The 127,138-nt window shown below is 52.3% G+C and overlaps 8 protein-coding genes and 1 long non-coding RNA gene across 44 annotated transcripts; 4 read left to right on the top strand and 5 right to left on the bottom strand.

The window, feature by feature from the left end:
- Nucleotides 1–365: 365 nt before the first annotated feature.
- CELF5 (CUGBP Elav-like family member 5) lies at nt 366–40,518 on the bottom strand. 24 transcript variants are annotated; one of them, XR_013941613.1, is made up of 14 exons: nt 40,165–40,518; nt 33,595–33,677; nt 21,598–21,649; nt 12,976–13,104; nt 12,303–12,382; nt 11,014–11,160; nt 6,988–7,132; nt 6,156–6,302; nt 5,438–5,667; nt 4,219–4,321; nt 3,943–4,107; nt 3,161–3,217; nt 2,179–2,346; nt 366–2,038 (listed from the first exon to the last, which is right to left on the bottom strand). XR_013941613.1 is itself a non-coding variant. In XM_080565733.1 (13 exons), the coding sequence occupies exons 1-12, from the start codon at nt 40,442–40,444 to the stop codon at nt 3,980–3,982; spliced, it is 1,437 nt and encodes a 478-aa protein (XP_080421859.1). In that variant the 5' UTR covers nt 40,445–40,518; the 3' UTR covers nt 366–2,038; nt 3,943–3,979. The 24 variants fall into 24 exon arrangements, 16 of the variants coding, with proteins under 16 accessions (XP_080421859.1, XP_080421856.1, XP_080421855.1 ...); XR_013941615.1 differs by having other exon boundaries at nt 3,006–3,217; XR_013941612.1 differs by lacking the exon at nt 3,161–3,217.
- Nucleotides 40,519–45,808: 5,290 nt separating this feature from the next.
- Nucleotides 45,809–49,207, bottom strand: LOC308181918 (activated RNA polymerase II transcriptional coactivator p15-like). The gene is made up of 4 exons (XM_080565753.1): nt 49,063–49,207; nt 48,687–48,803; nt 48,337–48,445; nt 45,809–46,455 (listed from the first exon to the last, which is right to left on the bottom strand). Exons 1-4 carry the CDS (start codon nt 49,129–49,131, stop codon nt 46,376–46,378), a joined length of 375 nt encoding a protein of 124 aa, XP_080421879.1. The 5' UTR covers nt 49,132–49,207; the 3' UTR covers nt 45,809–46,375.
- Nucleotides 49,208–53,668: 4,461 nt separating this feature from the next.
- On the bottom strand, nt 53,669–61,492 carry NCLN (nicalin). 2 transcript variants are annotated; one of them, XM_080565723.1, is made up of 16 exons: nt 61,212–61,481; nt 59,221–59,411; nt 58,847–58,991; nt 58,154–58,248; nt 57,883–57,963; nt 57,574–57,677; nt 57,058–57,146; nt 56,732–56,871; nt 56,122–56,300; nt 55,827–55,914; nt 55,702–55,740; nt 55,426–55,589; nt 54,763–54,816; nt 54,598–54,676; nt 54,100–54,199; nt 53,669–53,913 (listed from the first exon to the last, which is right to left on the bottom strand). In XM_080565723.1, exons 1-15 carry the CDS (start codon nt 61,390–61,392, stop codon nt 54,140–54,142), a joined length of 1,689 nt encoding a protein of 562 aa, XP_080421849.1. In that variant the 5' UTR covers nt 61,393–61,481; the 3' UTR covers nt 53,669–53,913; nt 54,100–54,139. The 2 variants fall into 2 exon arrangements, with proteins under 2 accessions (XP_080421849.1, XP_080421848.1); XM_080565722.1 differs by having other exon boundaries at nt 53,669–54,199; nt 61,212–61,492.
- A 313-nt stretch (nt 61,493–61,805) lies between these two features.
- On the bottom strand, nt 61,806–87,518 carry S1PR4 (sphingosine-1-phosphate receptor 4). Of its 9 annotated transcripts, none has more exons than XM_080565742.1 (4): nt 84,665–87,518; nt 66,750–66,892; nt 66,060–66,196; nt 61,806–65,248 (listed from the first exon to the last, which is right to left on the bottom strand). In XM_080565742.1, exon 4 carries the CDS (start codon nt 65,054–65,056, stop codon nt 63,830–63,832), a length of 1,227 nt encoding a protein of 408 aa, XP_080421868.1. In that variant the 5' UTR covers nt 65,057–65,248; nt 66,060–66,196; nt 66,750–66,892; nt 84,665–87,518; the 3' UTR covers nt 61,806–63,829. The 9 variants fall into 9 exon arrangements, with proteins under 9 accessions (XP_080421868.1, XP_080421872.1, XP_080421870.1 ...); XM_080565746.1 differs by lacking the exon at nt 84,665–87,518 and adding an exon at nt 68,086–70,244 and having other exon boundaries at nt 66,750–66,923; XM_080565744.1 differs by lacking the exon at nt 84,665–87,518 and adding an exon at nt 67,957–70,244 and having other exon boundaries at nt 66,750–66,923.
- Nucleotides 71,773–73,801, top strand: LOC308181919 (cathepsin G-like). 2 transcript variants are annotated; one of them, XM_080565754.1, is made up of 5 exons: nt 71,773–71,895; nt 71,986–72,130; nt 72,322–72,457; nt 72,745–72,996; nt 73,321–73,801. In XM_080565754.1, exons 1-5 carry the CDS (start codon nt 71,835–71,837, stop codon nt 73,453–73,455), a joined length of 729 nt encoding a protein of 242 aa, XP_080421880.1. In that variant the 5' UTR covers nt 71,773–71,834; the 3' UTR covers nt 73,456–73,801. The 2 variants fall into 2 exon arrangements, with proteins under 2 accessions (XP_080421880.1, XP_080421881.1); XM_080565755.1 differs by having other exon boundaries at nt 71,809–71,905.
- On the top strand, nt 73,930–79,760 carry LOC308181917 (granzyme G-like). The gene is made up of 5 exons (XM_080565752.1): nt 73,930–76,735; nt 76,844–76,991; nt 77,891–78,032; nt 78,188–78,421; nt 79,047–79,760. Exons 1-5 carry the CDS (start codon nt 76,549–76,551, stop codon nt 79,182–79,184), a joined length of 849 nt encoding a protein of 282 aa, XP_080421878.1. The 5' UTR covers nt 73,930–76,548; the 3' UTR covers nt 79,185–79,760.
- A 145-nt stretch (nt 87,519–87,663) lies between the features above and the next one.
- Nucleotides 87,664–103,623, bottom strand: GNA11 (G protein subunit alpha 11). The gene is made up of 7 exons (XM_080565751.1): nt 103,402–103,623; nt 98,979–99,163; nt 97,140–97,294; nt 96,004–96,132; nt 94,555–94,684; nt 93,636–93,789; nt 87,664–91,987 (listed from the first exon to the last, which is right to left on the bottom strand). The coding sequence occupies exons 1-7, from the start codon at nt 103,535–103,537 to the stop codon at nt 91,797–91,799; spliced, it is 1,080 nt and encodes a 359-aa protein (XP_080421877.1). The 5' UTR covers nt 103,538–103,623; the 3' UTR covers nt 87,664–91,796.
- A 376-nt stretch (nt 103,624–103,999) lies between these two features.
- Nucleotides 104,000–108,159, top strand: LOC308181921. The gene is made up of 2 exons (XR_013941620.1): nt 104,000–106,988; nt 107,671–108,159. It is a non-coding gene; the product is annotated as an uncharacterized lncRNA (long non-coding RNA).
- Nucleotides 108,160–115,080: 6,921 nt separating this feature from the next.
- Nucleotides 115,081–123,604, top strand: TLE5 (TLE family member 5, transcriptional modulator). 3 transcript variants are annotated; one of them, XM_080565771.1, is made up of 7 exons: nt 115,082–115,314; nt 115,744–115,841; nt 117,044–117,107; nt 119,646–119,690; nt 121,159–121,221; nt 121,969–122,043; nt 122,576–123,604. In XM_080565771.1, the coding sequence occupies exons 1-7, from the start codon at nt 115,288–115,290 to the stop codon at nt 122,792–122,794; spliced, it is 591 nt and encodes a 196-aa protein (XP_080421897.1). In that variant the 5' UTR covers nt 115,082–115,287; the 3' UTR covers nt 122,795–123,604. The 3 variants fall into 3 exon arrangements, with proteins under 3 accessions (XP_080421898.1, XP_080421897.1, XP_080421896.1); XM_080565770.1 differs by having other exon boundaries at nt 115,092–115,314; nt 122,573–123,604; XM_080565772.1 differs by lacking the exon at nt 119,646–119,690 and having other exon boundaries at nt 115,081–115,314; nt 122,573–123,604.
- The last annotated feature ends 3,534 nt before the right edge of the window (nt 123,605–127,138 follow it).

Here is a 127,138-nt window from a genome sequence, read left to right on the forward strand (position 1 = left end):
GGTGGGTCTCGCGACTGGTACTGGCGTGGCTGTTGTACCACATCAGCATGACCGTGGGCTTGGGCCGTAACGACTGATGCTTGAACAGACGCGTAAAGCACCAGCAGCTGTAAGACGACCTTTCAATCCTTCTGCTCTTTAATTACAATGTGTTGATGCAGTTTATTTAAAAAAAAAAGGGGGGGGGGGGGTGAGGGCTTAAAAAAAAAGGGGAAAAAAACAAAAACAACCTACTGCACTTTAAACTGATTGCAGATAATTTGCTGAATGAAACAGGTTTCTGTTGCCTCAAGCCTTCGGTGATTGTCTTCAAGTATAAGTACTAGATAAGAGCAGCTGCAGCTAACACATGAAGTAAAACCCAAGTTACTTAGCAAGTAAAACTTTTATTAAATAAATTTAAGATTTTTTTAGACCAGAGCAAGGAATTTGACATTGATGAAGCTTGTATCACACCTGTAACAGTGTACAGTCACATCAGTAACTGTGATGGAAGAAATTGTAAATGCTTGTTTTAAACGAGCTTGACCTAGCATTTCCAAAATCCCCCCCCTTTTCTTTTTCTTCCCATTTTGCATTTGTTGGTCATTTTCTTTTTTGTTCAAAATTAGGTTAAGTTTAAACTTCATGAAATTAATTGTAGCAGAAATAAAGTACATTATACAAATCACATACATAATAGATGTTAAGTATAAAAATGGTATTTACAATAAGTAAACATGGACTATAGAAACACACAGACTCCCACGGCTTCATCCATCTCTCTTGTAAACTCTCAGCATTAGATACAGAGGGGTGGTTCAGGAGATGTGACGGTACTTAAAGAACTATGCCACAGATATATGAACAAAGGGAAACCGGAGGAGGATGAGAAGTGGCCGAGGTCCTCTCAAGTCCCTGGATCCCTCTCAAGTCCCTGGATCTCTCTTCAGTATCAATCGCATCAACCTTTCTCCACCAACCCTCTGTTCACATTTGAACACAGACATGCACATACATACACACAGGAATGTTCTTGATACCTTATCAAATTCTGGAATAATGAAGCTAATTATTCAGGAGGGTGGGTTGTTTTTGTTTGTTTTTTTTTTCTTCCTCCTTTCCTCCTTATTTTAATAGAAACTAGAAAAGACTGAAGTCATTAAACAGTTTTGCCTTGTCAGTATGCCCCCCACACACACGCTCAGGGAACTTTGTTAAGCTCTGAACTATGTTCTGTGCATAAGTGTATGTATATATATGTGTGTGTATATATATTCTGCATAATCTGTCCCTTGGAGGGAGTGGTGGGGAAAAAAAGAATGACAACCACCTTTCAACATACTATCCTTGTGTCTCGTTTGTGAAAGCTTTGCAGAGGGTGCAAGAGGTGAGTCTTCTTGCTAAATTCAGATGGAGAATATGTCCTGTGTGGTTGGTGAATCAGAAATGCCTGCTAGCCAGCTTTAGGCCACTTCCAATACGTGGAGGCAGCGCGTGGCCCCTGGGAGGTTTCTGTCACTATTTTGGAGATGGCATTTGCTCACACTTTCATCTTCTCCCTTGATCAAAAAAATGCCCTGTTACCACAAAGAGCTATGAAGTTGGGCCAGTACAATGTGTGGGGAGGCAGTACAGTTCTTGTAGGTAAAAGGGTTGATTTCCTGTGCTTTCAGCCTAATTGAGGAGTGCTCACAATAGGCTTTGGCACCAAATTCCAGGAGCTTGGTCTGCAGAAGCCCTTGGAAGGGTAAGACAGAAGCTCTTGAGATCCTTAACCAGGCTGGTGCTAAGGTTGGTGGGTGAGTGACGAGCTGAGCAGCTGGCTGTGCCCTAATCCTGGAGGTATGTGGTTCTCTTTCTCCTTGCTTCTTGTTAATGTTGAGTAGAGAGATGTGCTCTCTCTCTTGCTCTCTGTCCATCCAGGCATCCTCTCAAAATGTTCAGGTCTATTTGCAGTGCTTCCTGAGAAGACACTGCTGCAGAGGTAAACCCTTAGCTTCCAACCCCTCTTGCAAGGAGTCAGTCTCTGAATGGAAAAATTTGGTCCTGTGAGTCACTTCAAAAACAAACAAAACAAAACAAACAAAAAAAGAGACTGTATAATACTTATATTTATCTAGGAAAGGGGCAGGAGATGGGGGGGGGGAGGGACAGAGCTAAAGTTCCATATGCCACTGCAGTAACCTAGAGACACACCAGTGGGTTTTCTTGGTCCATGCACTCCAAGCACATCCCAAGAGGAAGAGCTTAGGGTTCCCAGGGGCTGCTCATTTTCTGGTCCCTTTTGCTGTGCACCACATTAGCAGCAAATATGTGAGTCTGTCGTGGCAAGAATCTTCCTGCTGAGCCGATACTGATTCTTCTCTTTAATTTCCATGGTTTTAGGAAGGAGGGCAGAAGGAGGATGGGGTGAGTAAGCGGGGAGCAGAGGAAGGAAAGAGGTGGCATCAAAAGAGTTGATAAATTGACAGGCCTGTCTGTAAATCAACTCGAAGCATAAATTCTTCCTACGGCTTTCCCTTCACCTGAATAGAAAGGGAGGAGGGAGGGAACTGGGAGATTAGGAGGACATCTGTGCAAACCTCAGGCTTTGAGTTGCTGCTGCTTAAATGCGAAGGAAGATGACCCCAATTAGATGGGATCAAGATCGGCCCTCCCTTGTTCCCAGTCTGTTGGCTCGCAGGAACTAGCTCTATGACAGCCAGCTCTCACATTAGGCAGCTCTTCTGTGGCCCTTCAGAGCATCACCTGGGGCTCATAAGCATCTCTTGATGATGTGGCTACCAGAGAAGGAAACAGATCGCTCAAGGCTCAGCTGACACTGTAGCAACCATTGAGTGCAGCTGTGTAGCCATGGGGATAGGCACTGCAGACAACAATACAGGCTTAGCTGTGCTCCAGGTTCTTTCCATAGGCCTTAATTTCACAGGAAATAAAAGAAATAGGAGCTAGCTGTCATGAGTACACTGAACTATTTCCAGATATGGCCCTCTCTTGCCCCAATTCTAGTTTATTGTCCCCACCTGAGACAGGAGCACTTGGTTTCTCTGTGGTTAACTGCTGTACTAGGACTGCCCTGAACAAAGCAGAAAATCATTGTGTGACTGCATCGGGAGGTAATTGTCTTCTGAACAGTTTTTCTGTCATCCTTACGAGTCATGGGATTGTCCCTTCTTACCCTTGAAGCATTGTCTCCAGCCAAATTTCAGGGCACATGCAACAGGTGAGAACAGACCTATTGGATTTTAAGATCTTTTTAGGAAGATGAATAGTTTATGGGATGTGGCAGAACGTAAGCTGAAGCCTTACTTAGACTACAGGCAGGTAATCTGAACCCATCTGGCTAACAGGGACCTGACTGTACTGATAGGTCTTAACAGTCTTGCCTAGCCTCACCTGTGGCCTCTGTCCATGCTCTGTGCCCATGGGTCCAGGAGCCTCACTTCAGCTCAGGCCTGTGCCTTCAGTCCTTGTCTGATCTGTGTGTCACAGATGTGAGAGTTTCCACCTTAGCCATAGCTGTGACTATGCCCAGTCATGCAGCTTGCTATCTGGACCTCAACCCCTGGATTGTCTTCCTATCTTGATGGTGGATTTGTCTAACACATTTGCTTGGCAATCACCAGACTATGTCTGACCCTCTTTACCTTTACCAGTCCTGATACTGATACTGGCCTGCAGATTAACTCCCTAGCTTGGCCTTGGCTTTGCCTTATTGCCACAAACTTGCCTGATGATCTAGGCTCTAGTTGAACCCAGCTATTGTCTCCAGGCTTGTCTTGCTCGCTTGCTCAAGTACTGTAGGCCTGGGCCCTGGCAGGAAAGGCCTCTATGTTGCCATCTGCGTTACTGTGTTCAGCTCCTGGCTCCCCACTCCTTAGGGAGAAGCCAGCCCTTGCTGCCCCCACCAGCAATGGCCAGCACCATGTAGAAACTGGACTGTGATGGTGCCAGATTTACCTGTGCTGCAGAAGTGACTCCTGATTGTTCACTCCTGTCAGTAGGGATGATTAGCATCCTTGGGTCGTTTCAACTGGACCTTCAAACGTTTCATGCCAATCTGGAAGCCATTCATGGCCTGGATAGCAGTTTGTGCACTGGATGGGTTGTCAAAGCTTACAAAACCTGAACGACAGGACACAGACACAGATAGTAGCAGCACTGTTGGTTCCACGCTCGATGCATGTATGTCCTAGTTATGTCATGCTCCCTTTGCCTTTGGGTAACAGCACTCACCAAAACATTTGCTCTGGTTGGTGGCACGATCCATGAACACCTTGGAGGAGATGATATTGCCAAAGGGTAGGAACATCTGCATCAATTCATTGTCTCCAAACTCCTGAGGGAGATGGTAGATGAAGAGATTGCAGCCTTCAGGACCTGCAGGCGTGAGGGTAATGGGGAGAGACAAAGCACAGACAGCCCCCAAAGGGAAAGGGAAGAGAAGAGGGCTCAACTCAGAGCACAGCACTGAAAGAGAACCCCAGCACTGCCTCTTTTTGTCTTGACCTCCCCTTGCTTGTGGATTACTGGATCAAGGGTACTGAGAGCTCTCTAAAACCATCTGGGAGGCAATACAGAGAGCTAGAGGTTCTGGACAGCAGACTCACTTTCAGAGCTTGCCCAGTTCCCACCTGGAGTGCTGGAAATGACAACTCCCTGGGAGCATCTGGGTGCCATTTTACTGGAAGGGAATCAGCTGAGGTAACAGCTCCGTGTTCACAGCTCCCCAGGCTTGCTCAGCACTGCCCCAAGCAGTAGATAGCTCTACGTGAAAGCTGCAACGCCTCCCTGCCTACAGCCATGCAGTGGTTGCATTCAACCCATGAGTCACAGCCCAAACTGGAAATCTCCTGGATTGCCACACATCCTACTTATGGGCTAACCTGGTCCTGCCAACTCCTTCACTTGGTCCATGTGAGTGTGATAAGCACGGGGAGCTGTTCCCTTGCCAACACCTGCTATGTGAAGCAGGAGCAGACAGAGAATTCATTTGTCTTCAAGTTCTGTCCAGGCCAGTTCTGAAATAAGCTGAGAAACAAACCCTGATGCTAGGAAGGCCAAGGAGAGAGGACAGTACATTGGAGAGACTGGATTGACTGATACCAATGTGGTTCTGGCATCAGCAAAAATAAAGTGCCCTCCTCCCCAGTCCGTGTAGGGAAGCTGCTGACCTTCCTTTGCTAACCTTTGGTGCCAAAGCTTGGTGGTCTAGTGATTCTTGCCTGCATTGTATGAGGCAGCATCTGGCCAGGGATAGGCTCAGAAAGTTAGCATTGACCAGCAGCTTGTCTCTTCCAGTCCACTCACTGCAGAGACAAGGCCGGTTCTGTAACCCAGCTCCAATACAAACGATGAAAGATTTGTGCTGCTTCCCTTCCATCAGCTCTGGGTGCAGGAGCTGAGCACAACCCCCGGCTCCATCCTGCACACACATTCCCACCCTAATCCTCACCTTCACGTTGCTGCTGCTGCAGGATGGGAGGTGGCTGAGGGATGCTCTGAGCGATGGGAGTGATGGAGGTGGTTGGATACACAGCTGTATTCCAAGGAGACAGAACAGTTTACCTGAGGATCTGGTCAGCCACACAAGGGCTCGAGGAAGACAAGGGAAGCTGGTACCTGCATACTGCTGAACTCCTGTAAAGGCTGGGTGCAAAGTCTCTGCTACCGAAGGACTCTGGGCTGCAAAGAAGAACATAATCAGACACACAGCAAAGGGAATCTCTCAGACACAGGCTCCAGTGAGTCTCAGTGTCTCGCTGGAAGGGGGCTAGAATCACAGAATCATTAAGGTTGGAAAAGACCTCCAAGATCATCTGGTCCAGTCGTCTCCCTACCACCAATATTACCCACCAAACCATGTTCCTAAGCACCACGTCCAACCTTTCCTTAAACACCCCCAGGAACAGTGACTCTACCACCTCCCTGGGCAACCCATTCCAACGCCTGACCATTCTTTCTGAGAAAAAATTTCCCCTGGCGCAACTTGAGGCCATTCCCTCTTATCACATCACTAGTTATCTGCAAGAAGAAGCTGACCCCCAGCTCCCCACAACTTCCTTCCAGGTAGTTACTTTCAGGTAGAAAAAGTGTTTGGTGTGGTAATCCAGAAAAGAGAAGCTAACTGCAGTTTCAAAGGTCTCTGGATGTTTTCTTCCTGCGCTCCATACCTGAGTATGGTACAAAGCCATTGGTGTAAACCGTTTCCAAGGTTGGGTGGCCATTTGGGAATGGTACCACACTAGTAAATCCATTTGAAATGGGTGCCACCAGTCCGGGCACACCTGTTGTTCCCAGGAGAGGAGGTGAATGTAGCCCTGCAGAGCAAGAAAGGAGATACCATGTGAGACAAGGTCCTGCAAAGCCTGTGCTCCTTCCTATCTGCCTGTCAAGACTGCTGTGTATGAAGCTCTTACTTCTTCTAGTTGGCACTTGCAGGTGTCAGATAATAGCACTGGAGCTTTCCCAAAATTAGAGGCAGCACTGGTGAGAAGAGTGTGTACAGCGTTGCTAGTTCTGGCTGCTCTCAGAGCTTTGGGTTACAACACTTTTAATCCAGGTTTTTAGAGCAGCTAGCATGCTGCAGCCCTGTTCTTGACAGATGTTCAAACCCAATGTGCTTTATGGCTGATATTGTTATTGGGGATGATGATAACGAGTAACAGCACTGCTGTACTCAGTCAGGTGCGATCCTGGGAACCTGGTCATTCTTTACTATACTGTACTGAAGGGACCAACTGTTCCAGAGAGGAACACCAGCAGGACAAGAGGAATATAAGCTAAACACATAAGGCTGTCAGGGAGGGTGCAGAAATCTGTGCAGAACTAAGTACTACCACCCGGAGCGGCTCATTGTTAGAAAATAAGGGAACTAAAGCAGAGGCTGATCCCAGAAGACTGTGGTAACTCTTTTTACCTGCATAAGCACCATGCTTAATGCTGGAGCAGTGGGCTCAGCGGTAGCAAAAGTCTTGCTGCGTCCTGGCCCACTCCAGGCCTCACCTGATGTCTGTGCAATAGGAGTGGCTGGCAGCCCGTTGAGACTGACGGCACCAATCTGCTGGATGTGGCACGGGGAAAAGGCGACGCCAGGACTCAGGTAGCTGCCGTGGGAGGTGGAGAGGACGGTCGTCTGCTGCTGCATCAGCTGCAAAGCAGGGCCACGGGCCGTCAAAGCCCTGCGCAGCCAGGGCCAGGCACCACTCTGGGCCTTGGGTCGCCCTGGGCCTTGCGCACTTGGGGCCAGCCAGCCGCCAGGCTCCCGCTGTGTCCCCCAGAGCTGCCCACGTCCCAGCGGGGCCTGGCAGCACCAGCCGCCTCACAGCCCCCGGAGCCCCACGACGGCCTGGCGCAGCCCCAGGCCAGCACTCCTCGGCCAGCAGCTGGGGGCTGTGTCATGCAGCGAGGCGCAGGGCCAGCTGTGAGGCACCAGGAAGGAAGGCGACGGGGCCCTCCCTGCTCAGGGAGCTCCGCAGTAAGGAGAGACTGGGAAGCGGCGCTCAGCCCCCTCTCTCAGCGCTGCCCCTTTTCCTGGGTCTGTGCCAGGTGTTAAATAACCCAAGTGGCTCGAGAAGCGCAGTCCAAACTCCTCTCCTTTCGCCCAGCTTCTACAATGGGCTGTGAGACACAGCACCCATTCTGGTAGATGCACAACCCAATGTCTGCCCAGGTCATGCAGGACATGCGATTCCCTGAGCTCAGCAGCCTGCACCTGGGGCTGGAGGCTGGCTGCTCCTCTGGGTCCCATAACACACCTGACCACACAGAGGTGCGTGCTGCAAAAGAAGGGGACTAAGTTTGGGCATGGGGTTAGGAGGAAGACAAGAAAAGTCTTTCTTGTCCTGTTTGGCCATGAACTACTGCTATGGGGCATAAGATTAAATCAGAATGCTTGCAGGGTATGGCAGCAACAAAGATTATCTTCTGGATGCAAAATGATCTAGCCCCCTTTATAAGCCCTGTCTTCACTGTCAAGCAAGATGAGCTGGAGATGCATAGGTGCAATGCTCTGGAAACTACTGTTCCACAGAAGGAGCTGGGGTGGCACACGGCAAAAACAAGAAAAACAGAAATCCTCTTTACGTTAACTACAAGTGTATCCCATTGCCTCCTTAGCAACATTAATCTACCACACTCATGTAACCTGCCATGTCTACAAATGGCTGAGTCTGCCAGCTTGGTTCAGGTCCCAGCTGGAAGACCTGGTAACTCCAACAAGTTCACGTCTAGCTGAACCTTCTCTTCATTTCCTCCATACCACAGTTATTACTGGTGCAGAAAAAAAAAAAAAAGAGTAATTGCCTAGTTTCATGGCATTGCTGTCTCTCTATGTTGGCACAAGCAAAGCGGCTGGGGTGGAACTGGCTGCGCAGGGCGGCGCAGGTTCAGGGGAGAGCCCTGTGGCGCCTCCTCCTGCCTGGGGGGTTGAGGCAGCCACCCAAGCACACCATGCAGCAGAGTCTCTGCACTGACAGCAAAGGGGTTCGCTACCGCTTGCCCCCAGAAAGCAGGTGCCCTGAAATCATTTCATCTGTTAGCATCCACGTTGTCTTTGGAGTGATTCCCCTGGAGCAGGACTGACTCACGTTACTGGGAACCACTCACCTGGAGCCACAGCAAAACGCGATCTTCCTGAGAGCACTGAAGTCCTGCTAAAGAAGGCCATCCCTTTGACAAGCAGCCTGCACATATTCCTAGTCCTATCTTCACACTTTCTCCATTTAAGCACGCAGAAACCAATGCATTTCTTACCTACTAGATGAATATTGATTTTCTTTTTTCTCATTAATGCCTGGTCTTTGCCAGGTTCTAGCTGGAACAAGACCTGCATTCAAATGCAAATGCACCAAACTAGCATGCTGAAATAGTTTTCATTATATAAATCAAATTACTTTAATGAACCATAATAACGGGGAAAAAGTGCTTGTGTTTAAACAAACAATGTTTTGTGTTTAGAACTAACTGATTTATGAACTACAAGAAATATTCAACCCCTACATACAGTTTGTAAATTGCACTCACTGCTTCTGCAGGCCTCTTCTGTATTGACATTTTTTTTCAGTTTCCCAACCAGTTCGATTTCGTTTGAACTAATCACTGAATCCAACTTGTTGAGCAAACTGAAGTGAAGGAAATACTCGCTTTTCACTTGCAGAAGAGACACCTGGGATCAAAATCTGGTTCTAGCATTTAAACAAACTGTTTTCAGCTGCTTAGCCAGTCCTATTTCCCAGATAAAGATGCAAATTTTTCTTTCAAATTCTATCAGCTAACACGCACTGTTTGCCTATTTTTTAATTAATCATATTTGAAAATCAGAATAACTTTAGACCTAACATAGCCTGGGATGACGCTTGCAAAGAAACAATCAGGTGTGAGGTCAGTGCCTTAGAAAGAAGGGGAGAGAACCCAAACCACTGGAAAGTAAAATGTAAAGGAAGAAAGGTATTGAAAGAGTGGGAGACAGGCTGAGTCCTGAATCAAGGATGAAGGCAAAACAGTCACAGAACAGGAAGGTCGGTAAAGAATCAGAGACAAGGCAACAAATTCACAGATGCAGCTGAGGAGAAAGAAGATGCAGAGAAGCAAGCAGCACAGCTGAGGACTGACTCTGTTGTCATCAGCAGGCTTTTCTGAAGACTGGAGGACATTTAAAAACCGAGTCCAGAAGACCTTGCTGCTTTCCTGCCTTACACAGTGTGGGCCATAAGATAATAAAGTACTTTCTGCCATTAATCTCGGAGTGTGGCCCATTCCTGCCTCCTTCAGCACCACACCATGCACAAGTCAGCACCACCTCCATGACGCCAGAAGATACGTCAGAATGTTCATGCCAGAGCTGGCCCACAGCTGAGCAGACCTACAACCTTGGACATCCGGTGTAGATGGTCTGTGGACGTCAGAGCCAGATCGAAAAGACTGGCCCTGGCAAGAGACAGCAGTGTCCGTTCAGAGAGGGCTCTCCCCTCCAACCAATTTCTCTGCTGGCAGCCTTGGTGCTCGGCATGGTATAACCACACTCAGCCCCATTTCACAAGAAGAATCAGACAGTCTCTGCTAGACAGGGAAACAAACCAAGTAGCCACTGAAGCCACAGGTGAAAGATGCGTCCACGTATATGTAGGAAGAAGAGATTTATTTGTCACCCAGGAAAACTACTTTCAGTAGCAGCACCAACTTTCTTTCTTTGACACAAGCATCTCTCATACCTTGAGCAATTTCTGAGCCCCTTTCCATGGGCTTTATACTTGGTAGCAGAGAGACTTTAAATTGACGGTCACCAAGACCTGAAAGATGCTCCACCACAGCTGATCACGGACTTGTTGACTTTGGGACCTACCTCAAACATCAGTGGAAATCCCTACCCTCACCACAAGGCAGTGAGGTTCCCTCACTGAGATTCAACGAAAAGCCAGTCTTGTCAGGGAAGTCAGACAGCTGCAACACCTCTGACCCTCTGCTCACCACCGCTCCCTCTCCAGCATCGTGCAAACACCACAGTCACGCTAGCTGAGAGAGAAAATCCTGGGAGCCAAGCACAGCACTAGGGGAAGATTAGGGCCCTCCTGAGAATTTCAGCAGAGAAGGAAACACTTGAGGTTGCGCCCAGGGCTCTCACGGTTCTTCAAAAGTGAAAGTGAGACACATTTGTGCCATGGACCCTGAAGAGTTCACAAGTTGGCAGGCTGCCCTGTCTGGCAGAGACCACCCAGTAATCAAGCCTCTGAGCTGTCCACAAAACAAGACAGAAGGACACTGGATCGGGCTCGACCTGTTCCCAGACACCTCCGCCAGTCTACACCACATCAGAGAAATACAGCCTCATTTTAAGAAGGTTCCACATCTCTCCTGTCACCCCTTCCAGGCTGTGCTGCTGACTGAGAAACTGAAGCCAGGAACAACTCTCGGTGCCGGGAAGCTTTCACACATTTGTTCTAGAGATCTGTCTGTGGTCTCCCAGCCCAGGTATGGTGTTGCCCCACAGCCAAGAGGGCAGCCTTCCCCCCCCCCCACACGCATGATACTCACAGCCTGCGCATAGGCGCTGTATGGGCTGAACGGCAAGGTGAGAGATGGAGTGAATATCCCCAGCTGCCCCACCATTTGCTGCATACGACGGAGGGTCCTCTCCTTATCTGTGTCAGCAAACTTCACCACTAGACTGGAGGAGGCGCCCTAGGCACAGAGAGAGACAGAGAGAGGAGGCAGGGGGGGAGGAGGCCGGGGGACAGCCAGAGTCAGCAGTCAAAGTGGGATGGGGCATAGCAGGCAGCAGAGAGGAGCGGGAAGAGGAGCAGAAGAGCAAATATTGGAGTGAAAGTGCTCAGGAGCTGCCTGGAACCTGGGCCATACCCTTCCCCATCCATCCATCCATGCAACCTTCCCTGTCCCACCCTTCCCCTCACACACAGCTTTGCACAGCTGCACAAGTGGGTGCAGACATCCCTGGCTGCCTTCACTACTGTGAGCTTGGTTGGATAGGTAGAGCAGTTCCCAGCAGCTGAAAATAGCCCTGCTGCAGCAATGCACTGTTCTGTCCACACGTTGCTCCAATCCAGGTTAGAGATTCATAGGATCATAGAATATCCTGAGTTGGAAGACACCCACAAGGATAATTGAGTCCAACTCCTGGGTCTGCAGGGGACCACCCAAAAATCAAACCACGTGTCTGAAAGTGTTGTCCAAAACGCTTCTTGACCCCCGGCAGGCTTGGTGCTGTGACCACTGCCCTGGGGAGCCTGTTCCAGTGCCCAACCGCCCTCTCAGTGAAGAACCTTTTTCTGATATCCAACCTGAATTGTGAGAGACAACTGCAGCTCCGCTTGCATGAGAGGGCACAGCTGTGGTTACACAATCCCACACTATGCACAAGGCATTCCCACCTACCCCCAGCCTGCCCCGGAGGCCTCCTCCGACACCTCCATGGGAGAAGGCCAGGGAGCGTGCTCAGCACTGGAGTCCTGACTTCGCACTGCTGAAGCGCTAGCTTGCACCTTGCTCTGATCTGAACTACTCTGGGTAGCTGTTTCCAAGACAGATTCATGGCTTGGTCCTTGGCTCTCTTTTATTTAGCCTTTACAGATGAAAGTATTGTCGCCACCAGTCTGGGCAAACACAGACACACACACCAGCCCAGGAGACAGGATGGTTCCCAAAGACAAGAGCACAGATGTGCACACATGCACCCAGCTCCCACAACCGTATGAGCTGCCAACTGCAGTTGAACCTGTCATAGTTGTGGACAAAGGGAGTTCCCTGCAACAGGGCGATGGGAAAGAGAATTAGTAAGAGGGTAGGTACCCTGGCCTCATACTCACGGGCATTGTCTGGCTGCCATGGAGTGCGTGGATTGCTGCCTGAGCCTCTGTATGAGATGAGAACTTTACAAAAGCACAGCCTGGAAAGGGACAGAAAGAGCACAGGAGACGCAGTGATGGGACTGCTGTGACAGTGCCCTCTGCATAGCCAAACAAGAGACAGTATCCGAGTCTCAGGCAGGGCAAAGGAAAGCCACCCTGAGAAAGTGGGGAACAAAAAGGATGACTCGTCCCAAGTACTCTATCCTGAAAAAAACAGGAAGGGTTTCAAATTGTCATTTCAATGATGCACCCTATAGATGATGCCACCATCTCCACCTCTGCCCCGATTACCTCTTCCCCAAACTCTCTATGCACCCCCTGTTGTGGGTACAAACATTTCAAACTGCAGACCCAGACTGAGCCAACGGGCTCACTAGCGATCCTGATAACTCAGCTACTCATTGCTCTCTGCTTCCCCTCCTTTCATCTAGGTCTCTGTCCATCTTCCCCAGTCTTTTCTTGCAGCAGACAGCTCTTCCTGCCTTACTCCCTGTGCCTGGCTGGATTACAGGTTCCCATAAAGATGTAGTGAGGGAAGAAGTGCCCCAGTGGAAAGGAGGCACTATTTGTGAGGCAGGTGAGCACTACCTGAAGAGCAGGGAGGAAGGGTACGACACCGAGGGGTTCACACCTTTGCTGTTACCATCAGGTCCACGCAGCACTGTACATTCATCAATGACCCCAAACGGTTCAAAGAGCCGGAGCACGTCATCCTCAGACTGCTGCTTATTTAACATGCCCACAAAGAGCTTCCTGTCCCCTAGGGGCAAACACAGAAACATCAACCTTCTATGAGGCACACAGTCCAAAGCAGGAGGATAGGGACACTAAAGCACAAAGCAGCCTCGTGTTGAAAACATGCCTGGGATGGAAATGTTTTGGTGTTGACTGAAATGCATCTCAGGCTAAGTCTGCTGGATCTTCCTGAGCTCCTCACACATGCAAAGGTTTCTGTGGCTTCCCCTGTCCGCCCCTCCCTGAAGGAAAGCAAAAGAGTAATAATTTCCTGCTCATTAGCCCTTTCCTTTGGATGATCCAGTGCAAATGGTAATAAGAAAAGCTGCCTGGGCAATTATACCCTTATTATACAATATCTGAAGTTCAAGAAGGTACCTCAGGAAATACAGCAGACCATCCCAGGCAGGGTGAATAAATACAGGACCCTTGGCTTCTGTTTCCCTCTATCCAAGATCACCACTTCCACAGCTGCTACGTACCTAAGCATCTTCACTTCAATTTGCTCTTCCCAGCCCCAGTCTAACCAGTGTGTCTCCCCAGCTGTCCTCTAAGACTTGGAATAAACGAGTGCCCGTTTGTGTCAAACCAGGATCAGCCGAATGCAAGACAGTCAGGTGAGAGTCAACAAACAGCTCCATGTTTCCCTCCCCCCCCCCCCCCCCCGAAAGGCATTTTGTACCCAGGTCACACTGGGGAGCCAGGGGAGAGGCTGGCCAACACATCCAAGACTTGTGCGCAGGGTCTTTCTGGGTTCCTCCATCAGAAGGGAGCAGTGATGATTATGATTTTGTTGGGACTGGCAAATGTGGAGGTGGCATTCAGGGCTTTCTCCCCCCATCCATCAGTCCACACAGGGGCCCATCACACAGCCTGATGCCATTCATTCAGGCACAAACACACCAGCGGTTGGGGCAACATCCTCCACAGATTGCTGGGAACAGCTATTAAAATAGCACAGCATTAAAATCCCAGCCCCACTGTCAGCCTTATTTCTACTTTTGTGAGATGGTCGTGTCAACTTAAGAGTTAACATTCCCCCACTGCTTCAAACATGCATAGGGAGACATGACCCACAGGAGTGAACATGTCAGGATGTGGCTTGGGAGGAGCAGTGAGAGAGGATTCCTTATTGTTAGCGACAGGATTGGAGGGGCTGGCTTCAAACAAAACCAATGTAATGTGACACATGTCAGGGAAAATAGCAAGGAAGCTGTTATCTGTTTGAGTGCAGTGACCTGAAAAACAACAGGTCTTGAAGCTACAACAACAGAGCGGGCTGCAGGGGTGGTGGTGTGTGCGTATGGCCAAACATCGCACTGCAGGGAAAGCCCCAGGTCAGAGAATGACTCCTTCCCAGGTGCACGAGCACGCTGCCTTCCTGCTCCCCTTCCACACCACACACTTGGGAAGACGTGCAAGAAGTGTCCGCGTGTCATTGCTTCCTTGCAGAAAAGCACATGCATATGCACAACATTCACAGACAAAGCACATAGGAGTGGGAGGCTCATGCACGGGGCAGGAACACGCCTGCACACGGACCCACACCCAGCAAGTACGCTCATAGAGAAACCTCCTCAGCAAGCGGAAGGGACGTGCAGACAGATGCACTCTTCCACCATGCAGGCAGCACAGCAAACCACTTTTATGGCTGCACCATCCTGCTGAACCCAAGCACAAGCTCACGCAGGCACAGTACTCCTCTGGGCACTAGATATACATGCAACACAGGTGCCACTTTGATCCACTGTGGATAAAGGGCTGAGTCCAAGGCTCTTACACAGTCCCAAACACATACTCCTGATTTATATCACTGGAAGTGGCTGAAATATATGGTCTTGTGTATTGTTAAACGGCCAAATTACCCAGCTTCCCATTTTCTTAATTCCCTGAATAATTAAACCTGTGGGAATTTCATCACCTTCCATTTTTCTTCCTATTCTTTCTACATTCCTCCCTGCACCTGCATAGCAGTGGCTGCATTTTGGAGGCACTAGTTCAGTTGATCGAGTCCATCCAAAATTTAGTGCTCTGGCAATGCCCAGGCACAGGAGCTAATAGACCAGGTACCATACAGCTGCATTAGCAATACGACAGCATCTGCCCCCACCCAGGGGTCAGATAAATGGTTCTAGTTTTGGCTGATGACTAATTTGGTGCAAACACCTGACAGTTACCACAGTCACGCAAAGCTTAAGACTCCACCGAGCAGCAGTCTAATGGATGCAAGAAGCCACAACTTTGCAAGGGAGGCACTGAACAAAAAGGAACCTCATCAACTTGTAATCCAGACAACATTAAACCATGAACTGCTATCTGTTTTCTCCTTCAGAGGGCCTTGAAATTTCCAGGACAATTCTTGTGGTTTCATCCTCATACCGTTTCTGTCACATCAAAAGCATTTTTCTTTACCCTGTACTTTGAGAAAGATCCACTAAAATAGCATAAGCTGGTCTCAGTCCTTGCAGCTTTGCTGCAGGTCTTCTGTTGTTTGATAGAGCTTGCTGACAGAATGTTTTGGAAGTCCTGTTTTTATTTGGGTATTTCAGCTTTTCTTTTCTGAGTTTGGAAGAAAAAAAATACCAGCTTTTCTGCCTCTGCAGAACAGCTTAAAACCGTGATAAAAAAAAAACAAAACCACACCCGTTGGTTTTGAATCTCTTCTGAATGCTCAGAATGGCAATACTAGAAGCGGGGTGGAATCACTGACAATATAAGAGAAGGCTTTTCTTCACGGTTATTTTCATTTCATACAGCCTAGTTCCTAAGATTGCATGTGGGGAAAGAATCCAGACTTGTGCCCCTAAGAAGCAGCGACTGGGGACCTGCTAATGGGCTCCTCTGCTGCTGACTCTCATCAACGTGTTGGAACCCAACCACCCTTCCAGTGCCCTCTTGCTCTGGGCAGCTTCCAAGCAGGGCCATTCCCCTACCGATGACCAAGCTGCCTCATCTCTGCAACTGGGGTGAAACCCTGTAAGCTCTTTCGCCTGATGTTTGCTGTCATCACTCTCAATGCTGTAGATCACAAATCAGCTGTCATCCTCAAGCGACAGCAGTGGTCACTGGCTCCCCAGCAGGGACTCTGGCAGCACTGCAAGAACTTCACTCCCCGACTTGTAACAACAGCACACCCTCCTCCTGTAATTTGTCCTCCATTTCCCTCCAGATCTTGTTTTTCATCTTCTGATTGGCAATTTCCCATGCTGTCCAGCAAGCAGGAAAATTGTCTCTGATCCCTGGCTGTTGAGTTCCCATGGAAACGTGCTCAGCGCAGGCAGGCAGCAGCAGGAGGCGGGCGAGTGCAGAGCAGGTCGGGATGAAGATACCATGGGAACAGCCGAGGGGTTAAGGCTGAGTGCTTCAGCCACAAGAGGGAGGGCACGCAAGCACTGGCCACTGCTCCTGTTTAAACCCAGCGGATTTGTGCCATCTGGCCAGCAGCTGTCAGCAGCAAGGACCGGGGAAAGGGAGGCAGCCCACTCAAGCAGTTGGTTGTGGATGGGATGGGTCTCGCAGCAAATCTCCTCGGGTATGCAGCGAGCTTTCTGTACTAATGCAGCGCTAATGGGCTTGGGCTAGCTGTCCGATCAACTCAGCGCAGCGGAGTGCTCCAGGTCTCACAAGAAGCTCAGACAAGCTCCTCTGCCCCCTCACTCCATCTCTTCTTGGCCCTCTAGGGCTCACATCAGAGGCAGAAGAGAAAGGAGGAAGGAGTTGACAAAGCCTGCACCAGAACGACAGGTCCTCCTCTGAATTCATGCAGGCAGCATCTTTTTCCTAGCAAATTCCTTCTGCAGGGTGTAGTAACACTGAGTATCCAGATATCCCCATAACAACCTTTCCAGGGCTTGGCCACAACTGCCGCTTCAGCACAAGGAATAGCATCCCTTAGACCAGGAGACAAATGATGGTGCTCCAACATCACGTACTTAATTCAGGGTGCTTAATTTGAGAGGTGTGAGCCCCTGGAGTGGATAAAGGAAGTTCCTTTCACGGGTAATGCAGAGCAGAGCTTCACTGATATATACAGCCATTCCCTTGTTCAAGTAGTTCTGCCCTGCCCAAGTCTTTCTTTTACCTCCTGCCAGCATGGGGCTACAGTTACAGGGAATGGCTCTTTCCAAATCTGCAAACTTGCTCAGCCACCTCTCTGACAAGAGGAGAATCACAACGGAAACCTTTGGAAATAGCCATCTGATTTGGACAAATGTAGAGTGCTGTCTTGATGCTGCTTCCACCACACGGAGAACTCCAGTTTGTCATGGATCCTGCAGGAGCCACTGTTTTCTGAGCCCTGCAATGAAACTGGAAGGAAGCAAGGCACACGGGCTGGAGGGAGGCAGGTGTTCAGACTCCAAAAGGCTGCTTTTCCCTGTAAGCACCCCATCTGTTTGCATGGTTTCCCAGACACAAGTGCTATTGGATATGCAGCCTCTAAGAAGCAACCCAGGAGCCAAAGCTGGGCTCTGCTCCGTTGCTGGAAAGAAGAGTTGATGCCCTGACACTTGCAGTCATTACAGATTGTGGCGCTTTCCATAAGCTTAGAGATTTCAGAGCCCAACGAATTTACCAAAAGCGTGCCTCCCTGTCCTGTCTCCCTGTGTTCACCCAAGCAGTTTTTTTTTTTGCTCTGCTACTCATCTCCTCCAGCCTACCACAGCATGGCTGGCAAACAACAACTGCTGTGATTCCAGAAGCAGATGCATTTTTGTGGTGAGTGAAGGAAGCGAGATTTCTGTCATGTGCAAGATGTGTGCGCCCTCTGGGATGAAATTTGCTAAGGCAATGGCAAACTCCAGCTGTGAGAAAGCTAGCAAGAAACAGCGCCTTGGCTACCATCTTTCCCTTTATCCTTCTAACCTTAAGACTGCTGTTTTTCTGTCCCTAAAAGGTTCAGTGCCCAGAGGGTCAGCAGTTTGGGGACATCATCCATCATGCACTGCCTGCAAGAACAATCTGAGGCATCACAATGACTCTCTGCTTCTCTGGTAAAGCAGATTTCAGTACTTTGGCTGCATCTGACTAGGATTTCACTTGATAGAATACCAGCTTTAATAGGCCACAACCTAGCTGAGTCATGGGTGGCTCCAGCGGCAGAGCTTCACCAGTACGATTGCATACTATGACCTGCTGAAGAGTCATGCGTCTTCCTAGTCCCTGCTGCTTCCCTAACAAAATCCTCTGCTTATAAACATGCGCTCCTGTACTGGCATTTCCAGAGGAAAAGGAGTATCCGCAATATAAATATTATGAAGCAAAGGAGCAGAAAGAAGGGATAAGGAATTAGCTCCTCTTATCTTCTGACTTCATGGGCATTATATGGTGAAGCTCAAGGCTGAATTGGTTAGGCTCAGCCAAGTTTCTTGACGACATGTGAAGAGAAAGCTGAGCAGGAATGCAAAGTCCAAGCATTTCAGAAGCCAAAGTATAATGGGGCTTGATGGGGAAAAGCTATGCTAAAGGTAGCAGCTCTGCAGAGGTAAGACGTGTGTTCAGAGCACAGCAGGGCATTCCAGGGCCCAGCTGTCTCATTTCCACACGTAGCATTAGCCCAGCTAATTACCAGCCCTGTCAACAGGCAGGCAGTGGCAATGGATGCAGCACAGGAGCTGCCCATCTGCCTTTCTCTAGGCTGTAGGACGCACAGGCCTCAGCACAAAAGTCTCCCAGAGACAGGTCCAGGGTTCCCTGGCAAATCCCCATCATTAGCTGCGTCCCAGCACTGGGGGCAGACGTGGTGTGGAAGTTACTGGGAATGGGGACGGAAATGAAGACTTGGGAAAATGGAGACTGCTGCCTCTCAAATGACAGTAAGACAGACAGACTTTCCAACACTTCAGTAAGAACGGCTGTTTCTGAGATTCCCACTTGGGAAAACAGCGATCCCTAGGGAGAGGGGGAGCAAAGGGAGAGTTTGGTCAAAAAAGACCATTTTTTTCTCCTACCATGAAACACCTCAGCAGGATGAAAACAGGAAGAAAGCCTTTTTGAATGAGAAGCAAGTGGTGCTGAAAAAATGGTAATTTCTTCTTTGTTGCCTTTTCCTTGAAAGACAAAAAAATTGCCGCTTTTGCACCAATTCTGTGGGAAGGGGAAAAGAAATCTTTCTTTTTGGCATGGTGAAATAGAAACACATTTTTTAAAGTTAATGTATACTTTTTGCCCAGCTCTGCTAGATTAGGCAGCATCTGAAATACTTTGGGGTGAATGTTGCTAATAATATAATAATAAAAATTAATTAAAAAGTCACTAAAGTTTTGTTTTGTTTTGTTTTTTCCCCCTTAGAAATAAAGCTCATCTTGCTGTAGGGAAAGCAAAAAATAATTGGCAGACTAAGATCATCTTACTCATGCTGCACAGCGGCCTTTCACTAGAGAACCGATCAAAGGATGCTGATTGAGCTACTTGTACAATAATGGGATACAAGCTGCAAGGAACAGAATGGAACACTTGCTAATCATTATTACTGGATCCGTTGCTGTTATATACTTAGCACTTCTACAGACACAGACAGGTGCACAGCCCTGTCCAGAGGAGGTCGCTGGACTTCACACATGCACCAAGCCCCAGCACCCCCATCCCAACCCTGCAGCAGATCCATGCAGGGGCTGCCCTTGGGAGGGAAGGCCAGAGCAGGGACAGGATGATGGGTTGGGGAATCTGCAGGAAGGTGCCAGACTACAGGACAGGGCACTGATTATGTTAGGCTGGACTGGAAAGTGTCAACAATCACAGTCAGTTCCTCTGCCCGCTGTGCTGCGCTGCTGTGCTGCAGCAGGGCTCCGTGGGCAGCCGGGGGGGAAGAGCTGACTGCATGCTGGCTCTCCGGGGCACCACAGCACGCCTGAGCAGGCATGTGGCTCTTCGGCATCCGAAAGCCGTGTAAGCAAGGAAGCCCAGACACAGCACTAAGCAGTTCCTCTCAGAGGAAGCAGATTTTATCTAAGGGGTCTTGCCCACGTCGCTGTCATGGAAACATTTCCTGTCTGAAAATGCTCAGAGAAATGTGCAGCAGTGCTCTGTGTGTGTGTCTGCAACCCTTACTAACAACTTTTGAACCTATTGACCTGTTTCAGCTCTATTTCACAAAGGAGAAAGGCATCAGAGATGTTAAGTTCCAACACGTTTTGTGACACTAAGCAGAGCTGTGTATAAAAGTGAAGCCATGGCTCTTTTCAAAAGAAACATGTCCATAGGTGCAATGGCCGGGATTTTCAGCATAGACAAAAGGAATAAAAATGGCCAGATTTCAGTAGAAGTCAGATGTCTAATCTCTCAAGTAAGTATGAAAACCCACAGATACTATTTGGAAAAAATGATCTGACTTAAACGGGTAAACATTTTTTTTAAAGGAGGATCACACAGACGTAAATACACACATTCGTATAAAATATTACAAAATATATCTCATGTTTCTGCTGGTGCAATAAACCAAAGTCACTACAAGCTGCTTGGAAATGACACCTGAAAATCCAAAACAAAGGTATTCCAAATCTAAACACAGCATGCAGGATATGCTGCCCTACAGGAACAAATAGTCTCAGAAACATTCTCCCCACCAAGAAACTGCTTTCGGAGGCAGCGCCAACAGCACAAGGAATGGGGAGGCAGATGCAGGAATGAAAGAAGGGGAAAAGAAATGTACCAGTAAGACAAGGAAAAGCAGCAAAATAAGTTCATGTATTTGGAAAGAGCTGGAGTTGCAAACCTTCTCCACCTGAAGGAGACATCTGAGCTGCTGTAAGCTCCCCATTAATTTAAGAAAGATTCTCCAGTTCTCAGTCTTCCAGCTCTGCACTATTCAGTATATGCTGCTCTAAACAAGCTGGCCCCCTGCAGGCTGCCAGCACCTCCATCTCAGGCTTAAACTCAGGATCCTTTTCCTTCAGAGACATTTCCACATGCTATTTTTTGCAACAGCATTTGGACCATGGCAGCGTGATGGGGGCTGCTGCAGTACTGACAGTGGAGAGGCTGAGAAAGTCCAACAGTGATGGGGGAGGCAGAGGGGTGAGCTGCAGACAGGAGAATCAGCCATGGAGCACCAGAGCTGAACAAGTTAAACAGCCAGTGCTGCTGCACTGATCTGGTTCTTTTTGGGCTGAAACCCAATAAAAGGAAGAAAGGAAATAATAGGAAATCTCTTCCCAATTGCTTACACCTTCGAGGACCCCATGCCACACACAAATGTGCATGCCTGCTTCAGCAACCCCCTGGGGCAGACAGTGCCAGGCCAACAGTACCCCCCAAGGACTGGGAAGAGAACGGAGCGGTCAGGCACGCTACAGCCCTTACAGCTTGGGGTGCTCTCAGCTGCCTGCTGAGCCAAACTGAAAAGTCCCCATCAAAGCCTATTCCTCGCCTCTCCCTCCCACCCAACCCCAAATCCCTGCCACATACAAACATCCATTCACACAGAATGCTGAAGGGGAAGGCCAGGTCAGGACTCTGTCTCTCTGCTTGATCCCCTCACAACCACAAAGCCACCAAAGGAGAAACAAGGAGAGATGACAACTACCTCCACGGCTCTCGCTGTCTGCGGGTTTCACCTGAATCGGGCGTGCCATCTGCAATGAAAAAGAAATGCAGAGGGTTAGAGTTTGGCCCATCTGCCCGGCACATGGTGCTGATGACACTGGTACCAGGGTTCCCCTTTCTGCCTGCTGTGTGGGATAGGAGAGTATCCGACGGGAACAACGGCATTGTGATGACAACCAGAACCCTTGGAGAATGGACCAGGTAGATTTCAGATATCTCACAAGGAAACCAGGCACTTCTCCCTGCTCAGCTGATGGCCTGCAGGGAACAGCTCTCCTGGAGATGTCCACCATGCACAAACCTCCGCTTCCTCCAGACACAGCTAATGGCAAAGAAAGGACTCCAATGAAGCAGGTCATCGTCATGAGACTGGAGCCTGCACGGTGGTCAGGGTGGCCTAAGGTCAGACCGTGCCTGGAAGCTCTTGTGATGCCTGCTCTGACTCAGTGCAGGCATGGTCACCTCACCTAATGGAGCCACTCACTTTCTTAGCAGGAAGGAACAAAGAATGCCTCTGAACAGCAAGTTGGCATGCTATATTTCCCCCTCCCCAGCCCTCCTGCAGTCAGAGCATGCTCCATGCCCCAGGCTGGCTCTAAAGAAAGGCAGTGCTGCTCTCCAGCTGTGTCTCCTGACCACAGAGGGAATGTTATGGTTGAAAGTGACAAAAAATCCTTACACCTGGTTGTGGAGAACAGCCGCTTACCTCTCTTGCACCCATTAGTGTCATCAGCAATAATCCAACCATAAGCAATGAGCCACAGCAAGCCCACCTGATATGAGCCCTCTCCACGTAAAACAGACGGACGCTTCTGCCCAGGAGCAGCTGGATTAAGTAACTCACAGCTTTAACTGGCTGAATTGCAAAGCAGGGCAAAACTCGTCTGCTAGATGGTATGGTACTGTCTCTTCCCAGAAAGGGAAGAGACAAACTGTAGCCTCTTCCCCAGGCTAGCAGGATCTATCTGAGCCAGAAAGTCCTCCAAGGAATGGTGTACAAGGCAGATTTCCACATTCACAGCCCATCTCATGCCATGTCTCTATCAGCATCATTCTCAAAGGCTGACAGTGACTTGAACCAGCGACATTCAGAATACCAAAATAATCAGGAATATTGCAGGCTAGACCTGCACAGAAGTTGCAGGTCCAGCAATACTCTGCCCTCTCTCTTAGGAAACACCCTCTGGAAAAACAGCAACAACAAAACAGAAAATGAAATCAAGCCATAAGTAACAAACTGAAATGTGATTAGAAGCCGGCATGCAAAAAGCGCACTACTGTGAGGCTCCGGGTGGTGGCTGAGCCAGACAGGCCAGAAAACTGAGGTAGAGACTATATCCACAGCAGCCGGAGGCAGCCTGTCAGGTAACTCAGCAGCTTACAGGACAGATGCCAGCCAGCAGGTAATGGGCTGCTGTACACGGCTGCCAAAGCCTGACCGCTGGGCATGGGAGAGCCTGGGGCTGTGAGCTGGCTTCCGCTGACTGGTGGATCTCAGGCAGGATGAGGAGCCCAAGCTGGGATCAACCCCGAGTTACCCTGCCCCTGCCCCATGGAGCGATGTGGGGCTGCAGGGGCTGCCTGGCAGCACACAAAAGAAAGGCCAAGCTGCCATCACGCTGCACCCTGGCAGAGAGCAGCGCTGACTTCAGCCCCATCTCCCAGTATGTGCTGTGTCAGCCAGGGATGAAGGAGAGGCTGAAGGCACCCTTCCTGCTCGGGATCAACTGCACAGATCTGCAGGGCTCGCGACATCATGCTGTGCTGCCAGGTGGCCCCAGCCTGTGCAGCTCTGGCGGTCACCGGCCTCTGGGCTCTGCCTCTTTCAGCCTGTGAGCTGAACGGGATGTGACGCAGGTTTCAGGAGGTGGTGAGACCTTGCTGCAGAAACCCCCAGACTCTGTCGCTGAGACGCAGTGGCTCTAACAGCTGCACACATTCTTTGGTTATAAGCCTGCACTAGACTTGGCTGGGGTGTTTTGGCAGCAGGCTGGGTGGGAGAGGGCCGGCAGCCCAGATGTGTGCTCCGTGAGGGCTCGGTGCAGAGCCAAGAGGAGCGGCTGGCCACCTCCCTCCCCACCGCTCCCGCAGCTCTGAGAAATAGCTTTGTCTCTACCCAGAAAGCAAAACCAGGATTAAGCTAAACAGATGGGGAGGGAGATGGAGGGGCAGACTCAGATCACATCTCCTGTGTGAAGCAAATCCATCTGGGGGGAGGAAAGGAGGGAGAGAGGGAGGGAGGAAGCAAGGGGTGCTGCTGAATCAAGAACACACCACCCCCACAAGAGCACAGGGGCACCCAGGGCTGCCAACCTGGGGCAAGGAGGCGGAAAGCATTGGGGTGGGGGAGATGGGGGGCTTGGTGCCTGGGGACAGCTCGCCCATCCCCTCCCCCAAAAGGGCCATCGCTCCAATTCCTGCACCTTGGGTAAAAGAGCTGTTGTCATAGCGACGGTTATTCACCACATGGAGCCTGACATTTGTGGTTGCCTTGGAAACCAGCTCTTGGGGCATTCCCTCTGCTTTGCAGAAAAGAGACATTTCGGTATGATCTCTGGGGAGGGGGCCCTTCCACCCATCTGTCCACCCCTTCCCTTCCCTTCGCTGCACCGCCAGGGGCAGGCGGCAGGGCTGCCCCCTGCCTGGTGCCCAGGGCTGGCCCTGTGGGGTCACAGGCCCACAGCAGGGCCCTGTCACAACGGCTTCAAGGCAACAGAGGCTGCTGAAGCATGGGTTTGCACCAGTGCCAGCCTGGGAGCAGTGTCGGACTGTGGCGACCCAAGGCAGCGCAGCAGCCTAGGGAGAGAGCAAGCACACGGACTGACCCACACCCCGCAGGCTGATCCGCACCCCTGGGCTGCGGCCACAGCCCCTCTCCTGACTACTTGACACAGCACCTTGGCAGGGTGCAGGAAGACTCGCCCGCTGCCCGCATCAGACCAAGCCCTCAGTTGAGGGAGGCACATTTCCAGAGACCTTGCAAGCTCCAGGGGCTGAGAACCAGTCACTGAACGGAGGTCTGGTCTCTGGGCTGGTCTTCATCTGCCCTGAAAGATGTGGGTAGAGAGGAGAAAACAAGAAATTTGTCCAGATGCTGAGGCTGGAGGAGAGCGGCAGGATTCCGTGCTGCTACCTGAAATGAGAAGTCTTCCAAAGGCAGGAGAGACAGGCATAGTCCTCCTTGCAGGGACTGGGACACGCAGAGGCTGCCACAAACAGGACACCACCACAGCTTTAATCCTTCTAAGTCCCATTTTGCCACTAAAGGTGAACCAAAATATCAAAGGCCTCTCAAGCAGAGATGTGAGCCTACGAATGTAAAGGGAGTCCACAGCTGCTTTAACTCGATACCATAGGTCACAAGGCCTTGAAGCATCTCTGTGGCATGCAAGACTTGGACAAAGAGCTCAGTGCTCCGCAGGGTCTCAATACACAGAAAGGATGGTCAAATGTTACCTCTTCCATTTGAGGAAGGAACACAGGAACAGGACAGCAGGGAGGACATGCTTTTAGTCTGAACAGCCAAACTCCGGAAGTGCAAATTCTTTTGTCCTCTAGTCATCATCTCAGGCTGCGCAGTAATCAGAGACACCCGAGTCTAAGACAGATGTATTTGTACAGGCCCAACTGGCCCCAGAGTCACAAACGGAGGCAGATTGTGCGTGCCTCAAATCCCAAGTGCTAAACAGATGCACGTGCCCAGACATGCATGAATATAACCCACAAGCACACATACGTGAACACGTGGCACAGAGGAAGAACAAATGATTTACGAGGCTGTGCCTGCCTCACAAGCTGAGCTTAATTTTTCTCGTTCAATTATTTAGTTGAGCATTATCATTTAACCTATTTGTTCATTTCTGAAGAATACCACATTACATTTAGTACACGCTGTCAGGCGCGCATGGGCCAGCTGCACCCCGAGTCCCTCTCCCCCACACCTTGCCTTGTTTCCTACCTGCTGCTCAAGACAGACCAAGAGCTGTCAGCCCCGTGGTCTACTGGACCTGTGGAAACTTCCTGGCCCACACACAGCAAGAGACACCCGGCGAGCCACACACAAGAGGGGGGCAAAGCGCCCACCACTCCCTTCAGCTTCTCCCTCACGTTTGCCCCCCACCCAAGGTAGACGCACACCTTGCCATGCTCCCCCTCCACAGCTCCTGCAGGGCGGTGTCTGCCTGCACTGCTCTCCTCCTCACACCCAAGCAGCCTTCGCAACTTGTGTGCTTCGGGGTTACTGGTGGGAAGCAACTAGACAGCCGTGTGGGGGCACAAAGCACGGAAGCCAGGCTTTTGGATGCTACAAAGCACAGCAGCCACATTTCCTACGTAGCCCTCAGGGAGCAGGGATGAGAACCCTGCTGGAAAGAGAGCCACCGCAGCCCAGAGGAGCCCAGAGCTTCCTGGTGAAGCAGCAGCAATGGGTGCCCTTGCTGGAGAGTGTCCGGACCACATCCCACCCGACCCTCAGCATCTGGTCAGCAGAGAAACTGTGCTCCGTTTCGGCTTCCTCCCCAGTTTCACAGAAATGCTCCCGCCCTTGCAGCACTCTTGGGATCAAGGATCTAGGGAAAATTCCTCATCCTGCTGAGGTCAGAGGAAGCTTCCCTACTTACTTCACTGAGGCAGAAACGCACCATTTCTCTCCCCCCTGCCTTCGCCTCCCCAAAGCCCCCTCCGGAGGTGGTCTGGCTCCCCACATTTACAGTGACTGCTACCTCTTGCTATTCTAGCTTTCAGACTGCAAAAGCTGGAGAGGAGACAACCCCCACAGACGGCAGGGCAAGCCTCTCTATTAATTAGGAGTCAAGTGATGCAAGTGATGTAGAATAGCCCCCCAGGTGCAATGCAGAGGAACCTCATAGCGTTAAGTGGGTCAGAGGCAGAGCAGAGGAAACACACAGTGCAGGCTGGCTCCTCTGGGACTTCAGGAACCAAAAGACATCCAAGGCCATTGTCAGAATTGGGTCCTGAGATCTTAGGCTTTGCAAGTTGTGGCCTGGTCCTCCGCGAGCCAGTTAAAAATGCCCTGACTGACTGATCCAAACCAATTCTAGCGGTGCAGAGCAGACAAAGCTAAATGCTAATTTGCTCATTTGGACTCTGCATGTGGTTGGGAACACAAGCAGTGATGGACTGGTACCAGTCTCAGCGCTCAAGTCTCCTGCTTGCATCTTTCCACTGATGTCCTGATGTCTCAGTCCTACCCAGAGGGACCATCCTTCAGGGAGAAAGGTAAGTGGTCTCACACAGAGCAACATTAGCAACAAGCAGCTTTCTGGAACAACTCTAAAGGCTGCTTAAGAATTCACCCCATCCAATTCCATTCTGAAGGGGACGAGGGTAATGATGAGGTGGAAGAATCCAAGGTACGTGACGATGAAGGTCAATGCAGGAAATCTGTGGCAGAAACAAGATGCAATCTCCAGAGTCCAAACCACAAAGCTCCTGCCCACGTGGTTATGGCCTTCTGTTTTCACATGAACAAGGAAGACTGCTGGATTTCACCCCACTGCTTTGTCACTTGTGCTTCTTTATAAGTACGAGCTAGTAAACTCCAACTAATCTCACAAGCTTTTTGGGGGTTATTTTCCCTAACTGCAGCACGGAGGACAAATCAAGGCTGAGCAGGGGAGCTATCTCCCCCTTCCCTCTCAAAGCTGAGTGCATGCAGGAATCAGCCAGCAGCGTATGGGCCACAATACACATGGACGGGCTGCATTACTTCTTGGGTTCTCTCCTGTGCTGTTCCTTCTCCCTTAACACAATTAGTCATCCTTGTTCCCACTCCAGCTAGCGCTGCTCTGGGAGCAAGGCAAGAAGCTTACTGCTGTGACTCAAAGCCTTTGGATCTTCTCGACAGTTCTACGGAAGTGACACTGATGCATTACCATCAGACAACCAGAGGGGACGCCAGCCCAGTAGAGCAGTTACAGCCCCTACCTCGTGCATGACTTTGGCAGACACGTCAGTTCAGTCTCTCAGGGGCCCGTGGTCAGTCTGTTCTCATAGGGCTCCTTCCTTGATGCTTCAGTGCATTGCACCAAGGAGGACATTAGATGATCGTCCCTGTTGCCCTAATCTCTTCTTGTCACTTGTGATCAGTGTCACCAAAGGTCAAAGGACCTTTAAGGTGAGAAGAAGAAAGTGCCAAATTCCTCAAATCCTTTTCTACAGGTGCTAGGACGCCAAGATAAAAAACACTTGAAATACAATGCAGCCATTGGTCACAGCCAACACAGGTTCACAAGGGTGAAGTCCCGTTGAACTTATTTCCTTTTATGACAAGGTTACCCACCTAGCTGACCAAGGGAAACCACCTGATGTAATCTTTTTGGATTACAGCAAAGCTTTTGATAATATTTCTCACAGTCTCCTTCTGGACAAAATGCCCAGCATACAGCTATATAAATACGTAACGCGATGGGTGAACACTTGGCTGATGAGTCAGGCTCAAAGGGTTCTGGTAAATGGGGTTACATCAGGCCGATGGCCAGTCACTGGTGGGGTTCTGCAGGACTCCATTTTAGGGGCAGTTCTCTTTAATGTTTTTATAAATGATCTAGATGTACATATACACACACACACACTCAAATGTATACTAAGTAAGCAACGTAGGAATGGGTGCTGATCTTTAATTTAATTATCCTTCCAACTCTGTAGGCTGCAGGAACCAATGTTTGTCTTGGCAGCTTGCTCTCCCTCTGCCTCTTCAGGGAATGTATTTCACAGGGCTGCTGCCTCGCTTCACTGTTAGTTCTCAGCCCCTTGAGGCAAATCCCTGACAAGAGTAAGCATTTGCATTTCCCTCTGCAGTGAATGGGCACTTCCACTGCTGCTTGCCCAGGGGCTGCTTTGGCCCAGTGCTTTCATGTCTTGCCGCTGCCGTTTCCATGAGACAGCCTTCACAAGTTCTCTGCACCGCCACCTTCTACTGATAAAGTTGCACAGCTCCCTAGTGAATTTACTGAAATTGTCTCTATGCCACCTGCAGTGCAAAAAGCTTCTCCACCCTGCCCTGCCCAAGGGTTGAAACTGCAAAAGCCACCTCAAACAATAACTGAAGGCCAGCTCCAGCTCCCAACCAAACGCTCAGGCCCCATACTCCACTTCTCAGCACGTATCCCAGCTTTGCCAGCTGCAATATCCTGCAGTGTTCACATGAAGAAGCTATTTCAGAAATACCACTCCAGACTGGTTTCACACCAGGATTTGTACAGAAGAGAAGGAGAGGGGAGACCGAGATGCTTTGACCTCTCTACCAAAACTCCTCCAGTTGCCCGTGTTCCCTTGTATTGTCACTTTACTGTGGATCCTGACGGCCCACGGTGAGCTCTCATTCCTGGCAGCACAGGAGACAGTCTGCCCACAGGGATGCCCTCCACTCAGTTGCTGCTGTGTCTCTGCGTTAATCCTTATGCCCAACCATGTGAGTTACTGCTGCTGCATCTCAACCCCTGGTGCATTCCCAGAGTCTCGCTCTGCTCTAACGCTGCTGCTGTCCGTAATTTTCCATTCCTGCGTCCCAGTATTCCCAAGCCCTCACTGCATCCATGAGTTCTCCCCACTACGTAGCCACATCTCAGTACCCCCACTGCTGCTCTTAAACTGCCCACATTTCCAGCTTGGATCAATACCAATTTCCGCCACTTACTTGCCTACCTTTCACCAAGCCCTTCTTTGTTCTGCATAGAAATAAAACTGTAACTGTATCTTGCCAGAAGAATTACTTTTTCTTTTCTTTTTTTTTTTTTTTTTTTAAATCCTCCCTCCCCTTCTCTCCCTCTATTCTTCTTTCCCTTCTTCAGGAGCAATTTTATGTAATTTGCAACTGTCTAGCTGCAAATGAAAAGAGACACAAAGCATTTTTGTGAAATATTGAAAAGCTGGCTGCTTTTCCCTCAAATTTCACTTAGCAAGAGGCTTTAACTTGGTGTGTGATCGCTGCATGTCATTAATAACCTCTCCAGTTCCTTTCAGAACTCAGCAAAGTGAAGGCACAATCACGAATCAAAGGCATGGTTTATTGAGATATAATATCATTTCACTGAGCTAGGGAGGAATGTGCCAGGGAGCAGCGAGAAGGTGAAACACTGCACTGCTAGGCTGGCCGGCAGTTGGAGAGGACAACAGATTTAGGAAGGAGCGTGAGGGCTTGATTTTCTCTCTGCATTTCAGATCCAAAGAATTTGCCTCTGTTCAGCGTCCACAGGCTGTGTGACTTTCCCCAAGCCCTGTAAACCTAGGCCACAAAGGAAGATGGTTTCTGTTTTGCTCCTCCGGCAGATCTGCCTCCATCTCTTTTGAGTCTTTGGAGACAGTCGAACTGCTTTATTGGGACTGATTCAGACTTAACCGTGCAGTTTCCCAACTCGTCCTCAAGGAACACGAAGCAGGACCTTTCCACGTGCATGATGCCAAGAGCACTGTGAAGGGCAGGGAGCAGAAGTGTCAGCTGGCTGGGAGGCAGCTGCTGGGCAGGGAACCGGACGTGATGCTGGCACTGTCTGCATGCTGCATGGCATGAGTCGCTACGAGCACACCACGATGTGCTTCCTGCTCATCATGCCTACCAAGCAGGGTTCTGGGCAAACTTGCCTTCCTGCACAGCACCCCTTTGGCTTGTGAACCCTTCAGGTTCACAAGTTGCTGGCCCCATCCAAGGGCCCACACCACGGTGTCTGGGAACAGGCTCCCTGTCTGCACAGCCAGGAGGCTGAGCATTCTTCCTGTTTTCCCCAGCTGTCAGCAAGGGCAGAGATCTTTGGCATCCTTTTAAACTCCTTAGCAAGGCTGGGTGATCAGACACTTCTGCTTATTCAATGATGACAACCTTCACCTCTCTTTTCCAGGAAGCTCCATCATTCCTTCCCCAAGAAAAGATCCCCACGCGTTTGTTACTTCATGACTGGCCTGATGGCAAGCAATTCACCAGCTCTGACGGCAACACAGGTGTTTTGTACTCTGAACACAAGTTTCAGATAATGTAATACACAGCTGACAGTCTTCTTGCTTTATGCCCTAAGTAAACCAACACCTTACAAAAGGGGGTGTGAACTGAAAATCTGTCTACTTTCAGAAAAAGATGTTAATTCTTACTGTCCAAAATAAGCTTTTTGGGATTTAACTTTTGCATTCTATTTAACTACCACACATCCAACAGCCCTCAATTTAAAGATAAACAGATGAAATGTGTTTCATCAGTGCAAAGAGAACTTGATCCCCAAATGGAAGAACTTGCCAGAAACGCCACAAAAGCCAGCAGAGACCATGATTACTCCTACCGATTTATGTAGGAAACCTACAGTAATCAACAACCATATAAAACCTCAGGACAGCTACACCGCAGGTATGGCTCTGCAGGAACAATGTGACAGTGTTCCTAGATGTGCTGACAACCCCAGCATCCAAACCCAGAGGGCATAAGCAATACATCTGTGGGCACAGTGCCAACCCACTGACGGGCTTGGGAGGAGAACCCAGAAACTCTCCTCCAGTTCCCCTACCAAGCTGCCTGAGCACAGTCTAAGGTCATAAGTCATAAGAAACCATATCAAAGCACTTCCATAAGTCTGTCGTTACCAAATGTCCAGTCTAGGTTAAGAAATTCATTTGTTTCTGTCCAGATTTATGAACTGTTGAGATCAACCATTGGTCTGGTCTCTTTGTCGGCACTGAGACCAACAAAGACGGTCACTTGGGTACCTGTGGCATCTCTGGTTGCTTTGCAGTACAACGGCAAGCATAGGATTACCAACAAAATCCTTCTACGTCAGTTCTGACCTTTGCTGTCTCTAAAGCTGCTGATCCTTGGTCATCCATTCAGATAAAAGTTTCTGTTACCCTACACTGACATTATACGCTCTTAATTTTTTTCCTGTTAATCTCTTTGCAGTAAAGGGATTGTAAATGTGTAAAATGAACGAGAAAATTCTCCTTTATCAGACTCCAGCCCATTTACTGAAATCCTAGAGGTGTGGTCTAGTACATTCTGTTCTCTGTCCTACCCAGGGTCCTCACAACATTTTTGATGAGAGGCTTTGCTACAGAGTTCATAAGAAGATGATCTAGATGTGAATGTACAGAGAAATTCCAGAGTCTTGTTCCCAAAACAGGGAAACAACCAGTTACCTAGCACTCCTGGCTGTGATTCAGTTCCAGAATATTCTCTGTGATCCGCTGGGCCAGAGGGATGGGTGATACTCTAAGGAAACCAGCAAACCGGACTCAGAAAACAGGGCTGGAAGCTACCTCAGGTCAAGCAACCCATGCCCATGCTAAAATCAGCTCTACCCATATCAGGATGGACGTCTGATTTATCCTGGTAGTAAGCATCTCTGAACAACCACTTAAATGACTAAAGAGAATCCTGCCTTCTTGGTCACACAGGGAATTCCCAAAGGAGAAATTAAATGTGAGGTGGTAGATTGTCAACCTGAAGACAGACAGCGCCAAATACAGCACAGCTCATCTTCATCTTAATTGTGAAGCTTAATTACAGCACATTGCTCATTAACTGTCTCAAGACTCACATGTTTGAAAGCACTTAGCTAGCACACACTTCTTACCACTTGATAAGCAGTTTCTTACGTCTCCCATAACATAAAAAGCCTTTAGATCACCACATCCCAGATAAATGTGCTTTGCATTGCTGCTTTAAATACTACCCCATGCAGGACAAATAATAAAGAACATAGTGAAACATGCAACAAATTCCCAATGTAGATGTGCAACAAAACTCAGATTGCCTTGAATCCCCCGAGCCTCACAGGAATAATCTGTCAGGGTCCCTCTACTGATACTACACAAGGACATACCCATCTCTTCCCCACTGTGTTACAGCACTGTTCCAGGACTCATCACGCCGCTCCTCCAACCTTCAGCTTGTTATAACAGACTGCCCAGGACCACCACACACAGAAGATTACATTGATTTAGCTCAACGGCTGGTCTTTTCCCTCCCACAAAGTTAACTCCGTTAGTATTTGAGTACCTCGTAACCTGTAATCTTCCCCCTCGCTGCCTTGAGGTAACAGAATCTTTACTGGTTCAGGTTAAGTGGTAGTCAAGTTAGGTTCTTTGTCCAGCCCTCAAATGCCAACACAGGCCCATGCAAAAAGGGAGTACAAGTAAACAAACATGAAAATATTTGTGTGGAGGTCTTGGGGGGCGCTGGGAGAGGTAAGGGAAGCTGTCTAGACCAGGACTAAAGAGGAAATGTTATGGTTGAGAATTCCTTCCCCCCTCTCCAGAGACCCCTGGTTTACATTAATTATCCCATTGCCTTGAGCGCTCAGGGCCTCCTGTGAGCTTCCGCCTCCAAGTATCCAGTGCCTCCACCTACCCAGCTACAAACGAATCTTTCCAACGCATTTGCTCAGCCTCCTCAGCACAGCAAGGGAACTGCCCAGCCAAAGCCCTCACAGCATACTGAAGCGGGAATGGCAACAATTCAAAAACTCCTCTCAGTGTGCCAGCAGGTCCCAGGGAAGCAGGAGGCTTGCCTGCAATGAGGGGCCTGATCCACACTACCTCGTCGCCTGAGATCCCGACTGCACTTTGCTTCCAACACCAGCTGTAGAGCAAGGAGGACTCAGGAATAAGCCACAGGTAGCTCAGCACACCTGGAAGAAAAGGGGCTGGTACCTTGCTGGGCACATACACTGCACCCCAAAGCATCAAAGCTCCTTAGTGACAGCAACAGATAGCTGGAGAAGCCACATCACACCACAGAGACCAAGGAGCAGCACAGAAACAGGCTTGGCTGGAGTTACATGGGGCAGCCTTGGCAAAGCAGACAAAAAGCAGCAGCTCTGAAGAGCAGCCCTGTGCTTTGGCTCTCCCCTCCCTGTTCTAACTCTCAAACCATACTCCTCTTTCACAAGCCATTTTCCACCCTCGCTCCCTCCCCAACAACACCCTGTTCGCCAGCCCATGGTATGAGTTCCAGGCACAATTCACTGGGACTTACCCCTGGCAAAGTCTTCTGTTCATGTAATGCTGTCTGGGCTTTGATGGCAGAGTCTCTGGCACAGTATGTGAGGAACGCACAACCTGCAGTTGGACACAGTAAGCATCGAGTTAGATGTGCAGTTGCAGATGCAAACCAATGCAATGTTTCTCTTTGGTAACAGCAGGTGACCAAGGTACATGAACTACGCACATGCTGGCCTGTTCCAGCAGACCTGCATCCCAACTGTTCTGCTAAGGTGAAGATGAAGTGCGCGGGACAGCCCTCACATGAGACTTGACTGCTTTCTTCTATATTTCTTCTATTCTATTTATTTACGTATTTTATGTATTTTAGTGGACGGAGAGGGCAAGGTTTGCTGATTAAAGGGGCAAACATTACCAAGTCTGGATGTACCGCCAACTCTAGGGAAACAGGCAAAGGAACAACAGTAAAGGTCTTTCAGGCCTCGTCCAAGGTCCGTTGAAGTTGCGGAAACTGGTCCCAGTGAAAGAACTAAGTTTGAAACCGGTGTTGAGAAAGGTGAGAAACAACAGGAGAACAAAATGCAGGCTAACATTACCTGTGGGTGAAACAGCCCAAAAGACAAAGATCAGAAGGGATGCAGGGACCGCTATGATTATTGATACCAAAAAAAAATAACCAAGAAAAGTGGAAAAGCATCCAAGATTTTAGGCTGATACAAAGAGCCACAGTCCAGATCCAGGCAATCACAGAAGGCCACAGAAGGAGAGGCTTGGCTCTCTGTGCCATACTTACACCTATACAGTGTGCGCACACATCAGTATACGTACCCATGACAAGATCTGACCCAACATCTTAGCCTAAAACTGGAACCATCACAGCAGGGGAGGAACTGTAGTCCCTCCAGTAAAAAGAGGGATCGTCTTTGGGTGCTCCGATGCTAAGAACAATCAAATGAAACTAAACAAAGGAAAAAGTTGGCTGGTTATCAAGAAACATTTCCTAGCAGAGGGAGGATTTATTAGACTGTGGAATGATCTCCCCAGGGAGGTGCCTGGAGCTCTGTCACTTGAGTTGTTTCAGATGAGGCTGGGCAAAGCGCTGGAGAATAAACTCAAATGCTAGAACACATCTGACCCCCTCACTCACACCCCTCCAACTCCCAGTGGCATTTCACATCCTAAGCAAAGGCAAGACATGTCCCTTCAGCTTGTTACCGAATGCCAGCATGGACACAGTCGTGCCAGGGTTGCAGAGGCATCGTTACAGCCCAGAGAAGCCTGCTCTTTTGCCCTCACTTTCTCATGCCTGGCTTGGCATTCTCCAAAGCCTCTTCAGCTCCCTTTGGATCCAGTAGTGAAGACAGGAGAAGGCCTGCCTGGATCTCTCCCCCCTGTCCCAGAGGAGCTCCATGGTACAGAACATTTTTAGGCCACGGGGAAGCCAGCTGCTCAGGACAATGCCAATCCACGGCAACAACATTATGCTATTCTTTTACTCCAGCTCCCATCAGTCGCTGCAGCTGAGCAATTCTTACCTGTCCTCACAGCTCCTGCTAGAACCCCCCCTCTCCACAAACAGCACAGGAGTATTAGATATTTCTAACAAATAATTAAAGCTCCTTATTGGACAGGTTTTGAACTGAGAATGCTGCTCCAAGGCAGACATGGGATCACCAGCTAATTTAACAAATGCAACAGGAACAGAGAACATGCAGGTAAACTTTACTTCTCATGGCAAAGGCAGCTAGCCCTACCGCGGGGGAGAAGCACCCCTTTGCCTTCTCTCTCCCCTCTCAGACAGCTGTGATGTCAAGCATGAGGAAAAGCCTCAAAAGCACCTGTATAACCAGAGAGACCAAAACCCATTTTTAACAGATTTGGAGGCCTGGTCACCAAAGTTCCAAACACAGATGCTGGCCTGCTTGATTCCACCTGCTGCACTGAGATAATCAGGGTGAGATTTAGCACATAAAACTCTCAAGTCGGGAGCTGTGAACTAGCAATTTATCAGATTTGTATGCATTGGTACCATGTCCACATATAATGATGACAACATCCTTTCCTCAGCCTGACAGAGCCACCCAGATACGGAGAAGAGCGCCCTTCTTTTATCAGCAATCTACTCAACAGTGGGAAGACATTCACAGAGCTGCAACAGGGCCCAGGTCACTCTCACTTCCACGTTTCCTGCTTTAGTTAACAGCAAATTCAGGTCACTGGCCGACAGGCTCATGCCACCCTGGGCACTTCTAACACCTGGCCCGTTGTGCCTGCTGAGACACAGAGCTAGAAATGCCCGGGGCTGTTGGGAGCTTCAGCATCACCAGCTGCTTCCAACGTGCTAACGCTAGACAGAAACGGAGAGAGCAGAGCCTTGGCCTCTGAAACAGCGAACCCACCTGCTTCAGCACTCGCTGCATCAGACAGAACTGGGGAGTCTGTCCAAATCCACTGGGAGCTGAGTGCTGGTTCATGGGTGGAACACACGGCAGAACAGGTCTGATGCCCACTCACCAGCTGTGTTATAAGCCACCAAAGGCTCCACGACATGCAAGAGGGAAAAGAATGAGGCAGAGAGACTCTGGACTTTGCCAGCCGCCCTTTGGCAGCAGAAACAGCACCAGGGGCTGCTCCAAAGGATCACAAAAGCCTTCCAAAGAGCTACGAGCCAGGAAATGCCCTTCCCACCTTCCCAGACGTCAAACACAGACCGTCCAACTGAAAATCCTGGCCTAGGTTGTCAGCTCCCTTTGAAACGAGAGACATGGCATGCTGCTACCGCACAGATACTGCACAGGAAGCCACCCTGTCCTCCAGCAAGAGCATTTATTAGTGACAATACTCTGCTTTGCCATCCTCTGGCATCTGCCCTCCCTCAGCTCCTCTGTGCGTGTGACCATGAATAATTAGTTCATTAAAATGGAAAAATTCATTAAAATCTTGCAAGAAGATAAACGGGCAGGGAGGATGGACTTTACCAGTTGCTGGTCTTCAGGGGCTTGTCTGCCAGCCTGCAGCACAGGAAAAATCAGGGAAGACAGCAAAAACAGCCAGAGCGCTGGAATTTAGGGAGGCTGAATACTGAAAGAAAACAGGACTCAAAAGTTAGCAGGGAACCCACTCCACAGGTCTTCCCTGGCTGTGTGCTTGGGTGTATGTCTATCCTACATCTGTAACTGAAAGCAGTTGGTGTCCCATGAATTACAGGCTCCATCTTGGGACCACACCACACGTCGGTGCCAGGCCTCCCAGAACGAGCTACCGCCTAGATGGACAGACCTGCATTGTGATCACGCTTTGCCTCCACTTCCAAGAGGCGATGGGGTACGCTGCCTTTGGCTGACTACAGAAGAGGTTGCATGGTTTGCATGGGTGCTGCTCTCCAAAGGCTGCGTGTGGGTCAAGGTGCTTCACACTATTATCTACCCATCCTACTCCCACCGGCTCCAGAAAGGTTTTCAGCTCCCCGCAAGCAAAAACCAGCCTTGTTCCACTTGCAAGACACTACAGCAAAAGATATTATGTGCCAGACTCTCCCTACAAACCACACATTGACTCTGGGATTTACAGTCCCTTCAGATCCTAAGCGTTACTCTAGACATCAGCAGTCTAAAGCCTTGAGTAAGAAAAGGCTGTCAGTTTACAGAAGAGAGGGCTTTCCAGATTCAACTTAGCATTTAAAATCTTGTCAAATACTTCAGCAGGGGAAGCAGGGAGTCAGCAGGGAGCTTATCTACAAGCCTACAGAAGTTGAGTCAAAATTCAGCTGCTAGTGAGGCACAGGACACTGAGATTGTTATTGCATCCTTGCCCTTTGGAAAAGCCACCCACCTGTCCCCAGACGCCCCGTGAGAGGGTTGCTCCTGCCCCTGCGATTTCCCAGCAGTTCAGTTCCATATCTCATACTACAGAGTCTCTTGGCTTCCTCTCTCGTGGCACTGCAAGGAAATCCATGCAGGAGAGCACAGCTGACACTCTTGTAGGAACTGCATTCTGCCCAATCCTGGAACCTGCGGCCAAAAATTTCCACTTGATTCTCCCTATTCAGTCTCCTCTGACCCATTCCAAAAGCCTGTTCAAATGCCTCCCTGTTCTTTCCATGAAAATATTAGCTTTAAGAAAAACACAGCCATTAACATGCAAATACATCTGTGATTAACATAAACAGAAACACTGCCTCATGAATACTATTAGGAGACTGGAATAGCATCAACTACCAATAGCCAGGATCCTGAGGCCATTTACAGCCAGGCACTAACAAAGCCACTTCATAACTCTGTTCGTTTCTGCCACACCTGTAAGATCTTCCCCTGCCTCCAGAGAATTCATCAGTTCTCAGCACACGTACAAAGCAGTCCACAGGGGATAGCTCTTGGACTCCACAGTCCAATTCACACCTTCATGCCCCCATTCGGCCCTTTCCATCTTTCTGTCCTCCCTGGGGACAGGAGGAGCTGCTCAACTCCCAGTGTTAAGCTGCAAGGGATTGCAAGAAGAGTTGTTGGTCTTTACTGGTAGTGCTGGCTTCTCAGACAAGTGCTTTTCCCCATTTTGCAAAAGAAAAAGAAAAAGCAGATGGAAGATGCATGCAAGCTCTCAATCACTTCTTGCTGCAGATCAGGGAATGGGGGGAAAGAAAACTGAATCTGCTGTTTCAGCTGCCCCAGGAAGATTCTGTATGGTACAGGGATGAGTGCATAGGATTTGCCAAAGCCCTTCCACAGCCCAGGGGCTGTGAAGCCCTGACCAGGCCCTGCGACAGTGCTTCCCCTGCTGCTGGCACCCTGCAGGCCTGCTGATACCAAGGGGAGCAGAGCAGCTCCTCGCCAACTTAGCCTTCTTGCATGCAGCCTACACTGAGACCCAGTAAGATGGAAGGGGAAGACTGGGGCCAGGGATGCCTGGACTGTGGGTCTAACTTGTTCACTGGGTATTAAACCCCTCCACATCCTTGTGGAGGAATGACACGCGTTGTTGAGTCCCAAACCAGGCTGAGGGTCTACACATAACCCAAGCCAGCAGGAAAGGAATCCCAATCTTTCCATTTGAACAAAACAGAGGGACCAAAAGAAACGGAAGGTGTGTGGAGATGGCTGTACAGCAGCTATCAGAAGAACCTGCACATCCGAATGGCCTTCTCTGGACAGAACAGAGCACAACAATGCCTGACCAACACCTGCATCCACTCAAAAACATCAAAACCAAAGGAATATTTATTTTGCTGCAAGAACCCTGCATTTAGCAAGTTCCTCTCACACCGATCTAGCTAATACCAGTGCTGCCCCCTCTAACTTCCTATCTCCAGAATCTGCCTCCTGCCTGGAACACGACCCCAGAGCACACAGCCTGTATTAAATAAGCCAACCGCAATGAAATGTGCAATCACCTCATGCCTCGGGCCCATTCTCCTCCTACTGGGTTTGGAACCTGGCTGCTCGCTGTCAGACGGTAACAGGTTTGGACTCGGTCCCACACGCGCACAGACACACGAGCACTTGACATTTTGGTTCTGAGGTCCCAAGTCAGACTCGCTTCTTCAGCTAAATTCAAGCCAGCCCAACTCTGACAGGCTTCAGTGAGGAACGTTGTCTTTTTATGTTGGGGCTAGATTTGACTTTTTGTTTGGAAATAAACTCATTTTTCTGTTGTCCCCTTCTCTCTCTGCTCAGTTTGGAAGTGTTTGACTAGCCATGGCACCCACAGTTTGGGTTGGTTTTTGCATTTTGTCTTTTTTTTTTTTTTTTTTTTTTTTAAGTTTTCACCACAACACGAAACCAAAGGCATCAGGACTGAATGCAACTCCCCCCCCCCTCTAGCGGGCACCACCACACAGCCCCATCACAAATCATTTTAGGGCACAGAGGCCCAGGCCAGGCACCAACAGTTTTACAGGTACTCGCTGTAGGTTACCTGCAGGCTGGCTATGCGTGTGCCGGGCAGCGGTGCTAAGATCACTCTGTCAGATTTCACAGCAAGCAGGCTCTGTGAATTCCTGTTCATTGCTGGGGCAGCAGTGATCCTAAGATCCTAAACGTCTGCTACGGGTGGGCTGGAACTGCTCCACAGAGGGAGCTGACATCCTGAACGCGACAGCTATTCAAAATACAGCTTTCAGACGCAACAATAAACGTAGCTAAACAAGCCTCCTCAAACTTTTTAGCATACGCTAAAGCTCTTCCAGCGATCTAGTGATCCAGAAGGCCCCTTATCTCTCCCAGCCGCCACCGTAAACAGCAGGTTTGGCTGCTTCCATTCTTTGTTACGCAGACTTCAGGTTTGTGGCACCGTACCACGGCCAGGGAGGGGGTCTGAGGGCACGGCGAGAGCTGCCGCCCCTTTCCCGAGGGCTCCTGATGCGAGCCTCGGCGACCCCGGCCCGCCCGGCGACCCCAGCCCGCCCGGCGACGCTTTTGTCACGGCGGCCCCGCTCCAGGCCGGGGCCGCGCGGGGGCTGCGGGGCGCCGGGGGCTCGGCGGGAGGGAGGCGGCGCGGGCCGGGCCCGGGCTCGGGGCCGCCCTCGGGCAGCGGGTGGGAGGCGCCGAGCCCTGGGGACGGGGGAGCGGGGGCAGAACCGGGTCGCGGGGAGCCGGCGGGGGCCGCTCACCCTTGTGCATGCCGGTGTAGCGGTCCTTGAGCACGGTGAGCTCGTAGATCTTGCCGAACTGCTCGAAGAGCGGCTTGAGGTCCTTCTCCTCCAGGTTGCGCGGGATCTGCCCCACGAAGAGCTTGATGGCGTCCAGGTCCTTCATGCTGCCGGGCTGCGCGGGGGGCTCCGCGCCGCCGCTGCTGCTCATGGGGGAGGCTCGGCGCGGCGGCGGCGGCGGCGGGGCGGGCGGGAGCGGCGGCGGCTGCCTCCTCGCCTCGCCCTCGCGGAGTCTGGCCATGCCCCGCGCCCGGCGCGGCTGCGGGCGGGCGGCCGGGGGAGGCAGCGCGGCTGGGAACGGCCCCGCCGCCAGCGCCGCCGCCGCGGCTCCACAAAGCAGCGCTCGGCAGCGCCCCCTGCGGGCCCGCGGCGGCGGCGCGGGGCCGGGGCCCCTCGGCCGGGGGTGCCGCGCAGCTGCGGGAGGCTGCCGCGGCAGGAAGGGGTCCGCGCCGCCCGGGGCCCCGGGCCCGGCGCCCGCAGGAGAGCTCCCGGCGGCCGCGGGCGGGCCCGGGGCTCTCGGCAGGAGCTCCTGGAGGAGCTGGTGCTCATCCCAGGACAGCCTGCCCCGGGCTCTCAGGAAACGAGGCACCGTTGTTCCTTGCGAAGGGGGAGCTTGCTCTGTCCTGCTGGCAGATGAGGCAGGCCGCGACCCACTGCCTCCGCGACCGTATTCTGAAATCAGTATCGAGCCCCGTTCCCCTCGGTGTCTCGGCACGGGGGGCTGGAGGCAAAGCGACTGCTTAAAGCAGAAAATTTCCCGACCACAACAGGGCGGCGAGCACCACCCCAAGAACCTGTCCTGAGGCTGAGCTGCAACATCACCCCCCTGGCCCCTTCCTGACAACCCTGGCCAGGTCCCTCTGTCCCAGGCCCACCTGGACAAAAGCCCCCTGCTTTTGAAAAGCTCAGCTTCTACCCGCGGCCTGGCTGCAGTATTTCCAGCCAGGTCCTGTTCAGGCTGCAGTGGATGGTCTGAAGCAGCTGGCACGTCCTTGTTTCAGCAACCATTGTTGCTGCCAGGGGCAGACCTGCCTCCTTGCATCACCACGGGGACTGCTCTCCCACCAGCTCCTCCAGCTCACAGAGATGCTGTGAGGCAGCAGAGGACATCGGCTGTCTGAGAAGCACATTCAGGTGGCCCAGGCCTTCTCATCATTGCTCCCATCTCTGCTACACCAGGGTGATGCTCAGGCACCAAACACCCAAGGCTTTTGCCCCATGAGGAACGGCTGCCCTCACCAGTGCAGTCGCAGGGACACAGCCCGGGCCCACGGCTTTACAAAGTAGCAGGGTGCAGGCGCAGCTTGGCCTCTCTTCTCCACCTTGCTCTGCATCTCTGCCAGCAGCTTCCTGCCAGCTCCCAGTACTCTTGTCCTGGATCCTGAGGGTGGACGGAAGCAGTGGGCAGAGGAGGGGAGACCTGCTATCCAACACATGCACCCGGTGAAACAACAGCTCCATGCTCCCAAACACAGCAGCCCAACTCAAATTCCCCTCGTGCCTGCTCCTCACATCCTATCCTCCTTCCTGCCCTCTCCCCACAGTGCCCCACGTGCTAGCTCACACAGCTTGCCTCCCAGGGCACTGGCTCAAATACTGCCCAGATGTTATACCTGATTTTACCAAAAAAAAAAAAATCTGACTCCAGGCCCCTGCAGCAGGAGAGACTTGTAGCAAGTTTCAAAGCTTGCACCTGGGCAGGAAAGGTTAGGAGAAAGTGGCTGAAGCATCAGGGGAAGGAAAAGAGAGGTCCCAATCCTAGGAAGCAGAGGGAAGAAAAATGAGAGCACAGTTCATGTATGAGCAACCTGGCTCCCAGGTTGAAGCCACAGCAAATGACAAGCACCCCCGTAGAACCAGAGGCACACACTGGCCCTAAACAGAAAGTAACTGTGGATTCCTTCCTCTTCATTACTGTGCTCAGCAGACAATTGCAACCCTTCTCCATGAGTTTTGTACCCTTCTTTCTCTAGCCCTGGCTGTCATCCTCGCCTGCATGTGCAGCTGCCAGAGCATTTATTCAGAGCCAGCAGGTGAAAGAGAGCTTACTGGAATTTGCATCCAGGATTTTTACTCGAATGGACTCACAAAGGCCCTCAGCTTGTTGCAGCCTGGCCCAAACCCAGGGGTCACTGCAAGGTGTCTCCATGTTCTTGGTGTAGAACTGCCTTGGGTTTGAGGGTGGCACCAGTCCTAAAATTCACCCTCAAAAATAAACTCCCCTCCCCACACTGGTCAAGCTTCCTGTTCATATTTCCTGCAGACATTGCCAGGGTTATGCCATATATTCAGAGGCCACAGATGCATCAGCTGGGAAGCCTATGACATGTCAAACCATCCTCATTTTTAACAGCTGCAAACAAATACGACAACCGTAAAACCAAGGCACATTTATCACAACAGCAACAAGCTCTACCTTGGATGATCGTGGCTAAGCAAGTCATATTTTCAAGTACCCTTCCTTGCCTAGTCTGTTTTTTCATGCCAGGTGCTCCAGCACAAGCTGCTCTAGGTTCATGTTCTGGCATGAGAGACCTGGCGCCTCAGGTAGAAAGTGTCTATTTAGAGGGAAAGAATCCAGTATCTTTTGGAGTCCATGAACAGACATATTATAATAGTCCCTGTCTGCAGCAGAGAAAAATAGGCATAAAAATACTGCTGGTAAATGGGAAAGAGAACAGCTGTCAGTCAGCACCTGGAAAGAGTTTACAGAGCCAGATGGAGAATATAGCACAGTAAAAGGATTAAGGGGTAGATAAAAGATAGTCATAGCACCAAGAGAGAGTGAAAAGGAGAAGTAACAGGTCACCTTTGCAGATGACAAATAAGTTGCTTGTGTCACTGAAGAAGGCTGGGAGAGCTGAAAGGGGGCACGGCAGAGCTCAGTGGCATAATTCCCAGGGAATGAAGGAACAGGTTATTCCCAAACCTGAGACAATACTTCAAAAAGAAGCTTTTAAAGAAAAACCACATTGTGTGCTGAGGATGTTTCACGTGTGCAGAGAGATGTTTGCCAGAGAAAAAGAAAAAAAAAAACTGCTTTCTTTAAGCATCTCTGTGCCTTCCTGGCTTCACGCTGGCATAACAGTCGTTGGATTTAGACAGAAGCAGCTCATGCTAAAAGGTGTAGAGGCCCAGTCCTGTGGCCAGAATTTGAGAAGGGCTCAAAGGATACAGGAATGGCAAAATACACATTACATTAAGAGTGCCTGTCCTTTCTTTCCAGCCCCTAAAGGCATTGAGGAATGGAGAGAATACCAGCTGTGGCCCTGAACGTCCACATCACGTAGGAGACAGCACTTGAGGCAGAAAATCTTCACAGCAGCCCAGGGGGAGAGATCTTTCAAGGATCAATCAAAACAACCTGCCTTCCCCCATTTGCTCCCTAGGCAGTAGGGCCAAAGGTCTAGTTAAAAATGCCTTGGCAGAAAATACCCCAGCAACAATAAGGTATCTGAAGCAAATATCGGTTCCTTCGTGTCACTTGAAGGTTTCTGCTCTGGAGTAAGAGGTTCTGCAGAGAAAACTGCTCCGAAACAGACAGATTGACAGCATAAGAGAAAGACAAGCAAAAGAGTACAACTTACTGCTATAACCTTTCATCCTCATTTACCAAGACTTTGTTGGTTACTTTTGGTTGGGGTAACAGATATCCAATGAATCTCACATTAACTTTTTAACATTTTAACTTTACGACAAACCAAAAATTAACTATTTCTTAACTTCTGGTCATAAAATCCACAAGCCTTATCTCTAACAGCAGGCAGATTAGAAACGAACAAAGATTCCAGATATTTTTCTGATCAAGAGCAGCCATCCTTTGAGGATGTATTAAAAAAGCCTTGTTGCCTGTTAAATACTTGGGGTAGTTTGCAAACTGCTTCTCCTAACTCCTAAAGAGAAAACCAGTTAGAAAGCAATAGAACAGCTTCCTTCTCTCTCAGTTAAGGGAAGGCCACTCTTTGGCTCTAGAACCACATAATATTCAATTGAGCTGATCAAGTTCAGTTAAGCGCTGATGATTTGACCCGGCGCTCCCCCTCCACTCCCCACTCTCCCTCAGTAGTACTCCTGGAGTGGCCATCATGTATGGAGATGGTTGTTCTTGTCACACGCTTTAGTCTGGGTACCCCAGGGCTGGGACAAAAGGATGGAGCCTCCCTCGCATCTTGGGGTTCATGTCTACAGCCTGTGCTTCAGGAGTACGTGACCAGCCTTACCCAACCAGTGAAACATTTCTGCTGTGGATGCAGAAACTGGGCTTTGACTGCAGTATGAGCAGTCTTGCCCACATACCTACACCTTTGCAAGAGCTTGCAAAGCTTGATCTTATGACAGTTCATTGATGAATGACTGTCAGGACTGCCACAATCCTACACCCCGCATTTTAGGATGATTTGAGGTGAGAAGCAGCAGCATCTTTTTGCAAGCCATCTAATAAAAGCCAAGAGCTTTAAACTCCAGAGGACTGCCAGATTTACAAGACCATTTGCCTCTACTCCCCTTTCCTTCCTCAGCTCAGTAGCTTTTCGTATACTTCTAGCATTACCTAGGGACTTTATCTCTCAGGTAATTTTCTAAGCACTGTCCCATTCTTACTGGGAAGTTACTTTCTCAGCCTGCTTTTTCCTTTTTCTCTCTTTTGTTTTTTTTTCCTAAGTTCTTTATCTTCTCATTACATTTAGCCTCTGAAGAGTGTATTACGGCATTATATCAGTGATACTCCCCAGGAATAAGCTTGCAGCATAAACAACCTGCCTTTGCGACACTGATGCTCTCTCACTACTGGAGTCAAAGAAGTACAACACTGGGCTAGAGACTAGCTGAACGCAGGATCAGAGGGGAATGCCTCAGTCATTAAGTCTGCCTATTTCCACCCCCCACGCAGCTACAGGACCAAGCCCTTCAAAATTTAGTTAAGAGACAGTTTTATGGGGAAAGATTTTTTTTTGCTCTCTTGCTATCCCTAGCGAAAGTTATAGCAGTTACAAGTTCAGCATTTAGGAAAGCTTATTTTCAGTTCACAGCTCCACCCCGCATCTTCCACCCAACCCTGAGCTGTTGCAGCCCCAGCACCTCTACAGAGCAAGGGCCTTAGTACCTCCTACTTCACTGAGGTGTTGCAAGTGTCAGATGGATATATTTAAGAGCAGGAAGCATTCGGATACTATGGAAACCAGGGCAAGGGAAGAACCTAAAATAGATGGAAGACGCAAGCTGTTGCAAAGTCTGGAAAAGTCTGAGGAAGGCTATGCTTGCCACAGCCAATATCAGAGTGTGAACCGTTCAGAGCTCAAGCAGAAAACACCCTCTTTCTACTCTTCCCATAGCTTGCAATTTTTCCTCTTTCTATCTTAGGCTTTTAATTTCCCCTCTGTTTAATAAGCCTCCTACTTACAAGCTCCTCTGAATGATTCACATCCTAGCTTGCCTTTCCCATGGCCTGGAGTAGACTGCCGTCTGACTGCAGGATTACTGGGACTATACCATAAGAATAAACACTAAAGAGCACTCTCTTGAAAGAGAAATACGATAGCAACCTACCAAGAAGGGTGCCTGAAACAAGGAGTTAAGTTGCCAGCCTGTGAAACACTACCTCACCTCCTTATAATGCAAACACATTTATTGTGCGTATTCACCCTCTACAAACAAACCAGTTGCTGAAGTATAACAACACCCTTCTTCACTCAAAAAAAAAAAAAAAAGTCCCACAAACACAGAAAGTACTTGGAATAGCCAAAACGGCATGTGGAAGAAACACAGAAGATGCCAACATGAAGTATACAAAAGCCATCTTACTCAACACCCAACCAAGTGGAAGACAGTAACAGACGCGGAGCAGTCAAAGCACTCCACAGGGTAGACTGCCAGCCATCCACCCCTGGAAAGCCAGGCTGGAGTCATGGTTCCCTCACTAGCACAGACCTCAAGGCTGCTTGAGAGCAGAAGTGCTTTAGTCTTACTTCACAGCACTGGCTCTAGTTCCACCTGCTCATTACAAGCTAGTTCTTGAAGATAAGAAGAGTCTCTGGCCTTTTTAGCATTACCACCACCTCAATGACAAAGCCCCAGCCAGGCAAGGGAAAAGCTCCGGGTAGGAATTCTTGGCCCTAGGATTCTCAGTGCATTCAAAGGGAAAGAAACTGACTGAAGGTGTCCAACATTCTTCGTCTTAGAATATCTTGACTGCAGCATCAATATCAGGAATGATTTTCTTCAGCTGGTTCCACTCTTCTGCAGACAGGGCAATCCCTAGAAATAGAGGAAGGAGAGGTTTCAGAGCAGGTAAGGGGTAAGCATCAAGTAGCGCCCCATACGGGCTCCTTCAGACTAGCTACAGAAGGGAAAGCTGGAATCTGAGGTAGAGGCCCAGACCAGAAACAGAGGCAGCCTTCTGAGCATGGCGGTTGTGTCAGTGCTTCAGCACTCGCATCAAGAAGTACCCAGTGCTATCACAGAAGCACCACGTGAGAACATAAGCTCAGGTTGCCTTTCAGGGAGTCCCACAGCCCCTTAGAGTCTATTCCCTAGAAAAATGCCCACTGACATCAGCTGGAAAGGGATTCTAGGAAAGTCTTGCTCCACCCAGCAGTTCGGACGCCATCCTTTCCACGGCCCAAAGGGAATGCCAGCTCAAGCTCTATTTAGAAAGCCTGCTGCTAACAAGAAATTGGTACTATAGCTTCAACACTAGAGAAGAACTGGCTTCTTTTTAGATCCAGTAGAGATAAGGTCTTCATCTCTCTTAGGAAACAAATATGGTGGTGGAATTGCTGAGTGCGTTCCAGCAAGATGTTACCAGCTTGTTCCTTTTGGCTCTGTTAAGAAGTACATTAAAGAACTAGGGCCCGAGCTTTATTAGTTTCTCTAGATAAAAGTCAGGGGCCAAGAACTCCTGAGAAAAAACAGCAGAGGTATTACTTAAATGAAGAATATTTCTTCACGATTTCTGTTCTAACAGATCTTCTGTCTTATTTTCCAGCTGTGCTTCTTCCAGATTGGAAGGAGCCCACAATGCTCCTTCCCCTCCCTGCACCAAAAGACACAGAAAGCCTTCATGGCTCTGCTTCCAACTTTCATTATTACAGTGTAAACAGTTCCCTCTTTGTGAGTAATTTATAGTTGTAACTTCTCTGAAGAAAATTAGTTTCTGTAAGGAAAAACAAGTTTAGTGGTTATGAAGCAAACTAAGCTGAAAGAAATTCATCTGCCTTGACACAAAAATCAATAGCAAGGACCAAAAGGTTCCTCAAGGAATCCCACATTATCTGAATCTTTGCTGAGCACTACAGCACACGTGGCAGGAGGGAAGAGTGACCTAACAGTCTGCAGCCCATGAACTTTGAGGCAAGCTGGCAAGTCATTGTCAAATTCTCAGAGCAAAAGGCCTACACTAAACAGTGACTCATCAGTTAAAGAGCTCTGAAGAAAAATGTGTTTTCTCTGTCGCAGCTCCCTTTGCTTGCATCGGCTGCTCAGGTAGCACTGCTGCAACGAGCCACCAAGTTGTGCCACTAGATCACATCATCAAAGATCTTACTAGGAAAAAGGCACACCTAACCCAGTGACGTGGAAGTCTCAGCAGGGATCCAGGAGAGTCTTAACATTTCCACCTCCATGCAGAAGGGGAAGGATGGATTTGTTTCTGAGAGGCTCTCCTTGCCAAGCACAGCTCCGCCATCAGATTACAGGTAAATCTACAAAATGCCACCTTTCTGTCCTCAGCATCATCAATGCCAAAAGACAAGTTTGTCTGCTAGCAGTAGGTCACTAGGACCAGTAGGCAGCAGAGGCAGTGATTTCAGCCTCCCCTCCTCCACCACACAGTTCTGCCCCTGCCAACAGCCCGAGAAGGGACTGCTGATCAGAGGTGGAACCGGAGTCCTTCACAGCAGCTGACAGCACCGCTCCTCATAGCAGTCCTGCCAACCTCGAGATCTCACCAGAAACTTGTGCTCACCCCTGCTTTGTGCTTTCTTCAGCTTTTGCCACGCAGACTGAGAAAGCTCTAAACGCTCTCAGCTGTTTGCTCAGCACCCCAGCCCCACAGCGTGGCACACACAGATCTCCCTAATGCTGAGAAGGCAATGCTAAGCCAGAGGCAGAACCACCGCCTAAAGAAGGTAGCTGTACCTTTCCTCCCTGGCTTCATGTCTCCCTCCTTGTCCACATAGAACTCCCTGATGTCCACGAGGACCTTCCCCTTGAAGCAGGACACTCGGACATATCGCATCTTCCCAATCTGCAGGTGTACAGAACCAGTGTTAAGCCCAGCCCCGTGACAAGCTCCTCTGCAGCCCGCAGGGCTGCTGAGTCATTCACAATGCCAGAAGAGTGCTGGAGGAACAGCGGGCAGGCAAGGTGCACCCCAGGAAGTCCGCCCAGCTATGAAATGCTCCGTTACAGCACAGGAGGTGACGACGGGGAGCCCCGTACGAGGGGAAGGAAGGTGTGTTCCTGGAGCCAGGCTCTGCCCTGCGTACCTGGAACATGCCCTCTTCTTCGCTGTCTTGTCCCTGAGGCTTTGCTGTCACCCCTGGAGGTCTGGCCTCACTTTTTGGCCTTTTCTCTGACTTAGAAGACATTTCTTTCTTTCTTTTCTAGAAAGAGAGACCACCAGCTCCAACAGCCACGGCGAAGGAGCCGCAGCCCCTCACCCCGCGCGGCGCCGCGGGTCCAGGCCCGCAACCAGCGCGCCCCGCGGCCGCCGGGCACCTCCACAGCCCGAGGGGCGCCGGGCCTGGGGCCGGCCCCGCAGCAGCGGCACGGCCGCCCCCGGGGGGCGCAGCGGGCCCGGCCCAGGGGTGAAGCGGCGGCCGGGCGGCTCCCCCTGCGCCCCGGGGCGGTGGCTGCGGTTACCTTCGCCCCCTCCCCTCCTCCTCCGGGCCCCCGGCCGCTCGGCCCCGCCGGCTCCTCGGCCCCGGTCATCCCGCCGGCAGCGCCGGGCCCGGCCCCCCTCGCACCCGGCGCCCGCAGCCGCCCGCCCGCCCCCTCGAGGGGCCAGGCCCCGCCTGGCACCGCCCCGGGGCCGCCGGGAGGGCCCGGCCCGGGGAGCCCCGCTCCAGCGGCGAGCGAGGGGCCCGGCCCGGGGGCAGAGGGGCTGCAGCAGGCAGAGCCCGCCCGGGGCCTGCAGAGGTGCCGCTCCCCACCCCTGCTCTCGGACGGCACGGATCGCTTGCAACATTTGTAATTTGAAGGAATAATTGGTGCGTGGTCAGAAGGTCGCGTCGTAACGCCAGGCGGCACAGCGGCCTCCCGCTCACCTGCCTGAGCAGCCAGAGCAGGCCCGTCCTCACTGCCAAGCGGCCTCGCGTAGACTTTCATTGCTTCAAATCAGCAAGAACCCAGCAAGTAAAGGGGAATTCGCTCACTTCAGGGTGCTGGAATCTGGCTCGGACGCTGTAAATGTTTTCTATCAAACCATTTTACTGTTGGCAGCATAGCAGGGTTGATGTCTGCCTGCCTCTGAACACATGCATTTTCTCTCTTTCTGTATATTCGCCCCTTTATATACATTCCACTTTTTTAAGCTTCCAGCACCACATCATTCTCCAACAAATCTGTTCATCAAACCTACTCGCACTTGGTTTATTTTTCCAAATGAAAAAGGGACAAACAAGGAAATGAAAAATGCTAAAATACTTAAATACCATTACATTTATAATCAGAAAGAATGTTAATAAACTGCATTGACTTTGCTAATAGTTTTTTAAATATTCACCTCGATATACATTTGTTCTTGAGGACACACAAGAGATAAATGAGTTAACATTACTAGATAAATCAACACTTCTTCCTGAGCTGCAAACTTCAGACTACAACTTTTGAAGTTGCTATCCAATAACTACAAGTGAAAACTAAGCAAATCAAAGGGAGCAAGTAAGAGTCCGCACTTCAACACCCAGAGGCCCAATTTACTGGGACACATGGTAGCACCCCCATTATTTCAGATCAGTAAGTCAAACCGCATGGCTCTTAAATGCACGTAAAAGCTTGGCCACGAGGTGTTGGAGAAGCTCTGTTTTGGTTTGTGTTATGAACATGAGCAAGTGTGATTTAAAAAACAGAAACAAAACAAAACAACAACAAAATGACCCAAACCCAATGCACACAATAATTTGGGGGTATTTGTGCTTTTAAAGGTTTAAAATAGATTGTAGTTACTCTTCCAGCCACAGGTAGTGGGGTACCTACATCCATTTTGACTTCAAGGTCCTTCCTCTTAGCACTCTGTGAGTACAAGGATGGAATTCGTATTGCACAGTAGTACTTATCTCATAGCAGGGAACCTCTCTGATTTGGGAGATAAATTACAAGAGTCCAAACTACTCACATGTAATCCCTAGTGCCTCAAGTGGCAGGGAGAAAAGCGGACAGAAAGAATGAAACAGCTTCAGTGCTTAAATCCTGTTGGAAACGCAAATTTCTGCAAACCACAGGCTTTGACAGCACCAGGACAACAGGTCAAGTCAGACAGATAGTGAAGAACATTGTTTTATGGCTAGAAAGGTAACTGCTAGCTAGTTGTGTATATGCGGGCACGTGCTTTCATGCTTCTTCCTTCCAGGCCTGGGAAACTCATGATAAAAGGATAGGTAAAAATAGGGGTGCAAGGATCTGCTACACAGAGCTCTTGTGTAATGTGGAGAACTTTATTTTACCAGAACAGCTGCTGCATTTCTGCCTCTGTGTGTCATGGTGGTAACAGGAAGAATCGGATGTGCTGCAGTATGCATCAGCACCATTTTTCCTGTTCTTTTACAACCTAGAAGAATAGTAGGGGCTATTTACACGCTTCTCTGTCAACTTCCCAAAGGAAACATAGCAACATTGGAACTAAGTTCACTCCCAGGATGGGCACTCTGTTCCAGCTACGATAAAGTTGGAATTTGACTATCTCAGATTTGAGTATATAATGTTTCAGCATACGCACACTTTGATCAGAAGCATAAACCCTTATCTGTAGTAGGAAATACTTTCTATGGCAGTCAGGTAACTACAATGAAACACATCTAATCAGATTATGGGATAAATTACCCTCGTGCATGAGAAAACAATGCACTATCCCAGCTGCCCCTGGAGTTTATGAACTTTCTCCATTTACCTCTGTCGACCTTTCTTTTACACAGTTGCCACTGGCTTCTGGCACTGCATCAGGAGCGTTATTTTACTGTTGAAGCCACAAGGAGATAAAGTGTTTGCTTTAATGCTACAGCCCTGCCAAGGACATAGCTGGAAAACCGAAGGTTGATAGTCTCCACTGCAAGGAAGAATGCTCTGGGCCTGTTCTGCCTCTCTTGCCACTACTTGTAAATTTTAAAGTGCATCAAGTCAAGCTGAAGCAGGATTGCTAATAATTTTGGCTTTCTTATTTGTTTCCATTGAAGTAATAGAGTTTCATTAAGCTTGGTTAAGTGATATGCTGGACTGGAGGGGACACACCCTGTCCAAGGGTAACACGCTAGAAACATACAGTACAGCTGGAAGCCTCTGGTACCGCTTCCAGCTATTCAGAACCTACAGAGAAGTTCTCCAGATAGCCACTGTACCGTGCATGTGCTATACCCACACAGTCCAGATCTACACCTTCCCAGAGCACACTATGTGCAGTCTCTAAGTGCAGAGCATAAGAATCAGTGGAACACAACCACAGCTCATCTTCAAGCCACCCAAGAACAAGCAACCACTTTCTGAAGTCATTATAAATTCATTTGGCAGAGGAGCGTCACAAATACTTCATGCACGCAGAGAGACATATTTCAACAAGCACAAAAAACCCACACTAGAAAAAAGGCAAGTTTTCCTGTAGGGCTGATATTTCAGGAGTGCTTGATACCATGCCACCTGCTGATATTACAGGGAGCCACAGACAGTAGCATGCTCTCCGTGAGAAGAAAAGACCCTTTAAAGTACAAGTTGCTACACATCAGCAGAAAGCATGCGCAATGGGGCAAAGGTACTCCAAAGAGACTACAGCAAAAGAAACAAAGATGGATGGAAACCCATGCTTTTGTCATCCCTCCCTACAGACAATGGGACATGGATAGTGGCCAAAAAAAAAAAAAAAAAGAAAGAAACCTTTAAGGAGCATGCACACAGCAGCTGTAGTGCATACAAGGATGCACAGCTTTAATTTTCCTTGTGTACAAAAAAAAGGTGACACCATCATTCAAATCCACAAGAGCTTTTCGGCCTCCGTAAGAAATGCTACTTTAAATAAAAGCAGTTGTTTAAAAGAAAGAAAAAAAAAGATAAGTAGTCGACATAGCTTGTCACAGCTTTCTCATATGCAGAAAGCAAACTAAAGAAAGGTCTCAAAGACTTTGTTGAGTGGCAGGACAGTGGTATTCATTCAGTCCACCCTCTAGAACTACAGCTAGCCTAGGACTTGTAGTCAAAACTCTTGATACATTCCAGAAGAACCTGGGGGTAAACGAAGTACAGCACTGCCCAGAAAGCATCTCCACCCCTCACCAGAAACTGGTAAGAAGTACCATCCTGCTTATCTCAGTCACCGGAATGCAAGAAAAGCTTAAACTTAAGATGACGGCAATGCTGGAGCAACTGGTTACCTGGCCCTCAACAGCTTCACACAGCACTCACAACCAGACTTGCTAACGCTTCTGGATGGTGAGAGCTAACTATAAACAAGGCTTGCCCGAGGATAAACGTAAAAGAGTGAGTTCCAAGATAGGATCTCATGGTTACAGTCCTCAAAACAGCCACTTTTAAAATGACATTCATAAAACTTGCGTGTGTGTGTGTGTGTGTGTGTGTATGTGTGTTGTTCGTTTGTTTTGTTTTCTAACAGCCAGGTGACCTGCCTCCCTTCTTACATACTAGGGGCAGAGTACGAAAGGAGACAGCAACAAGCACTTTGGAAATTTGTGTATACATGCAGGCCAGGAACAGTGTTTTCAGAAATAACAGAGCTGAAAAATGTGAAATGAGACCCTGAGATGCAGGTGGAGACAGCAAAACAGCCCAAAACCCAGAACCATCTGGAAGCGTAAACTGAGGAACAATGATTGAACTGTGCTGCTCTTGCAATTAATAAAACCAGCTTGACTAAATACATGGAACACCACAAAACACGGTCCTGCAGCATTTGGGACTGTAGAACACCTCTTAAAAACCATGCAAGAGTTTAGCACAGAGTGGTGGCAGCAGCAAACTGTTCAAGGGCAAACTTTAAGAGAAATCAAGTACACAGCAAAATGCATCCTCCAATAGAGGCAGGACAATATGTCCTGGTAAGAACCCTACTGCAGGAACCCGTTTTAACACTCTTTCCTCATTCCCTCTATAACAGTCAAAACTGTTTACAGTGCACCTCTGAAAAGGGAATGAGTTATTGCACTGTCTAAACAAAATGCAAAAAGATGCTTGCTGGAGATACTGCTTGCTCAGCACACCTTCCTAAAGCCAGGCAGCGAACTTAATGAAGAGGTGCCATAAGAAAACATACTAATAGTATTCTCTTTAATTTGCATATGCACATTTTCTTTTCTTTTAAGCAAGTGCTCTGAGTCCTTGTTTGCTGGGCAGAGGTAATACATCTGCTCTGTAGTTTCAGCTTCCAAGCTGGCTGTACGGCACGTATGTCCATGAAGGTGCTGGACTTTGCTCTACCCTCATAAAAGCTGATCAGCATCAGCTGTTCAGCGTTTAAACAACCCGAACAAACTTCTGAAGTCTCTGAGCTTCTCCCTTGCAAAAAAGCAAAGTAAAACAGGCATGGTGGAAGTAAATGGAAGAAAAGCACCTGAAAGGTGCACAGGAGTTGAAATTTCGTTTTCTTTCTGCCTTCCTCCCCTCTCTAGAGTAGTAAAGAGGAGAGAGAGGAACAGAAACAGCAGGATTCAGTGGAAGGCAGAAGGTTCCTGATGTGCTCACCGATGGCTCAGTGCTGCTGTAAGGATCATGACTTGTTGCTTCACTGCTGCTTGGTTTTAAGGGATAATCTCTGTATCATCTTGTAAAGGAGACCAAAATGCTGGAAACGGAAGGAGAATAAGTAGCCATGAGTCCTTTTAAGTTCTAATAAAAATTGCTCTGTTCTACACAAGGATTGAAAGTTTACTAGAAGGCTTAAAACAGTAATAATGCACAAATGCTATTCCTCATTTGCATCACCTACGAGCACTCTCAGTGTGAGGACAGAATGGGACTTAGTGAATTAAGAGGAATTAAGGAATTACTACAACAAAGCCAGTTAACTGAGGTTGTACAGAAAATGATGGCTTATAAAAACGTTTGTGCAGACCTGTACCACTGATGCTACTAGTTTCAAGAATATAACAGTGAACCAAGCAAACACAGAGATTCCCAGTTACTGTGGCTAATTGGATTTAAGAGGAAAATAAAGTTCGTTTCCTGCTTCTTTTCTCCTACCTGCACTGCAACATAGGCAACACCAAGGTAGGCTGCAATACAGACAGCCAGGAGGAGGTCAAAGATCGCTGGCTTGACCCTACAATAAAGAAAGAACACATGAAATTGCTACAACAGCTACTGCCACAGAGACAGACCACAGCCCAACGTGCCCAAGGGCCATACCTGTATGCATTCATCACCTGTTTCAGCTGGTCATAGAAAACAAACTCAGGGTCCCTGTGAAAAGCAGAAATTCTTCAGGACATATTGCATTTCTAGACGCTGCAGTAAGAACAGCCCAGACCTCTGCTCCCAGTAAGTTAATCCAACCAGAGACAGGTGGTATGATCTCGCCTAACAGTTTGGAACTTATTTTTGTTGTCAGGTTTTTCTTTTTATAGAGGTAGAAGCCCAAGGATGAAATTCTGAACATGCTGATTGTTTAAGAGGCACACAGACAATGCCTTGCTGGGTTCATGAAACTGCCTTAACTGAAGCAGGTTAGACAGGAAGGAAGCTGCCTCTTCGCAAAGAAAGCTTTCTAAGGGACCTTAGTTCTTTCCTGCACAGAGAAGCAGCACTCGGAGCGGGAAGGGTGGAACCAAAGCAGGGAGAAACAAGCTCTTCAGATGGAGGGAACTGCTGAGGCTTGTTACTGTGTTGAATGATAAAGAGCTTTCTCTAGCAAACCAGAGCATGAACCAAAACTGACAGGAGAGCAGAAAGAAGCAATCACTTCTAGCTATATATCAAGAAGTCAGAAAAGCAGCAGCTCAAAGTCAAGACTCATTGGAGGGAGGAGTGAGTTTGCATGCCCCGGATGTTTTTTTTCACCTCTCTTCTTACCGTTTGTCTGCCTTTACATGATGCTGTTTGACATCTTTCAGGTAGCGACCCATATAATATTCTAAGGTGCTGAGAAAGGTGCTGTCTTTATCAATCAGCTGAGCAGCCCTGGGCTGACTGCTCAGCCAGTCCATCACTGATTCAAGTTGCTCCTGCTGGATCTGCTGCAGAAAAATATCACCAAAGAAAGGGAGTTAGTCACATGTGCTGAGACCAGAACTCTCCCGGGCTCCTGATCCCTCCTCTCCACGGGTTACAAAAACACGCTGTGCTTACCATCTGATCTGTGAAGATCTGCAGATCTGCAGGTGCTCCCTGCAAGGGAAAAAAGGCTGCCAGTGACAGCAAGCCTGGTTGGGCAGGACAAGCCTGGCTAGCACTGCGGGATGGGCAGCTCTTACCTTGTCTGTCAAGTTGTAGATGACCCTTGTCAAAGCCTCAGCAATGATCCTAGTATTCCTGGTTAGTGCCTTAGTGTCTACTCGTGCCCTAAAGCAAAAGGGGGGATTATGCACTTGTCAATAGGACCAGCTTCCTCTAGCGACCACCCTAACTGCATCATGCATAAGACTTAATACAGAGCCTAACTCCCAACGGTTTCTCCCCCATCCTGTGACTGTCAGAACTGTACAGTCACAAGGCCAATTTGCTTTTAGGGGCTGGATTTCAACTGCAGCCTTCCCCAAGGCCTCTAACCTCCTATCCATGATGCTGTTGCGCAGACTGTCCCGGTGGCTCTCCAAATGGGAGATGGTGAATGCTGGCAAGCGTCGGATCGCAAAACGCTCGTGTTCCCATGCCAGCATGTCCTCAGCCAAGTTTATCTTCTTGTGCACCATGGAAAACTTCACCTCTGGGAACTGGCTGGCAACAACCTGAGGGAAAGGCCAAGCCATTCAAGGGTGTCATGCTTCCCACTGCACTATCCCATCTTGCAGAGTCCAATCCATCTATACCCAATTCTTTTTTTTTTTTTGGCTACCAATGGTAAATATACTTGACCTGCAAGATGCAGCTAATGCCATTTAAAAAAACGTTTTAATGTCACTACAGAAATCACCTGGGTAGCTTTTGCAAGCCACAAGCCATAAGGAAGCATAGCAGAAAATGCAGCAGATCTACCGTGCTTCATTCAGCACTGTGGCGTGACGATGTTCGCACTCCAAATCAAGTGACCAGAAACAACATACAAAATATTTCAGTGGTACACTCTTTCATCATGTCTTACTCCCTTTCTATCACAGAGAGCTGCAGCTCCCCATGGTTAAGTCCCAAGTTCCCATCTGCCCAACATGCTTTTCATTACCAGCTCCAGTTCTCTCAGAAATGCATGCTGTAAGGTCCCTTCCTTGGGAGGCTTTGAGACATGAAGATGAAGGCTATTGCCTCGGCCTAGAGTGTCAAGGCAGAGAACAAATGCTACATTGTCCTGCAACAGGCTGGAATCTGCAACAGAAAAATCCAAAACTTTCAGCCTATGCTTTGTGCTCGGAGTTTCATAGACACACACACACACAGGGGCGGCCTGCACAAGAGGATTCTAAGAGGAGGGCTCACGTATGAGACACTTATCACAATGATATTAAGAGGCCTTTCCAGGGAAAATACTGGAATGCCAGCCCCTTAACTCACCAGTGTGGTCCAAATTGTCTTCCAGCCATCGCTTGGTTCCTTGATAATTAAACTTGCCACCTCCAGATGCAAAGAACAGTAAGTTATAGCTGCCCAACAAAGAAGACGGAAAAGTGTTAGCACACGACACTTCATGGCTACAGAACCGATTTACTCAGACTTGGAGGTGGGGTGAAATCACAACAGTTAGCACCCGACATCCAAGGCAAACTGCCCATTAACAAATGTTTCCTACGTGCCACATAGGAAGGTAGTGGCAAGACAGGTAAAGTAGAGGAGTTTCCAGTGCTTGAGGATGGAATCTAGTTCTCACATCATTCCCTCCGCTTGCCCCTACAGTTATGTAGATCTACCTTAAAGAAACCAAAGGAAGGAGCTCAGCCATTAACAACTGCTGTGCTTGGAAGAAAGCAAAACAGGGAAGGAAGTAAAGGACTGCTACGGGTCTAGAGAAAAAGCCCTTCTTTACCTGATCTCAGCTACATACATTCAACCAAGAAGAGGGCAGTGGCTTACCCAGCATGAGTTCGTCTGTAAGTGTAGAGCCGTGAAAACAGCCTGGCTAGTTCCAGCAGCACTGAAATACCACTGCCATTGGAGTCAGCACCGTGTGACAGCCACTGCAGGACAAAGTGGGACACAGACAAAGTAGCAACCCTGCACTTATTCTTGTATTCCAGAATAGCCTTTAACACATCACCACGCTCCACTTAGAACTACCCCTGGTCCTTAAGACCAAGACAAAAAAAAGACACAGGGTCTGATGCCACAGGGGAAAAAGGTACAGACAGGAAGAGGGAGCTGCAGGAAAAAAAGAATACTCACTGGGGCCACTCCAAAGGAATCATAGTGCGCAACTATCACAACAGTGGGTAGATCTTCTCCACCCAGCCCTGTCAGCCTTCCCTGCAGAGGAATGAGATCAGTGTCACTCAGCATCTCCCCTCGCACAACTCTCCAGTGGTCTCAGTTTTGAGATACTTCAGATACTGGAGGAGAATCCCCTGACCTCCCCCATTAGTCCAAACGCCTGATGAGGTCCCCATAAAGGTGGCGTCACATCAGTATCTCCAGTTTCAATCTACCCAGAACTCACCTCTACGCTGGGTATAAGCCAGTCATTGATGGCTTTGCTCTGAGCCCCACTGGTCACCATCTGGAAGCCATTGGCAGTTGCAGTGTGCAGCAGAACTAGAACAAAAAAGACAGGTACATCTGGGGAAGTTTCATCCCTTTATCTTCCTTGCTAACCGAGCACTGGAGAGATTAGTTTTAAGTCGCTTTAGCCCTCTCACTTGCCACTTGTGTTTATGCACTGACGTGGGATCCTGGTGACCTTACATTTTCATTCTGTTCTGAAATCCCCATATTTCAAACCAGCTAAAACAAAAACTTTTCTCCAACAGACTCATCGTGATCAGCAGGCCACTAATACTGTAGTGGGGAACACAAGGAAGCACTAAAGTGACTTGTGGTCAGACAAAAAGCTTCAGCTTTTGTCCACAACTGTAGTCACTTAACACCTTCAGTCTTGTTTTTAACCTGAGTCTTGCTTTCTGTCTTACTTGCAACAGCATGAAGTTGCACTCCCATGCAACTGTACTTCCAGAGTAAGACACTCTTATACTGTGTTTTATTCCAGTAGGTCTCAGAGAACTTTAACAAAGACAGAATAAACATAAAGACAACAGAACGCTGGGCCATGGTGCATACAACACAGAAGACTGCTCTTGGAGGTGGGATCAGGACTGTCTTCCTGTAAACTTCCCCCCCACTTATTAGAACTCACCTTCTGCGGCTGAGGCAGATCCCTGTGACGCAGAAGCAGCCCGTGTTTGTTCATAGATAGACAGCAGCTCTTCGTCTTCCACTGCAAAGTAGACTGGCACAATGGTTTCCATAGCAAGCATTTCTGGCTCTATCTCCATGAATTGCTGAGGATTTAAGCGAGACAAAAAATTAGTATCTGCTAAACGTGCAAGAGAGCAGAGAAAAAAAATCAGAGAGAAAGGTCAGTTTCAAAGTCAGAACGTGATTTGTTGTGCATTACAACAGAAGCTTTCAGTCCTGCAGCAATCCAAGCCTCATCCCCCCTCAAATACACCTCCAATCAGAAGAGAAAGGGAACATTTTTTGTTGTTGTTGTTTTGTTTGTTTTTTTACCCTTACAACATCCTGTGGGACAGAAGAAATAGACCGCGGCAAGATGATCACCACAGCACCAGCTGACTGGCGAAGAGCCTTCTGGTACTGCTCATACGAGAAATCCACCAGCCGCATCATGACACAGCGGCGGCTGAGGACATCCGCTTCTACTGTGCGGGCCTCTGTGTTAAGCACTGCGCTCCTGGTGCCTGTGGAGAGAAAGCAGGGAGAGGTTTAGGAAGCGATTTCATCACACACCCTTTGCTTGAGCCTAGCACCTTCTCAGAACAGTCTTGGTCACAGTTCAACAAACTCCAGAGCAGCCAGGACCTGCGGCAAGCTAAGTTCATCTCTTCCCTTTGTCCAAGAAGGACAACTGGCCTGTCTTTTCTGTCTGTGAAAGGACACAACAAAGCTACCCCACATCCATCCAAAGGGCTATTCTTGATCATCCACCAGAATGCCTCTGTGACAGACAAAATCACAAACTATCTCCTGCTCTCAACTTCAGCGTATCGAGTCACCCACATAACAGTACGGTACTCGATGGAAAAGCAGACCAGAGGCTTGCCAGCAGCTCCAGCATTCTGGAAGAGAGGACCACAGGAGTATCTTGTATAACCAGAGATATTCAAAGCTACCCTACAATTTAAAATGCTCTGAACCCACTTTCTTCTCCTGCAATCCTGGCACCGACGTCGAAGACTTCATCACACTGAGGTCACAAACAGCCAAGGTAAGATAAGGTGCTCCAGAAGGCATCTCAGCCTATGTCAAAGCAGGCAGCTACTAACAGCTAGGTTTAAATGTGGCTCGGCAGGACTCTAACACTAGTTTGATCTCATCAAAGGTCAAATCAGCTAAACCAAGAAAAGACTTGTACTTCCACTGCATGGTATCAGTGAGGGCCACGCACAGAGAAAGACGTAAGGCACGCTGAAGTCTCCACACAGAGCTCCCACGCTGTGAAACAAATAAGTATTAATTACAGGCCCCCCAGACCACAGAAACAATCCATAATGAGGATAACTACTCCATCATCCCCAAACAACGATGCCTAAACAATGCAAACCGTGACTCAGCGACGTTCTCAATAACGGAGGTTTCAAAATGTGGACACAGTTAGAGATATTGTGATGGAAGAACCCAGAAATAATTTCAGATATTCAGAAGTAGAATATGTTGTATTCACAAAGCGTGCGGGCATGGCTGGCATTTCATAACTTCTGCTGACGTTTAATCTTATGAAGCCCTGAAAGATCTAGAGACTGAGCACAAAATAAACGTATGCCTGTAATTCTCAACTATTATAAGTCTGAAACTTAGGCCACAGAACAGCCAGCACGGAAGAGCCACTCACAGACAGATCGCGTGCCTTGATATGGAATAAATGTCTGCAGAAGACTCAGATAAAACGCTTGATTCTGGGCTAGCAAGTATGAGGGGGTGGGGGCTGAGAGTTACGGCACTGCCAAGATTCCCAGAACAGGTCACGGCTCTGACTCGAAGAAAGGTATTGCACAAGCGGCAGTGTGGATGCAACGAGAAGAACTGGAGGCCAATGCTAATACAAGAGAAGAACTGCAGCAAGACTCCCACATCAGGAGGCACTAGAGCCACGAGACGCAGCTGAGACAGACGAGGCCGAAGAGCGCAGAGCAAGCAGCCTGGGCACAGAGGAGCCGCGGGCAAGGGAAGAAAACGGAGCTCGCGGCCCAGTTCCCCGGCCGCACAAGATGGCTGCAGCCGGGCTACCTGCAGCAGAGCAGGGCTCGGCCCACGGACCGGGGCCTGCGGGGACCGAGCGGGGTCCCCGGCCGCCTCTCGCCGCCTGCCTGCTCACGCTGCGGCCGCGCAGCGAGGCTCAGCCGCTCCGGGACCGGGCCCCGCGGCCTCCCCCGGGACTCCCCCAGGCCCCCCCCTGCGCGGGGCCGCCGGGGTCGGGCGCAGCCGCCGCCAGTAACCGCGGCACCGCCCGGGCCGTCGCGGAAGAGCGGGCCCCGCCTCACCGTAGGGCTGCCCGCCCAGCTCGTACTGCTGCATGCGGTACACCGTGAACTCGTGGGCGGCCTCGGCGGCGGGCGGCGGGCCCAGGAGCAGGAGCACGGCGGGCACGAAGAGCAGGAAGCTGAGCGGCAGGCACGAGGCCTTCAGCACCGACTCCAGCACCTCGCCCGCCTCCTCCAGCATGGCCCCGGCCCCGGCGCCGACCCGCCGCTGCGGCCCCGGCACGCACGGCCCAGCACGGAGCGGCGTGACGCCACACGCACGGAGCGGCGTGACGCCACACGCACCGCCCGTCCGTAGGGGGCGCCGGGAGCTGTAGTTCGGGGCGGGCCGCGGGGGGCGCCGGGAGCTGTAGTTCGGGGAGGGCCGCGGGGGGCGCCGGGAGCTGTAGTTCGGGGGGGGGGGGTGCGGCATGCAGGGGGCAGCCCGGGCACCGCTGGCGCCTCCGGGAGGGGAGCGGGGCCCTCGCCCGCCCCGGGCTTTCCCCGCCCGGCGTCCCGCGGCGGGACCCGGCCCCCTCCAGCCTCCGGCCTCCAGCCGCGCCGAGGCCACCGGCGGCACCTGGCAGACGAAATAAACACAGAGCGAGCGGGGGCTTTCTCACCAAGATTTATTGCGGACAGAGGGGCGCGAGGCCCAGCACCTCTCTGCCGAGGGGCCGGGCCAGCAGGCTTTGAGCTGTGGGGATCTTCTCCCCAGGGCCGGGCTGGGTCTGGCTCCTGCCGGGCACAGGCACTGCTCTCCTTTTCCCCCTGACAGGAGGAGAAGCAGGGGCAGCTGCGGCGAGCTGGGCGAGCCTCCTGGGCCCGCCGTGTCTCTGTCAGGCCCAGGCAGGAATGGGGCTGTTCTGGTGTCAGATGTTTTTTTCAGGCCTGGTCTTGTTCTCCCTGTGCTGGCGGGTGTTCTGCACGTTGTTCTGTCCCGGTGAGAGCTGGTAGTGCTGCTTGGCGCTTGCCACAGCCCCAGCCGTGCCGGCCCTGCTGCACAGGTCGCTGAGCCCTGCAACAGCCCCTGCCAGGCCCAGCCAGCCTTTCTCTGGGAGCACTTCCCCCTCCCACAGTCCCTTCTGTGTCCGCGCACCTCAGCACCCGGATAAGCTTCCTGCCCATGAAGTTACAGCACCTTGGCATCTCCTGACGCTTCAGACACCGGCCAGCAACCTACAGGCTAGGGGCTGCAGCCAGGCACGAGGTTTGGGTGACAGGGCAGCAGTGCCCAGCTCTGTGGCAGCAGGGGGAGTGCATAGATGACTGCTGTGAGTCTGGCTTCCTGGGGCCCTCACTTCTCTAATGTTGATGACCCCTAGAACAGAGCATGGGTTATTCCCCTTTTCCAGATGTGGTAGAGCTCCAAGCTGCTGGGATTCCTTTCCCCAGCTGTGCTGAACTTCACAGGGCTTGGGGCAGGCTCCACCCCACTCTGCCCTCAAGGTGATGACACAGTTCCAGGCCGTTGAAGTGATTCTTGCAAATCTGTTGCAAAATGCTCTTTTTCAAAAAGGTTCCTGGAAAGATGCAGCCTTTTTGTCCCAGAAGGGAAGAGGAAACAAATCATGCTGCTTATGTTCAGGTGTAATCCAGACCCCACTGGAGACAATAGGACAGAAAGGCATCTAGAAGCTGCTGCTCAACCTCCTGGCAGTGCCTACCGTGATGGGCACCGCCACTGTGCAAGGAACTTGATTTTGCTGGAGCACAACCCAGATGGCACTGCAACCCCTCTGCTCTTACCCGAGGGGGTTTGGCCAGATGCCATGGTGGCACCAGACAACAGAGTCATCGTCCTGTCGTGCCTCCCATTGCACACGGTGGTGCCAAGGCTGTCGGTGCAGGTGCAGACCCGTGCCCAGAGGCACAGCAGAGCTCTTCTCGCTGCCAGGCTGGAAAAAGTCACAGCACTTGGCTGGGCACAGTGCCCACCTCTGCACTCCCGTGAGGGATCAGGCTGCTGCTGCAACCCTCTGCCGGTCCTGTGAGAGGTTTGTGCTGCACAGCAGGTGGGCACGTGGCTCCTGGCCAGGGACATCTGAACTGACCCCAGCCACGCACATTTTCACTTGCAATCCCAGTTCCTAACTCCCTGCGAAGACACCAAGCCCACATTCCTTTCCAGCAGCTGTGGCCACTGCAGTGACTCCAGAAGGCTGTAAGCTACAGGAGAAGACTCAGGTGTCACCTCCAGCCCTGCATGACGTGCTGTGGCAGCACTGCCAGCCTAGCCTGACCCTAAAGGGTTGGGGCAGTCTTGATGGGGATAGCCATCCCGTCCCTCGTTGTGCCCTGGGGCAAAATGCCCTCGCCGGGGCAGGTACAGCATCTATATATGTGCACACACAGAGCAGGGCCCGCCCGGAAGCTAGGCACAGCAGTTGTCTCAGCATGGCATCGATCCCAGACTGTGCCCATATCCCATCAGGGCAGCAATGACTGTTCCCATGCTGCACCCACAATGAAGCAACGTCCTGGTCAAAAGGGGCTGGAAAGCCTGGCCACGGTTAACAGCTGAGGTGAGACAGCACCTGGTCAGCCCGAGCTGAACATCAGACAGTTCTGACAGGCCAGAACCAGCAGCGTGAAGTCCTGGCGGGCTGTCTGGCCATCCCTTCTCTCCCCATGGCCTCTCAGAGGCTGGGGAGATTGCTCATCATGCTGGAGTTGCTGGAGAGAGGTGCTCTGGGCCGGGCATTCAGGGCCACAGAGCTGCGGAAGCTCTCCCGGTAGCGCAGGGAGCTCTCCGTGGATGAGCCAGAGTTGATGTCTGTGATGACCAGGCAGTCCCCAGGCTTGCAAAGCCCAACCCTGAGGCAGCAGCAGCACAGCAGGCTTCCCACAGCACGGCGCACCTCCACGCTGCGGAGGGAGTAAATGATGGGGTTAACACCCGAGTTGAGCATGGCCAGAGCCAAGGTCCACTCCAGGCTGTGAAGGAGTCTGCAGGTTTGTGTCTCACAGAATACATCAAAGAGCATCAGGGCGAAGAGAGGGCTCCAGCAAATGATGAAGGCACCCAGGATCATCAGCACAGTCTTGAGCAAGCGTAGGGATCGTTTGCGGCTGTGCCGAGAAGTGGTTTGCTTAGAACTGGCCTGGACCAGCTGGAAGATGGAGATGTAGAGGCCAATGATCCCTAGGAGGATGATGCTGAACATGACCACAGAGAAGAGGATGTAGTTCTTGGAGTAGAGAGGCAGGAGGACAGAGCAGGCATTGAAGTCGCACAGGCAGTTCCAGCCCAGCAGCGGAAGCAGCCCAATGATGAAGGCCAGAAGCCAGCAGGAGATAATGAGGCCACGCAAGCGCAGGGTCTTGCTGGCTTCGTTCTCAGCAATCGGCCTTACCATGGCACTGTAGCGCTCAATGGCCGTCACAAGCAAGCTGAACGTGGAAGCAGCCAGCGCGATGAAGAGGATGCCTTCCCGGAGGAACCAGAGCTGAGGTGAAAGCTGGAAGGTCTTCTTGCCTGAGAGGCAGAGATTAGAAAGGTAGGCAACACCTGCAAGCAGGTCGCTCACGGTGATGCTGGCAATGCAGGAGTAGACCCAGCGCCGGGCTCGCAGGCACCGCAGGATGGCTAGCAGCACAAGCAGGTTCTCCAGGATGATGATGCAGCTGATGATGACAAAGGTTGTGCGGATGAGGCCCATGCCCTCATCCCGGGACTGCCGGTTGGTCAGCTTTCCCGTGAAGTTATAGTGCTGCAGGATGATGTTCACATTCCTCATGGCAGCCAGCTGCAAGCAGGAACCTTTCTTGTCGAGGAGGTCCAGTCTGAGCTCGGGATATTGAGCAGAGCCCAGTGGAAGGGGGAAGGAGCGATTCACCAGCCAACTCTGCCCTGGGCCATCCATCTTCCAAGCCTATGTCAGCAGCCCAGGGATGCACGATGGAGCAAGGGTTGAAGTGGCGTTGGGAGCAGGGCAGACCTTCTGTTTGAGGGCTGGAGGCAGGTGTGAGTCTGCCCCACAGGTCCAGCCCTGAGGCCAGCAGCTCTGCCCAGCGTGGAGATGAGAGTTAGACCCCTGTCTGCCAGCCCTGCGGCACTGAAAGAGCAAGGGGAGAGAAGGGTGAGGTGTTTTGTAAGGCCACGCATGAGCATGGGCTTCCTGTTGTTTAATAAAGTTTCCTGTTGTGAACTAGAGTATTGACATGGTCTCTGGCAGCTGTCACCATTTCTCAGTAAGGAGAAATGAGAGGGTGGGATCCGTTGGTTTGATCAAAGCCAAATGCTAGCAAGAGCACCCAGACAGCCCGAGGCAGTAACCGCTTTGCCTTTTGTGGTGTGAAATTCACTCCTGAGCCTGGCTGAGAGCAACTGCCCCATCACCGAATGCCCTGCGCACCACCCATGCCCAGACACATCCTTCTCCAAGAGGAAGCTCCATGCTCCTATGCAACCTTCTGGGCTCCTCCGTGGGCCCATCTCCTGCCAGCCTCTCAGGATGCATCCATCCAAGTCCTGTCCTATCAAAGCAGCAAGTCCAGGCACCTGGGTGTTTGAAGCTGGGGCTCAGCTACACCCAGCTCAAAGGAAACCAGCTGGTCAAAGCCTTACGTGTGCCCTGGTGCTGCACACTCCACCTTCAGCTCTCCAAGCATCTGCTAGAGATGGGTCAGGGTCTTCCCACTGCCTAGGTCCATGCAGGGAAACTGAGGCACAAAGCTGCTGCCTGTTGCCTCGCGTTGCAGAAGGGGCATGGTGCCATGGCTGGGACCAGAAGCCAGGGGTCCTGACCTGACTGCAGCGTTAACATCTACCATTAATCATTCCCTATGTCTGCAAAACCTGACTGGAGATGTGTTCTTGCAACACGTTACTCCCAGCCCAGCTGTTGAGTTTGCCTCACGACTCACCTGTCATGGCTGGCCCGAGGCTCTCGCTGCAGGAGGGAGGCTCAGCAGCCAGCAGTGTTCTCCAGCTGCTTGTCCAAGGCCCAGCACAGAGTACGTAGCGGGGAGAGCTCCTTGTGTGAAATAAGTGAGATTTCCACCTACCAAAGTGAAAAAAGGGAAGTTACAACATCAACCACATTTCTCTGGCAGGATGGACCCACCCAACAGATGCAAAGAGACAGAGAAAATAGCATCTTTCAACTCAGGATCACGGCAGAAGCTTTGCCCTGCTGTCTGCTTTCACCTTTGTTCTCACTCCAGACTGGCACAAAGTCAGGGAGAGGCCCCCAGGTTTAGAGCAGAGAGCTACGATTTCTCCCATTGGCATGGCAAGCAGGGATCCTGGGAGTCAGTCCCTGCTTGAGGAGCAGAGAGGTCCTAGCCTGGATCGTGACATGGGCAAGTGGAAAATGCAAAGGGGGTTCCTGCTACAGGAACTCGTGCGAGCAAGAGTGGTTCTCATTGAGAGCTGAGGGCTCGGTCCTCCATGGTGGCCCTTTCTGCTGGCAGTTTGGGCTTTTCTGTCAGCAGAGTGGAAATAAGCTCATGCTGATAAAGTCAGCAGACCTCAAGCCTGAAGGAGCAGAAATCAGCAGGAAGACTGGGCCGTGAGTACAGTGCAGGCCAGAGGAGAGGAGTTCAAGGGCACACCTTCAGCACCAAGAGCTCACTCCCAAAGGGGCTGGACAGATGCTCCCAGCACAGCACCGGAATCAAAAGGGCCAATGCGACTCTCGTACATCCTTCCGGGTCGTTCTTGCTTCACGTTGGGCCTCCAGCAAACACGTCTGCTCCTGTAGGCAGAGGACAGTTGGCAGGGAGTCCCTAAAAAGATCAGCAGATGAAGAAACTTGCCTTGACAGGGTCCTAAGTAGCTTCTCAAACAGCTGGCAGCACTGAGCAGCCTTAGAAAGGAGATGGCTGGCAGGAGCGAGCTCTTTGCCAGGGAGATCTGCAGAGAGCACAGTGCAGGTGGGAGGCAAATGGTTTTGATGGCAGGAGGCAGACGAGCAGCTGGGAAGGCTCAGTGCACCCTCCAAAGTGGTGCTGGGCACGCTCAACCAGCCAAATATCACAGGCTCTTCCTTGTGCCCCTTCCACGAGCACAGCAGGTGCTACATAAAAAGCAGGGCTGATTACTTCATAACGAGCTGTTCCAGTAAGATAAAACCTCATTCCCTGCTCTGCTCTAGCCTCTGGCTTCTTTGGCTTTCAGTAGAAGAGGGGACCAGGTACCTGTGAAGCTTGCCACGGTTCCACAGCACATCCACAGTAGGGAACTGGCTCTGGGAAGATGCTGGAGCTGCATCCCAGCACCCATGGGCCCCCTTGCCCCATGCGACTGGTCCACAGCAGGGCCTTGCGCAAACCCAGCCCACATGCCTGCCGCAGAGCTGCTGCTGCCAGCCCCCACAGGGATGTCCCCAGCTTTGCTTGAGGGCGACGAGGCTCCTCCTCAGCTGGGCACCACTGGGGGACAAGTTCCTGTTGTTCTGCAGTGGCTCCCCATTGCTATCTGCACAGGCACCAGCTGAGCTTCATCTTGATACGTCTTCACAGTATCACAGTATCACAGATTTCTAGGTTGGAAGAGACCTCAAGATCATCGAGTCCAACCTCCGACCTAACACTAAGTACTCCACTAAACCATATCGCTAAGCTCTACATCTAAACGTCTTTTAAAGACCTCCAGGGATGGTGACTCCACCACCTCCCTGGGCAGCCCGTTCCAATGCTTAATAACCCTTTCGGTAAAGAAGTACTTCCTAACATCCAACCTAAAACTCCCCTGTCGCAACTTTCGCCCATTCCCCCTCGTCCTGTCACCAGGCACGCAGGAGAACAGACCAACCCCCACCTCTTTACAGCCTCCTTTAAGGTACCTGTAGAGAGCGATGAGGTCTCCCCTGAGCCTCCTCTTCTCCAGGCTGAACAAGCCCAGCTCCCTCAGCCGCTCCTCGTAAGACTTGTTCTCCAGACCCCTCACCAGCTTGGTCGCCCTTCTCTGGACTCGCTCGAGCACGTCCATGTCCTTCTTGTAGCGAGGGGGTCTTCTTCACTGCTGTTTCAGTTCAGATGTTCTTTCCTTGAAATGAGGGGGCAGAGGAGGGACATGCTGTCCTGCAACGTTTGTCATCTCTTTCCTGCAGATCGAGACCACAAGTTACTTGAATCTGCCTGATAGCTGCCAAGTGCTGGCCTTGGAAGGACCCAGGGAGGTGCAGGGGCCAGCAGCCACCTCCTGGACCCTCCGCCAGAGCCATGGCCATAGCAGGCGTCCTCAGATGCTGAGATGAAGCAGCTCCATAAAAGAAGCTGCAAAGCCCTCTGCAGCCTGCGGGAAGGCAAGAGTGCCATTGCAGACAGGGGCACCCAGAGACGAGCAGCCTGCGGCATGGCAGTGCACCTGGGTGCTCTTGCCCTGCTCCCAGGAGGGTGCCAGGCTCCAGGAGTGTTCTGGAGATGGGGGGGGGTCTGGCTGCAGCAGCCGCAGCCACACCCCACCTCCCTTTGGTGCTACTCACTGTCCTGTCCCAATGCCCTGAGAAACATCAGTGGGAGCAGCTGTGCAAGGGTTGCCTGCACCAGGCCAGGTTCAGGCAACTCAGCATCATGCTTAGCTGCTGCATCATGCTGCTCCAGCTCAGCATCATGCTTACAGCACATGCACTTAGGGAAGAGTGCAGGAAAGAGGCCAAGAAGAAGGCGAGAAAGCAACCCTTCCCCTGGCCAGCCTCTGCCAGCATCAGGCAATCAGCAGATGATGCGTCTGGATGACTGCAATTAATGGTTGTCAACAGATTTATCATTCGCAAAACCTCTCTCATACCTGTCTAAATTTATCTATATGTTTGACCTTCAAGCTCTACCCAATGGCAGGTACAGCCTGTTGACTCAAATGCAAGCTACTTGTGTAGACAGCATGACAGAGGCAGTTTTATTTACCAAGTAATTTTTAAAAGCTGGGCCTTACACATTACTAATTTTTGCCCAACCAAACTCCATGCAACTGATGGAAAAAAGAACCGTGGAAAGAGAGATGCAAATGCATTTTGAACAGAGAAGCGTTAGGGCAAAGCTGAAGGTGCTGTAGAGGACAGCAGGCTACATCACTGCGCAGGCATCACGGGCTGCAGCTCGTGCACTTGAGTTCTGATCAGCCCTGGGGGAGTGACAGCAAGCTACGAAAGCAAGATAAAACATCAATGATTTCAGTTGAGGTTTTCCTGCAGTGCTGCTGCACAGCCCCGATTATGTCTGTATTACAGACATATATGTATTTACAGACATATATATATGTCTGTCTGTATTTACAGACATTCTGATTAAATGGGTGAAGCTCTGTGGGGAGCTCTGTCCCCCAGCCTCCCTCCCCACGCGCATCCTGTCCCCACTGCATGGCCTGGTGGGGCACCAACCGGGGCATCCAACCACCCCCAGGTGTTTTTCTGCTCCAGGAAGGGTGGAGTTGTGCCGATTTAGATATGACTGATTGCTCCTGACGGTTGGTTGCAGTTGCTTGCTCTGGTCTCTTGCAGCAGGTCATCTTCCCGGTGGCACGTCCCATCCCTAGTGCAGCAGGGTGCTGCCAGCCCCAGCGGAGCTGGGGAGAGAGCCACAGCAGGGCCCCCCAGCCGGGAAGACACCAAGCCCAAGAGACCAGCCCTTAGGCAGGATTGTCTCGGCCACAGTTGTTGTTCACTGAAATTCGGTGGGTGGGTCTCTGTAGGAAAAGAATTCACTGCAGTGAGCCTCTGCATTTGAAGGAAAACAAGAACATGAAAGAGAAAGTTTTGCTATCGTCTTGTCTTGACCACATTAATGACCTTAAAAGGCAAAGTTCGGTTGATTTTTTTTTCTTTAATTGGTTTTTCTTTAAAAGCTTGAATTTCCTCAATGCAAAAACATTAAGCAGAAAGCAAACAGCTGCATAAAATGTTTCTCCCCTCAAAAAGCTTACTTGGGAGTCACCCCAGTGACCCACATCACCAGCTGGCCCGCTCAGCCCTTCTCCCATGGTGTCACACCTTTCTCTCCCCTGTGACAGGTTTGTGATTGTGACCCCTTGGATGATTTACAACGCAAGGCCCTGGGCATTTCCAGCTCTCAGCTCCTGCGGGATGGCAGCTTCAGAGCCACACGTCCCCCAGCCACCTCCCGAGCCCTGCCCCGTCGCAGTGCAGCACGCCACGCAGGAACCGGGCCGGGGAGGTCTCGGGGTAAACAGCGGGGCAGTGCCTGCACAGCAGGGTGCTGGCAGGCGTGCAGCCCGGGCTCCGCACAGAGCAAATGGGGCTGGTCTGACACCCGAGATGGTGGTGGTCCCTCTGGTCTGGCTGTCCCCTGACCCTTGGATGCTTTTGTGTTGGAGCACAAGTCAAGAGTTCTTGAAAGCCTGTGAGCATGGAAAAGACATCTGCAGTGACTGGCACTCCTTGCTCTTTATCTCCCATGTTGATAAAGATCTTTTCTTTAGCATCTAATTTTCGCTCATGCCCCTTCCAGTAAAGGGTCCTGTTATGACTACAGAATGCAACATGCAAGCTCTTCTCAGCAGAGCAGGCACATCACACAGAATTAACCCTAACCGATTTATGCCTCACACACAATAGCCCAGGCAAGCTCCAGGGAGCATGGAACAACGCAGCGAAGTGGGACAACCACACAGGAGGGGGAAATGAAGGTAGTTAAGGGCTAGGGAGAGCAGTCAGCAAGGACGGCTTTTAACAATGCAGGATTGTATGGCACAGCTCCCTCTGAGATTGCAGCCTGTGAGTCAGGCAGCTCCTCATGCAAGTTACAGGCTCAGCTGCCGTCACAGGACACGCTTGGGCAGCTGAAGGCCCAGGGGCCAGAAGGGAAGTGCCCACAGCCACCAGCCGAGGCCATGAAAGAGCCAGAAGTAGGAAGAACACAGGCATCCTAAGCATCAGGCCCATGCCCCTCACACTGTGATTTGGTCACCTCTTTGAACAAGGGTCACCTGTGGCAGTCCGATGACGGTCTCTGTTGAGGACCACAGGCCAGGAAGGGATGAGTGCAGCATGACTGGTGCTCAGTTTAGCATTTAGCCAAATCGCCCCTTGCTAGGGTCAAGCTGAAGACAGCAATTGCAGCATGGTTTGCAGGTGATTTCAGGCCAGGGAACGGGGGGAGCAGTGAATCCAGAGCAGGGTGGATGAAGCCCCCTGAACAGGTGTGCCAGTGGCCAGACCAGCTGCAGAGGCAGCACCTGCAGTCATTGAACTTGACAACAAAGCGTGAAGCGACCTGACCCCTCCTGGAGCAAGTGGCAGGAGCTACAGGAGATGCAGTAGGAGACAGTCTGATTGACAGAGCTGGAGGACACCACGCTTTGGAGCAGCCAGATGCAATTTGTCCTGCAACCAAACTGGGGAAGAAATGCTAAATCACACCCTGGAGAGCCCCTTGGACACCTCTCCCGGCTGGCACCACTGTGGCTTTGGCACCGTTCTGCGCTCTGCCCTGGCCTTTCTGTCTTGCATATCGTTCACTGATCACAGCCTCTGAACATGCAGGCATGTGAGCAGGCCGGGCAGCAGAGATGCAGATAGGCTGTCAGGGTTACTGCACTGCTCTGATTAGCACAATCAGGCCATCGCACATGGTTTCCTGGCTGCTGGGCACAGCTGGTCCCAGGGTATAAAGCCAGCCCTTGGGCACAGGGACGCTAAGACTTCCACACAGCCTGGCAGCAGCACCCAGTAGTGGGAGATGTGCCAGTCCCAGCTGCTCTTGGCCCTGCTGCTCCTGTTCTGCCCCTGGGCCGATACCAGTGAGCTGGGGTACTGTGAGGGGCTGCACAGGAGGCTGCTGGTCTGAGCTCTGGCCTCAGCAGCTCACTCTGCGGTGGGATGTCTTTCAGGTGCTCTATGGGGTCAGATTGTGGGGGGCCATGAGGCTCAGCCCCACTCCCACCCTTACATGGCATACCTGAAGATAGGGAAATCCGCCTGCGGAGGCTTCCTGGTGGCCCCTGACTGGGTGATGACAGCTGCACACTGCATGGGGTGAGTACCTTGTACAGGAGCTTTGCCCCCCTCTTTCTCCCCTAACCAGAGAGGTCCATCACTAGAGTCATTTCGGAGCAGGTTCCCCTTTCTCCTGCACCTAGCAGCTCTCTCCACCTGCCTGAGAAAGGGCAGGGAAGCAAGTGTGACCCAACCTCTTTTCCTCCTCTCTCCTCTGCTGCCGCGGTCAGGAATGCCACAGTCATCCCGGGGGCTCACAACATCTATGAACCAGAAACAACGCAACAGGTCCGGGGAGTTCTCAGATACCACCAGCACCCTGAGTACGACCCCACCACCGTGTCTAACGACATCATGCTGCTCAAGGCAAGGCAGGCCTGCAGGGTGGAGTGGGGCTGTGGGCATAGCGGGGGCTGAGCAGAGCACGTCGTGCTCTTAGCTCCTCCTGCAAGCCATCGCCTTCTTCTGCTATGGGTGGTGGATTGGGAGGGACCCAGGAGGGAAGCATGGGCAGGGCTCGTGTCGCATGCCATCTTCGCAGCACCTCACCGGTACCTGCAGTGCTGTAAGCCCCGCTGTACCTCCCCTGTCTCTGTGGGTGAAGTGTCCTTCAGCTGCTCACAGCCTTCTCCAAAAGCCTCTCTCTCTCCCAGCTGACAGCAAAGGCCACACTCAACAACTACGTAAAAACCATCCCCCTGCCCAAGACCAGCGGCTACCTCCCCACAGGCACCAAGTGCAGCATAGCTGGTTGGGGCCTGATCGACAAGGACCGGGAAACCAGCAAGCTCTTTGAAACCAAAGTCACCGTCTACAGCCGCAGGAAGTGCGTCCACTTCTATCCACACCTCAACACCGGCATGGTGTGTGCCGGCAGCTTCCACGAGCTGAGGGACTCCGGCCAGGTACAGCTGCAGAGGGGCCAGGGCTCAGCCACAGGCCAGGGGGCTGCTTGCAGTGGGGGCTGCTCCTGGCACAGGCTCGGCAGGATTCCAGGAGAGGTGACTGGAACGCAATTCCTGTGCCCACATGGACAGGCTCCCTGGATGCCCCTGGCATCCTGATCCATGTGCGGTCCTGGGGGCAGAGCCCCAGCTTGCCTACTGCGGGCAGCTCCTGCATCAGGGCAGGCAGGAGTAGGCTGGCCCTGATGGCAGAGCCTGGGCGGGGTGGCTGAGGTGGGACCCGTTCCCACAGAGGCTTTGACAACTGGTCTCGTCTGTCCTCAGGGTGATTCTGGCGGGCCCCTGGTGTGCAATAAGGTGGCGCAAGGCATCGTTTCCTTCGGGCATGACAACCCCCCTGGGGTCTATACCCGCATCTCCAACTACCTGCCCTGGATCAAAAAAACCATGAAGAAGTAACAGCAACATCGGTGCGGCCCTGGGGACACCCTGGTTTCCTTCCTGCCCCTACCAAAGGCTCAGCTCCCTCTCCTTTCCTTGGGAACCCGAGTGCCCTGATGGATGCCCGCAAGGGCCTGTTTCTTTGTTCTGAGGCTGCTGGCTGTCCCACTGCCTGCCCATGCCAGGAAGCCAGTTTGGTGCCACATTAAGTCGCACTGGCAGAAGGGAGGATTGTCCCAGGTGGCACCAGAAAGAGGCTGTACCACTGAGCATCCCATTTCCTTCAGAGACACCCCTGTCCCTGCTTAAACCTCGCTGCACTTGAAACTCCCACAGTAAACCCAGAGCTGCCTTTTTCAGCGTATCTGCCTCCTCCTTCCTTGCACCTCGTCCCGGGGAGGAGGGAGGGCCGGGCCGGGTCAGCAGGTAGAAGCGCAGTCAGCCTGCTGGGACGGAGGCAGCAGGAGCTCTGCGACCACCAGGTTGCTACCAGGCTGGGAGAAAAAGAGCTGCAGCTGCTGCTCCTGGAGCCACGGCAAGACTGCCATAGGGAGCAAAATGGCCAAGCTGCAAGTGGGATGGGTAGGGGCTCACTGCAGGTGGGCAGGTTTTCCGGTGAGGGGCTCCCAGCAGGCCTCTGCCAGGGAGAGCAGCCACGCACAGCTCAGGGCCCTGTGCTAGCTCGCTCAAACAGCGCTTGCGCAGGGGATCTGCTTCCCCTGTGCATTGCGGGGCGGTGATGGCAGAGCTGGGAGGCGAGGGGAAGCGATGTGCACGCACCCCATTCACCAACTTGAGCAATGTCATGAGCCCTCCAGCGGCCAGTCCTCAGTCCTCCTCCTCTAGAGCAGCTGTGTGATGCCCTGAGTAGAGACATGGATGCAGACTGCGAAACGATCATTCTGAAAGTGTTAGTAAAGGACCTGAGTCTGCAAAGGTGCCCAACTCCGTGCTTCTGTCTCCTTGCTTCCCAGACTAGTAATTGCAGGAGCGTCTGACCCTTTCCCTGGAGAAAATCAGGGTGAGTCCTAGCTGGGAGCTGTCAGCATGGAGCTTGTGGGCACATTCCTGCCCCTCTCAGCAAAACAAGCTCAGCCCTCACAACATAGGCTGCGGTAGCAGCAGCACAAAACCAAAAGGGCTCACAGCTCTCAGCCAGGTGACAGTTGGAGCTCAGCTTCTGCTCCCCACAAAGGATGCACCATCCTCAGACAGCCCCTGCATGGGAGTCTGAGCACTCTGCACTACGTTTCCCTGAGCCTCAGGCTTTTCTTTAATTCCAGACACCGTTTCTGATGGTGTCTCTATAGAGATAGGAGAGGGCCAGGCACTTTCCTGGAGGAGATGGCGCCAGGCAGGACAGTGCACCAGTAAACAGACGCACTGCGGCAATACCTGGTGCAGGATGCCAGATGTCTATGCAGGTTCCAGGGGAGATCAGGTTGGTTTGCAGAGGGGAAACCCAGTGGGAAATTTTGAACATACAGAAACTGTGTGCAATGCAAGGAAACAGGATGCTTGCCTTGTACTCATAGCCTTTCCCAGGTTTCCACTTAGCCGCTTCTGTCAGAGGGAGGAGATAGCCTAAATACGCCTGTGGTCCAGCCACAGCTGCGTGCTCTCATGCTCCCTCTGCCCCTGCCTGGGGCAAAAGGAGATGATGCCACCTTTGTCTTCAGCACCCACACCATTCTGGGGAAACAGAATGGTCCACGGTTTGGGCTTCTGCTAACAGCTGCTATCAACCAGTAGATCTGCAAGTGAAAAGGCTGCAACTGCTTATCTTCGGAGTACGAATCTTTGTCACGTCAGGGTTTTCCTTGAAGCTCCATCTGCTGCAGTCTTTGCACGAGAATGGCAGCTTTCAGATTAAAAAAGGGTTTTGCCCTGCAGCACTGGGGGTAGGAGGGAAGGCGAATTTACTGGCAGCCAGCGAGGATGCATCAGTCCCATTTCGTCACAGCCCAAAGAAGGAACTACTGGTGGGGCAAGGGAACAGGCACGCCAGCACGGTGTGGGCGAGAGGTGGGGGTGCCGCAGAGACCAGCCCCCAGTCTGTCCTCCCCCACGGCACCAGGACCAGCAGGTGCAGCCCTGGCTGGGGTGGACTTGGACACGACACCTCCCCGAGGGCCAGCGGGCATGGCACCGGGCTGCCTGCAGCCAGTGAAGGGGCAGCATCCCAAACCCACGTCCCTCCTCCTCACCCATCCTCAACAGACCAGAGGCAAAGGCAGCCCTGGCTCCAGGCAGCATCATCCCGTCTTCTCTCCTACCGGCCAGTACAGGAGCAGCGAACCCCCAGTTCAACGGGAAACAATCGCACCTAGGTTAAGGTACAGTAAGGTAGTTGGAAGGGACCTTCGAAGATCATCTAGTCCAACTGCCTGACCACTTCAGAACTAACCAGCAGTTAAAGCATATTATTAAGGGCATTACCCAAATGCCTCTTGAACTCTGGACAGCCATGGGGCATCAGACTTGCTAGGAAGCCAACTCCAGTGTTCGACCACCCAAACTGGAAAGAACATTTTCTGGAAAGAAACCCTTAAAAAGGGGTCTTTTGCCGTACAAAACAGAGTTCCAAATCAGCAGCTGGTGCAGATCAGAGACCTTGCGGTGCTAGCAGCAGTCATGCTGTTGTGGGCCAGACTTGTGAAGCTGCTGAGACAGCTCCTTGCCCCAGACAGCCATAACCAGGGCAGTGTTACGGGCACAATCACACCAGTTTTGTGAAGACTATTCCTTGAACCAGGACTACAGCTGCTGAAAAGCAGCAGGAGGGTTCTCAACTGCCTCCTTGGAATTGGTGCATCAAGTAAAAGAAATCTTTTTTTTTTTGCAAAGCTTATGATAAAATCAAAAGACTATGCGAGAGCACAACAACAAATACAAGCTGCAATGTAAGGACATGCTGGCAGGCAAAGTGACAGGGTGGGTGCACTCCCTCCAGCCTCCAGCTTGGAGGCAATGGGTTAATACTGGCTCTGGGTCCAGACAGGTGTCAGACGCCCCAAATCAGTCCCAAGCTGAAGGTGGGTTGATGCCCAAGGCTGACTGAATTCCCCCCTCAGATTGCTGAGGTATGCAGTTTGCAGAGAGATTAATCAGATGAGTCTGACCTCTGCGGTTTCCTGGAGCCTAGTCTCAGGGTATAAAACCTTCCTGGGAGCAGGAAGAGACCCCAGTTGCAGCCTCACCTCCAAGGCATCCACCGAAGCCGAGCACGCTGCGATGAAGGACCTGCAGAAGCTCCTGCTCGCCCTCCTGTTGGTGGCATGTCCTCCGGCCAAAGCCAGTGAGTAGAGCGGGCGCAGGGTGGCGCGAGGGCTGGGGAGGGCAGAGTCTTGGCCAGTGCGTCTGGCGGCTCCTCCTGGCCCCTCGTCCTCAGCCCCATACATCGCAGGTCACACCTGGAACCGGATGGTGGGAGCAGGCAGAGCCAAGGCCCCTGCCAGGCCCTACATGGCTTATCTGGAAGGGAAGAGCGGCCACTTCTGCGGGGGCTTCCTGGTGGCCCCCAGCTGGGTGATGACAGCAGCTCAATGTTTCAGGTAAGATTTCTCTGCATCTGTAGAGCACCTGGCACACTGAGGTTGCTGAGCTGCCATGATCCAGTTAATATCTCCTAGATGGAGGTCTGACAGCTCTAGTCACTTCCTTCAGCGACAAAGCCTTCTCTAGCCTGGAGCGAGTCCACGCTGCACGGACAGGACAGGCTGGCACCCAGCAACTTGGCTCTGCCTGCAGTTCCTCCTCAAGCTGCCCAGCCCTGCAGCCTCCCCAGCCCGCATTCAGACGTTTACCTTTCTTTTTCCCCTCTCTGTGGTCCATTCCTAGATGTGAACAGTCAGAAATTGGGCCAGCTTCTCCCCTTGCTGCCGCTGACCTGCTGGCATAGCAGGGGTGGCTGGTGCCAGGCTCTGCCCTTTCTGCCACCGCTGACCTGCCAGGCTGCCGCTCAGTTCAACGATCTCATCGGTTAGCTGCTTTCCCAGCTCTCTTCCATCCCTCCAGCTGGAGGAGCTGGGGCAGTGGCAGGCAGAAGGGCCCAGCTACTCATGCACATGCTCTGGGTATCGGTACTGGCAGCTCTGCCCCCATGCCTCAGGCCTGAAGGGCAGAAAGGAGCATCAGAAGAATCTGGCCTGGCTGAGGACTGCCCCCTACCCCAGATCGCTCCCCACTTTCCAAAGGCAGCCCCTGCTGCCGATGGTCCTTGTGAGCATTGGACGCAATTAGCTCATCTCAAGATCCGGAGGCAAAGTAACCCAAGGCATGCAGAGCCCCAGTCCGTCAGCCGGTGATTCACTCTGCCTCCAGGCTGGGTAGACTCACCTGCAGAACTCCTTGCTCTCACCAGTCTTCTCCAAAGCCCGATCCATGCCTCCAGGCCATGCCTCGGCATCACCAAGACAAAGTTAATGACATACACTGTGCTCATTCTCACTAGCCACAGACCTCTGACTGTCATCCTTGGAGCCCACAACATTCAGAGAAGAGAGGAAAGCTGGCAAATGTTTGAAGTCCAGAGTTACCACTGCCACCCGGACTTCACCAATCCCATGAAGGGAAATGACATCCTCCTGCTGAAGGTAACCGCCCGCCCGCAGCGCCCGTGTGGTCCTGTCTGCCCGAACTCACTACGTGCAGGGCTGAGCTGTGACACTGGAGCGGGAGGGGACAGCCTTCAGCCCACCACATTTACAGACAAAATACTTATTTCTATATTTTCTGTCCCCTTGTCCAGCTGAAAGGCAATGCTACCAGCAACAGCTACGTTAGGACCATTTCCTTCCAAAAAATAAAGGCCTCTGGAGGGACGGTGTGCAGAATAGCTGGCTGGGGCCACAAGGCCCCCACTGCCACATTCCATGAAGCCAACGTCACCATCCACAAACAAAGGGACTGCCTAACCGTGTACCCTGGACTTGCCAACAACTTGATCTGTGCCAACAGTGGATCTGCTGGGGTGCCTGAAGAGGTCAGTCGGACATGGGGAGTGGATGGCTGCAGGGCAGGATTCAGACAGGTCCTAGGCACAACATGGTTTGGGCTAAAACCTCCACTGAAGAGGTGCTGTCTAAAATTGCTTGTCATTGTCAGCCCCCCCCAGTCAGTCCACAGTTCTTCACCAGCATCCCATTCTTGCAGTCCTGGCACAGGAGCTAAAGAGGTGCCGTGGGTCTTGATTTCCAGGGATCTAACCCTCACAGGGGCACCACGCTTGTGCTTAGCCTTGGCCGGACAGAAAAGGCAAGGGGTCTGCATTGTCCTCCTGCAGCACAGCACCCAGGATTCTGCACAACGGGACAACAGCTTGGCTGAAGAGGGGTTTGCCCTAAATTTCAGAGCTGGGCTGAGTGCGTTTTGTAGTGCTGTGCAGCCAAGAGAAGGGTGGAGATGAAGCGATGCTTCAGGCTGTAGTATTTGTCACTGTGCTGGTCCCAGACAGAACTGCCAGGTACTGTTTGGACCCAGAGCTGTCCACACCCACAGAAAGTCCCAAATTCTCCTGGAAAGCTCTGTCCTCGTATCTGCAGCCTCCCTGTTCTTTGCAAATGCACCCCCCTTCCCCCCAATCAACACTGATCTCTCTCATTTTGTAGGGTGATACCGGGGGCCCACTTGTCTGCAACAACAAAGCCTATGGTATCTTCTCCTATCAGTATAAGAACCGGATTGGCTTCTACACACACATTGCTCCCTACCTTCCCTGGGTTGACAGCATCATGAAGTCGGCGTGACTCCACACGCCCCAGCTGCTGCCCTGGAAAGCTCATGCACCAGGGCTCACGCTCACCTGCTGCTGCTTCTCTTCTCCCTGGGAAACTTCTTCCACCGGTCCTCATGGATGTGGCAAGGAGTTCTCTCCAGCAAAGCAGGGGGCTTTGTGCAGAATTTGCACCTTGACTGAGCCTGTTCACTGTGCGAGCTAGGGAGCACCCATGTGCACCGCGCACCTTCTGTGCTCCGGGCTGCCCTTTGGCCAAACCACTTGTGGCTCCAGCGAGAGCAGCAGGGCAGACCCGAGTGAGGTGACCGCGGCTGCTGGGATATCCACCGCCCCGCACGATGTTCCTGTGGGATCCAAAGAGCAACCTCTTCCCTGCCCCTAGCATTCGTGACACCTGGACCTCCCTTGTCCAGGCCCTGGGGTTACAGGGCTGTCCCAGCTCCAGGGGGAACAACACTTTCAGCTCCCGCTTCACTACCGCTGCCGTCCCCTACCTCTGAAACTCGCTGCCTCATTTCTCCCCTCTTGCTGTAGCTCCAGTGTTGTAAAAATACATAAAAACAATAAACTGCATCTGCGTTTGAGAGCCTTCTGTGATTTGAATTTGTATCAGTCTGGCTCCAGTCCTGAACAGCTCAGAAGAAAGTAATGGCCCAAAGTGCTGAATTCCCAGCTGGAAGTTTCTACCTAACCAGTAGCCTCCATTTTCTGTCCCACCTAAACCCACCAAAGAGGCGTCAAGCCTGGTGTTCAGGGCGGGGACAGCCTCTTTGCCCCCTCTCAGCAGTGCAGAGGGCTCAGTCAAAACCGAAAAAGTTGATGAGTGATCTTCCAGCAGGAGATCATCTCCTCCACGTGATGCAGCGTGAGCAGGCAGGGAAGGGGAGAGGGCACAGAGCACCAGGAGTGCCTGGGCTGCAGGACTGCTCACACCATGTCCCTGCTGGTGCCCTGGGGGAGGATGAGCCTTCCCCATGCCAGGGCAGCCCTGTGACGAGCCTCGCCAGTGGCCACCTCTTGGGTGGAGGACAGCACGAGCACCAGAGTCAGATGGAGTTCAGCTACCCGAAATTCAGGATGCAGCGTTTCAGAGAAGAGAAGGCGCAGAAGCTTCCTGGAAACCACGGCGCCTGCCCAGCCTACCCGGAAGCAGAGGACCCTGCGGGGGTGCTGCCTTGTTTCCCACCTCATTTTTCACCCTCCCAGGGCAGGGAGCATGACAGAGGAAGCAGGGAGCAGGATGGTGTTTTGGGAGAAGGAGAACCCCCCACACTTGGCATGCTCAGAGGGCTGACTGTTTCGCAGGAGCTGCACCTTCACATCACACTCTGCACTGAGCTGTATTCCTTGCAGCTCTCTTCTGGAGTCAGGTCGTCAGGCCCTCCTAAAGGAGAAGCCTGGTCCAGCAGAGAGGCAAGTGCATTGCCAGACAGACAGCATGAAGGACACAGCGCCAGACTTGATTTTCTGTGATTGTCACTAGTGTTGGAGTTGTCCGACAAGCTTTATGCCTTTGATTGCCTCCTTTCACATGCATATTTACAGTACATCCCAAGGCAGGCACATGCTCATGTCCCTTGATGTCAGTACAAATGCAGCATCCTGTAGGGTTATAGCATCAGCGTTTCAGTCTTCCTTGCACATTTCAACTATAAAAAATGTTAAAACATCACCAAAATCAAAATTCCACGTTTTCTGGGCATGGGTACCACAGGGGTGCAGAAGAGATCTAAACCTAGTGCTGTTCCATGTGGGTACCACCAGCCCATCCCAGGAGACGGTAACACCAAGCTTGGGCACAAGCCAGCTGCACGGATTCATGTAGGAGCAAAGGCTGTGGTCCCAGTTAAAGCCAGATATTGTGGACAGCGAGAGCATCGACCCTTGCTGTCAGCAAGAGGACAATGCAGCACTTGCATAGCACTGAGCACAGCTGGGCCTTAAAAACAGGCTGTAAGACACTGCTGCAATACCTAGTTTTATCTCAGATCTCTGCCTGTCCATAAAAGGATAAAGTCAATCTGTAGCTATAAAGGAAACGGAACTGGGAGTCCTGCTCCTGTCCCCATGCTTTAACCATATTGTCACCCTTCTCTTCCTACAAGCCCCTGTAATTTGTGATAACATCCAACCACTGTACTGAGGCACAAACTCCACAGAAGCAGCCCACGTTTCAGCGTTTCAGGAAAGAAATCACACCCAGAGATTCAAGAGATTTGTATGACTGGTTGTACTGGAAACAAGAGTGAAAGATACAGGTATTAAATCATCAGCAACCCATAAAATCACGGGGGTTTCTCTGCTGCATATTACAGCATTGGCCAAAGGCCCTGGTGACGATAATCCTGCCACGCTCAGTGCTGTGAGTGCATGCAGCAGAACCAGTCCTCCCTCTGAAGATACTGAAGAAACACGACAAAAGGCAAGAGAGGCTTCGGTTGCTGGTGGCAGCTCTGGTTGCTGTGGCTGGGCCCAGGCAGGTGCCCACCAGAGAAGTCCTGGCAAGCTCCCTGCCGCATGCAGGCGTCCCTCAAGGTAATTCGAGACATTTGGATCGTTTTAGTGAAGTTGGCAGCAAAGAGAAGAACCACCAAAGCCAGGCGCTCAGCAGTTTCACAGAATCACAGAATTGTAGGCGTTGGAAGGGACCTCAAGAGACCATCGGGTCCAACCCCCCTGCCAAAGCAGGTTCCCTGGAGCAGGTTGCCCAGGGAGGCGTCCAGATGGGCCTTGAATATCTCCAGAGAAGGAGACCCCACAACCTCCCTGGGCAGCCTGTCCCAGTGCTCTGTCACCCTCACCATGAAGAGGGTGTTTCGCATGTTGGTGCGGAACTTCCTGGGCTCCATTTTTTGGCCATTGCCCCTTGTCCTGTCCCCACAAACCACTGAAAAGAGGTTGGCCAAATCCCAATGTCTCCGATGTTTCTTCCAATACTCTGTGGTTTTGGACAAAACTTAAAGACCCCCCCCCCTTCTGAAACTGAGCTTAAAAATATTACATCTGAAGGATATTAATCTGGACATTTGGCAAGTGACCTAGCAAGAGGAGGAAAAGAAAGAACTTTCTGTCCGGTGCTTGGGATTTCATTGACAAAAATAAAATAGAAGAGACAAGCAAAAGCCCAGTCTTCCAGGTCCCACTATGTTTTCAAGTTTACTTCACAACAGCTAATCCGGAAAAACCATTTTGGTACATCCCCAGCCATAACGTGCCTCTTGTGACAGAAACAGCAATTCTGTCCAAGTCGCAAAGCCAGGAGCTGTGTCCCGTGCCCTGGACATCCCCCTAACCCCCAGGGAACACGAAGGCCCCCAGCAGCTGGTGGCAGGGACCGAGCGGGCAACCCTGACCCACAGCCGCTGGCACCTTCTGGCCCGGCCTCGTCGCCCCGGCAGCTCCGCGCTCACGTCGTGGAGCAGAGGGGTGGGCGAGTTGGAGAGCTCCCCGGTGCAAGCGGGCGCAGAGCCCCCCAGCCTCTCGCAAACCTCAAAAGGCAGAAATAAAACTGCAAATACTTTTTAAGAGAAGACTTGAGATCGCAGAAGAGCAGGCTCTTCCTACCAGTAAAAACTGTCAGCAAAACTCTTCAATTCTCTACAGAATTGCAGGAAAAAAAAAAAAAGATCTGTGAGGCAGCTTTTTGAGGAGGCCCTTGCCCAGACGCAGCAATGCAGCATGGTGCAGCGAGAACTGGGGGGGGGCTGAGGGCCCCCCGCCAGCACCTGCCCCTCGCTCTCCTTGGAGCTGAGGTCGCTGCCGCTGCTGGGGGCGGTGAGGACGGACGTGATGGAAGTGACGGATGTGGCACATTTTACACAGACAAAGGGCAGTCAGTCCAAGACCTACAGCTCCGAGGTTCGAGTACGGAAACACCAGCTCCATTCACTTGCCTCTCCCCCACCATGTGGCTTTCCAGACATACTGGTTTTGACTGGGATTCCAAGTGAGACAGTGGTCAAAGGTCAAAGTATGTCCAAGCAGGGCGGGGGGGAGAGGCGGAGCTCTGTAATAATCTTCTATTCATACCGATTTCCTGTGCTGCTAGGAGGGCTGGTTCCTCTCCTTTCTTTGCTGCAGACAGCACGCAGCCGCGTCAGGCTCAGAGCTGGGAGGCACAGGAACCCGATGAGCGTTGTGCTGCACTGACACCACAGGCCACAACGGGAGAAAAGCTGAGCCTACACACATCCGCAGAGCAAACACTTCACTTACACTCCTCGGTGGTGCGGCTTTGTTCTGGCCTTAACTCTTGGTGTGCACTTGAGGGCTTTCAGCTGGGATAGGAGAGCCCTGGCTCTCCAGGCACAGAAGGAACTTGAGTTAATGAGGTAAATGCAATGTGAACTTGCCTGGCTGGGGCACAGCCAAGTGGTGCGGATGGTCTAGTAACAGAAAAAGCAACCAGACAGCTGAAGAAATTAAGGCAAACTGGGGGGGAAAGGGGCCAAACCTGCCTCTCTATTTTTAGAGGTACTGAGGTAGTTTTGTATCAAGCAGATTTCAAACGTGGCAAAATTACCATTCTTCTAACTGCACAGAGAGGAGGGAGGAAAAAACAGGACTGGTTAAAGCACAGGAATCCAGCATACTTCTTAAGATTAGGACAGACAAATGACATTCTAAAATCAAAGACTAGGGGTCGAAGTTTAGAAAACCACCAATGAGTGCATCTGTCTTTGTGAATCCCAACTTCAAAAAAGTTTTGATCAAGCCTAATTTTACCAACTACCCCTTATTCTTAAACCATCTTAAGTCTGTATATACTTTAATTAGCAGTCTACAACGAAAGTTTCCTGACTGCAGAAATACAATTGCCTGAGTTTTTAAAATGTAACAGCCAGCTTGAAGCTCTCGTGTTAACACACGACCCCTGATACGTTTTATTTTTCAAGATGTACCTCCGGGGAGCGCTCGTTTTTCCTTATGCTCACCTGTGCATAAAGGTGGCTGGTTAGGCCCCGCGCAACACCCGCAGAAACACTGAGCACAAAGAATTTACCATTCCTGGTACTTTCCAAAGCTTGTAATTCAACAGCTTGTCGGAGCCCCCCCGCCGTTTTGTGACTGAGGGTCCCCAGCCCCCGAGGTGCCGCGCTCCTGGCCGCGGGTGCTGGCTGCAGGCAGGGAACGCGCCGGGGCTTTTCCACGCACACGCTGCCCTCTTCAGGTTCGCGGCTGCTCCGTGCTCTCCGAGGTTCTCTGAGAAACTCCCGGACTGACCCAGCCTTACATCTATCTAAAAACCCTTTTCAACAAAGCAGAAGACTGCAGCTTGGAAGCAAGGGAAGCATCTGCCCAGTGTGAGTAGAATAAAATGTCATTTGAGCTCTATAAAGCAGCACTGGTGCCAGGGTTCTGGGCCCGGATGGGAAAGGCATCCATTTCCCCTGGGTTTCTTTACAGCATTTAACCTGATCTGAATCAAGTGCTGCAAAGCATAAGCTGAGCTAGGATTTTTCTAAACAGAAATGCCAATGATGTCCTCACCCGACAGCTTCAGTGAGGCTCCTTGAAGAGCAGAGGCAATCAGCCGTTCACAGCATTCGAGACCAAAAGGCTGAGCCCCTGGGAAGCAGGAGGAGAGACCAGCATTTCAAATGCTTCACGGAAATGCCTTTCTGTCGCGGCCAGGAGCTACACGTCCACACCTGAGATGAAGGCAGGAGCAATTCTCGAAGCAGTGCAGGAGTGGCGAGCGGCTGCAGCTGATAGCACCCAGCTGGGCACACGGAACAGCCCCAGGCTGCAGCCGCAGCCCCTGCTGAGCCACATCCTCCCTCTGCCGCCTGGGGAGCGCGGTCACCCAGCAGCTTGCACGCAGCCCAGACGCCAGTCTTGTCAGCTGGGCTGCTTTGGGAGCTGTGAACAGTGCTCTGAAGCCTTGAGTTCTCAACCTAGGATGGTACAGAGGTCAGAAAAGTTGCTCGTAGGGGCTTGAATTCCTCGTCAGACTGTGCCACGAAAGATAAAACAGCAAAACCAAGCAAGTAGACCTGACTGGTATGTCTGAGTCCACAGGCAAGAGTTCATTTTTGAAATTGCTTATGGTGTTATTTTTTGCTGGGAAGCTACTGAGATATCATGCGGAGGAAACTACACTTGCAATTCATTTTCAGTTACCTTTACAAACCAAACAGAAGGAAGAAGCTTCTGTCCAAGGTGATTTTTACAAACTTCCTTTTCCATCTTTTTTTCACCACCAGTTCTTACTACTTTGGTTGCAGGGACATAGTCATTATAACTCTTTTAATTAAACAAACAAACTTTTCTCCACCTGTATTCCAAAGCACTACCGTCCAAAACCAGTTACTGCGGTATTTATTCAAATGCCCTCGCTCCACAGCAGCCTGGTTTCTGTTATGGAGCGACCCTTGGCCTTCCTGTACTTCCCTCGAGCTCTCTGCAGCTCACCCCAGTGGCTGCAAGGCCTGCGAGAAGCAAGCAATGAGACTGGAGGCAGGACCCAGCAGCCTTCAGAAGACAAGAGCATTCACTAGAGGCTAGGAGTGCTGGACCGGGGTGGGCTGGACAGGGCAGAGGAAGCTGAAGCACAGGCAGGAGGCTTCATTGCTGCTTTACAAAGCTCAGATGACATCTCATTCTTCTCACACTGGACAGATGCTTTCCTAGCTTTCCCAGGGGAGCAGATGTAATACTCAGAGAAATGAGCTTTCTCTTGCTGTGGGGATGACGGCTGTCCAAGAACAAGGCAAACCCTGCTTTCTCCTTCTCTGCCCTCTTATTCTGCATATTTTGGATATGAAAAAGACAGAAACCGATTTAACGCCTGAAGCCCACCTGTGTTCAGCATCCCAAGGAGCCACTGTGGCGTGGGCAGTGACATCTAACGGCCAGGCCTGGAGCGGTTGGAAGCACCAGCAGAACTCTGCTCCCAGGACCGCCAGAGCTTTCCAGAACACCCGCCTGGCTGCCAGCCCCATCCCGACAGCTCACTTTTCCCCGGTGCCCTGCGAACAGCTGCAGGACAAGGCCACGTCCTCGCTGTACCGGGCTGCTTCCTGCCCGCTCCTGCCCGGGCTCCCCAGGGCCCCATGGCGCAGGCCGGGTGCTCCCGGCCGCGGGACACGGCCGCTGCGGCCAGTCAGCCCCAGGGGCTGCAGAGCAGGCGAGGGGCTCACAGCCACGCAGGAGGAGTTGACCCAGGCTGCATTTGAGGGGCCCTTGGGAAAGGCAGCAACTGTGAGCAAGCCGCAGGGATCGTGCTGCCGGCGCCGCTCCAGCTGCCCCTTTCCCTCGGCCATGCCAGGCCCGGCAGGGACCTCCCCACTGCAGCGGTGCTGAGCAGGCTCCAGCGCTTCAGCGCCACGGCAAGCACGGTGCACCTGCACGCGTGGCGTGGCCGGAGGCTGCTGAGGCCACGGCATGAGGCCTCTCACCATCAGCTGGGGATGTTGGGCATTCGTTTCAAGTCCTTCAGCCCCTTCAAGGAAGAAGTCAATCGTTACTATGCTTGATTTACACAGAGCACATTATATAGACCCTTTGCAAAGAATGGTGCTATGTACGACCCCCCTGAGGAAAGAAAAAACACTTTCAGCTGCTATTTCATGCTGTCCAGGTGGTAAGAACATGGAGCTACCAAGAAAAGCATTGTACACTCACCCTTAATTAGAAAACAGAAAATGAAACCACTCACAAATGCCGGCCAGTATCACAGCCAGAGAGACTGGTGTGGTCTTCCTCAGTCAAGATGAAGCACAGCACCTCAGGCTACCCAGCATCTGCAGCTTCACCCGTGCATTGAGTTACAGAGAAGGGAGAAGAACGTCCTTGCTTGCAGCTTCCTGAAAACCCAGGTAACCTTACGCAGAGGAAGTTATATATTTCCACCCACTCCCCGATTATTTACTCTGAAATTTCTGTGGAATGCTGCCAGGGAAGGAGAAGCGATTTCCAGCAATGCCATCCCAGGAAATCAGTTTGTGAAAGCTTTCACAGTCATCCATCTCTGGACTCCTAAAGGGAGAAAACTAAGCAGTATTTCATGTTTCAGACTATGTTTCTAGCAACAAAAACTGGAAGCAGGTATGATCCCACCAAAGTTTCTCCTATAGGCAATACATATCCTTTAAGAACTGTGCTTGAAAGGCGCTGACACTACAATAAAAGGCACCAGCGAACACTGACAACTCCACAATTGCACTGCAAAAATCCTATATAAGTCAAGATGCCACCATGGCATCTCTGTATTTTAAAACCCGTCCGCCATTCTCCAAAACTGAGAACTATTATTTGTACAGTATGTTGTATATTACATATTATACCACATGTTATACTTCATATTTGCCAAAGCAGATTTTGCTTCTGTGCCTCGGAGTCCTGATTTTCTGAGCGGGGAGCACACTGCCAGCTAGGAGGTCAGCGTGCTTCACGCTGAGATGCCCTGCAGGGTACCGAAGTTGTCCAGCCACACAGAAAGAGGGGAAGAAGAGGAAGAGAAGAAATACATGCACGATCACCACGGCTTTTAGGAACAAAATTTATTCCAATTTCAAACAGAGAATTTATTTCAGGAGAAAGATATGAAAATCAATTTCCATCAGATATTTCTGTAGTAAGGGTTGGTGCCCAGCAGTCAGAGTTGGATCATTCCAAGAAACAATCACACTCCTAGACTGGAATGAGACAGTTCGGAGCCTGAATAGAACCTGACACTGGGCATCGTATTCAGAAACTCCTTTACCCTACCCTCTTCCCTTCCCCCACCCCAACACGCACAACAATACATGCATTGCAAATGACAAGGTTTAAAAACAGCATTTTATATAGTATCTTTTTAAATAGGATAATGTTTAAATTGTCTTAAATCAGGATCCTATAATATACAAGTATAACCAAATAATTTCCACCACATTGGCACTTGTAAAGAGTCTCTGGCACTACTAAAGAAGGGGCATTGGCACAAACCATACTTTTTTTAAAAAAAAAAAAAAAGAAAAAAAAAGGGTGCTGCATAACACACTTTATCTCTGCTGGACTCTAACAACCCGGGTTCTGTACAGTACAATACAATGGTCAGCACACTCTGGAAGGTTTTTTTTTTTTTCTTCTTCTGTGTGCGTGAGAGTGTGTTGTGTTTGTTTTTTAAAAAAACAATAAAACACATGAAGAAAAACCATAGTTGAACGCAAGGCCAACATTGCTAGGAAGCAACAACAACAGACCAAAGAATCCAGCTCCAGGAAAAGGGGACACGGGCAGGATGGGCTGGAGCGATCTGACACGCCAAAGCAGGAACAAACTGCTGGCTCACCAGGTAGCCGATCCACACAGAACGGTGCAAAGAAATGGGATGGTCCTCTCCTCACTGACTTCAAGTTTCACACTGGTTCAAAGTACATTGGTTTCTTCAGCAGAACAAAAAATAAAAAGTGCACAAGGAGCAGAGGTTAGCCAAGAGACCACTTCCTCAGACTCAGATTCTAGATTCCCTAAAAGAATCCAATGCCACCTCTTGTCTGAGGTCAATCCGTTACCTTGACCCATGGAAAGTTCTGACTGGCCTCACTTTCCAAAAAGATGGTATAGGCAAATTGGTTTAAGGTTTGGCACTTTCACTAGGGCAGGCATTTGCCAAAGGGCCAGCCAACAGAGATGTGAACCAGTTCTGCAGGAATGCTTCACTGGCCAAGCCGGAGGCACACAAGCTACTACTTGCTAGAAGCATGTGCCAGCACTGGCATCTCCTCACACACAGCACAGACCACAGACAACTCCGTATTACGTGTGCAAGTCTGACCCATTCCTCCCCTAATCCAAAGCAAGGTTTCGGGAACTCAGGAGTCAGCCATCACACGACATTCGTCCTTCCCCTTTGCAGTAATCATCATCACACCAGGCCAGTTACCGGGCCAACAGCTACACCAAGCACCCAGTCAGCAAGGTACAGCACACGCCTAAATCTTGTGCTGACAGCCTCCCGCAGTTCTCTGCCACATTGCAGATCCACTCTGCAAGAGACAGAGAAGCAAAGATCCCTCCCCCTCTGCCAGGGCAACAGCTCTTAAAGGAGAGCACACACAACCAAAAAAAGTTTCTGATTCAAGTGGGAAGTACCACCATCATTCATCTTGGAAAATATTTCTGGCAAGTTATTTCCAAGAGCCTCTATTTCTCAGTGCCAGGCCCACTGCTGGCAACAGTTGTAGTGTGAACCATTTACATGAGGATCAAGGAAGCAGAAGAGGCTGATGCTGCCATCTGCTTCAGATGAACAGCATCTAGAATACACGTAGATGACTATAAACTCCTCTTTATAGGACAGTCTCTACAAAATGGACCATTTTGGCATAAAGACAAAAAAATGCAATAAAATTGATGCAAAACTGTCTGACACACGGGAATCCCTTTCATTTCTCCCAAATGTTAAATGGAGTCCAGAGCATGGTTAGTCTAAAGAGGTGCTGTATTCCCCTCAGCATCACCACTCTGCCAGACTGGCTCTTCAATTGTTGGTCCCATGGCTGCTGTTCCAACTTAAGCTCTCTGATCGCACTTGGCAGAGCTTGCTTTCTTCTGTAGTGCTCTGAGACATGCAGAGGCTTCCCTCAGCTATTCTGGACAAGAAGGGCCTAAAACCAGAATTACTCAAAATAACATCCCTCCAGATTTTAGTGTTCTAGATCAAAGCATCTTAAGGATCTTGGACAGTAAAGATCTACTCTTACACGATGTGCAAAACACTGATGTAGTGCTCTGTCTACAAAAGAGACAAAATATCAACAGCCCCCTTCAACAGTGCAGTTCAATTTAATCTTTATCTACCGGCAGCCTACTAACCTTCGAGGGGACAAACTGGTTGATCCAGAGAATTTGGACCCAATGCTACTTTCTGGAATTGAAGTAGAAGCATCAGTGATAGCTAAAACACACATGTCCAGAGGCGGGTCAGATCTGTTTCCTACTCACTCCTTGTCTCGCCTCTGCAGTTGTCATCCAGGCCAGTGTTATTCATCACATTTCTCCACTTGCCTTGGTGCCTGGGAAAAGCTGTCTAATGCGCAAAGGCTCCACATCCTCCTGCTTAGTGGATGGAGTTTTATTTGGCATCTAGAATCCAGAATTACTTCCACCCTACCTTCCACTCGCACCAGCAAACCCTGCTGGCTCTGCCTCTACTCTCCAGCTAAACGAAAGTGCAACCACAGTAGGGCTTTCTGGATTCCATAGCAGCCACATGCTCCAGCCACGACTATGGTAACTTGATTATCACATGCACCCTGGAGCAAATATGTGTGCAAGTCCTCCAGAGAGGATCCATACTTCTCTGAAGAGAAACACAGCAGCATGTGCCTCGGGGGAATGCATAAACAGGAAAGCGAAAGTCGCCACTCCCTCCAAGAGCTATCCACAATCTTTTTAAGTAAGAACTCTACCTATGTCCTGAAGTCTGTGACCCACCAGCTCTGGTCCTTCCTAAAAATCTGCAAGCTGGACAGGACTGAGGAGTTCTTACAAAGCCATTCGACACACTAGCACTAAATGCAATAAACAAGGCTTGTTTGCTACTAGCAGCAAGAAGAAAACTAGAGGGTGGCACAAGACTAAGATTTTCAATCCAGCCAAAATCTGATGTTTAATTGCCACTATTACTCAGTGTGCTTTTGACATTTGCTGCATAGAGAAGTTGCTCACTTGATGTCATGTACTCTACTCAACAGAATGGAGAGTTACTCTCCGCAAACTGAGCCTCGTGTGTGCGCACATGCACTTGTGGTGTGGGGGGAGGAATGTGTGTATGTGCGTGAAAAAATAAAATAAAATAAAATAAAAGAACAATTACAGTCAGGCACTTCCCCAGGCTCAGCAGCTATTGCTCCAAGAGCGTCCATCATTTGTAGTCCATGAGCAAAATACAGCAACATGTAGCAAACTACGTATAGAACAACAATAATTTAAAAAAAATCACAGTCTCCATACCTTTTATAATTGAAGAAAAATAGCTCAGAACTAGAACATATAAAGAATGGAAAAGTGATGGCTTTTTTTTGTTGTTTTGCCTTTTTTTTTTTTTGCACAACAGTTGGAGAACAATTGTTCTTCCCCAACATTTCATCACAGTGAACCATGGAGCGTGTCCTGGGGAAGGGAAGGGAAAGGATGGGAGGGAAGCAAGCAGGATTAGCAAATTACACCAGAGGCACCCTATAGCACAAGGCAAAGGGACCAGTAGCAATCCACACTCCCACAGTCCAGTGAATTCACAATCTTGGCTGGAAAGTTATTTTTTCTACATATACCACGGGAATGAAAAGGAAAAAAAGTGGCTAAGCAACAAAGGAAAGCTTGAGATGAGACTGCCTTAGCTGTTTGGCAAAAATTAAGAAGTGAGCAAGGTGCTGAAGAAATGAGGCATATCCCCGTTAACTGTGAAATAAAAGCAATTTGTTAAAAGTATGAAATCAACTACTCTGTGGACAGAGACATGAGACTCCAGGATAACACTGAGCACTTGCCACTCCACAGATCAGACAATTTGCAATCATTACATCATCAAAAATTAAAACTTTTTTCCTGTCATGTTTAAAATTTCTTTTTTTTTTTTTTCCCTGTCTTTTCTTCACAATGAATCCTCTCTAGGGGCCAAGAACAGAGCAGGTCAAACCAGGTTGTATTCCTTCAGGTTGAGCTGTAGGATGGTGTCCTTGACAGCTGCAAAGACGAAACGGATGTTTTCTGTGTCTGTGGCACATGTGAAGTGAGAATAGATGATTTTATCGCTGTCTGGATTTAAATCCACAAACATCTTGAGAATGAACTCACGGGCTGCCTGTGCATCCCTCTGAGGGCCTGCAGCAAACAAAGAACAGTTAACAGAGTTGTGCTAAGCACATCCTCTGGTGTGAACCACCAGAATAACTACTAGTACACTTTTTCTTATGGGTTCCATGGCTATAAAGAAGAAATTAAGATCACTTATTGCATAAAAGTCCTAGAACCTGAAATATTTTATGCTCTTCACTTACCTAGACCAAAACCTACGAAAGGCATTTTTCCGACATTGAGAGTTTTGACAGACACCAATGCGTTATTTCAGACTGCACTTTGAAATACAGAATTTGGTACAACCCTGTCCATGCTGCTTTCACTAGATAACAGAGACAGATACTTGATATATGTAACCCAATTACCTCCTCTGGTGTTAGGATCTATATTTCTCCTTAATATATAAATGGATCTTATGCTCTGAAGGACACAACTGTACGTTAGGTAAACAAAGGTCATCTTCAGCCGACTCTGTAGTCTGGCTGGTCAACTGAAAGGAGGTAAAAAGTGGAAATTCTTGTCACTATTTACTTCATATTGCTGACAGTTCCTCAGAAAAGTCACCTCTTCTGAGTCACTATACTGATATTCCTTTCACAGTGTTCTCACATTCTCCATGGCAAGGACCATTTCGTGAGAGGTGATCTGATGGGCTACCTCCCACTCATGAGCCATGCAGCATTCCTGGAACAGCTACAGCAATTACTGGGATGAAAAAGGTGAAAGTATATGGTATTTCCCAATGTTGCTCTCTTGTCTTCAGCTGTTAAATTATACTAGAAATATGCACTACTGGACCAATAGCCATACACAGACTGTGTAAAAAAGGCATGTTTTCCACCACTGATGATTTCAGAGTGCCTGTGTTCTCAGACAGCAGGGGGCATGAGACTGCAGAAGTGGGAGAACAACTGATAAGAAGCAATTGCATTTGTCATTTCAAGGAAGCAAGCTGTTTGCAAAATGGCAATTCTTCCTTCACCATTTTAAGAAGTACGTAACAACAGAGTTAATACATGACAGCATGGAAAGAAGCGTGTTGCCCGACCTCATTCTCCGCTACGGTCATTTATTTTCAACCCTGCACAGATGTACTACCAGCTGACTTTGAATGCACTCAAGGGTAGAGCTGGAAACGTCATTTTGGCTAAGGAATTTTGTTTCAGATGGGAATTTCTGTTTCATGTAGATATTGTTTTTCTACAGCTGCAGACAGCCCCCTATTAAGAATAGAATGCTACCTGAGACTTTTCAGCACCAACATGTGAACAGCTATTTGACCAGTCAGGTTCTCAAAACAAGGACTCAAATTGCCTCTTGACTAGAGGGTTAAGATGCCCAGTATGTCAGTGAATTATCACGTTTATAAAATAGGTTATATGCACAAGCATCCAGGTAGTCAAGTTCCATCATTTAACACTTTAAAGCACATATTAATGGAAAATAATTTTTAATTCATCATCTAGGAGAGGTTCATTAGATCAGATCTCTGTTATCTACGTATGATCAGGACATTTTTGTGACATCTGCTCATTGTTGTAGGTATTCCTTTTGAAATTAGGAGTTTTTCCCCATCTCTAGATCTGAGTTTCCTTTAAAAAAAAAAAAAATCCAACCAAACCACCCCCACTCCTCCTTCTAAATTTAGTGTTCCTCCTTAAAAGCCACTCACCATCAAACTCTGGGAAATAGTCAACAAGATGGGAATACAGGATCTTGTCTTCCAACAGATCCTTCTTGTTCAGGAAGAGGATAACAGATGAGTTTTGGAACCAGGGATAAGTGATAATGGTTCGAAAGAGAGCTTTACTCTCTTCCATCCGGTTCTGAAATAAGAAAGAGCAAGCAGTTTTCACAGATGAGGATCAAGATGCCTTTCTGCTATTTGCACGCGCAGACAGATCTGCATTGATCTAGCATCTCAGATACTGTACACAGAATACTTTGGTCCCAAGTAAATTCTGGATCAAACTGAGCAGGTAAACAGAGAGCAAATGCAATATCTAATGGATTCAAGTTTCGTTTAATTGGCAAGCCGTTAATATTAATGGACTTTTACAAATCATTTTACACTTTGTGCAGTCACGTGAGAGGACTGGCCACGATAGTTTGTGAGCTACTACCTGTTTTATCTAGTAGAAAAGAATAACTACATTCACCTTATGGAATTTTTGTTAATCTCTTAGCAGGCATAAAACTCAGTATTGCATCTTTCAAGAGACCAGTCACTATCTAATAAGACAGCAGCCACAGCACAAAGTAATTCAGGTGAGGAAAAGAGGAAAGCAGGAACGGGTAATTTTATGAGCATCCGTTCACATAGCACAGTACCTTCCAAGACACACAGGACTCCGCAATCACAGAGTATTTCTGTATCATTTGAGAAGTACAGATAATTTGAAGGTACTATGCATTCTCTGCCCTCAGGGACATCATCATCCATTGAGGCTCATGTTCTCTTCGCAATAGGAAGAACTGAAGGTCAAAACCAACAATTCTTGCTAATCCAGCACTTTGGTACTGACCTCCAAGGCGGCAGAAAGCCCTCCTTTCCCACCACCCTCCTGGCGGGCTCCCACTCTTTGGCTTACCTCATTATCAGACTCCACCAGAACTTGGTCATATTCACTAAGTGCTACTAAAAACATGATGGAAGTCACATTTTCAAAGCAATGGATCCACTTCCTTCGTTCTGATCTTTGACCTCCAACATCCACCATTCTAAGGAAGAGGAATACATACAGTGTCACTGAAGTAGCTGCAATTCTCTATCTGAATGCAGAGGACCAGCATACAATGAGAACAAATGCCACTCTTTACCGTTCAAGATAACCTGGCACAGGGATGTAATAACACACACTTGCTAACATAGCCATGAAGTTTACGAAATATACTGTTCCAGAAATATGTCCATCTCTTCAATTTGATATAATAACGTAATATCATATTCAAATGCCAAATATCAGCATTACCATTTGCGTTGCACTCTACTCTGGTTTGTTAAATAGCAGTCTTGGATCTGAAAAGACAAATCCTTCAAAACTCTGGTCTGTCAAATTAGCAAATTATTTTTTTTCTATTAAAGCATCTGCTTGTCTCAGAATTTCTCACAGAGCATACTTCAGTAACGCAACTTTTCTTAGAATGTGCTAACAGTTACACACCTCAGCTTCTCAGTTCTAAGTACCACCTGGACAGTATGCTAAAGTTATTTTGAAACCTTTTACCTATTTCATAGGTCAGCAAACCAAAACAGAGAAAGTAACTTTTTGTAAATCTGTAATTGAATGGATTAAGGGACAGGATGAAGGCTTCTTTATTCCTCCCTTGTATTATCCCTACTGTGGAAGACAAAGGAAGGGAGTAGTAGAGAAGCAGGAAAATATTGCTTTGCAATAGAAAAGCATGTCATTGTGCCCTTGTATACCATGCTCACTTCCTGGCTTAAGCCTCCAAATAACCATATATTGCTGCAGCAGCATAGGCAGCAAGTTTTGGTGCCCTATTCCGAGGGCACTGAAAACCATCTCTGAAGGCTGATACCAGGCATCACATACAAGAGAGTTTGCACAAAAAGCAGTCTCTACTTGAAAGAGAAATAAACAATCAAAGTTGCTTGAGCAAAGCATTTTGAGTCAAGCACCACCAAGAGCAAGCTCACCACCACCACCCCGGCCACTCGCTGGCTTAAGCTACCGACAGTTCTCTCAGCTGCCTTACAAGGCACCACTTCAGCCTCAGGTTCCAGCAAGGTAATCCTTCCCAGGAAGGACACCGATTCCTGATAAATGGTTAGTTGCGCTCTAAAAAGTCACCTTCTGTTTTGTGGTAAGGAAAAGCTCCAAGCCGAAACATCACCTTAAGCTAAAATAAATGCTAACGCCGTCCCCCTCAGCAGGTACTTCACAACGTCAGAGCACATACATTCACTCAAGCCTCTCAACTCTGCATCGGGACACTCTAAAGCAATCCAGAACTCATCTTTCCTGAAACTACATCATTCCTCTCACTTCAGTGTAACACGAATACACCTTCCGTACCTGAAGATAATATTCTCTAGGTCAAAGGGGTATTCTATGATACCGGTTGTAGGAACTCTAACGCGTAGCACATCTTGCTGAGTTGGTAGATATCCTGGAGTAGCGATACGATCCACATCACTAAGATAGCTAAAGAAAGAAGAATTCAAAAAAAAAAAAAAGGGAAAAAAAGAAAAACTACCTTAGGTTGCAGCACAAATACACAGATTTAAACACTGTTACATTAAGTCTTTGCCTAGCATAACAGAAAGTCACTTGAGCCATTTCCAAAATGCAATGTGAAAAAAAAACCAAAATATATCTTTGAGGAACAGTAATTCACCTGCCGTCCCTTTTGGAGGATAAACAGGTACATTAAGAACAACTTTATCAACTCTGTGTAGGTGTGTTGAAAACAATCTTTACTACAGAAAAGGTTTAAGTACAGTGGATGCTTACGTTTCAGAATCAAATTTCACCTAAGGCTTTCTGTTATTGAAGAATTTATGTTACAAGGCACAGGTAGAATCTTACAGATCTCTCTATACCTAGATTTTCTCAATAACAAACCCACAAGTTACAACACTTCTGCTGCCTATGAGCCAGGGGCTACATAGACGGCATGAGGTAGGGATTCTAGCCTCACGTGTACCTAGAAGCAGATGTGCAAACAACTGCCTTTATCACCCACCAGAACACCTCAAACCCATGTGAGAAGTAGCTAGTGCTAAAGAATTTCCAGATCTAAACCTGTCCCCAAATAAGCATAGCCTCCCCCATCTCCTGCAAAGCTCTTCGCCTTTCTGGAGCCAGATTCAAACAAGTTAGTTACCTGTTACCACTGTTCTTTCGTCATAACTTTTCCTAAGGATACTTCTGGCTGATAGAGGCCAACTGCTTCTATCACACGCTTATGATTTTTATCCCAATATATGTAGCCAGCAGAGACCATGCAACTTGTTTAAAACACATAGCAAGACTAATATGCCTCAATGAAAAAGTACTATGTATTTTAAAGTAACCATGTCATGGAATACGCTGCAGCGTTCTCATCCTCTGAAACAAACTCTAGACTTCAAAATAAAAAAATTGGATAGTTTTTATTTGTTATAGCATTGCTAGCATCTACCAGTACCCACCAGTGGTTAAGTACTTACTATTTAGCTGAGTCAGAAAGCTGATATTCTCTTCTCCTGTCATAACACTCTTGTATTCCAGGGTCATTCCACAATGTTTTAATTGCACTTACGTAGGGCTGCTCAAATGTCATGACCTTTTCTACATCCACTTCCCTGATCAGGACTGCATTGGCCTGAAGATTGAAAATCAAAAACCAAAGCAAAAGAACTCTCAGATGAACTAAGTCCCTGTATTACGACTTCAAGGATCCACTCACTGGCTGCAAAGACCAGAGGAACAATGGTAAACTATACAAGGTAAACAATACATCTGAGACATCACAGCTCCAGTTTTCCTAGAATTGATATTAAATGGAGAAATTAGACTTCAATATGGTTGGGGGGCCGGGGGGGGGGTATTTGTCTTTATAGCAGATGTCAGCAAAGTTCCACCAAAGAATCACAGGCTCCTTCATAGAATAAACTGCAAAATGGCAGCAGGCTTCACCTACCAAGACGGTGCACACCATTAGATCTGTGTGTTTTGAAACAGCTTCCAAGGCAGAACATCCACTGCAAAAAAAACCCTGACTGTCCAACTTCTGAGGAGGCTAAACTACATTTGGACAACAGGCTGTTATCCTGCGTTTCTTATTATTTTTTTGAATGCATTTGAATAGAAACAGAGGCATTGTTTTAGCATACTTCAGCCACAGTCCCTTTTGAGAGAGAAAATAAAAACGGCCACACTACAATCTATAAGCAAAGGAAGGACTACAATCATCACAGCTGCTGTGCCATCCGTGGAGTTACTATCCATGCAAGGTTGCTTTCTGAAATCTTTGGTACACTTGCAAGAGGAAAGGGCTCCTGCCTATACTAGACAAAATAAAAAACAAAGCCAAGTTCTGCACTTATCATAAGTGAAAGGTGACAGACTATAGCTATCGGAGTGCCTCTGCCATGCCTCAGGGAAAGCACAAGTAAGGCAAGCTTCCTTGCACCCTGCCTACTCTCAGCACTTAATTCTGCAGAGCCTCTCTAAAGGCAGAAAAGGTTTTCAGACTTGAGGACTCCTGGTGTGACGCCCAGTCCCTGTGAACAGTTAATAAAAATCAGCTCCACGTTGCTGTGTGACAGAACAGATAAAACATGATTCCACTTAAAAATATTAGGACATGAAGCATTAAAGAAACAAACCACCAAAAACCTAATCTTTTTGTGCACCCTCAACACCCCCCTGCAAATAACTAAAATAATTTAGACCAGATTTAGCTGAAAAAATTATCCCTGGACCCTAGAAGGGCAAGCCAAACCACAGAAATGTGATTCAAGCTGAAGCTGAGACCAAAACTCCTCAAGAAAGTTAGCACCTTTGGTCAACGCTTATCAGAAAAACTGATAGCTTGCAGTAACAGCGATAACTTAAAATGAAGGTGTCTTTCGGGTCCAGCATATATTGTTACCTTCCAGTTCAGGTGCAACCAGCAGTTCACGTAGTGAAAACCCAGCACATCTACAAATACTGAATCCTTGAAATAAGTAAATAGAGCCCATCTTCCTACCTCATGTCCCAGTTCCTTGCTCCCACCACCCACTACGTGCAAACCATCCTGAGAACAACTTAATTCGGACAATGATTCTTTCCTCCAGGCAGAAAGTTGCTTTATCCCTCAACCCAACCTAGTAAATGGAGTCAGATATCAACAAAATATCATAAAAAGCTGTCCTTCAGCACACACACCAAAAAAAAAGGAGGGAAGAATTCAGGGAGGTTGAGACTGCAGTGCAGAAGGGCACAAACAAACAGGAACTTACACATCAAAACCCAGAATTCCCACTATCTAAAAACACGTGCAAAAACCGTGAGAAACTTACCTTGTTCTGTTCATATTTGTACAGAATCTTCAGGGTTTCCATGGCCCTGATCATGGACTGCATGGCAGTGAAGATGTTTTGATATACCAGCTTGGTAAAACCCTTTTTGTCCTCTTCAGAGTAGCCTGAGCCATGAATTATACGCATTTGCTTAATGAACGTGCTTTTTCCGCTCTCCCCAGTGCCTACAGAACGCAAGAGAGAGAATTAATAGCCGTTGCAAGCAAGGTTTGCTACAGAAGACAGCACGCTTACATCCCATCACACCTCAAAGCCCCTACTGCTGTACCTGAGCGCTCACTGCCCATCCAGGCACTTTTCTAGGGACTTTCGGAGCACCAAAAGACATCCTGGATGTCCCTGCTCGTCCCTACTACGAACCTAGGAGCACGGAAGGCAGACGTCTCGTCCTTTACGGCAGCCTCCAAAAGCACCTCAGGTACTTATTCCAAATCTCACGTTACAGCCACTCCCCCAGGGCCTGCGTCAGGAGGCCCGTGCCCGTCACACCTGACCTGTTCCCAGATACCAGCAAGATGCTGCAGCCCCAGATGCGCTCCCAAGCTGGGAAATGCCGGGCTGGCAGCAACCGGCCTGGGGGAAGCGTCTTTGCGTGGCAGGGAGCACGCTGCCTTTCACTGCTGTTTGGCTCCTGCTGCTCTTCGCCATACGGATCACACACCGTTTTGCGGGAAGGAACTGAACACAACAGGAAAGTCAACTCCAAAGGAGAAGAGAACCGAAGAAGTGACTTGCTTGCCCGACTGACATGAAAAATCCAGTCAACGCATCTGCCAAGTAGCTCGCACTACCGTGCAATGAAACATAGCGTTCGCTCTTCAGGACGGAAACAATAACCCTCCCCAGGGCAAGACAGAAAGCTGGGGGCAATATTCTGCCACCGAAACCTCCGAGGCCGCTTGCAGCCTTTGAGCATTGCAGAGTTAAGAGCAGCGACTGAGAGAACAAGGAAGGATGCTGCTTGCAGCTGCCCTGCCCGGAGTCGCCGGCGGACCGCCCGGTGTGGCCGCAGGCTTCTCGCCGGCGTTTCACGCCCTGGAAGAGCTGGGCCAGGAGAGCAGGTGGAGGGCAGGGCGGGCACCAGTGCCAGCCCCTGCTGCGCCTGCTTCCTGCAGCCCGCCGGGCAGGTCCCCCCGCTCCTGCGGGCACAGCCCCAGAGGAGCCTCGTTTAACTTCTGAAGGCCGACAGCTCGTAGGAACAGCAGGAACTTTACGACGTGGTACGTGTAAGGGGAAGCGCCATCGCAGGAAGGGATCGTGCCCTCATACCGGCTCGCTACGTCCCCACCTCAGCTGGCGTTACGGGCAGCGCCTGCGGCTTGCACTAAACACAGCACCCAGCGCTTCTGGGCAGGGGCGCGCGGCCTCGTCCCAGGTGCCACTGGAGTCCTGCACACCTCAAGCAACGCCACTGGCGCGTCTGCTGAGAGCTTTGTTCAGTCTCGCACAGTTTTCTATTGCTACGCAGCGCCTGTAACTCAAGAGACAGCTGAGCGGGTCACCGGGAAGGAGAACTAGCGCCTGCCCCCAGGAAGGGACAAGCCCTTTCGATCTCCAGGTACAAACCCCCGGCAGAGCCCGGCGCTTCCCACAAGAGCCACCAGGCACTCGCCTCACGCGAGGGCACCGAGCGGGCGGCCAGGACCTCGCGCAGCAGCACGCAGTCACTACTCACAAGTGCGTCCTCAGTTACTCACATTTATAGTGCCGGGCTAAAAGGCAAACAAATAAATATGCTCAAATAAAAGCAGCCAGCACACAAATAGAAGCAGCATGTTTAAAATAAACTCTCCCCATCTCCAAGAACTGACAGATTTTTTGTCAGCCTAGTTAATAAATAATAATAAATAATGTTAATTTCTAACACTGTTAGCACACGGCAAACCGTCTCCATCTCAGACAGAAAGCTACACCACAAAGGGGGAAAAACTGGAAACTGAAATCTTCTGTGGTTAAGTACACTGTGGTGAGAAATACTTCCTTGTCTTTTACCGCAACGACCAAAACAGAGAAAAGAGAAAAGTGGTGCCTCAAAGCGCTCTGATAACGAAAACATAAAACAAACCTCAGTGCTAGTCATTTACCGGGCTTCAGAGATTGAAAGCCCAAATGCAGATTCATCCTGTCACTCCATCATCATCCGTATTAATACTATCACTATTTTGTTTTATTTTTTTTTAAAAGGTGAGTCCTGTTTTTGTCTAGACCTTGAACAATACCAAACGGCACTACACCACAACGTTATAAGCTCCAATGAGCGTGGCCTCCCGCATTTATGAGCGCAATAACCTTATTTTTTTTTGTATGACAATGGGGAGACAAGGAGATCATTTGAACTCACCATTTCTTGTGTCAACATGCGAAACCATCAGAGTTTCCCATAAATTACTAATGCTCCCCAGTACCTGTCAGACACCTGTAAATACATTTATTCAGCCAACGGTATCCCAGGCTTAATTGCAAGCAAATCCAGGGTAATTTTATATAAAGTATCCTTCCCCCTTGCCAACGCGGTAAAAAGACCAATGATTACCCTATACCAGAGGCCAAGGTACAATACCTTGAATTCAAATTTCTTATTACCGGGTTCATCACTGAACAGCAGCGTTATTCTTCACTGCAAGTTTCTGTTTTAGGCTTCAGACTGTAACTAGGTGTAGAAGGAAAAATTAACGAGGCTTCTACAATGCAGGAACTCCCTCCATGCACACATCTCTTTTCACAGTTTGGAGTTATTTGGAAAAGCCCTCTCACAGATACAATCGCTAATATTTGTGAATGGAAGAACTCCACGTAATAACAAGACGGAAAAAATCCACAAACCCCTGCAAGCAGCAGTTACATCGAGGAGACAGACCACCCATCACCTGCCACAACTTCAGGTGAGCAACGTGCAATGCTGCATCCAGCGAAGAGCATCCAGCAAACACAAAGAAAGGCTTGTCTTCCCAATCACTTCCTAAAACTAGGAACATCGGTATCTCATGTAGGTTTTATCTTATTTTTGTTTGGTTTTTGTAAATCTAATACTGAATTTTACTTAACTGCATCTTCCAGGAAAAAATAAAAAAAAGGTTTCTTGAGCAACTTTAATTTCTTCTCTGAAGTGAGATCTTTAGATCCAGTGGGATCTTCTTAACCCAGATGAAGCCTATGGCTCCAACCTATTTTGAAACAACTGCTTCTTTGGGATTGCTCTAAGGAAACATGAGAGCAGGAGACCTGTTGCCTAGCTTGCAAGAAGCCTTGCAGAAACGGACATAGCATCTTCAAAGACCACAAACTTCAAGCCCCTGGTTTTTACCTTTCACCTAAAGAACAGCAACATACTAATTGCCAGGGTTATCTTCATACCTCGTGAGGCTCCAATTCATGGTACGAAGGAAAGTCCTGGCTTTCGCATTACAATTATCACCATGCAACATGTCAGGATTCGAGATATCCAAAGGACTGGGCAGGCAAGGCCTCACTTCACTTACGTGGAATTTTACATCTGCTTTTCCACAAGAATCAACTCAATTCCTCACCTGTGCCTCACGGGCTCGCTCAATGACTACAGCCCAGACGCAAATAAACTCAGTCCGTCAGACCTGCCTCACGTCTCAGAGACGAGGCGGTATTTAGCCAGAAGGCAGGATTCAAACACGAGCAGCGATAAGTCGCGGTACCCGTGAAAAACTGTTACTTGAGTTTAATTTGAGTGCTACGCGGACGGGAACATCGCACTCACTACTGAAGAAAGCCATACGTGCCTGGAACCTCAGCTGGCTGTCCTTGCCGCCGGTTACCTGTCCCCACAGACCCGACCCAGACCCCGAGCAGCCATCCGCCCGCCCGCCCCGCCGCAGAACACCGCTTCCATCCGACGCCGGCACGCCTGCCGCTTCCTCGCGGGGCGCAGCACCCGCCCGCGCTCACCGCTTCGTCCCTCGCCAGCCCCCGGTGCCCACGGGCCCTGCCGAGGCAGCGCGGGGAGCCGCGGGCCCGTTTCTCCCCAGCCGCCCGCTCGAGGCCCCGGCCCGGCCGCCGCCGCCCGGAGCGCCGACCCCGGCGGCGGCGCCACGAGGGCCGGGCCGCTCGAGGCCGCGCTCCCTCGAGGGCGGCCCCCACGTGCACGCACCTGCCCGCGGCGCGGCGCGGCCTCCCCGGCGGCTGCCGCCCGCCTCGAAGCCGCCGCCGGCGGGGAGCGAGCGGATCGCGCCGGGCGGCCAAAGGGCAGCCGGCGGCCGCGGCCAGAAGCCGCCCCGGGCGCCGGGCGGGGACGGCCGCCGGCTGCCGCCGCTCCCCGCCACGCCCGCGCCGCCGCCCGGAGCTGTCAAGCGGCGGCGCCGCCGCCCGGGCCCCGCGGTGGCGGCCGAGCGCGGAGGCCCCGCGGGCCGGGCCGGGCCCCGCCGCTCCTCACCCAGCAGCAGCAGCTTCAGCTCGCGGCGCGCGTCGCGCTTGTCCCTCCGCAGCTGCTTCTCGATCTCGGCGTTGATGCGCTTCGACTCCTTCACCTCGTCGCTCAGGCAACAGGCCATCATGGACTCCAGAGTCATGGTCCCGCCGCCGCCGGGACGCCCCCGCCCGGCGCCCACCGCCGCCCTCCGCGCGGCCGGGACCCCGGCCCGGCCCCACCGCCCCCTGCCCGCCCCCTCCCTCCGCGGCGCCCGCCCGGCCCCGACCCGGCCCCGGCCCCTGCGGCCGGGCCTAGCAGCGCCGCCGCCGCCCCGCCTCGGCGCGCTGCCCTCGCCCGGCCGCGCCACCCGCCCGCCGCTCCCTCCCCGCGCGGCCCCGCCGAGCCAGCGACGAGCCGGCGCAACCCAACCCGCTGCCGCCGAAAACAAGCGCTGACTGACAGCCGCCCGCGCCAATGGGAGCGGCGGCGCGCGGCGGGGCGGGGCCGGCGCGGCCGGGGGGCGGGGCTCCGCTGCGACCGGAGCGCAAGCTTGGTTGGCCGCGAGGGGGGCGGGCCCCGCGCCGCGCGATCCCAGGGCGGGGCGGGGCCGCGGGGCATTGTGGGGCGGCGGCGGGGCGGGCGGCCATGGCGGGGCGGGCCCGGGTGGCGCTGGGCCGCCGCGGCCTGCGGGGCCCCGACCCGGACCCTGCGCCACTGAGGCCCTAGGGGCGGCCGGGCCCGGGGTCCCGCGGAAGTTCGCGGCCCGCTCGGGGCCCCCCGGGCCTTCCCCGGTCCCCAGCTGCCCTGTGCCAGGACCCGTGCCGTTGCCCCGCCCGCAGCAGGCGCATCCCTTCCGAGCCGCGGCCCGCTCTCCGGCCTCCTGCCGCCGGCGGAGCTCGTCCTGTTGAGCCGCCTTCCTCCCCTCGTACGTGGGGATCCTGTGCGGCCGCAGGCGTTGCCAGACCCCCCCTGCTGCGGCCTGTCCTGGCGGACGGGTGCCAGGGCTCCCGCTTCCACAGACCGCGGCTGGATTCGTCAGGGCCCCCCCACCCTGCCCCTGTCGACCTGAACGTGCTTTGCTGTCCTCCGCTCGCTTCAAACCTCTCTTCCAGGAAGAGTGGGGTAGGCAAAGCAAGGCCTCTGCATATTCCTCTTTACAAGGTGAACAGATGCACACCCAACTTCCCAAATAAGAAGCCTCTCTTACCACCTCTCTCCCTGCTAGAGTTGGTTTCTCTTGTCCCATCTGGTGTTGCTCTGTCTCAAGCTCAGCCTCCCCAGACCATCAGGTTACGCAGTCTTTCACTCTTTTTGCAGATGCTCCTGCTGGCGTTTCAGAGTATTTATGGACCCCCAGCTCCAACACTGCCCGTCCTGTCTGTAGTGCGTTCGCACCTCCCCTGGGCTGCAGTCACTCATCTTTCTCAGTCAACTCTGCCTGAAGGACTGCATGTAACCAGCTTTTTGCAGGACTAGGAGAGCGTGAGACAGCTGTTACATATCTACCTGCCTGGTGTGTGCTGTGGCTTGCTAGTCCCCATCTCGTGGCAGTCTGGCTAAGGCACAAACACAATGTATTCATAGTCATCAGGTTCTGTTTTCCACCTGAATTCCACCTGGTCCTTTGATATCTTGGCCTCACATAAGAGAAGATTCTAACTTTTTTTTTTTTGCGTTCTCTTCATAGTTTGTCCTTTCACAGAATTGATGTTCGCCTCTTGTTCTTAAGATCTCTTACTTTTTCTTCCAGATACATCTAGCAGATGAGAGACTGCTCAGTGAATGTTACTCCCTCGTTACTGATCTCTGGCGAAGGAGGTGAAGGTATTCTGCTTTGGCAGATGAATATTATTCTACAGACAGAGATGTTCTAGACATCCAGAATCCAAGTCACAGTGAGCTCCAGAGGCAGAAAGACTTAATTTTCTATATCCTCTCCAACTTTGCTCTCTGACTTCAGGCAAGTCACTTAACTGCTTTGCATGTCCTCAGGTTGTGAGTGCAAGATGGATAGTGTGTCTCAGGAGGTGCTGAAGTTACCTAGTGAGGATTCCTACGCTGCTTTGAACTGCAAGGTGCTATGTGCTAGAGGCTATTGTTTTGGTTATCTTCCCCTGAGCACAATCAAATCTAAAGGCCAAAAGATACTGAATAAGCTTTCACAGCCTGCCAAGAGAAAAAGAAAATTTGCATCCATCCTCTGAACCACTTGCTTGGTTCTCATGGACAGACATCCATTGTGATGAATCCTGCTCAAACCATCAATTTAAGAACGTCAGAAATGCTGGTCCTCAAGCAATGACAGTCTGCCCACTTCCTCCTTTTCCGCCTTAATGGAAAAGTTTCAGTGCTCAGGAACTCACCTAAAGAGCAGGAGACCTGGATTTTCCCTCAGCTTGGTCACCGCTGTACTGTGCAAGCCCCTACCCCCCAGACTCCATTTCCCTGCCCCACCTGCGTTGCTGTGTCTGTAGACTGGGCGTTCCTTTCACTACTTTCTCTCCACTCACCCTTCCCTGCCTTCCCTGGCAGCCCACCACAACTGTTCTTGTCAGCAAATGTCAAAGGCTTCCAGGCATCCTCCCCAGGCCCCTGCTGCCGCACACCCTCCGGTAGTATTGGCTTCCGACCAGAAACGGCTTGTCTGAGCAGAGAAGTTCCTGCCAATCTGCCTAGTCCCACCTCTATTTTCTAGCAGGCTAGCAAGGGCGTGGGATCCTGGTGTTTTTTGTGGCTTCATAAGTTCTACATGAATGACTTAATGAGCAGCATTTCCCAGGAAGATGATCCTGAACGTGTCAAGCTGTTTCAGAGCAGCTATCTTCATGACCCATATTTGCAGCAGTTAACATTAAGCACAGTGACAACCCCCAATTCATTTATAGAGAGGAAAGTCCCAGCCCTTATAATATCCTATAAAAAGGATATTCTGCCACTGGGCCCATCAGGATGTGAGCACACCTTGCTGTAAAGAATTGCAGACGTCTCAAAGTCCCATTTTCTTTCTCCTTTCTGGCCTCATTTTTAGGTGCTTTTTAGTTCCATATGCTTGGAAGTGAGGGGAAGGGAGCAAGGACATCCCAGCTGCATTTTGCTGCAGCTGCTCAATCAACAACTTAATCGAGGAAAATTTTCATGGCTTAAGAAAACAGATTGCAACCAGACCATGAGAACTGCTCTCTCCTTAACGCAGGAACCAGGTGCTCTGAGCACAGGATCCCCAGCTCGGCCAGGCACATACTCACTCATAGGCACATGCCCCTTTCAGTGCATACTTTGCTGAATCAGTACCCTGATTACGTCTTCTGCTTTGCTATTATTTTATAAGTCGAATATTCGTTTCCTTTAGCTGTGGGGAAAAAGAAAAAAAAAAAAAAGGAAAAGAAAAAAGCAACCAACTAGTTGCTAAAAATCATCTCTCAGATGCGCTTTCAGCTCTCATCAGCGGCACAGACGTGGTGCAAGGTTACAGATCTCCCTGGGGCAACGTTTTCTGTTCGGGCAGATGAAGGTTTGTCTCCGAGGTGTTTGAAAAATGCAGCTGTGGGGTTTCAGTCCTCAGCCTCCTTCCAGCTGAGCCCCAGCCCCGCTCCCAAGCCACGGCGCGGCCGGTGCGTGGCAGTTGCCCCTTTGCGGGGAGCAGGCTGGGAGGGCGGGGGGTCGGCAGCTGGCACCGCCGGCACCTCCTCGTAGCTCCGGGCTGGAAAAGAACGGCTCGGAACACACAGCAAGATCAAAACGGACAGAAACGAGGGAACGCGGCCAGGAGGAGAGGGGAGGGGGGAAGCGGGGAACGGCTGCAGCAGCGCGGAGGGGAGGCGCGGGCGGCCGGCGGGCCGCGCCGCAGAGCTGCTCCCGGGCGCCCCGAGCCCGGCGGCGGGGCCGCGGCGGAGCCCCCGGGGCCGCGCGCCCGCGGCGGGGCGATGGGGGCCGAGGCCGGGGCCCCCCGAGGCCGGCGGCGGGCGGGGCCGGGCCCGCGGCGCCCGGCAGAGGGCAGCAGCGCCGCGCCAGGCCGCGGGCGGCCCGGGTGGGCCTGGGGCCGGCCGGGCCGCGGGGCCCGGGGGCGGGCGGGCAGCGCCGCGGGGCGGCCTCGGTGCGTGCCGGGCCCCGCGCGGGGCTGCGAGGCTCCCCTCAAAGGTGCGGGACCCAGGGCGGGAGGCGGTGCCCCCTCCTCTGCGGCCTGGGCGTCACGCTGCTCGGCGGCAGCCATTTAAATGGAAATGGCCTCAGGGCCCCTCCCGAGTGTGTCTGCTGCTCTGAGATCCGCACCCCTTCTTCTTCATCCTTTTCAAGGTTTCTTGCGCACACCTGCAGCAGCAGCGGCTTCGTCACGCTGCCGGGGAAGGAGTGGCAGCAGCTAGACGCTGCCCTGACTGCTGGTGCTGAGTGTCCGGGACCGCCGGGATCGCTGCAGCGGCCTCTGGAATAGAGCGAGGAGAAGGGGCTGCAGCAGGCCTGAGACGTGCCTTGTGCCACCAGCCAGCCCACGTTTTTTGGATAAAGCTGTAAATGTCGGGACTGTGACTGCCGCCCCAAGTTCTCCCCTTCACACAGAGGTTTCTTGACTGCTCCTTGTGCTTCCTCTCACCTGTCAGCCCCCCCTCTTCACACACCTAAAATCACGATGGCAGCACCAGCCTTACATTAGCCACGATCCCCTCCCATCAGCTCCTTCCCTGTGCTGCAGCTCCCAGATCTGAAAATACCCCCCGGGAGGCCACAAGCTTAACAAATACCTGCGAAGTGCGCAAGGCCTCCTCCTAAAGCCTGGGCATGCTGAGCGTTACTGCCAAACAGGTGCCAAATGTTTCAGCCCCCCCCCCCCCCCAATTATTTTTACAAGCTCTTGAGCTGTCTGTCACAGGAAGATGTCACAAGGAGACTGAAGTTCTCTGAAAGAGAGGGAAAGGTGCCCAGATCAAACACGCTGACAAATGCAGCCTGTGACAGCAATTGCTGGATTACAGTTTTTAAAACCTTATGTTTCGCATCTGGTTTATCGTGGCTGTTGTAGGTGGGCTCAATGCATGGTAAATCAGGATAACAAACCTACATTTACCATGATCCTTTCGTCTCCTAGTATTCCAAAGCACATCATTTAATTGCACTCAACCTGCACATAGATTTCATAAATAAAGGAATGATGAATTAGCACAGCTGCTGCAGCATTCACAGGAGTTACTAAGACACAATCTCCTTGTGCAATCAATCCAGCCTCATGCTTCAATGTTTTGTCATAAATTGAGGTCAGGAAGAAATGTTCTCCCTACCTGGAATGCAGTGCTGCTGAACTAGCTGAGTACAGGAAGACACTTAAGGATGTAGTAATCTGTCTTCCCTGTGCGTATCTCAGAGACCGCTGCAAACATTCATTTGTTGGAGCTTCTGTGCAGTCAGTGAGCACTGATCCTGCACAGGGGCAGGAGGACTGAGACGTAAGGTACATGCAAGAGGTTATCTGCCTCCTGTTAGGCAGGAGGAAAGCCTGGATGATCCCTTCTGCCCTTAAAATCTGTATTTCATTGCTCCCTTTGTTCAGTGAGGGAAGCAGACGCAGAGAGGGGTGAGGGCCCTTGCGTGCCCCTGGCTGAAGCCGAAGTCCCAGCCCCTGCTGCCCCCTGCCAGAACCAGGCTCCTCCAGACATTGCCACTGTGGGTGCAGAGGGGTTCGGGCACCGCTTCTGGAAACCAGTCACCCCAGAAGCCTGCCCATGGTCACAGGCCCGGGTAAATTCCCCTGAGCCTTCTCTCAGTGCTGCAGCCCCAAACCTCCTGTTTGTCTCCATTACGTGCCTCAGGGACGCCGCTTGAGCTAAGCCCCTTGCTGGACCTTGATGTTGTCCCAGCCCTGGCTTGGGAGCAGCAACTCCAGTCATGCTTGCCATGTGCTTCCTCGTCGTGCCTCAGCTGCAAAATCCCTTTCCTGCCTCCTGCAAAGAGTGCAAACCATTCCTTGCACCTCAGCTGGCAAAAAGGATGATAATTACTCCTAATCATTCTGCAGCAAAAACAAAGGCCACAGCAGAATGGGGGCAGCCACCACAAGGAATGGAGCCCAGTTATTCCAAGTCACCAATAAAAACAGATCAAGGAGGGCAGAAATGTTTTACTAACTGTATAAATCCTGCATGGAGCAAGGCTCCTCCTTGGAGCGCGCCCCTCCTGCCCACCGGCCCCCCCTGGCTGGATGTGCACATCCATGCAGCAGTTCCTCATTTTTCCTTCTTGGTTTGGGGAGACTTTTGGCGAAGCCTTTGGGCAGCGCAGGCCCTGCTGCGGCCGGGTCTGGGCCTGGCCCAGGGCACAGGTGACGCGGCTGGGGCAGCCCCGCGGGGGTGACGGGTGGGGAGGCGAGCTCTGCCCTGCGGCCACAGCGTGGTTGCAGCACGGTCCCAGCGGTTCCAGCACGGTTGCAGCATGGGCTGCGTGGGGACGGCCGGCAGGAGCCACCTGTGGGATCCCAGCAGGGATCCGCTGGGATCCCAGCTTCCCTCTCCCAGTGCCAACCGTCGTGCCCCAGGAGGAGCAGCCCCCTCCCGCAGGCAGTCCCTGCTGACTCGGCCGGCAGATGGCTGGTAGCGAGGAAGGACGGAAAGAGAAGCCTAAATGTAGTCCTAGACTGAAGAAAAACACAGAATTAACCCCTGCAGCTTCAAAGCACTGGAAACTGTGTGGTTCCACACTGAAGGCAACTGGGAAACTTTGCACAAGGCTTTTGCTCCCTGCGCAAGCCGTGGCAGTCAGAGCCCTCGGCAAGCAAAGCGCAGCTGAGAAGGGAAGGGTGAGCTGGCTCATGGGGGCTGGCCCCACGCTGCAGCGTGCATTGCCCAGGTTTCTCAGCCCTGTCCCTGACAGCTTAAGTGTCGGGACTCAGGAGTGGCACTGAAGGGAAAAATCTAAAAGCTTTCCTTGTCTCTGGGCCCGAATTGCTACTGGGCCTTTTTTATTTCTTCCTCTTTAATTCTGTTTTTTTTTTTTTTAAAAAAAAGACTTTTTTTTATTATTATTTTTTTCCTCCCCAGGATAAAAGTAGGATCTTCTATCTTGCATTTCCATTGCAGTGACAGCATGACTTTCACCTTGTGTCCAGAGCTTCAGAGAAGAAAGTCTCTTTGCAGCCTGTCTCCTTGAACCAGCGCTGGAGTGGGATATAACATCTGAATAATTTACAGAGGCTCTTCATTAAGGAGATTTATTTTTGGCAGCTTTGTTAGATTGGTTCACTCGAGAGCTCCTGCACATGCTCAGGGCCCCCTCCCTGCCCTGGAGATCCCCCTTGCCTGCGCCGTGGGACCCCCCTGCATACCAGGCTGTGTTTAAAGCAAGATCCCCCATCCTTCACTGCTGTGCCCAGGCCAGCCTCAACCCGACTGACACCTGCAGGCCCACTGCTTGGGCAAGGTTGTAATCCCCCTTTTTAGAGGCAGGTACGTTGGCCAGCTGGAGATAGCCCATTAAAGTGCCATTTACTGGGCACAAGCGAGTTTGTGTTTCTCAGGACTGGGATTTGCCAAGATTATACCATAAATTAGAATGTTTCCTGGAAGAAAGCAAGGAGAGGAAAAAAAAAAAAAAAAGATAAAATGGAACGTTTTGTAGCCAACATAAAAGCCAATAAAGGAACATTTAATTTTCCGCTTGGAAGGGAGCACCAGTGCGCTGTTACAGGCAGGCAGAAAGGCTGAGCAGGGCAACGCGTGCTTCTGCAGGGACGGGAGGAAGCTGAAATGCTCCTTCCCTTCACCCGCTCCTGCTGGAGCTGCCCGGGAGCTGGTGCTGGGCTGCCCCGCTATGCCCGGCCCCAGGCACGCAGCGTTTGATGGCATCGCATGCGCTGCCCAAGCTGGTGAGCTGCTGCCGAGCACCGGCGTCCTGGGAGGAGTCCTTCTGCCTCTGCTTGCGCAGGTTCAGTCCGCTCTCAGAGCTATCCCTGCTGTTTAAAGTTCATAAGCCACAGGAACAGCCCCATCCTATTTGCATCACGGGCAAATGCGTTGTGGCTCTGGCAGCACCCCCGTTAGGAATACCTGTCCTTTCAGATTCTTCCATGGCACCTTTGCTGCATTATCTCCACTGGAAAAAAAAAATCAATCTAAAATTAATTGTAACACCTAGTGCAGTGCTGAAGGGGCAAGCAGGCAGAGGACAGCAGCACTGCTGGCTCGGCGGCACCCCTGCATGGGACCTGCAGCCAGAAGGAGTGAGGGATGCAACTTCGGCCCCGGCTACCTTCCTTGTCCCACCCGAGGCACTGATGAGGCAAGGCTGGCTCTGGAGACCGTGCCTCGAGGTTTGTCCCACCTCTGCACCATGACCACCCCCTGCAATAGCCCGGATGGGAAGAAAAGAGCAGAGAGCAGCCCCTCTGCCAGCGCAGCACGCAGGGTCAGCCTCCAGCACCTCCAACACAGGCAAGCGCTCTGCCATGTGGGAGAAACAACCCTGATGTATTTCGGGCTGTCTCTCCTCACCAGCGTGCTGCACGGGGCAGCTGGCGTTGTGGCTGAGGCCTCCAGCAGCTCGGGGAATACACACAATCTGTTCTTCCAAACTAGCACCAAATGTGAGCCTCCCGCCCCACGTGCGTGCTCCAAGGGGTTTTTTAGGAGCAGGAGCACCTCCCCCATGCAAACGAAGCAGGAGCAAAATGAGGAGGGAGGCAGCAGCACTGCGAGAGGCTCCCGACCACAGGGCGCTGCCCTCGGGACGCGGTGCCCAGCTCAGGTCCCTGGGGTGCTCGCAGAGCTGCAGCTGCACCAGCACTGCCGCTGCGGAGCGTGGGAGCCAGCCCCCGGCCCTGGCTTCCAACACGTGATTTAAAGCAAAGTATTCGCATTCTGCACGTTTCCCCTGCACTCACCATTATCACCCGTGTAAGAGGCATGTAATGCCTGTAAGGGAGCGGGGACTGTCACCTGGGCTGTGCTGCGGCCAGAGAAGGGAACCCTCCGAAGCACGCACCTGAGTTGCCACTCGTCTGAGGGCTGAACCCCCCTGAACCTGCATCATCCCCTCATTCCTCCACCTCGCTGGGGGACAGCAGTGGCCTGGGCTGGGTCCCACACACACCAATGGGAAACTGCATCTCGCTGCCCTCATGCTGAGCCCTCACCAGGGTGCCTCCTTTTCTCTGCACGGAAAATGGGGACCAAGATGCTGACCTGCTGGGGAGGACCGTCCACCCTGTTTTCCAGACCTTATTCTGCAGGGACGTAAAGCCTGCCTGCACTATTAATAATCCTTGGCATGGAGCTGTCACAGTTTTCACTAATATGGAGATGTCGAAGGGAAAAAGCTACTGCACAATATGCAGGAGCTGTCACAATAACTCAGCTGCTATATTGTTCTCTTTAAAAATAAATAGCACAACAGCCCAGCCTGCGTTGCTGGAGTCATGACGTGTAGGGTTTTATTTTTAATCAGAAAATGTACTGATTTTTAAAGATAGACACAGAGCAGCATCTGAAATTGATGAAGGCTCCCTGCACGCTCACACACACCAGCCGTGTTCCTCATTCTTGCCTGTTACTCTCAGGCTGGGTTCCAAGGACCTGATCCTGCTTCAGCTCAGGCACATTTGTCTGTGTGGCTTTGCAAAAGGCCACACGGCAACAAAGTCCCTCCAGGAATCAAGTCCGTGGCTGCATTCCCTACCGGCCTGCTTTGCGTGGGAATGCGTTTTGTTTCCCGGGACATGAGCTGCAGGGGCTGCTCCCCAGGCAGCAGGTTTAGGACCCAAGTTTGCAACTGGAGCAGGAGTTTTCATCGTTTGGAGACAAGAGGTTTGTTAAGGGCCGGTTGCAGGAGGTGGCTCTGGATAACAATGGCAGCAGGTCCGGACCTCCTCACCCCATGCTCCAGTCCAGGATGTTGTGGGTCTCCTGGGCAGGCTTCCCTGCAGCGCTGGGCCGGCGACACAGCGAGCGCAGGTCTGAAGGGCTCCCACGAGGTCTCCTCTTTACACACGCACCTGCCCCTCATCCAAACCTGTCTCCCTTCCACGTGCACTGGGACTTTTTGTCCAGATAGAGCCTGACTTTCCTTTCCGCCATGCCCTGCAGTGATGCCCACCACTGCCTCTGCCTGCAGTGGTCCAGGACAGTGCTGGCGCATGCTGCGACTGCAGAGAACTCTGCTGGCAGAGGCACTGCCTGCTTGCTTTCCACCAGCTCTGCCCTGGGCATGGTCATTTCCAGCAAAAAAAAAAAAAAGGTAGAGAAGAGACAATGTGTTATCCAGGGGATCCTTGGGGTTCTGCAACTCAAAAGAAGCTCAGTGACTTGGGGTTTATTTTATAGGTGGGTGGCCACTAATCTACCTGAAAACGCTGTAATTATGATGCACTGAACTCCTGCGCCAACTTTAAACTGGTTTCACAAGTTTTGCACTTCCCAAAACCTGGATCAGGTATTGTACCACAGCTCAGTACGGCATCTCATCAGACCTAGCAGAGACCACCAGCAACCTGGGGTACCCGGGGACTGGCACAGCTCGTATGGGAAGCGAACCACCGGCGTGGGGAGCAGCAGGCTGGCAAGACCGGGACTGAGCCGCCCAGGTGATGGCCCCTGGCCCAGCACGGGCAGCACGTCCCAGCGGCCAGCAGGGAAATGGGCGGCTTGCAGGCTGCGGAGACAAAGCTCTTCTGCTGCTGGACCTGGTTCCACACTGCGACTCTCCTGTAGGCAAGGTTTGCCTGTGCACAGAGAGCTTTCCTGGGGCCTTGTCTGAGGCCGTGGAAGGAATTATTCCAAGAGATAAGAGCCAGTACAAACACGGCACCTTCCTGCCCAGGGCAGCGGATTGCCCTGCCTTTGCCTTCGCTCGTGCTAAGCAAAGGCAGGGATGAAATGAAGCAAAACAAAAGCCCTGTGTACACAAACCCAGCTCTTCCGCTCGGGAAGGATGTGAAAACGAGCCGCGTGTGGCGGCGTTCCCTGCATTGCCCTCACGGTGCGGAAGGGGCTCTGATCCTGCGGTGTCACGTCCAGAAGAACCTGTACGAGACCGGAGAGTTGGCTCCGCTGGCAGCGGGGCTTCCCCTTCCCTCTAATACAGGTGCAACACCCGCAGCCGCAGGAGCGATCTGTACCGCATAGGCCGAGGCTCTTCTGAGCGAGAGAGCCGCGAGAGGTTCGAAGCTTCACCGCAGAGCAAACCCCAGCTGGGTACCGGGGTCCGCCCCGGGAGCCCCTGCCCGGTTTCCGTCCCACGGTTACCCCGGCCCGGGACAAACCCCAGGCCTGGCTCCAAGCAGCAGCCGCGACCTGGCCGGCGGCACGGTGGCGGGCACCGAGCCCGGGGCCCTGCAGCCTGGCGAGGCGAGACCCGGGCGGGAGGGCTCCGTCCGACATCCCGGGCACCGGGGGCGGGCAGGGCCCGGCCGGGGCGCGGGGCAGGGACCTCGAGCCCGCCGCCGCCGCTGCGGAAGGCCCGGCCCGGCCCGGCCCGCGCCGCCTCCCCGCCGGGGGGCTCGGGACCTCCGCTCCGGCCGCGGCCCGGCCCCGCCGCGCTCCCGCGGCCCGCCCGGGGCCCGGTGCCCGCGGTCGCCCGGTGCCCGCGCGGGGCCCGCGGCCGCCGGCAGCGCGCGGCGGGGGCGGGGCCGGGGCCGGGCGGGGGCGGGGGCGGCCGTGGGCCCGCCCGGCCCGGGGAGGCGGCGGCGGCGGCAGGTGGTGCCGAGCAGCCGCAGGACGGAGCGGAGCCGCAGCCGCCATTAGACAATAGGCGCCGGCGGCGGGGCGGCGGGAGCGGCGCGGGGCGAGCGGCGCGGCCGGGCGGGGCGGCCGCGGGGCCGGGGCGGCCGGGCCCGGCGCGGACGAAGGCGGCGGCGGAGGGCGCGGGACCGGGACCGGGACCGGCACCGAGACCGAGAGCGGGCCGCTCCGTGCGGGGGCCGAGCCGCAGCCTGACATGATGTTTCCACAAAGCCGGCACTCGGTACGGCGCGGCCGGGCGCGGGAGCCCCCGCGGGGCCGGGCCCGGGGCCGGTGCGGGGCGGGGGTGGGCGCGGGGCGGGGCCGGGCCCCGGGGGCCGCGGGCCGGGCCTCGAGAGCCGCCCCCGTGCTCCGGCGGGGCGGCCCCGCCGCCTTCACACCCTCCCCCCCCCGGCCTGGGCGGCCGAGCGGGTCCCGGGGGCCGGGGGGGGGCCGGCGAGCCTCGGGCGCGCCCGGCCCCGCGGGGTGACCTTGGGCTCGTCCCCGTGCCCCCGGCTGCCGCCGCCCCCGGCGTCGCCTCCCGCCCCGGTCCCCCGCCGGTCTCGGCCCCCCCGGCGGCGGGGCGCCGCTGCCGGCTGGGGGCAGCGCTGCCGGCCCGGGCCGCGCACCCCCTGCCCCGCTGCGTGCCCAGCGCCGTCTCGTGTCGTTCAAGGGCTCCTCTCACCTGCCGCAGCAGCTGAAGTTCACCACCTCCGACTCCTGCGACCGCATCAAGGACGAGTTCCAGCTCCTGCAGGCCCAGTACCACAGGTACGTGCGGCTCGGGGTGCCCGGAGAGCCCCCGGCGCTCCCCTGCGCGGACAGAACCGGGGCACCCGCAGGGACCCGGCTGCGGCTTGAGCTGGGGAGGCTGGAGGAGCACCTGCGGGACGGCGTCCGTCTCGCCTGGGCAGGAGCCCGCCGAGCAGAGCGTGTGGTCCTCCTGCCCCGGCCAGGCCTTTCCTCCGAGCGTGGCTCAGCCAGGGCTGCGCGGAGGCTTGCCAGGCCTCCCGCGTCTCGCTGGGAGCTTTCCTCGGTTCTTCTCGCTGGCTGCCATTCCTGGACTGCGAATGCTGCAGGGAGCACTTAAATCCAAATGCTTCCGCTTCTCCACATGTGCGTGTGGAAATGCTTCTGCCGGCCCAAACGCTGGCTGCTGGTGGGCCGTCGCTTCCTGCGTGTACTTCAGACGCACACGGGCTTCGGGTTCGGTAGCGCCGGGGCGGCGGCGGTGCAGTGCGGTGCCCTTGTGCCTGTGGGCAGCAGGGGCCCAAGAGCACGCTCGCTGCAGGGGATGCTTCCCCCCTCTGCGGGACTTGAGCTGCTTGCAGAGAGGCAGGTTTTGTGTAGGTGAAGCTGTTTCTCGTTTGAAACATAAAACCACTGCACATGCTGGCTGCAGCTGCTTGGCAGGGGAGCTGGAGATTCGTGAAGCGCGAGGAGCAGCGGCATTTTCTCGTAAGGGTGCAAAGAACCCGGGAGAGAGAGGAAACCCTTTCTTCTGGAGGGTTGCACTGCACCTGGGCCTCCCTGCGCTGCCCGGAAAAGGCCCTGATGCAGCTCAGGAAACGAAGTCAGACCATCTGTGGCGTGTAGCAGGCAGGCCCTTGCTAGACAGTGTCCCCCGCTGCTGGCATCAGCTGAGGAAACCCAAACGACTGCGGCCGCTGCTTCCCTGCGTCAGGCAGAGCCGTGCGGTCAGTGCCTGGCTGCGGGGCAGCCTTGTGCCGCTTCTCCCGAGTGGGATCCTGGCGGATGCTGGCCTTGGAGGTGGGAGCAGGCTCTGCCGCAGCAGCTGCCGTACAGACGAGACACGGCTGAGCCCTGACCTGCCGTGGGTGCTGGGGTCGTGGTGCCTGCGGAGCCTGCCCAGCTGGGACGGGCTGTGTGGGGCCGCAGGATGCGACTGCTCCGTGCTGAGCAGCTCACTCACCTCCTGCTTGTGGTTTTCTTACCATTTTCTGGCTTTTCAGCTTGAAGTTGGAATGTGACAAGCTAGCCAGCGAGAAATCGGAGATGCAGCGTCACTACGTCATGGTAAGGGCCTGCCCTGGCAGCGCGTGGGTGGCACGGGTGGGGATGCCGGTGGGGAGCAGGTGCTGGTGTCGGGGTTTTGTTGGCAGAGGCTTTGCCCACGGAGCAGTGGGTCTGCAGACCGGGCTGGTGTTGGCTTTCCTGACAGCAGGGCTCCTTGTGCGTCGTGTTGTCTACGTGTGGTGGGCTGCTGAAGTGCAGGGAAGTAGCAGAGTTGTTGGACGCAGAATAGGGAAGGGTCCAGCTGATGGTGGCAGGGTGCCTGCACCCGACAGCCCAACGTTCCCGTGGCAGCTGGGGAGCACCGGGACCGTCCTGGTGACGGGGCGAGGGGATTCCAGAGCCAGGATCCTGCACTTCACCTCCATCCGCAGCCCACGGGTGAAGGAGCTGGGGCAGCTTCATCATCCGCCCCTGGAGAAGCAGGGGTGGTTCCTTTCTGCAGAGCAGGAGCGGAAAGAGGTCAGGGTGGCTTGGGAGGTACCCAGGCCCTAAATGCTGCTCGGTAAAGGCAACCTGATGCTCGAGGGCAGCATGGAAGCCAGGTCATTGCAGACAGCATGACCTTGCTGCCTGCGCCTGGGGACGTGGGGGTCCTGCAGCAGGGAGGGGGCTGCGGGAGGCAGCGCCGGGGGCTCCAGGAGGCTCCTGGCAAGGGCAGGATGGGGCTGTGTGCCGGGAGGTCGCAGGGTGGGGGTCCGGAGCCAGCTGCCGGGTGGGAGCCTAGCCCTGCGCACCTCCTCGCATGCCCAGTGGCCCCACAGCACTGTGGGGCAGAGCACCTGCACGCGTGGCCCTGCGCAGCGCGTGCAGCCCCCGGGGCAGTGCTGGGAAAAGGCAGAAATATTGCTACACGTGGATGGCAGGCTCAGCTGACTCTAAGGAGAAATTCTCTGTGAAGGAGCCGTGTCCTTGCTGGCAGGGCGACCGTTCAGCTGCTGGGCAGCGCCGCTGTCACCCCACGTGGAGACCAGCCCCTGGCAGCACTGGAGAGCGAGGCAGGGCAAGGCTGCGCTGTCCCCTTCCTATCAAGGAGTTAACAGGAGGCTGCGATGCTGCCCATAAAGATGAGGTGGTGCCTGCTTGCCAGCTGCTGCACCTGCCCTGGAAGGAAGAGATAAGATGTAGAAATTAATGCAGCAGCTCTTCAGAGGAGAGTTACGAATTTAAAACCAGAAATGGTGGAGGCAGCCTCTCCGTTCTCCTGCACTGTTTGCATGTCTGGACCCTGAGGCTGCAGGGAGCAAGGCGCGCTTGGGACGGGGCTGTGGAGAGCCGCTCACCGCTGTCCATACAGGTGTGGGGAAGCCTGGCTCTTAATGCTGCGCCCTTCTCAACAATAAATGATTGCTTCCTGGGCCTTGCAGCCTGCACAGAGACTCTCACGCAGCCACATCTGGAGATGAAATTTATTTATATTTCCCCGTAATGCCATCGGTCACCAGAACTGGTAGAGGCGACTGCCCGTGGTGCGGAGAGGAAGGGTGCTGCTGGCGGTGCTGAGCGTGAGGCTTCGCAGGGTCCTGCCCCAGTGCAGGGCTGCTTCTCTCCCTGCACTGCATGCAGGAAGCAAAGAGGGGTTTCTGGGCCTCTGCAAAGCTGCTACAGCTGCTCCAGTTCTTGAATAAGCCACAATTAGCAGCGTGGGGGTCGGGCTCATGCTTCCTGCTCAGTCTCCAGAATGCAAAGAAGCCTCGAGAGCCGGCAGCGGTGTGGGAGCAGCCAGAAATAGCCATGATGGCGAGCCAGGCGCTTCTCGGGCTCGTGCAGTCGGTACCGAAGCGACAGTGATCTTCCCCTCTTTGAATTAAAGGAGCGCAGTCGGGGATTTTCTTTCCCTTTTGAAGGATCAGGAGGAGGAGAGTGGCTGAGGGAGGAGACTCCTGAACTCTCAAACAGCCTTAAAAACAGCTTCTTCTAGGGGCCAGGAATTAACTTCTCTTGCCGAGAGATTGCTCTGTAGCTACCTGTTGCTGGTGGGGGCCGGAGGGTGCTTTTATTTTTGTGTGTGGTTTCGTGTGTTTTTTTCCACGCAGCTTTTCCCAAACAGCTGGAGCTGTGTGCAGCTGGACGCATTGCTTGCTAGCTGGAGCCCAGTGGTGATCTCTTCCATTTGCTGCTGAAGCAGCCGTGTGGGTGTTAGGGTATTGGCCAGGTGCGGCTTGGAGAGCCAGACTGCCTCTGTCATCCGCGGAGCCCTGAGCCTGCTGGCATGCTTGGAGCAGCGTCGCCTGCTCTCGCAGCGATGCAGGGTGCTGCAGGGTGTCTGTGCGGGTGTTGGATGGGGCCCAGACGATGGACGGGCCCAGGTCCTGTCCGCAGCAGCGTGCGGAGCCCCCTGGGCTTGGGTGCTTTGCCTTGGACATGGGGAGGGTCGCTGCCCGCAGCTGCCTTTGGTTGCCTCCGCTCTCCTGCCATCCTTGCCCAGCTGTTGTAAAGACACTGATAGGAAAGCAGCGGTGGCTCCCAGCACCAGTGCACGGAGCCCCTTTCTCTGGTAGAGATTTGACCTTTTTTGTTCTTTTCTGCCCTGCTCTGCAGTATTACGAGATGTCCTACGGGCTGAATATTGAAATGCACAAACAGGTAGGGGAAGGCATTTCCAAGTGCTTTAATTCCTGGGGAGGGTGGGCTGTCTGCCGTGCTTTGTCCCCATCACTTCAGTGGTATTTCAGGAACTGGAAATGCCATGAGCCTGTAAAATGTCAAAGCTGCTTTTGGGATTGCCAGCTCCTGGGTGGGAGAGGACATTTCACATTTTTCCCCCTTGAGCTTAAAAACATGTTTTCTTTTTGGGAGGGAAATTAATTGTCCTGGCAAAAAGCTGCCTTTGCAAAGCCTTCCAGAAGGTGGGGACCCTGCCTGGGGATGCTGCGGGTCTGGGTGCCCCGAGCCAGGCTGCACGGGGATGTGGAGCCTCGATTCAACGCCGTCCTGCAGTCGGGCAAGGGCTGCGAGCCTGGGCCGGAGGGCGAGCGGTGCCCCCCCCAGCCCTGCAGGTGCCCGGCTGTGGTGCCCCAGGGGGCTGCTGCCCTCGGAGCAGGCGGCGTTCCCTTTGGTGTGGTTCCATGTGCGATCTCGGAGCTGCTGAGAGCCTCCTCGTGATGCAGGGAGGCTCTGCTGCAGCCCGGATGAGTTCGTTCATTACCCTCGCTGGTGGTTAAGTTGTTAATTATCCCCAGTGGCTAATTACCTGTGCTGTTAACAACATGAGCCTCCTTCAGCTTCCAGTCACAGTCGTCTGTATATGTCCTGGCTCAGCTAAAAGCCTCTTAGCACAGCTCTGCTCCCTGCAAACGCACTTAGAGCCTCCAATCCCATCGCCCTGTTCGCTGAGCCCGTGGGACAGGCTGCTCTGGGAGGGAGACCTGCAGCTTGCTGAGAGGCTTTGAACCATCACTGCCGTCCCACGAGGTTTCCCAGCCCGTGTCAGTGCTTGCCTAAACCCTCTGGCTCCCCGTTCCTTTTGAATCTGGTGGAAAGTGAGTTGCAAAGGGCCAAGAGCTTCACTCTTCCCCAGCAGAAAAGCTTTAATGCCCCCAAGCCTTGGCACCTCTTGGCTGAGGTTAGTGCAGGAGTTGCCTCCGGCCCCACGAACTCAGCACAGGCTCAGCGTTGCCCGCTCGGCTGTGGGGCAGGGGGAGCACCGTGGGCTGGGAGTGGAGGAGGAGGAGGGGGCGGCTGGAGGTGCCCAGCAGCTGGCCGTGGGGCAGAGCCAAGGCTGCAGCAGCAGCGTTCCTGCCTGTCTGCCTCTGCACGGCGGACACAATTCAATGCATCCCCACCCGGGTCTGTAATAAATTTTCTCTCTGGTTGCTCCTGCCGTCATTAATATAATCCTGGAGACCCTGAGAGGGAAGAGAATATTGAAAACTTGCTCTTTGCAGTCAGCAGCGTGGATTTATTTAACTGTTTTGGGGGGGGGCTTTGGGGTTAGGTGTCCCCATGCAAACCAGGACGCTGCCGGGCTCTCTCCCTCTCAGGGGGGCAGTGCTCAGGGTGGGTGCTTCAGGGTCCCCTGATGCCATTTCTTTCTGTTTTTCCCACCCTCCAGGCTGAAATCGTCAAGAGGCTCAACGGGATTTGTGCGCAGGTTCTGCCCTACCTCTCACAGGAGGTAACTGCCTGGCTCAGGGGTGTTGGTTCGAGGGAGCGGGGCCCGGTGCACGCGGACCCCGGCTCCTCCGCACCCCTGCCCTGTGGGATCAGCCATTCTGAAGAGGGTTTGGCCCTGAGTCCGAGCAGGCCCCCAGGCCGTGCTGTTTGTCCGTCCGTCCCCTTGGTGCAGATGGCTCCATACGGCTCCTGTGGACTGAGCTCCTCTGCCCCACTAACTGTCGTGGCTGATGGGCTCCTCTCGCCCTCCGGAGGAATTAATTGGGAGGGCTGAGGGGAGGGGCGTGCTGCAGCACCCTCGGTGCCAGCTGTCCCCGCGCCGCCCCGAGGCTGAGCACTTCGTTGTTCTCCGGTCAGAAGCTGTGGGGTGGGGGCTGCGTTTCTGGGTCTGGATTAGCTGTGGGGCTGGGGGAAAGACTGAGCTGCTGTCACCCACCTGCTCCGGGGGAAGACAAAGTGGCCTGCTGATCAGATCAGAGCTGGCTAATAACTAAGCCACGACTAAACCCGTTGCATCTTAATGCAGCACATTCCCCTTCCCCAGACCTGTCCTTCTGCTGAGATGGAAAGAAAAAGCCACTTGCTGGAGTGAAAGGGCCAGGCCTGGTAGTAGGGGACCGTGTGGGGTTGAGCAGCCTCCGTGTGTGTGTGTGTGTGTGTGTGTGTGTGTGTGCCAGCCCTGCTGGGTCCCTGTTCTCCTTCCCTCCCGTGTCTGAAATGACCCCAAATTCCTCTGTTCTCCCTCCAGCATCAGCAGCAAGTCCTGGGAGCCATTGAACGAGCCAAGCAGGTGACAGCACCAGAACTGAACTCCATCATCCGTGTACGTGGTGCACGTGTACGTGGTTTGGGGGCGGGGGGCTGGCTTTGGTGCCTTGGGCTTCTGTGTCAGAGCTGAGGCCCCACGGGATGGTAGCTCCACGTGCTGGGATGGCCTTGCTGGCATGGGGACGTTGCTTGGCTTTGCAGGGGGCGTGGGCTCCTGCTCCATCCCACAGGTTGTAAAGAGAGGCTTTGGTTTGGGGCAGGATCTGCGGCAGCTCCTGGGTGTGGAAACACCATCTGCTCATGGTCAAGGCCGGGAGGGGTTTAACCAAGTCCTTGGAGAGTGCCGGTGGCCGAGGCCAGGCCTGCTGGGGGCTGGGGACTTGCTGCTGAGCCTTCTCAGGAGGCTGCTGCAGCCTGAGGAGGCTGGGCTGTGCCTCCCTCCTGGGGCTGGGTGCTCAGTGCTCTGGGTTGAGTCCAGCTGCTGCAACGGGTTCTGCTGAGGCAGCAGGACTCGGGGGGCCCAGGGCCCCTCGAAATGACGACTTCTCGCTTCCCTCCCCCTGTCTGCCCCTCGTTCCCTACAGCAGCAGCTCCAAGCGCACCAGCTCTCGCAGCTCCAAGCCCTCGCGCTGCCTCTGACTCCGCTGCCCGTGGGGCTGCAGCCCCCGTCCCTCCCTGCCGTCAGCGCCGGCTCCGGCCTCCTCTCACTCTCAGCCCTGGGCTCCCAGGGGCACCTGACCAAGGAGGACAAGAACGGCCATGACGGGGACGCCCACCAAGATGACGATGGGGAGAAGTCGGATTAGAGAGAAGGGGCCGGGGCTGGGGGGTCAATGCCAGATGCAGCATCCGCAGGCAGTGGTGGGGCCTGGGGGTGCCTTGCCGGTGGGCAGTCCCTGCGGCACCGCCATGGCAGCCACTGCGTGGCCCCCCCATGCCCAGCCTGGCTCTGGCTTGGGCTTCTCCGGGGGTGCCACGGCCCCCGCCTGCTGCTCCCCCTCGGTATTTAACGATGACCCTCGTTCCTACCGGTTTCTGCACAACCCCCTGCTGGGACCCCTGCCCCAACGTCCCCTGCCCCACCCCAGGCGCTCCCCGTCTCCTTGCGTCTCCTGCCCCCGCGCTAGCACCGGCCGGCTCCTTGCTGTTCTGCATGTCTCTGTTTTTAACCAGTCCCGCAGCACCGCCGCAGTTCCACACGTCCAGCCACCGGGTTTTCTCCTCGTGCTGCTCCTTGGCTTCTGGCTGGGGGGGGCCTCTGCCTGCTCCCCTTGGCAGAGCACCGGCTGCCGGGGGGCTGGGGTCTGGGACTGGCCGAGGGGCAGGCGGGCACCTGGGAGCTCCCTTGGTCCCTTCTCTGCACCCCCCCCGTAGAGGATACAGCAGCTTTCTCTGTTCTTATCTCCGTGCGCTAGCGTGTCTTCTAAAAAAACAAAAATGGAACAAAAAAATAATAAAATTAAATAATAATCTGGTGTTTGTATATAGTCCTTTAGAAAGATCTTGTTTTGCTTTTTGTGTTTAATCACTTGACCTATAATAAGAGGAACTGAAAATGCTGTATCAAGGACGTACAAGCTGTGCCTTTCAAATAAAGAAATAAGAAGGTTGGTTAAGATGGTGATGTGTTGCCTGTTTTCTTGCCGCTTCGGGATGCCTTAAAAGGCCTTGTCCATGCCCCTACCTCCTGCCCCTGCACCCAAAGCCAGCCCCAGCCAGGGGGTTCTCCCCCACTAGGGATGGGGGCTAGTGGCAACGCCGCTGGTTCTGGCTTCTCTGCAGGTCTTGTTTCAGCAGCTGCTGGCAGGAGGAGGATGATTCTTGTGCCTTTTGCTCCTGGCCATGCTGGGCTGGGGCCTGCTGGAGTGGGGCAGAGGGTGCCAGGGCAGCAGCACCTGAGAGGGGAGAGGTAGCCGGGGGCAGGCACTCAGCATGGCATGGGGGCTGCTGCGGGGCTGCTGCCCCCTGCACGTGGCATTCCTGTCCCCCAGGGGTGCAGGAGATGCGCTGCTGCTGTGGTTTCACCCCTTGGGAGAGCCTGGCCTGCATTGCCCTGGGGACGAGGTTGCTGTAATGGAATTGGCTCTTAATAATTAGAGCCCGGCCTCTGGCTCAGCAGCCTGCTCTGGTCTGATAACATCTTCCTCTATCTCTCCCAGGCCAGCTGGAGTGGGAAAATTCCCTCCCCCAGGAGGAGGCTGCGGGGCTCGGCGTCTCGTGGTGCTGTGGGCTGGGGCCCTGGGGGATCCAGGAGGGCAGTGGCTGCTGCGCCTCATCCCAATGGCACCCAGCAAAGACTCGGGCTGAGTGCCCGAGGGGGAGATTTGCTGGGATTTGCTGAACCAGCTCAGGCCTGGCACTGGGTCTGGCACACTGAGGGCTGGGGAAGGCACACGGAGCTGCCCCGACGCCCATCAGGGGCTGCGGGGGCTGCAGCCCCAGCCCTGTGCCCCCGGCCCTGCTCCCCTCCTGGGGCCGGCGCGGCTGTGCAGCGCCTTGGATGAGGTACAGCACCAGGCTGTGAGGTCGGGACCAGGCTCTCGTCAGCCAAATGCCGACACCTTGACAGCACGAATGTGGGGCAGGACGCAGCTGAGGCCTGGGAGGGCAGGCTCCTGCCACGGGCCTGAGAACCACACGGGGGTCTCTGAGGTCTGGCCGCGGGCAGGGGCTCGGCCTCATCCCTGCTGCCCTGCGTGGGCCCAGAGGGGAGCCGCTGCTGCGTGGCACAAGCTGGCCGGGCCTTGGCACCACTGCGGGGGGCAGGAGCCGCGCGTGGCCAGCCCGGCGTTTGCCCCAGCCCCTGGGCTGTGCGGGGCGAGCGCCAGGAGCTGGCAAAGCAGCGCCGGTAGCTGGAGCCTGACCCCAGGTCCCGCAGCTGCTCCGAGGGCCTCGCCAAAGCCGGGCAAGCAGGATTCCCGTGTGAAAGGGCAACACAGCTTCGGGCCAGGGGCTGCTGCAGAACAGCAGTTGCTGAAATCATCTCTGCTCTGTAAGTGCTGCTGAAAATCCCGCTGGGAACGTGCTGGCTGCGGGGAGGGCAGAAGCTTTTCAAGCGCTTTCACCTCGAGGTCACTGGTTCAGACTCAGCCTGGGGGCAGGGAGCACAGTAAGTGGATGTTATTCCTGATGGATGTGCAAGGGAGGAGGATTTAGGAGAAATTGGTCTGGGGCATTTTCAGGCTGGAGACTTCAGAGGAACAGACGTCCCTGTTGTTAGAGCTAATTAGCAGCCTTGGTTTGGTGGGCAAGGGGTCGAACAAACCACGAGGCTGCTGGCTGAGCGTCCTCAGCTGCTGGCAGGCTGGGAGCTGCTCCTGACTGGGCTGCAGGCACTTCCTTGCTCCCTGCGGGAGGCTAACTTGCTTCAAAGCATAAAGACAGAGCTTTTGGGCTCTCCAAATCCCCTGCAGATGCTGAATCATGTGCTCCACTCCTGAATCGTGCTGGCTTCACACTCGAGGCATTTCTCTGGGCAGCAGGTGGTACCCTGATATCCTGCCCAACGGATGATGAGTGCCGTGGTTCCCCATGCTCCCAGCCTGGCTCTGCACCCACTGGATCAGCTTCTGGATTTCCCAGGGGAGTCATTTCTTGAGTCACCATGCCAGACTTGGGCTCCAATCTAACTGTCCCTCCCCATACCAGCAGCAGCAAAAAATTAATAATAAAACACGCACACACACAAAGGTTAAAAAGCCCCCCCATGACTCTCCCAGTAGCTGCAAACGTGAGGAAGCAGCATTTGTGTGCCCAGACAGGCTGTTCCACCTCGTAACCTCCCACTGCCAGAGCCGCATGCCTGTCCTGCCTTGGCAGAAGAGGCTCAAGACACGTGAGCAGCGAGTGCTGCGGGGCCCCCAAAGCACTGCCGATCAAGGATGATTGAAGATCAGCTCCTGGCAGAGAAACCACTTCTGAGGACGAGGTACAAGAGTGGGAGGTGATGTGGGCAGAGTGGCTGTGAGCCAGCCCTCCTGGCACAGGGATCCTTAGAAAAGCTCTGCAAAGCCCTGGCTCAGCTGGGGAGGGGACAGGGGACAACCTCGGGGCTGCCCCCAGAGCCTGCTGGGGCAGAACCTGCTCTGTCGGAGCCCTGTGCCCTGCCAGTGGGGCAGCCCAGCGCTCGGTCCTGGCTCGGCATCAATTCCTGCTCGCAGCTCTCAGGGGCTGAGCAGGACCCTGCTGCCTCGCGTCGCTTCCCCTACCACCTGCCTGTCACTGGAGAGGTGATAAAATGGCATCTCTCCTCCTTGACGAGGTGAGCTGCTGCCAGTTTCTCGCTGGGTCAAGCAGGTTTCCTCACCTTTTTGCCTCTCAATCCATCCCCCACGGCTTCTTCCTTGAGGCCAGATCCCCGGCGTCACTGCGGTAACAGCGGGAATTGCCTCGATCGCATCCCCCCCTCCCGGCTCCCACCCTCCTCATTTTTCAGCACAGCTTTGCTCGAAACAATGGCACAGCCTGCAAGCCAGGAATGCTTTGCAGCGTGGTGGAGCAGGGCCTCCTTCCCAATTCATCACTAATGCAGGAACGCGAAGCCCTTCCTGGCTGCAGCGAACACGAGATAAAAGCTAAAAGAGGCATCAATAATTAAAAACCACTCAAAGCCGGTAAGTGCAAACAGGAGCCAACGTACAGATCGAAAGCAGCGCCAGAGATGGGAGTCTGTCAGCTGCTGGGTTGCTTTAAGGGCTCCCAGCTCTCTGCGGCGTCCCCGCAGCCGTGTGGTGACAAGGTGGCCCCGCCACAGCGGCTCGGGGCAGCGCCGGCCCCCAGCGCCGGGCAGCAGAACCCCCCATGGCTGCCCCGGGTTCGCAGGCGGGGTCAGGTCACTGGGGAGCAGGGCACGGCACTGGGATCCCCGGAACGGGGACCGGAGACCCCCGGATGTGTTCTGGGACCGTGGCCCAAGGCTCTGGAGCCCCTTCATCTCTAGCACAGGCCTGGCTCATCTCCTGCCGCCGGCCCCCCGCCGCAGTTCCCCTTCCCCCCCCGTGTTTATTCCAGAGCCGGCCCCTGTCGGTGCCAGCTGCAGCCGTAACGCACGTCGCTGCCCGGGGTGCAGGACCCAGCTCCGGGAGCAGCGCAGCGCCCAAAGCTGCTGGGTCAAGCGGGCGAGAAGCTGAGGCTGGGGCAGGCCGAACCCA

This window comes from Anser brachyrhynchus (assembly GCF_964034855.1).
Source record: "Anser brachyrhynchus genome assembly, chromosome: 23".
Classification (NCBI taxonomy): Eukaryota; Metazoa; Chordata; class Aves; order Anseriformes; family Anatidae; genus Anser; species Anser brachyrhynchus.

What these genes read in the sequence shown, in the direction of transcription:
- CELF5 (XM_080565724.1), bottom strand. Translation starts at nt 40,444, where the DNA reads ATGGCCAGACTCCGCGAGGGCGAGGCGAGGAGGCAGCCGCCGCCGCTC. An exon ending in CAGCGAGAGCCGTGGAGGTA is followed by an intron (nt 13,105 to 21,597) that starts GTTGTCATCTCT and finishes GTTTGCCCCTAG; the next exon opens with GGGACAGGAAGCTCTTTGTG. An exon ending in ACAGCGCCTATGCGCAGGCT is followed by an intron (nt 7,133 to 11,013) that starts GTGAGTATCATG and finishes CCTGCTTTGCAG; the next exon opens with CTGATGCAGCAGCAGACGAC.
- LOC308181918 (XM_080565753.1), bottom strand. Translation starts at nt 49,131, where the DNA reads ATGACCGGGGCCGAGGAGCCGGCGGGGCCGAGCGGCCGGGGGCCCGGA. An exon ending in GAGGAGGGGAGGGGGCGAAG is followed by an intron (nt 48,804 to 49,062) that starts GTAACCGCAGCC and finishes CTCTCTTTCTAG; the next exon opens with AAAAGAAAGAAAGAAATGTC. An exon ending in AAGAAGAGGGCATGTTCCAG is followed by an intron (nt 48,446 to 48,686) that starts GTACGCAGGGCA and finishes GTACACCTGCAG; the next exon opens with ATTGGGAAGATGCGATATGT.
- NCLN (XM_080565722.1), bottom strand. Translation starts at nt 61,392, where the DNA reads ATGCTGGAGGAGGCGGGCGAGGTGCTGGAGTCGGTGCTGAAGGCCTCG. An exon ending in TCCCACAGGATGTTGTAAGG is followed by an intron (nt 58,992 to 59,220) that starts GTAAAAAAACAA and finishes TTAAATCCTCAG; the next exon opens with CAATTCATGGAGATAGAGCC. An exon ending in AGACAATTTGGACCACACTG is followed by an intron (nt 56,872 to 57,057) that starts GTGAGTTAAGGG and finishes TTTCTGTTGCAG; the next exon opens with ATTCCAGCCTGTTGCAGGAC.
- S1PR4 (XM_080565745.1), bottom strand. Translation starts at nt 65,056, where the DNA reads ATGGATGGCCCAGGGCAGAGTTGGCTGGTGAATCGCTCCTTCCCCCTT.
- LOC308181919 (XM_080565754.1), top strand. Translation starts at nt 71,835, where the DNA reads ATGTGCCAGTCCCAGCTGCTCTTGGCCCTGCTGCTCCTGTTCTGCCCC. An exon ending in CTGCCCCTGGGCCGATACCA is followed by an intron (nt 71,896 to 71,985) that starts GTGAGCTGGGGT and finishes GATGTCTTTCAG; the next exon opens with GTGCTCTATGGGGTCAGATT. An exon ending in AGCTGAGGGACTCCGGCCAG is followed by an intron (nt 72,997 to 73,320) that starts GTACAGCTGCAG and finishes GTCTGTCCTCAG; the next exon opens with GGTGATTCTGGCGGGCCCCT.
- LOC308181917 (XM_080565752.1), top strand. Translation starts at nt 76,549, where the DNA reads ATGAGTCTGACCTCTGCGGTTTCCTGGAGCCTAGTCTCAGGGTATAAA. An exon ending in ATGTCCTCCGGCCAAAGCCA is followed by an intron (nt 76,736 to 76,843) that starts GTGAGTAGAGCG and finishes CATACATCGCAG; the next exon opens with GTCACACCTGGAACCGGATG. An exon ending in ACAGCAGCTCAATGTTTCAG is followed by an intron (nt 76,992 to 77,890) that starts GTAAGATTTCTC and finishes CATTCTCACTAG; the next exon opens with CCACAGACCTCTGACTGTCA.
- GNA11 (XM_080565751.1), bottom strand. Translation starts at nt 103,537, where the DNA reads ATGACTCTGGAGTCCATGATGGCCTGTTGCCTGAGCGACGAGGTGAAG. An exon ending in CTTTCTGACTCAGCTAAATA is followed by an intron (nt 96,133 to 97,139) that starts GTAAGTACTTAA and finishes TTCTTTCTTTAG; the next exon opens with CTATCTTAGTGATGTGGATC. An exon ending in CTATTTCCCAGAGTTTGATG is followed by an intron (nt 91,988 to 93,635) that starts GTGAGTGGCTTT and finishes TGTTTGCTGCAG; the next exon opens with GCCCTCAGAGGGATGCACAG.
- TLE5 (XM_080565770.1), top strand. Translation starts at nt 115,288, where the DNA reads ATGATGTTTCCACAAAGCCGGCACTCG. An exon ending in TTCCACAAAGCCGGCACTCG is followed by an intron (nt 115,315 to 115,743) that starts GTACGGCGCGGC and finishes GTGTCGTTCAAG; the next exon opens with GGCTCCTCTCACCTGCCGCA. An exon ending in TGCAGCGTCACTACGTCATG is followed by an intron (nt 117,108 to 119,645) that starts GTAAGGGCCTGC and finishes CCTGCTCTGCAG; the next exon opens with TATTACGAGATGTCCTACGG.